The sequence below is a fragment of the Carcharodon carcharias genome, chromosome 18 (genome assembly GCF_017639515.1).
Source record: "Carcharodon carcharias isolate sCarCar2 chromosome 18, sCarCar2.pri, whole genome shotgun sequence".
NCBI lineage: Eukaryota > Metazoa > Chordata > Chondrichthyes > Lamniformes > Lamnidae > Carcharodon > Carcharodon carcharias.
In genome coordinates, this window is record NC_054484.1 from 46,005,644 (window position 1) to 46,149,822 (window position 144,179).

Below are 144,179 nucleotides of genomic sequence, written 5' to 3' on the forward strand. Positions count from 1 at the left end.
CCGGCTCTCCCTCCTCCCCCCGCCCACACAGGCAGTGCTTAGTGCTGCCGCTTGAGATCCACGCAGGGCGGGCCTTAATTGGCCTGCCCACGTGAAAGTGCGGTGCAGAGCCGATCGTGGGCAGCGGTCGTCTGCCTGACCGCCCCTGCCAAGCACCCTTGCCAAAGACAAAATCCTGCTCTTAGAGATTACCTTCCCCTTGAATACAAACTCCTAGCACATAGGCTAACCACTTTCATGGCTATGGATACTGGTTTGGTAGCAGGACTCCCTGTGGGTCTCTTATTTTAATGGCCTAATTTCCCACATTGGAAACATATGAGTCAGTTTCCCACCAGTTTCCTCTCTGAGTTTCTCCATTTAAAAGTTGGGCACTGTTCTGCCCTTCCTTCGGTATTCCTCTTTTCTTTCCAGCCTGCCCCAGCTTCATTCATCTTCTTTCCATCTCTCCCTTGTCTGTGAGAGTTACCAGATCCCAGTTTACTTTGATTCAGAGGGCTACGGATTAACTTAGTCATTTGCCATGAAGGCTACCTGTCTGGCCCTTTCCATTCTGTTCCTCTTCATGAGTTTTGAAAGAGAGAGGGAGTGAATTTTTAAATCTTCAAGGAGCATTATTTCTCAAAGGTCTGCATATGTGTCCTTTATTTTAAGCCCTTATATCATCGATCAGAATTAAGCCGTTCAAATTCAGTGTATGTCTGGTTAGGCTGTTTTCTAAGGCTACAGAATTTGATGGTATGCTTCCAGCAACAGTTTAAAAGTGCTCAAAATATCATTTTTGCCACCCCATAATTTGCTGAACTCTCAATAGGCCAACAGGGAATAAACTTTATGAGCTTTGCCTGTCAGTTTGCTCTGCAACAGCAGGGTCCAGTTCTCTGCCAGCCATTTTACCTGCTGAGCCATTCTTTCAAAAGAAGTGAAGAAGGCTTCTACCTCATCCTTATTAAACTTAGGGATTAAATGGGCAAACTTGAATAACCCGACACTTGGTCCTGAGCTAGGGGTGGCTTCCGTGGGCACAGCAAAAATAACTTAATGGAACTCCAGTTGACTTGCTTACTGTTGTGTACACGGTAAGGCTGTTGTTAGATTGCAGGTGTTAATTTGAGACTGGTACTTGCACAATGCAATAAGGAGCCAGGAGACCCAATTTACTATTTACTGTGTTAGCTACGGGACACATTAAGGCAAGGATGATCTGTACATACACGCTTGTTAACATGCAGAGTTCCATTCATTGGCTAGTTACATTCTGAAGTTAGAGGAGATAGGCTATCGGGGAAGTTTTTAAAACTTGGCTTTGCACCAGGCCAGAATCAGGCTACAGTACAGTGCAAAGCCCAATTGGTTGACAGACTAACATTAGAGTTAGTCCTAAGCCCTTTTTGCTCAAATGCCTTGAGAAGCAAATTTGTCTTCCAACTCATATATACTGCTGCACTTATGTGAGATGTTAATTACAATGACAGATAACAGCAAATAGTCTGAATGGCATTGCAGCTTCCCTTCCTTATGGTTTATTTATATTCTCTTACCTATGTGAACAGATGAACAAATATATTAACATAATGTACAAACTACAGTCACTTTGAAAGAAAATCAAATCACGATCCTTAGATCTAATACAATGTCATGACAGCTCCTATTTTTAAGCAAAGATGCAGAACTTATAAACTTAATCTAAGCTTCCATAGCACATCTAAACACAATTTGTTAGAATCACTATAATTTGTCTCCTTTCCAAATTATACTGTGGAAGAAGAAAATCACTTATTGGTAATTGTTTTTACAGTACATACAAATAAGACTATAAGATGAGCAGAAAAAGATCATGCAACCAGAAATCAATTCTGTTAATAGATCTCTGATAACCGTGCTCTGACAACAGGTAGTCTGGGGCCTGAGGTAGGATTTCTGATGTTCATCATGGCAGCTCACCCATTGCTGCATAAATAATGCATCACATTGTGAACATAAGGTAAACCATTTCGCATTTTAATAGTAAGAGGCAAATGCACTATATTTGTAGCATTATTTATGGCCACCTCAGAAAACATAGTTTATTAAACATGCAACCAACCTTGTCCTCCCTCCTCAACACTTCAAACTCAAAGACCTTCAACGTTTTTTGTGGGCTGGTTGATTTGAAGTATTTCCTTTAATTGGTAGTATATTGATTTAACCTCCCTTCTTTACACCCCAAAACCATTTTTCTCTCAGTTAATTACAAGTATAAATAATGTTCCCCTATTTTTTCAAAACTTGCTTTACTTGCTTTTGATGATGTGGTCTATGGTGTAATAATGTGAAACTGTACCAAAAAGCATTTTCCCCATTGTCAAGTCTCCAACGCCCAGCACCATGAACAAGTGGTCATAAGCCATGGTTTGAGCTGAACTGCCTCCAGCCCTGATGCCTGGGTTCAAAACATGAGAACATAAGAAATAGGAGCAGGAGTAGGCCATTCAGCCCCTCAAGTCTGCCCAGCCATTCAATATTATCATGGCTGATCTGCCCCAGGCCTCAACTCTTCTTTTGTGCCAGTTCCTCATAGCCTTCAATTCCCCAAAATTTCAAGAATCTATCTACCTCCTCTTTAAATACTTTCAGTGATCTAGCCTTCACAACTCTCTGGGGTAGAGAATTCCAGACATTCACTACCCTCAGAGAAGAAATTTCTTTGCATCTCAGTTTTAAATGATTGTCCCCTTATTCTGTAACTATGTCCCCCAGTTCAAGATTCCCCCACTAGTGGAAAAATCTTCTCAACATCTACCCTGTCAAGTCCCCTCAGAGTCTTGTACCTTTCAATAAGATCACCCTTCATTCTTCTAAACTCTAATGAATAAAGGCCTAACCTATTTAGCTGTTCTTGATAAGTCAACCCCTTCATCCCAGGAACCAGCCTATTGAATCTCTTTTGAACTGCCTCCAATGCCAGTATATCCTTTCTTAAATACAGGGGCCAAAACTGTATACAGTACTTCAGGTGCGGCCACACCAACACCCTGTCCAGTTGTAACAAGATTTCCCTATTTTTAAACTCCAACCCCCTAACTATACAGGCCAAAAATTCATTTGCCTTCTTAATTACTTGCTGCACCTGCATGCTAACTTTTTGTGCTTCATGCACAAGAACACCCAGATCCCTCTTAGCTGCACTTTTTTTGGAGTCTCTCCATTTAAATAATAGTCTGCCTTTTGATTCTCCCTACCAAAGTGCAGGCCACACTTAACTACATTAAACTCCATCTGCCAAGGTTTTGCCCACTCACTCAACCTATCTATATCCCCTTGCAGATTTCTTATGCCCTCATCACAATATGCCTTCCCACCTATTTTTGTATCATCAGCAAATTTGGATACATTACGCTCTGCCCCCTCCCCCAAATCATTAATATATAGGCCCTAGGATTGTGGCATTCCACTAGTTATGTCTTTCCAACCTGAAAAAGACCTATTAATTCCTGCTCTCTGTCTTCTGTGTGTTAACCAATCCTCAATCCATGTTAATACATTACCCCCAATACCGTGAGCTCCTACCTTGTGCAATAACCTTTTATGAGGCACCTTATCGAATGCTTTCTGGAAATGCAAACATACTACATCTACCGGTTCCTCTTTATCAACTCCCCTTGTTATATCCTGAAAAGCTGCACAAAAACTCATCCAAAAAATACCTTAAGCTCAAAAATTTTATCCAAGGTTAAATTGCATAAAATATTGAAGGCATAAAACTTTTTCCATTATTCATGCCTCACAATTTTATTTTCTGTTGACTTGCCATGTGACATATGAACAGTGGGTAGTGCAATTTTACACTAGAGTCAAAACTACCACTCCCATGTTACATCTTCTCAGATACAGTATTTTCAACCCAAGCTGGAATTCCACACCCTTGTTGAAACAATGCTTTTCTGCTTGGCTGTCACATGATATGGATTGTCATATTGTAATTCCATAGGGCCAGGATTTTCCAGTTGACATGTGGGGGCAGGCCCAGTGCATAAAATGATGCGTGATAATGTCGAGCATGCGTCCCAATGTCATCACGCTGTCTCACAATGTTTCATTTGGTGGGCACGTGTCGGAATTGGCTGCACGCCCACTGATAATTTAAAAGCCTATTAAGGCCATTAACTAGGTAATTAATTTCAAGTTTACACTGCCCATTCAACCATACGGCTAGTGAGCAGGCTAAAAGACCAAGCGGCCTTTATGGTTTTTAGGAAGCCTCATCCACAAGCAGGATGAGGTTTCCTAAAGCTTTTACAAATGAAATAAAATGTTTTCTGTAACAACGAGGAGCAGGGAAGAAGGGCCCTAGAGTAATTGATATTATTTGATATTAAGTTTCTTCCAAAAGATTTAATTTAATTTAGAGGGTTAAGTCATGGCAAGAGGACTCAAAGCCGTGGTGTGCTCCCCCTGCTCAATGTGGGAAGCTGGGAACATTTCCAATGCCCGGGGCCAGCATGTGTGCAGGAAGTATCTCCAACTGCAGCTCCTGGCAGCCTGGGTTTTGGAGCTGGAGTGGCGGCTGGGGACACTGTGGAGCATCCGCGAGGCAGAGTGTTTCATGGATAGCACGTATAGAGAGGTGGTCACATCACAGGCTAAGAGTCCACAGGCAGGAGGGGAATGGATGACCACCAGGCAGAGCAAGAGGGCTAGGCAGGCAGTGCAGGAATCTCCTGTGGCTATTCCCTGCAAAACAGATATACCCCTTTGGATACTGTTGAGGGGAATGGCCTTTCGGGGAAAGCAGCAACAGCCAAATTCTTTGCAACATGGTTGGCTCTGCTGCACAGGGGAGGAATAAAAAGTGTGGGAATACAATAGTTATAGGGGATTCAATTGTAAAGGGAATAGATAAGCATTTCTGTGGCCACAAACAAGACTCCAGGATGACATATTGGCTCTCTGGTGCTAGGGTCAAGGATGTCTCAGAGCGGCTACAGGACATTCTGAAGGGGGTGGGTGAACAGCCAGTGGCCATGGTACACATTGGTATAAACGACATAGGTAAAAAAAAAGGGGTAAGTTCCTAAAAGCAGAATATAGGGAGCTAGGAAGTAAGTTGAAGAGTACGACCTCAAAGGTAGTGATCTCAGGGTTACTACCAGTGCCACATGCTAGTCAGAGTAGAAATAGCAGGATATATCGGATGAATACATGGCTGAAGAGATGGTGTAAGGGGGAGGGTTTCAGATCCCTGGGACATTGGGATCCGTTCTGGGGGAGGTGGGACCAGTACAAACTGGATAAATTACACATGGGCAGGACCAGGACTGATGTCCTCAGGGGAATATTTGCTAGAGTGATTGGGGAGGGTTTAAACTGAAATGGCAGGAGGATGGGAACCTATGCAAGGAGTCAGAGGAAGGGGAATCAAGGACAAGAACAAAAGACAGAAAGGGAAATAAGAAAAGTAATAGGCAGAGAAATCAAGGGCAAGAATCAAACAGGGCCTCAGTGAAAAATAGTGGGAACAGGACAAATAATGTTAAAAAGACAAGCCTTAAGTCTTTGTGCCTTAACGCGAGGAGCATTCGCAATCAAGTGGAAGAATTAACCACGCAAATAGATGTAAACAGGTATGATATAGTCGGGGTTACAGAGACACGGCTGAGGGGGTGACAAGAGATGGGAACTAAACATCCAGGGGTGTTCAGTATTTAGGAAGGACAGGCAAAAAGGAAAAGGCGGTGGAGTTGCATTGATGGTTAAAGAGGAAATTAACACAATAGTGAGGAAAGTTATTAGTTCCGACGATGTGGACTTTGTATGGGTAGAGCTGAGAAACACTAAGAGGCAAAAAACATTGGTGGGGGTTGTATATAGACCCCCAAACAGTAGTGGTGATAGTGGGAATGGCATTAAACAGGAAATTAGAGATGCATGCAATAAAGGAGCATCTGTAATTATGGGTGACTTTAATCTGCATATAGATTGGGCAAATCAAATTTGTAACAATACTGTAGAGGAGGAATTCCTGGAGTGTATACGAGATGGTTTTCTGAACGAATATGTTGAGGAAACAACTAGAGAACACGCCATCCTAGACTGGGTATTGTGTAATGAGAAAGGAATAATTGGCAATCTAGTTGTGCGAGGCCCCTTGGGGATGAGCGACCATAATACGATAGAATTCTTCATCAAGATGGAGAGTGACGTAATTGATTCTGAGACTAGGGTCCTGTATCTTAATAGAGGAAACTATGATGGTATGAGGTACAAGTTTGCTATGATGGATTGGGAGGCATTACTTAAAGGGATGACGGTGGATAGGCAATGGCAAACATTCAAAGAGCGCATGGGTGAACTGCAACAATTGTTTATTCCTGTCTGGTGCAAAAGTAAAATAGGAAAGGTGACCAAACCATGGCTTACAAGGGAAATTAGAGATAGTATTAGATCCAAGGAAGAGGCATACAAATTGGCCAGAAAAAAACAACAGACCTGAGGATTGGGAGCACTTTAGAATTCAGCAAAGGAGGACCAAGGGATTGATTAAGAAGGGGAAAATGGAGTATGAAAGTAAGCTTGCGGGGAACATAAAAACTGACTGTAAAAGTTTCTATAGCTATGTGAAGAGAAAAAGATTGGTGAAGACAAATGTAGGTCCCTTACAGTCAGAAACAGGGGGATTTATAATGGGGAACAAAGAAATGGCTGACCAACTGAATACACGCTTATGTTCTGTCCTCACATAGGAGGACACAAGTAACATACCAGAAATGTTGGGGAACACAGGGTTTAGTGAGAGGGTGGAACTGAAAGAAATCAGTATTATTAGGGAAATGGTGTTGGGGAAATTGATGGGATTGAAGGCCGATAAATCCCCAGGGCCTGATAATCAACATCCCAGGGTACTTAAGGAAGTGGCCCTAGAAATAATGGATGCATTGGTGGTCATCTTCCGAGATTCTATAGGCTCTGGAACAGTTCCTACTGATTGGAGGGTAGCTAACGTAACCCTACTATTTAAAAAGGGAGGTAGAGGGAAATAGGGAATTATAGACCAGTCAGCCTGATGTCAGTAGTGGGGAAAATTCTAGAGTCCATTATAAAAGATTTAATAGCTGAGCATTTAGAAAACAGAGTCAGCATGGATTTATGAAAGGGAAATCATGCTTGACAAATCTACTGGAATTTTTTGAGGATCTAACTAGTAGAGATGATGAGGGGGAGCCATTGGATGTGGTTTATTTGGACTTTCAGAGGCTTTCGACAAAGTCCCACATAAGAGATTAGTGTGTAAAATTAAAGTGCATGGAACTGGGGGCAATGTATTGAGATGGATAAAAAACTGGTTGGCAGACAGGAACAAAGAGTAGGAATAAACGGGTCTTGTTCCAAATGGCAGGCAGTAACTAGTGGGGTACCACAGGGATCGGTGCTGGGACCCCAGCTATTCACAATATATATTAATGATTTAGGTGAGAGAACTAAATGTAATATCTCCAAATTTGCAGATGACACAAAGGTGGGAGGGTGAGCTGTGAGGAGGATGCAGAGATGCTTCAGTGTGATTTGGACAAGCTGAGTGAGTGGGCAGATGCAACATAATGTGGTTAATGTGAAGTTATCCACTCTGGGGTAGCATAAACAGGAAGGCAGATTATTATCTGAATGGCTATAAATTGAGAGGGGAACGTGCAACAAGACCTGGGTGTCCTCGTACACCAGTCGCTGAAGGTAAGCATGCAGGTGTAGCAAGTGGTAAAGAAGCCAAATGGTATGTTGGCCTTCATAGCAAGAGGATTCGAGTACAGGAGCAGAGATGCCTTGCTGCAATTATACAGGGCCTTGGTGAGACCACACCTGGAATATTGTGTGCAGTTTTGGTCTCCTTATCTGAGCAAGGATGTTCTTGCTATCGGGGGAGTGTAGCGAAGGTTTACCATACTGATTCCTGGGATGGCGGGACTGACATATGAGGAGAGATTGAGTCGGTTAGGATTATATTCACTGGAGTTCAGAAGAATGAGGGGAGATCTCATAGAAACCTATAAAATTCTAACAGGACTAGACAGGGTAGATGCAGGAAGGATGTTCCCGATGGTGGGGGAGTCCAGAACCGGGGTCACAGTCTGAGGATGCGGGGTAGACCATTTAGGACTGAGGTGAGGAGAATTTTTTTCACCCAGAGAGTGGTGAGCCTGTGGAATTTGCTACCACAGAAAGTAGTTGAGGCCAAAACATTGTATGTTTTCAAGAAGGAGTTAGATATAGCTCTTGGGGCAAAAGGGATCAAAGGATATGGGGAGAAAGCGGGAGCAGGATATTGAGTTGGATGATCAGCCACGATCATATGCTCCTGTTTTCTATGTTTCTGTTTTTCAGAAAAATAAAAACATGTCCCTTCTCATGTGACACAGAGACGAGGGGACATGTTTCAATAAATTTTTATTACATTTATTTTTTGCAAAAGCACTTCAATCTCCGAGGCAGCTCCGTGCCTCAGGGAGATTGAAGTGCTCTTTCACACGCATGCGCGAAAGAGCGCTGGACCCAACTCTCCCTCCTCCTGCACAGGTGGCGGACTGCTACTGCTCACCCTTTATGGTGGGCAGGCTTTAATTGGCCTGACATGGGAAAAATTCTGGCCATAGATTTGTAATTCCACCCCCCCGTGATGCATCTATCACACGAAAATAGCAATTGTGAACATGGGCGATTACTTTCCTCTCCTGTTGAAGAATCATAGCCCTGAAACAGAACAGATTTCAAGTCTGGGCTCAAAGAATGCAGACATTTACAGGAGAAACTTCTTGAAAGCATTTCCAAACCGTGGCTAACTTTATGGCTGTTTTTGTTTCTCAGGATTATGTCATTGCCACGTAAACATGTTTTATGGCAAATAACGATTTTTAATTCACCGGCTGGAAAACCAAACTGAACATTTAAAAACAGACTTTTTAAAACACACGCGCTAGGCCGTTGTATTTACTTTGGTAGTTTAATTTTCATGTGTGTGAAGAAACAACATAGTTGCTGAATGGACTTGATGAACACTGAGTCATTTACCAGAGCCTGAATTTTTCAGGTGGCGGGCAGGCTCAGCAGGAGCTGACATGGGTGGTTGTGGAGCCGATCGGTGCCCGAGATCGGCTCCACGCCGCCATTTTACGCGGGAGGGCCAATCCAGCATAAGACACAAACAGTAGCGGTCACTGCCACCTCTGCAGGCGGGGGGGGGAGGAGGGAGAGTTGGGGCCAGTGCTTTCACACATGCACAAAAGGGCGTCTTAATCTCCCTGAGGTACTGAGCTGCCTCAGGGTGATTGAAGGGCTTCTGAAATTATTAAAAAGGTTTATAAATTTATTTAAACACGTCCCCTCATGTGACTGTGTCACGTGAGATGGGACGTGTTTTTACTTACATGAAAATGTTTTTATTTATTTAATAGCAGGTTCAGCAAAATTCATCCCGCTTGGCCTTTTCACCTGCCCGCCAACCTTAATGTTGAACGGGCAGCGATTACAATAACCTTAATTAGATCCTTAGTGGCCTTAATAGGCCATTTACATATCAGCAAGCACGCATTGACTCCGGCAATCCCCCGCCGAACCAAACATCACAACTCAGCGCAATGACGTCGGGACACACGCCCACATCATTTTACGCCGACTGAAAAATTCTGCCCCAGAATTCATCCTGCAGTACTTGCTGGTTAATTTGTGGTGAAAGCTGACTGATGGTTCCTAACTTTTCCTATCTAGCCTACTTCTGGTGGTCATTACCAATGGTTAGGAAATAAGGGTTCCAAAAGGGATGTCCTGGAAATCTTATCTAACGTAGAAAGTTTGGTTCCTTGTGCCAGATTTTTTGATAAGGATGATATCAAAGCTAGCACTGGCAGCTGAATCTCAAGATAGCTTCATCCATCCACACCCCCACCTTCCGAGGACTTGAGCACATAATCGCTTTTGACGCTGCAGTGTTACTAAGCAGTACTATGGAAGTCTATCGCTATTAGGAGTACTATTGATTGGATAAGTTATTAAACAGACACCTAGTGGATGTTTAAGATTGCACTAATGGAAGGCGAGCAAGCTCTACCAATATCCTAAGACAACATTCCTCACTCAAATTTGCATCAACTCTGCTGAATATAAAGTGCTGACTAAATCTGCCAATGTAACAGTTACGAGCACATTAGAAGTAATTCTTAATTTCTTAGAAAATGTAAAAACTGCTAGGAAAATAAACTCATGAGTTAAAAGTGCATAACAATGCCTTCTAGCTAAGTTTGCTCGTGGTCTTGCAGTAGCAGTACAATGAAACTGATGCTGCCCAGAGAAAAGAAAACATGCTTGTACTTGTTTGTTTGTAATTGAAGAGGTTCAGGTTCTTTCTTACTGGATAATAGTTGTTTTTATCAACAATCACAATTATTTAGTACAATTTAATTATCTATTTTTGACAAAAGAACATCTCAGCAATGTTAGGATATATACAATCTGCATGGAACGTGTATCAATGAGCCACAAAATTACCAAGGGCCAAAAATAACTCTTGGATTAACTATTTGTCAAACACCTCTCTAAACAGTGCTAATATTTTATACACTTAAAACCAAAATAACATGACCAGTGATAATTTCCACATTGGTCGCAGACAAATCTAAAATTCTGAACATGTTACAGGTTATGTGATATAATTATTCATAATTCATTACGACACAAAGATTTTGTTCTGATTAAAAGTAACAACATTGTCAATTTTCATCCATTTCCTTGTCAATAAAACCAGACTCTTGTGTGATAAGGCTCATCAAGGTAAATCATAAAAGCATCAGGACCATTCCAATGATTATAAGACTACCTATAAGATCAAATAAATTCATATTCTGCTGGTACTAAACTGCTTACAATTGGGGAATGAGCTTACTGCTGACTAAACAGTTCATTTTAAATTTCACATCAAGTTACACTTTTGCAATTATATGTGTCCAAGGAAATTGTGAGAAACACAAAATATTTTACACTCACAAAGGTAATGTGAAGCAAATTTCTCATTTGGAATTCTCAGGGAAGTACTCAGTGCTTTCAGACAGAAGTTGATGCTCCAATAATGGGAAGATTACAAGAAACTTTGCTTTATATATGCAATTTTTCTCGACAATAAATTAAGCGGCTACATAAATTGTATTTTGAGAAGATATGTAATGTTCTGACTTCGTCATAATTTTAATTAAAAATTGCAGCCAAATTGATTAGTACAACATATGTTCATCCATAAGGCCCGGCTTAGATTAGTCCAGACTGACGTATTGAACAGAAGACAGACTCAATCTGAGGATTGTAAGTGAAACTGAGGATGAAGTTAAAAGAAATATGAGTAGGCCATTTGGTCCATCAAGCCTGCTCCACTTTTCAATAAAACCATGGCTGATCTGATTGTAGCCTTAACTCCACTTTCCTATCTGCCCCTCTAGCCCTTCATTCCCTTGTCAATCAAAAATCTGTCCATCTCAACCTTGAATATATTTAATGACAAAGCCTTCACTGCTCTTTGTGGAAGAGAATTCCAAGACTAACGATCCTGTGAGAAGTTCGTCCTCATCTCCATCTTTAAGGGAGACCCCTTATTTTTAAACTGTGCTCCCTAATATTCTAGATTCCCCATAAGGAGAATCATCCTCTCAGTGTCTATGCTGTCAAGCTCCCTCATAATCTTAAATGTTTCAATAAGTTCAACTCATTCTTCTAAACTCCAATGAATATAGATCCAACATATCTTTGTAAAACCGCTTCATCTTGGGTATCAGCTTAGTGAACCTTGTCTGAACTGAAAAGCAAGCATATCCCTCTGTAAGTGAGGTTATTCACTTTGCAGTACTTGCTGGTTAATTTTGTGCTGACAGCTGATTGAAGATTCCAAACTTTTCCTACCTGAACTACTTATGGTGGTCATTACCAAGGTTAGGAAACGGGGTTCATCTGTTTCCTTGTCAAAAATAAACTTTATAAGGTACTCTAAGCACGATCTCACTAATACCCAATATGGTTATAGCAAGACTTCCCGACTTTTATGCTCGATCCACCTTGCAATAAAGACCAACATTCCATTTTCCTTCCTAAATACTTGCTGGACCTGCATACTAACTTTTTGTGATACATGTACAAGGACATCCATATCCCTCTGTATGGCATCATTCTACAGTCTCTCAATTTAAATAATATTCTGCTTTTCTATTCTTCCTGTCAAAGTGAAGTTCACATTTTTCCACATTATACTCCATTTGCCATTTTTTTTGCACCTGTGCTTACCCATTTGCAGACTCTTTGTATTTGCCTCACAACTTGCTCTCCTACCTATTTTTGTATCATCAGAAAATTTGGCTACAATGCAGTTGGTCCCTTCATCCAGGTCATTAATATAGTTTATAAATAGCTGATGCCCCAGCACTGATCCCTGTGGTATTCCACTAGTTAGTTTGCTAACCCGAAAATGACTCATTTATCCTGACTCTGTTTCCTATTGCTTGGCCAATCCTCTATATAGTTTGATATATTACCCCCACCACCGTGAGCTCTTACCTTGTGTGGTAACCATCTATGTGGCACCTTATCAAATACCTTTTGGAAATCCAAATACACTACATGCACTGGTTCCCCTTTATCCACCCTACTTATTAGAGTTGTTTGAGGATGTAACAAGTTTGCCAAACACAATTTCCTTTTCACAAAACCATGTTGACTCTGCCTGTTGTATTATGATTTTCTAAATGTCCTGCTACTCCTTAATAATGGGATTCCAGCATTTTCCCAATGGCAGGTGTTAGACTTAAGGCCCAAGGTTTCCTGCTGTCTCCCTCCTTTCTTGAATAGTGATGTTACATTTGCAGTTTTCCAATCTGCTGGGGCTTTTTCAGAATCTAGGGAATGTTGGAAGACCATAACCAATGCATCCACTATCCCTGCAGCCACTTCTTCTAAGACCATAGGATGCAGGCCATTAGGTCTACATGACTTGTCAGCCTTTAGACCCATTAATTTTCCTAGTACTTTTTTTCTACTGATTGTGATTGTTTTAAGTTCCTTTCTCCCTCTCTTTTGCTCCCTGCTTTTCTATTATTCTACTAATCTCGGGGCAACTTCCACTGACTGAAACTCCACAGCATAATTCCCTCACATGGTACTCTCATTCAGAGCTCACAAGACTCTGGTATCAAAAATTGCAAATGTAGACATTGGTACAGTTATAAAATAATTATTAACTGTTTAAAAAAATGAAACATTTGCATTTGAATTATACAGCGTAAAATGGTAATTGCTTTCCAGAAATATCATTTTCCTCATTCTTTTCAAAGGTCAACCTTCGCATAAAAAATTAAATCCAACTAATGGCAGGTGGGGAAAAGAGTCACCATGAACAGAATAACTTCTGGGCTCATTCTTAAATTACAACATTATGCATGAAGACATTATTGATGCAAACGGAAGAGCGGTGAAAAGGGAAATGCGCATAACCAGAGAACATCAGACTTAAAAACAGCATCTCACTTGCATGTTTTGCAGTATATGTTTTCCATGATTTGAGAGCCTATTATATTTAGGGTGTGAGGCCAGAGTTTAATTAATTAATATCTGACAGACATGTTTGTATAGGTAAAATAATGTTATAGGAAATTAAAATGTCAAATGCAACTCACGCCACTTAGCCCATCACCTTAGAATGGTTATAGCATTGTGCTAAATGGCACAAATAACAACATAGGGCCTCAAATAAATGCTCCAAGTTCTGGACTTCCCTCCCTAAACCTCTGTATCTATGCCTCATTTAAGTTGCTCCTTATAACTTACCCCTTTGTCCAAGCTTTTGGTCATCTGTGCTAATATTTCTTTGTCTCGGTATCAAATTCAACCTGAAAATGCTTCCTTGGAGCATTTTCATTACATTAATGGCTCTAAATAAATGTAAGTTGCTCTTATGACCAGGCAAAGCTCTTTTGATTCCTAATATTTTACTGATTATGTATTAGTTTTCTTTTAAAAAAACCTTTTATCCCCAATTTTCAACTGCAGGGAGAGTGGGGCAGGAGCTATAGGATTGAAGCTCAAATGAAGATGGATGAGAGGAAGGACAGCTAGTAGGGCGTTAATCAGTGGCTTCTACCTCTGACCTGGCAAATTAAAAATTCTGTACTCTTGGTACATGGACTCCTAATTCACCTCCATTCATGTGACAGTGCATTGTGCTTTATCCAAATTTAACTCCTCCAGTACGACCATGTTAAATAAGCCGCCAATAGAATTTTTCCCCTGATATAATGGCTTTTGGCATCAAGGATGCCAGACCCATTTATTACAATTCAAATACATTTTCTATGTTCTAGTATATTTGTAATCATCAATAAGCCCAAAATTCAAACTAAAAGACCTTTGCCTGGATTAATATAATTTTGTTTGCCTAGAGTCATGGAGGTCTACAGCACAGAAAAAGGCCCTTCAGCCCATTGAGTCTGCGCCAGTCAAACAAGTACCTAAATATTCTAATCCCATTTTCCAGCACTAGGCCCCTAGCCTTGTATGGCATGGCATCGCACATCCAAATACTTCTTAAATGTTATGAGGGTTTCTGCCTCTACCACCCTTTCAGGCAGTGAGTTCCAGACTCCCACCACCCACTGGGTGAAAGAATTCTTCCTCACATCCCCTCTAAACCTCTTGCCCCTTACCTTAAATCTATGCCCCCTGGTTATTGATCCCTCCACCAAGGGGAAAAGTTCCTTCCTGTCTACCCTACCTATGTCCCTCATAATTTTATACACCTCAACCATGTACCCCCTCAATCTCCTTTGCTCCAGAGAAAGTAACCCCAGTTTATCCAATCTCTCCTCATAAGTAAAACTCTCCAGCCTAGGCAACATCCTGGTAAATCTCCTCTGCACTCTCTCTATCCTTCACATCCTTGATCAATCACATCCTTCCTATAATGTGGATTCCAGGGCTGTACGCAATACTCTAGCAGTGGCCTAACCAGCTTTCTATACAGTTCCAGCGTAACCTCCCTGCTCTTATATTCTATTCCTCGGCTAATAAAGGCAAGTATCCTTTATGCCTTCTTAACCACCTTATCTGACTGTCCTGCTACCTTAAGGGACCAGTGGACATGCACACCAAGGTCCCTCTGATCCTCGGTACTTCCCAGGGTCTGAAATGACAGTCCACAAAGGTGAAGTGCCACACTGTTGGATGAGATGGTAGATGGGGGTCTGTATCACCAGCAGGTTTCGTCTCAAGAAGAAAAACTCTCTTCCCTCTGCTAATGCAAAATACCTTCAGTGATCATGCAGCCACATAAAAGCAATCCAGACTCTGTTCACTCTCCTGCCAAAAAAGTGTGGCTCCAAAGAGTAAAGCAAAACTTCTATGCAACACAACAGCGTCAAGAGTTTAGTCCTAAAAGATTACCAATACTGCTTCATTGCATAAAATAACATTCACAAAAACTGTATCATTGGACTTTGAACAGGAACATAAACCATCAACATTAAAACAAAATATTACAATACAGCAAGAATTTATTTTCTAATGGGTAAGCAAGCACTAATGAAAATTATACAATGCCTTTTTCTTTAACTCACAACTATTCAGAACATCTCTAAAATATGGTTTCCCATTACTTTAAGATGGACATCCAAAAACATTTTGTACAGAATTAAGTCTTGTTCAATAAACGCAGTCTGCCTTTCAGGAGGCATTTATTTTACTTGCAGAAGAGGCTTTTGGTTGCATATAGTCAATGCTTGCATACATGACACAACCACAGAAGAACAGAACGTGTGCACACAGCATCAAGCAGGGTTGCAGGGTGTTTCAAAACAGAGTTCAAACAGAAAGTGGTCCATCTCCACAATGTAATGTCAACAGCTTTCCAGCAGGCAGCACTACTTAAGAGGATATAAGTGCTCTTTTGTTCTCAACTGCTTAAGATCATTTACAGTTCTCTGACCAATAACCACTGGGGTAGAAGCAGCAACGAGTTCACAGCTCTGCTAATGCTTCAGTAGATAGCCTGAGGACGTTTGGTACAATAGTAAGCTTCAGATGCAGCTACATAAGCGGATTCTGGAAAGAAGTCCTCTTGGTATTCAGCCAAAAACCTGCAGATTTAAAGGTACAAAATAAACTGTGGTTCATTAAAATATTGGTGTTGAACATGGTTAGAACATATATTGAATATTGAAAAGATGTCCATCTTGCCTATAAGCCTACAACCTTCTTCAAATACTGCTTTGTAAGTAGCCGCTAGAAGATCCAGTTGATGGTCATAAGTTCAACCTGATGAAAAATGCAGCATGCATGCCCGGGCTAAGATTGGGAATTTACCACATACGTGGCACATTAACATGTTTAAACCAGATGCAATCTGTTTTATGGTGTGCAAAACACAAGGAATTTTTTTTTAAAAATTATATCAAGATTACTTTAAGTTTGGTAATTTAAAAGATGCAGTTTAATGACATAATCATTAGGTCCTCCTTCATCAGAACTGAAAACTGAAAAACTAAAATACATTTCCTTAAGGTCAGAAAAAAATGGGGAGCTTGGTAAACAACAAATATTCCAAAACTGGTGGGTTAACAGGATAAATGGCCTGAAATCTAGTGGCACAAGAGGAAAAGAAATAAAGAATGTGTAAATAAGGAAGAAAGTGAAAAAAAATGGGAGAGGCTACAAAAAAGGCAAGAAAAATAGACAGGTTATTCCCATCCAATTGCAGAAGGTCTGAAATGAAGAGAGAAAAATCTGCCAAACAGTTGCTTCATTATCCCCACTCCCCCTCCGCCAGCACTGTGCTCAAACGAAAGCTCTACACCAGTCAAGTCAATCCCCACCCCACCATTAATAAGTGGACTCACCCACCGTAACTAGCTCCGGCTGTTCTGAAGAAAATGGAGGATATAACTAAGGTCTGAACTTACTCAATGACCAGGCAAGAGAGCTGTAGAGTGGTCAGGAGAAAGGCAAGATATTGCATCTGAAACTCACCTTGAGTTTAGATGGAATACTGAAGGTTAAATACATAATTTAGAGTGGATATGGGAGAGGAGTTAAAATGTCAAGCCACAGGTATGCCATACTTGCAAACGAGTGGAGATGTCTGGTCACACATTCTGTGCTTGCCTTTTTCCCCAGTGGTAGATGGGGTAAGCAATGAATACAGCATACCAAATTGGAGGAAAGCACATAAATTGCTCTATCACAGAGAAGAAGTATTTGAGGTCCCGAACAATGGTGAGGGAGATGGTAAATGGAGAAGAATCGCATCTCTTGCCATTGTATGTGAAGATACCAACCACGGCAAAAGTCTGCCGGAAGCAGAGTTGATGGGAAAGTGAACAATGTGGGGGTCCCTCCACAAAGCAGAGAAAGCAGTGGAGTGGAAGATATGCTTGGTGAGATAGAAAGATAATCTAGTGAAAGTAAAGACTGCAGGGGTAGAGGGTAAGGTCAACAGGGCACTTCTTGTGTTAAGTTGGAGTGTGGGTGAGAGTAAGGGAATTGGGGCAGATACAGTGAAGGATCCTGCTGACCCTGTGAATGGAAAACCTCAGCTCAGGAAAAAGTTGGGCATTTGCAATGATTTGGTATGGAAAGATTTACAGTAATATCTGAACAGCATTTTAAGTCATTTATCATCCTCCTTTGTCTCTGAACACAGGTACAGCCAATCTTCTATATATACTAAGCTCTTAATTTTCACACAATTCTCATTTAGAAGTCCAAAACGATTTTATTTTTAAAAATTCCTCACGGTTCTGTTATTCTGAATAGATATCATTGTGGCCTTTTAGCCTTCAATCTTTTCTCATTAGTTTTGCTTCCACGATCACGATTTTCCTGTGCACTGGTTAGTCTACCGTGAGTCAACTAGCATGTTGTGCGGTAAACAAGAAAAAAAGGCAGGCACATAAAGCAGACAAATCAAATGTTCTTGTGGAATAAGTTAACACTTGTTAAGCTAGTATGTCCTATGGCTTGTTGCTGAATATCATTATGTTTTATAGAGAAGGTGCTGAAAGAATAAGAAAAGGCACTTCAGAACTTTGCACCACAGAGCAATTTGTTGGCCAGAGGTGAAAGTGAAAAACTGAATGACAAATGTTGATACTGCAGCTTTTAATGTTAAACGCTGATGGGACAGCACCAGCAAAAATCATGACAAAGTAAACACTTTGGACAGGAAGTGCTCATGTTACAAGATAGATATATATCTAGATCTAGCAATATACCTGTGATCTTATAAGATATATGTAAGTGTCGTCACAGTGAATGAACTGGGAGATAGACCATACTCTATTTTCATTTACTGTCCCCTTAAACTTAAAGAGCATAACAGAAATGACTTATTCTTCTGACAAAGCATCATTGGTGCAAAATGAACAATAGTTGTTATATAAGGAAGTCAGAGTGTAAAGTTCTTCTCTTCAAGTGATTATGAACCAGCTACACATTTTTTGCAGTTTGTTGTTTGTTCTATGTGAGCGATTAATTCTTCATGTTGTCAGTGTACATCACACTGAAATACAGCTAAGTACATATCTAATCTAAACATTTTCAGTTTTAATATTTCTTATTGCTCCCATAAAAGACTAATGTACAAGAACAATTTGTTGGCAATGTCGTTAGTTGTTTTTTATTGCATTTGCACTGGCAGCAATAAAATCTGCTCTGCCCTTAAATTGTATAAAGAGGCAAAGACCAAGCAAAGCGATTACAAACAAATTCAATCATTGTAAATAAATATACGCGATAAAGAACAACAAGAACTGTTTTCTGGATGGTTCTGTCATATGCAAAATATTAAGTATTATTAGCAACATTCAAGGAAAGGCCGAATTACTTGGATGCAAAATTGAAGAGATCAAGAGTTGCTTGCAAAACTCATATCAACAAAAGCTGGTCAGCCAAATATTCCTCCCACGTATGTTGAAGGAGACAATCCAGAATATGTTGAGAACTTACCATACCTTGGCAGCCACCTTTCTCAAATGACGAGGAGATCCAACGCCGGATCAGCTGTTCCAGCTCAGCCTTCTACAAACTATGGCAGCAAGTGTGTTACAACAAAGATCTCTGCAAGTCATCTAAAGTCCTAGTGTACATTGCAGTCGTTGCCACCACACTCTTAGTATTGCAGTGAGACCTGGACTGTGTATCAACGACACATAAAGAGTGCTAGAGAAATTCCATCAGCAATGCCTCTGCCACATCCTCCAGATTCATTGGGAGGACCATCAAACAAACACTAGTGTCCTTGAAGTCAGCTTCACAAGCATTCAAGAGGCAAAACTCTTGAAAAATCAACTTTGATGGACTGGATACTGTGTCCAGAAGGCTGAAAAACATCTCCCCTGCCAGATCCTGTTTTCTTAACTCTCAAATGGCCAATGTTCCAGGAGAAGACAAAAGCGCTCTGAAGCTGTCCTTGAAGTGTGGTAGCATGACATTAATGACTGGGAGAAACTGGCTACCAATTGCTCAAAATGGCGACAACTTGCTCTTTTTATTCTTTCCTAGGATGTGGGCATCACTGGCGACACCAACATTTATTGCCCATCCATAATTGCCCTTGAGAAGATGGTGCTGTGCTGCTTTCTTGAACTGCTGAGTTGTTGGAACGCCCACAGTGCTGTTAGGAAAGTAGTTTCAGGATTTTGATCAGTGACAGTGAAGAAACAGCAATATACTTAAGTCAGGATAGTGTGTAACTTTGAGGGTTACTTGCAAGTGGTAGTGTTCCCATGCATCAGCTACTCTTGTGCTTCTAGATGATAAAGGTTGTGCGTTTGGAAGGTGGAGTGGAGTCAGTGGAGTGAGTTGCTGCAGTGCATCTTGTAGATGGTAAACACTGTTGCCACTGTGCATCATTGATGGAGTGAGTGAATGCTGAAGGAGATGGAGGGATGCCAGTCAAGTGGACTACTTTGTCCTGGATGGTGTCAAGCTTCTTGCGTGTTGTTGGAGCTGCACTCATCCAGTCAAATGCAGAGTATTCCATCACACTCTTGACTTGTACCTTGTAGATCGTGGATAGTCTTTGGAGAGTCAGTGCAGAATTCCCAGCCTCTGATCTGCTCTTGTAGCCACAGTATTTATATGGCTGGTCCAGTTCAGTTTCTGGTCAACGGTAACCCCCCCAGGATGTTGATGGTGGGTGAGTCAGTGATGATAATAACATTGAATGTCATGAGGAGATAGTCAGATTCTCTTGTTGGAGATGGTTATTGCCTGGCACTTGTGTGGTGTGAATGTTATTTGCCACTTATCAACCCAAGCCTGAACGTTGTCCAGGTCTTGCTGCACATGGACACGGACTGCTTCAGTACCTGAGCCGCCGTAAATGGTGCTGAACATTGTGCAATTATCAGTGAACATCCCCACTTCTGAACTTATGGTGGAGGGAAGGTCATTTATGAAGCAGCTGAAGATGGCTTGGCCTAGGACACTACCCTGAGGAGCTCCTGCAGCCATGTCCTCGGACTGAGATGACTGACCTCCAACAACCTCGACCATCTTCCTTTGTGCTAGGTATGACTCCAGCCAGTGGAGAGTTTCCCCCACTAGCCCGATTCCCATTGGCTTCAGTTTTGCTAGGGCTCCTTTATGTCACACTTGGTCAAATGCAGCCTTGACGTCAAGGGCAGCCACTCTCACTCGCCCATCAAGCTGCATCGTGCTTCGAGTCCAAATGCCTTGACGATGAGGCAGAATGGCGGCAGATAAAGAAAGAAATGGTAGAAAATTCTGCACTCCAGATCCCACCAACTCATGGGATATCCTGTCCCATGTGCACAACGATTTGCGGGTTGAGAATCAGCCTGTTCAGTCACATGAAGACCCATAGCAGAAACTCTGGCACCTGAGTAAATGTCATCCTCGAATTGAGGGACAGCTGTCGACGACAATTAAGTATTATTAAAACTAACTTTACAAGTTCTTCAGAGATGATTCTTTGTTCTTCTCTCCCTACAGAGCTGTGAATAAGAAGTTTACTGATTACCAAGGCATTCACTATGAGGGGCAATTGATATGATTCCCAAGACTAGAGTGAATGACAATTGAACAAACTGGGGTGAAGCACAAAAGTTACAGTTTATCTTTTTTATACAGTCCCTTCTAATTCTACTTAATTTCTTCTATAATATAGATGCTTTTATCTATTTAACAGGTTTAAGATTAAGGAAGTTCCTGCCTTCAATTTGATTTGAGCTGGTGAAGCCACTGAATTGCTCTATACATAGGTAAATAGTGAATGCAACACTGCATAAAAGTTTTCAGGCCGAGACATGTGCAGCAAGGTAGATTTTGGGAGCACAAAATTAACTTGGAGAAGTTGTGCAAGGAGATGAATGAGCAAGTCACAGGTTTCCCATATCTAGAGCATAATTCAGAAAATCTGGTTCAGGATAGTTAACTCTATATTTAAAATTCAGTATAGAAGGAAATTTCCAGCAAATAATGTTGTCTGGAAAGCAGCTCCACAGACCAGAAGTAGTGGGGTGTGCTTGTGATATATCTTTTTGCTTATTACTCAATATTAAGGTGTAGCTGCTAAGCCCTTACATATCTGACTTAATCATACAGCAACTCATGCTGGTACCCCTATAATATTCTAGAATCAGCAGCCAGACAAACGTCTTTAATGGTGAGGTGCTGATTCTGTCAGGAAACAGGTTAACCCCTCAGATTTGCTTGGTTTTTAGACAAAAATCAAGGGATCAGTTTTCCACACAACCCATTAAGAGCTATAATATCCCATTAGTGGCCAAACAGAAGTAACACTCTCAAATAATAGGTAGAAAATGAGATTTGTCTGAAATTGCTTCCTTTAGTGGTTTTAAGTAAATGGGGTTACAGCTCTGCTTATAAAGCAGAGAAAGCATTTTCAGGTGCACACACTATACATTTATTTCAAAGTTAGAATTTGTAAAACACAGGTTGACAGGTGGTCAAGCTTTTAGTTTTTACAGCTATCAATTACCATTTGCTTTTCCTGAGTCGATCCGAAAAGATTATCAAGAAAGAAGCTGAACAGAACTGAAGAGGTTGAAAGTTCGAGCTGGAAACTTAAAAAATGCCTTAGTTTTTACTCTATTTTATCAGTATTTAAGAACAAAATAATACCCAGTGGGGGGGTACCCCAAAGGTGTGCTGGGACACCAGCCCCCTGCACTCCCCACCCCAGAAGTGGCCACCTAACGATTCTGTAGCAATTGCCCAGGAAGTTCAAACTTTCCATTGGACAGCTACCCTGCATCGGGAACTGATTTAATTGCAGACCTTGGATGGTTCCAGCTATCTTACAGGCATATTTACCCAGGAAAAGTTAGAAGAATTAAGACCACTTCTAATTCCTGGGCAACTACAGTACTATCCCCTGCAGACCCCACACTCGGCCTCGTGACTACCCTCCCGACACCCCACCTCCCCAAACGGGACTCCCCAACCACCCAACTACCCTCTCAACCTCTCCCCCACAAACATCCCCAAACCACCAACTCACCAACTGCCCTCACTGACCACTCCCCCCAACTGACCACCCGACCCCTCACTCATCCTGTTCCCCTGACCATCCGACCCCCATCCTGCACCCCCACCCCCACCCCCATCCTATCTCCTTACCTTCTCCCTGGCTTCACAAAGTGGCTGGACCTTTAAACTTACCTGCTTTACTGTAACTAGTGCCATAAAAAAGGGAGCCTGCCTTCCTTTCTCTCAAATGGACTCAACAGAAAGCCTTGGGAACCCACTGCACTGCACTATTCTCACCTGGCCTGAGTTGCAAGGTTGGGCAAGAAAGGCGCTGCTGCATTTTAGTGTAAGTAAGTAGGAGCGATGTGACAATCAGACTGCGAAGTTATGACATATTGTTCGTCCGCTTGCTTTCCAACAAATATTTGTTGCTGATATTTTTTATATTCCTGGACTATATTTTTAAATGCATTTCCTGACATTTGATGGCCCTTCAATGAATTACCTGTAACATTTTGCATTTGGCAAAGAAACAAGAGAGAAGAGTAATCACCAACAATAAGTAATAGGCAAACAAATAAACGAATATGTGAAAGTACCAGGTAGGAAAAGACCCATGGTTCATCTCGCCTGTCCCACTTAATTGCAATACATAATCAAATACAGATTCTTCCCATCCCATGGCCTGGAGCCATGTAATCTCTTGGGAGAAGCAAAAAAAGGGAAAAAAAACAGGTCATTTAAGGGAAAATTGCTCTTTGACCCCTATAGGTGGTTGAAATTAGTTTTGTACGAGTTGACCTCCACCCCAGACGGAAGCAGGTCCAACTCTGTTGGATTAATAAACGTTCACCGCACGAGCCAGCAACCTGTTTCACTGGTCCACTACTTTCTGGGGGGAAAAAAAAATCAACATTAGATTGGACTAGTTTTGCACTAAAATAACTTGTAAGTATGATCCTATTCAGTTGAAATAACTAGTCCACATAAACACAATCAAATTCCTTTGTTATTTTAGAAACTTGATTAAATTGCCCAAATCTATGTCTTGTTAAGTATGTAGAACCAGTTCATTGAGCCTGGGTAACTGAGGTGTATTAAATGGGGATTTATCATCTGCATGTGAAGGGACCAAAAGTAAACACAGCATCTTCAATGAAGCCTAACCAAAGTCTTGTACTAGGACAAGATGGTATGCTTTATTTTTCAATGAATTGCCCTGTGAAAACAACCTAGGACCCTATTTTAGCTATAACTTTAGCCGATTCTCAGCCCATTGCAGCTGATTACCAGTAAAGCGGCAAAATTCCATGGATCCATTTTAACTTCTTACCTAAGGAACAGTTCAAGGTGCTTTACCAAGACCTTCAGATTCCGGTCAGTAATTTGCATCTTTCCCAACAGCTCTGGTAGCTTCACTGCAAGGAAATTGATAAAGGAAAATGCAATTTTGTTAAAAAAGACTTCACTGGATTCTTTTGAAGCTCCTTTCATCATTCATTTTGTACTTTGATAACTAAACGAGCGTGGCCATATTTATGATACCATTAGTTTCATTTCCCAGAACTTGAAGAGCAAAAAACCAAACCCTCTCATTCTCAGTTATTTACTGTATTCTTACCCTCCAGATCCCAATATGCATTTGTAGCATTTACTAAATATGCAAATCTGTATTTATTCTGTATTCTTCCCTGCTCAAGACATTGCATTGGGTTTCAGTTTTCTCCTTGCATCCCATGATAGGTTTACATTGTTCATCCTGCCAAGGAAATTCTAACCCCACCAACCCCCGCAACATATTGAGTGTTCAATAACCAGCACCTGAACAGGTAATTATTTCCTAACTGGTTGGTTGGCTGATCACCTAATGGACTTTGGCCACCATCTAAGGTCATCACCAGAATTCCTCAGAAACCTCCCTCAGATCCTACAGCAAATATTAACATAAGCTTTACAAAAAAAAATTTCTCTGTTACAACATTACAAACTTAGAATTTTTATATAAATGGTTAAATCTGCATTAAAACGTGAAGCAAAATACAATCTCAATATTTTACCTGCCACTTAGGCTTAGTTATATGTACAGTTTCAACATCGGTCACAGACACTTTCAGGGTCGAATATTTACAGCAACAAATTCAAGACTGTATATCATAATGCAGTTCTGTTACCCTGCAATATTTTGGGGATTTCTGCCCCTACAGAAAGCAGTCTGTTTCATGCTCTATCATTTCATATTTCTATACAGCAAACAATAGTTAACTCCCACAGATATATTTTGGGTTAATATTTAAAACCAGTTAGTTTAATTAAAATATTACCAGGTAAATCATAAAATCATATTGCAAAGATAGCAGCTATTTGACCTATCATGCCTGTGCAATCTCTATGAAAGAGCTATTCAATTAATTCTACTCCCTTGCTGTTTTCCCATTACATTGCAAAATATGGTAGGTTTTATCAGAGATTTAGCTGCCATTTTTGGAAATTCCTTACACTAAGATTAAAATGTCATTTGATATTCAGACTTTGAATAGTTTTCCATTTAACAAAAATGATATGGCATCTATTTAATTCCTATTATTTCCTCTGCACACTTCCTGTTCCTTCCACTGAAAATAAAAACGTGCAAAGACCTACCAAACAATCGCAAGAGATGCTGAGCTCCATAGATATACGAGGGTGCAGGAGGCTGTTCAATCAGTGGATAATTATCTGGCATCATTTTCCAAGACAAAACCTATTAAACCAACACAAAAAATGAGTTTTCAGTGACATTTATTTAATATTAAAGTAGTCAATGGAACAAAGTTCAACAGATTAAAGTCAATTCCAATCCATTCCTGGATTCCTAATCTAATCAACAGCACATTGAGATTCACTTAAGTATAAAATATAATAATATCAGTCATATTCAAGATTCATTTTGCTAATCAATTTACTGCCAAATCTACCCTAATAGCAAACTTTAGGTCTTAATTGTTATTGCAAAAATGCATTAATGTATTATGTTTAAACTATCAAGATTACACTTGTTTTTATGACAAACCCAGTTTATGCTAATACTACTAAGAAATGTTCTCTATTCTGTACATTTCTCAAGTTCACAAAAGGAATCTTTTACATAGAATTATATGGAAGTTCCAAAATAGAAAAAGGGCATCTTGTCAATTCCTTTTGCCCTCCAAATTATTTACTTAACCTTCTATTTTAGTGTAATCTGCAAATCTGGACACCATTCTCACTAGCCCTATATCCAAATCATTGAGGAGCATACCGAATATAAATAGTCACAGAATAACACCTTGTGGAACACCACAATCCACTTCTAACTATTCTTGAGAAATTGCCCTTAAACTTTCTTGCCTCCCTTCTAATCAGTATTTAATTTAAATTGCTAATCTCCTCTTACTTCTATACCCTTAATCCTCTCTAGTAGTTTGCTGTGTGATATCTTATCAAAGGTTTTCTCAAAGTGCTCAGTGTACTACATGCGCTACATTTTCCCCAACACTACACTGACCACTCTTCAAAGAACTCTTATCAGGTAGACTAAGCGTGATCCTGTTGGCTGCTTCTAATAATTTTCTCCTATTCTTTATATTTAATTAATGATGAAATGACTAAATATGTCAATATTTTCCCTATCTCAGATGTTAACTAACTGAACTGTGAATATCGAGGTTCACAATGCTTCTCTTTTAAAAAAAAAGATCACATTGGCCATTCTCTAGTCCTTTGGCACACATCCACTTGAATAGATTCTGGCAATAAAATTCTAAAAGGTCCCAGCACTTTCATCTCCTTTAGTTTAATAAATAAAAGGAAAGTGAGGAATTATGTTATTTTACTTCGAATCAATTTCAAGGCTTATTTCCTTCCCAATATCCTTGTCTTGTAATAAACCCTGAGGCAAAGCACTTGTTAAATATGCTCACCAATGTCCACTAATCCTCTACTAACTCAATGTCAATTGTTCTCAGGGGCCACATCTCACATTTACCAATTCCCCTTTTGTGAATATATTTATAGAATCATATATATTTTGAGATTTCCCCATCAGACTCTATCCTTGCTTTCTACCCCTTTTAACAACAACAACAGTTTGTATTTACATAGCACCTTCAACATAGTAAAATGTCACAAAGCACTTCAGAAGAGCATTATCAAACAAAATCTGGCACCAAACCACATAAGGAGAAATTAGAGCAGATGACCAAAAGCTTAGTCAAAGAGGTAGGAGTGTCTTTAAAGGAGGAAAGAAGGGTAGGGAGGTACAGGAGTTTGAGGAAGGGATTGCAGGGCTTAGAGCCATGGCAGCTCAAGGCATGACTGTTAATGGTGGAGCGATTAAAATCGAGGATGCTCAAGAGGCCAGTATTGGAGGAATGCAATTATGAGGGTTGTATGGCTGGAAGACATTACAGAGGTTGGGAGGGGTAATGCTTCAGAGGAGTTTGAAAATAAGGGCAAGAATTTTACAATCGAGGCATTGCTTAACCGGGAACTGATGTAGGTCAGTGAGCATAGGGGTGATGGGTAAATGGGTGCGAGTTACGACATGGGCAGCAGAATTTTGGGCGATCTCGAGTCTCCTTGAAAGAAATCCCCTGTCTAGCCCTGAACTTGCATCTTTCTCTATTTTCTCTGTATCCCATCATGCCCTCGCTGAGCTTATCTTGTGCATGAGATCCACTTCGTACTCCCACAAGCCTATTCTCACTAAACTGTTGACCACCCAACTTCCCTTCTCTGGTCCCCAAGTTGGCTGATGTTGTGAACTGTCCTCTCTCCTCAGTTCTGTCCCTTGGTCCTTCAAATCACACCTCTCCTAAAAAAAAATCCCTTGATCCCGCTGTCCTTGAAAACTTCTACTACCAACCTCCTTTTCCTCTCCAAAGTCCTTAAACATGCAGTCGTCTCCAAAATCTGTGCCCATCTTTCCTGGAACTCCTTGAGATACCATCCTCCTCCAAAGCCTCTCTATTGTCTTCCAACTGGGTGGGATTGCAATAATAGCCAGAGTATCAGTTGAAGTGGCTTCTCTTCTCACTTCTAAACCACTAATTCTGGAGTCCCCAAGGATCCATCGTGTTTCTCATCTACATGCTGCCCCTCGGCAACATCATTGAAAAAATGTCAGTTTCCATGTGTACATTGATGACACCCACCACCTCTCTTGACAACGGCACAGTTGCTAAATTATCAGGCTGTTTGTCCGACATTGAGCAAAAATGTCCAAATATTGGGAAAACCAAAGCCATTGTCTTCAGGCCCCACCTACCAACTCCGCTGCTCTCCCTGGCAACTGCCTGAGGCTGAATCAGACTGTCTGCAACCTGGCTGTCACATATTAACCCCTCCACAATCCAAGCTCCCCACAACTTGAGAATTGTTTTCCATTCGTGCTGGTAGGCCATGCTATCCAACTGTAAGTTCAAAAATATTTTGAGAGGCAAGCTTTCCTCCACTTTGGAATGAGTGTTCTTGTGAAGTGGTCGTTACCTTTAACTCATTATGCAGTGTATTCCAGTTTGTAGGAATTCCAAATGAATATAGACTGAACATAAACTACCAAAATTTGGATGTTTCTCATTATCAATGCATCTCAATATAAATGCACAAAATTGTTGACTTGCAGTGATGGCATTTTATTAAAGATGGATTGCTCTTCTGGAAGAAAAAATATGGTCCACACCAAAAAAATGCCAAGTTAGAAACAAGTGCTACAAATGTTTTTAAATATTATTCACATATACGGAGCCCATATAGTGGTTAGAAACTCGTACCTCATTCAATTCATTGCTCCTTCTGCGATCAAACACCGCAGCCCCTTCTTTACTAGGAGTGAGGGTGACGGGAGAGGAGGAGCCACTATGGACAGGTGTCTCTTTAAAATAAAAAATAAATTTGAATGAAACAAATATTAACTTCCACTTTACAAAGTTACCAAAAAAAGGAGAAAGCATAAGGGGCTACTTTCAAGCACAATTCTCAAGTGCCTTAACATCTTAAACAGTCTAAATGTGCCATTTATATAATGGCCAAGAGACAGAAACCCATTTCAATCTGGTCAAGCTCACAGAGAGGACTGTTCAACTGTACAAAGCAATCAGCAACCTACAAAAGGAGTTAGATAAAATCTGCAATTGAGCAATTTAGCCGCAGATGAAATTCAATACAGATAATTCAATACAGATAAGTTCAAGGTCCTACACATTGTTGCAGAAATGGACTTCATAAGTATATCATTGGTAGTGTGGAAATAGCTAATGGTGAAAGGATCTGGGAGTCATTGTGGAGCAGCAATAACCAAGCAATCAGAATGCTAAATTCTACAACTAGCCTGAAGACATCATGGTAAAGTAATACGATGCTCTGATCAGACCTTTCTCACATGACGTATCTGAGTGAAATTGACAGTTTAGTGCTGTGCAACCATGTCAAATTGGAACTGAACAGACAACCCAAATTTATAGGATATTACAGCAAACAGGGAAGACTTTCACCATAAAAGGTTGGACTGGATTTGAATCCGAATCCTAGAGCTGGCAGGGAATTAACTAATTAACTGCACCCAGTCTTGAATATCTGGCCCAATTTGAAACGTTAAATCAATACGTGGGTGCACTTTTAAACCATTGTGTCACATCAATAGTAATTTTCCATTATTAACCGTGGCTACGTCACCACTTATCTCCAACAATAAATATTTGACAATTAAAAAGGTGATCTATGGGCAACACAACAAGAATGTCAGAAAATGCAACCTGGAAATGATATTTTCAACTAAGATCATCACTAATTTACTGTAGTTAAAGTGTTAAACACCTACTTTTCTCCAAGTGTAGAAGTAATCTGGGCATTTGAGCAGCAGATTCATAAAACCGGCGCTTTGACTGGGGGGAAGCACTGCTTTCAGACAGTCTGTCACAGCCTGATGCGTGCCGTGTAGATCGCCTCAATGATTGAACAGATTCAGGATCAATCTTTCGTCGCTTTGGTGTTGCAGGATCTCCTGACAATGGCTGACTGTCTGTGGATTGGGGTGTTGATGGGTTCAGGAGAGGAGGAGGACTTGGTGAATGTTCCTTTTGAGGTCTAAATAAGTAAATAGAATAAACATTTAATTAAGTGCAATTCTTCAGTAAACATCAACGTGAATAGACTTATAGTACACTGTCAGGCATATTAAAAATAGACACACATTAGCAGACACACAACTAAAATGCCAGAAGTCGACAATGCTCTTTGTTTGGAGTGCCAAAATAATTTGGACAGGGGACTATTAGGTTACAATGGCCTGTTCATGCGTCTTGAGTCACGATTTTCCATAGGTTTCCCAGTCAATCTCTCGATTAACACTAAGTTTTAATGATAAGCAGGTTTTACAATATTGTTGCTCTACTGCTGAAATGAGAGACATATTGCCGATACTTTTCGTCTTGCACTCCTCAGGACAAACACAAGAATGCCAAATTGCTGGGACTTAGGCTGTATGTTCCAGCGATTGGCTGATCGAATCAAACAGCATGTTCCTCTGGTTGTTTGTAATAGGCACAGTACAAACTACTCAACCAGCCCACACTTGTGAAACCCAAAATAAAACATCTACTGTTAAATCTGATTCTGCAATTGGGCAGTACTTGCTGAACAATCCTGAGTTCACTAACAGCAAATTTAAGATTATCAGTCAATCTCATAGGGTGGCTCAGTTATGCTTGCTCAAAGCAACGTGCATCCACATGCCGAGACCTGTTCCCTGCAAACAGAAGAAATATGCTCAAGCCTTGCGCCTTTTTTGAATTACCCTGATAGTTAAAAATCACCCAAATTGATACCCTGCTTTTTTATTTTTTTCTGAACTGCTTGCAGATCTCTCCACTAACTTCCAATGTTTTGTAGAGTGTGGCACATGCCAAATATTGTTCCTGTCATTTTTTAGCTCTGTCCACAGAGATTCTGTCCTCACATCTTAGGTTTTAGCACAATGACTATTTAACTATTCTGCCACCCATCCAGCCCTTTTACCTCCCACTTTCTCATGAAATTACTGTAATCAAGTGTACCAAGCCTCATCAAAGCTTAAGCCTTGCCTCCACTTTAGCTAATTTGTATATATTTTCATTCCAAGTATCCCTGAAGTTATTGCAGAGATGCAAAAAGAACAAATTCCACAGTAGAAAACATACCTTCACCAAATCTGATTTTAGCAACCAAACTGGTAGTTGGAAAACAAACATTTATTTAGCTATTTCATCAAGGTAACAAAATCCATTAAAATTTCTATCTTTGGAAGTTACTTACTCCAGCAAAATACTACATCATTAGACAGAATATTTATCACCAGTTCCATTTATCCAGGGCATTGATTTCCATTAGAAGTTATTTAATAATCCATTAACCACTAATGTGAGCATATCAATACAGCTTGTGTATTAGTTTGCAATTAAAAGATGTTTTAAGATGAGGCTTTCAATTGAAATAAAAAATCTCCCAAGTCTGAAGCTGAACATGCAAATTTGTGGACCAGCAGGTGTTTTTTAAGGGCAGTAATGAATACTGTACTGGTCTGCATTAATCTTTGTTTAAAAGCTGAAGATGTTAACATGCAATATTCTGATACGGACAAAGAATAAACTATAGCACATTCTCGAATTAGAGATGATTTTTTTCAAAGCCACAATAATGGTCAATACATCAGGACCATTTATTTTAGTAGATTGAGAAGGCTACCATAAAACATCAACTATGTTGTGACAGAGAAGTAACACCAATGAAAGCATATTTTGGCTTTAAGAAAATCTTCCTCAATTGTGAGCAAAATCTGGTCACAAAAATATACATAATCTTTCAGGAAAAGTACCAAGTATATCACAAAAAAAAATGTGCAGAGCTGTACCATAGCTTCCTGTGCCATTAAAATGTTATTGGTGAAATTAATAATGGTGTTTGGGAAGAAGTGTTTTGAATCATAAGCAGTGTGTAAATAATGCAAAAAACTTGAACAGGGATTCACCTCATCAATAGCATATCATGATATTTCTGAGCACCTGTTTGGGAGTATGTCAAAAGTATAAATATACTTTCCAATAATGCAGACTCTTCCAGCTAAATAATGTCTTGCTGAAGTGAAGTAGGAGTTGGAGTAGATGAAAGTCAAAAACATAGGAGAATAGGACCATAGGAACACAAAAGGCTATTTAGTCCCCCAAGCTTATTCTACTATTCAATGAGTTTCAACAAGTATTTGTAACAAGGGTCACCTTGGCTCTTCCAAGTCAGATGATTCTATATTCAAGCATATGGCAACTCAAGACTGGGCATCCACGAGGTGCTGTGGGCCATCTGCTGAACTGTACTCGAACATAATCTGTAACCTCATGCCCCAGCATATCCAACTATTATTACCATCAAGCCATGGATCAACCCTGGTTCAATTAGAGTGCAGGGAGGCATGCCATGAGCAACACCAGGCATACCTAAAATGAGGTATTAACCTGGTGAAGCTATAACACAGGATTACTTGCGTGCCAAATACCATAAGCAGCAAGTGATAGACAGAACTAAATGATCCCACAACCAACTATCAGATCTAAGCTCTGCAGTCCTGTCACATCCAGTCGTGAATGGTGGTGGACTGTTAAACAACTCGCTGGAGAAGGAGGCTCCACAAATGTCCCCATCCTCAATGATGGAGGAGTGCAGAACATCAGTGTAAAAGAGAAGGGTGAAGCATTTGTTAAAAATCTTCAGCTAGAAGTGCTGAGTGGATGATCCATCTTGGCCTCCTCCGGAGGTCCCCAGCATCACAGATGCCTGTCTTCAGCCAATTCAATTCACTCCACGTGATATCAAGAAACGACTGAAGGCACTGGATAGTGCAAAGGCAATTGGCCCTGACTTGCCACACCCCTGGCCAAGTTGTTCTAGTACAGCTACAACACTGGTAACCACCTGGCTATGTGGAAAATTGCCCAGGTACATCCTGTATGCAAAAAGCAGTACAAATCCAACTTGGCCAATTACAACCCCATCAGTCTACTTTCCATCATCAGTAACGTGATGGAAGGGTCATCAATAGTGCTAACACGCGGCACTTGCTTAGAATAGCTTGCTCACTTATGCTCAGTTTGGGTTCCACCAGGGCCTCTCAGTTCCTGACCTCACTACGGCCTTGATTCAAACATGGACAAAAGAGATGAACTCCCGAGGTGGGACAAGAGTGACTGCACTTGACATGAAGGCAACATTTGACCGAGTGTGGCATCCACAAAATTGGATTCAATGGGAATCAGGGTGAAAACTCACCACTGGTTGGAGTCATACCTAGCACAAAGGAAGATGGTTGTGGTTGTTGGAGGTCAGTCATCTTAGCTCCAGGACATCACTGCAGGAGTTCCTCAGGGTAGTGTCCTAGGTCCAACCATCTACAGCTGCTTCATCAATGACCTTCCCTCCATCATAAAGCCAAGAAATTGAAATGTTCGCTGATGATTGTACAATGTTCAGCACCATTCACGACTCCTCAGATACTGAACAGTCCATGTCCAAAAGCAGCAAGACCTGGACAATGTCCAGGCTTGGGCTGACAAGTGGCAAGTAACATTCACACCAAATAAGTGCCAGGCAATGACCATCTCCAACAAGAAAGAATCTAACCATCACCCTTGACGTTCAATGGCATTACCATCACTGAATCCCCTACTATAAACATCCTGGGGGTTACCATTGACCAGAAACTGCACTGGACTAGCCATATAAATACTGTGGCTACAAAAGCTGGTCAGAGGCTAGGAATCCTGTGACGAATAACTCACCTCCTGACTCCCCAATGTCCGGCTATCATCTATAAGGCACAAGTCAAGGAGTACGATGGAATACTCCTTTCTTGCCTGCAGCTCCCACAACACTCAAGAAGCATGACACCGTCCAGGATAAAGCAGCCTGCTTGATTAGCACCCCATCCACAAACATTCACTCCCCTCCACCACCGACGGACAGTAGCAGCAGTGTGTACCATCTACAAGATGCACTGTAGGAATTCACCAAGGTTCCTCAGACAGCACCTTCCAAACCCATGATCACGACCATCTAGAAGGACAAGGGCAGCAGATAGATGGGAACACCACCACCTGGAAGTTCCTCTCCAAGTCACTCACCATCCTGACTTGGAAATATATCGCTGTTCCTTCATTCTCGCTGGGTCAAAATCCTGCAATTCCCTTCCAAACAACACTGTGGATATACCTACACCACTTGGACTGCAGCGGTTCAAGAAGGCAGCTCACCACCACCTTCTCAAGGGAAACTAAGGATGGGCAATAAATGCTTGCCCAGCCAGCGAATCCTACAACACGTGAATGAATAAAATAAATATAATAGTAAAGTACTGAGTGAGTTGTTGGAGGTATGACCTTTGGGGTGAAATGTTAAACAATTCAGATGGACAAAGGGATTTCACAGCAGTATTTGAAGAACAGGAAGATCTCCTTGTGTTCTGAAAAAAACATCCATTCCTCAATCCACACCACCTAATTAGTTTAATTGGTCCTTTACCTCATTTGCTGCTTGTGGGACCTTGCTGTGGTAAGCTGGCTATTTCATTCAACAACAATAGCTATTACACCTGAAAAGTTATTCATGAGCTAAGTGCTCTGGGACATTGATGATGTGAAGGTGTGATAAAAATTGAAATAATTTTTGTTTTATTTCTGTAATGCATAAATATATTTTCCTTTTGAAGCCTTGGAATATAGCTCAACCATAAATACCTTACTTTGAAAAAGGTACAAAAGTAACTTATTTAAAAACAGCCTTGAAAAGAGCATGGACTTTACATTTCCCAATGACATGACTTGATAAAAAACAAAAAATCTGCGGATGCTGGAAATCCAAAACAAAAACAGAATTACCTGGAAAAACTCAGCAGGTCTGGCAGCATCGGCGGAGAAGAAAAGGGTTGACGTTTCGAGTCCTCGTGACCCTTCCACAGAACTGAGTGAATATAAGGAGGGGTGTAATATAAGGAACGCAAGCTCCAACAACTCATCGACACCAATACCCATCTAGGACCCTCCACCCCTGCCTGACACTCCGTCCCCATCCCATCTTCCAATCCCAGCCCCGGCTGTGTATTCACTATACCCCCTGATCTTCCCCTGTCCGACGCTGAACGTTCAGTGCTCAGCAAAGGACTTAGTTTCATACCCTTACGCCCTCATCTTAATGAATTTCAGGCTCGGCACGATGCTGAACTCTTCTTCTGCTGTCTTCGTCTCCGTGCTCACTTCTTTGGGCTGGAGTCCTCTCCCCGTTCAACGGATCCTTTTAGCCACCTCCAATATTCTCCTTCCACCTGGACCCCTCCCTCTGGATTCTTACCTTCTCTTGATCTTTTCATTGAGAACTGTCGGTGTGACATTAGAGTCTCAATTTCTCTGCTCTTCTCACCCATTCTAATCTGTCTGTCTCTGAACTTACTGCACTCCGTTCTCTCAGGTCCAACCCCAACATTGTCATCAAACCCGCTGACAAGGGTGGTGCTGTTGTTGTCTGGCGCACTGACCTCTACCTCGCGGAGGCTGAGTGTCAACTCGCAGACACTTCCTCCTACCTCTCCCTGGACCATGACCCCACCACTGAACATCAAGCCATTGTTTCCAGGACTGTCACTGACCTCATCTTCTCTGGCGATCTTCCTCCCACAGCTTCCAACTTGATAGTCGCCCAACCTCAGACTGCCCACTTCTACCTTCTACCCAAAATCCACAAACAGAACAGTCCCAATAGACCGATCGTGTCAGCCTGCTCCTGCCCCACGGAACTCATTTCTCGTTATCTTGACTCCCTTGTCTCTCCCCTTGTCCAGTCCCTTCCCAGCTACATCCATGATTCCTCTGACACCTTACGTCACATCAACAATTTCCAGTTCCCTGGCCCCAACCGCCTCCTCTTCACCACGGACGTCCAATCCCTCTACACCCCCATCGCCCACCAGGATGGTCTGAGGGCCCTTAGCTTCTTCCTCGAACAGAAGCCCGAACAATCCCCATCCACCACTACTCTCCTCCGTCTGGCTGAACTTGTTCTCACACTGTACAATTTCTCCTTTAACTCCTCTCACTTCCTCCAAGTAAATGGTGTGGCTATGGGTACCCGCATGGGCCCCAGCTATGCCTGTCTCTATGGGATATGTAGAACATTCCTTGTTCCAGTCCTACTCCAGCCCCCTTCCACAACTCTTTCTCCGGTACATCGATGATTACTTCGGTGCTGCTTCATGCTCTCGTCAGGACTTGGAAAAATTTATTAATATTGCTTCCAATCTCCACACCTTCATCATTTTCACATGGTCTATCTCTGACACTTCCCTTCCTTGAACTCTCTGTCTCAATCTCTGGTGATACTGTCCACCAATATCCATTACAAGCCTACCACCTCCCACAGCTACCTCGACTACAGCTCCTCACATCCCACTTCCTGTAAGGACTCCATCCCATTCTCTCAGTTCCTTCGCCTCCGTCGCAGATGTTCTGATGATGCTACCTTCAAAAACAGTTCCTCTGACATGTCCTCCTTCTTCCTTAACCGAGGTTTCCCACCCACGGTCGTTGACAGGGCCCTCAACCGTGTCCGGCCCATCTCCCGCGCATCCGCCCTCACGCCTTCTCCTCCCTTCCAGAAACATGATAGGGTCCCCCTTGTCCTCACTTACCACTCCACCAGCCTCCACATTCAAAGGATCATCCTCCGCCATTTCCGCCAACTCCAGCATGATGCCATCACCAAACACATCTTCCCTTCAACCCCAGGCGGCATTCCGTAGGGATCATTCCCTCCGGGACACCCTTGTCCACTCCTCCATCACCCCCTACTCCTCAATCCCCACCTATGGCACCTCCCCATGCCCACGCAAAAGATGCAACACCTGCCCCTTCACTTCCTTTCTCTTCACCGTCCAAGGGCCCAAACACTCCTTTCAAGTGAAGCAGCATTCACTTGCATTTCCCCCAACTTAGTCTACTGCATTTGTTGCTCCCAATGCGGTCTCCTCTACATTGGAGACCAAATGTAAACTGGGCGACTGCTTTCCGGAACACCTGCGGTCTGTCCACAAGAATGACCCAAACCTCCCTGTCGCTTGCCATTTTAACACTCCACCCTGCTCTCTTGCCCACATGTCTGTCCTTGGCTTGCTGCATTGTTCCAGTGAAGCCCAACGCAAACTGGAGGAACAGCACCTCATCTTCCGACTAGGCACTTTACAGCCTTCCGGACTGAATATTGAATTCAACAACTTTAGGTCTTGAACTCCCTCCTCCATCCCCACCCCTTTCTGTTTCTTCCCCTTTCCTTTTGTTTTTTTCCAATAATTTATACAGATTTTTCTTTTCCCACCTATTTCCATTATTTTTAAATCTTTTGTGCCCTGCTAGTCTTTCCACCCCACCCTCACTAGAGCTGTACCTTGAGTGCCACACCATCCATTCTTAATTAGCACATTCGTTTAGACAATATCACTACCTTCAATACCTCTGTGTTCTTTTGTCTGTGACATCTTTTGATTATCTGCTCCTATCACTGCTTGCTTGTCCCTACAACCACCCCCCACCACCCCCCCCTACTTCCAACCACCTTAAACCAGCTTATATTTCACCCCTCTCCTCATATTCACTCAGTTCTGTGGAAGGGTCATGAGGACTCGAAACATCAACTCTTTTCTTCTCCGCCGATGCTGCCAGACCTGCTGAGTTTTTCCAGGTATTTCTGTTTTCGACTTTTGATAATCTCATATCCTTAGGCAAGAGGCAACTTACCTCACATGTGACAATGTTTCCTTGATTGGAACAAAGAATTTAGATGAAGTAACCTTCTTGAACTGAGCATGTTCATACTGGTAGAGCAAAATCATGGGTAGTGTAAAATCAAACGTAATTCTTAAGCCATCCACCATTTCCTTACAAAGCTCAACACTGCAGAAAAAAAAAAGCATAAGGTATTTCATTATTCAGGTTTACTTAAAGGACCCAAATTTTGCAGTAACAAAAAAATGGTAAAGCAATCAACTTCAATGTTATTAGGGACTAAATTAAGACAGCAATTTCTGGCCATGCTCCTCCAGAGGCTTCACTTTAACAGTGCCTTGAAGAGAGATGTTTTGAAATACATTACAGGGGGTGAAGTTGGGGTATGTACACAACAGATACCACTCAACATGCCAGAGAAAGTTAGAACTTGTCCATTCAAGTGTAAATGAATTTAAGTGGTGCGATAAGACTTAATTACTGGCAAATAATTTCACTGGCACTGAAATTTAATTTTTATAAATGCAAAATCTCATTCTATCAGATTTTATTCATTGTTGAGATTTTTAAAAAGCCTGTTCAGATTCTGCAAGGATCTGAAGGATCCTTCAGCAAGGATTCTTCAATCTAATTGGTTGCTTGCCCTGTTCATACAGGTCCCTGATCCCTTGTAAAGAGCACTGCACAGTTTTGTACTTTTGATTTAAACACTTCAAGTTCCAGTGCAAAAGCCCACAAAGAGTCTGTGGACAAGTGTACGCATAATGAATAGCTAGCACCTTTTATTTGTTGCTGACCAATATCCTTTTCTATTTCCAAAACCCATTAGGCAGACTTACTTTTTCTCAGGTGGAATGTAATGAGGATTCATTGGAATCTGCGAGTTACTTTGATGATGTCGAGATCTTTCATTGGCTGAAAAGGCTGCATTAATTGCAAAATGCTTCACATAGGATTCCAAAATATTAATGATGGTTGTCTGGCATGGAAGCTTCACCAACTGAAAAAAAGATCCCCACATTTTTTTAATATACTGAACTGTAGGTTTTTAAAATTATAAGCATTTGAAAATGCGGATAAAGGCTAATTCAAGAGATTTACAACTTGAAAGTGTCATAACAAATGTAATACTGAACACCAATTAAAACGTTCAGATAATGTTCATGTAGGTACTATGAACATAACTGATGAACCAAAACTCTTAAGTATGAAGTCAATGAAAATGAAAATCAAGAGATGTATATCAACCCATATTACACTATCACCCAAAGTCATAATTACACACAGCTTTTAAGGTTGTTGTTGTTACAACCGAAATGGTTGTCACAACTGTCAAAACTTGCCTAGAACTGTTTGAATTTTTCTTTCACCAGGTAGCTTACAATTAGGTTCTGTCCCATATAATAGTGGCAACAGAAAAAGCATTAAATGTGATTTTTTTTTTACTATTTGAGGGATACTTGTCACAGAATGGTTGCTACATTTGTCTACGCTTTAGCTCAATCCAATCAAGAAGTAATGGATCATGAGGCACTTCTGAGATGTTTCAGTGTGACAAAGGTAGTTTTTAGTCACAAGTATTTAGTCTACATGACCTATCAAAACATGGAGCAATTTTACATGGCTGTCAAACACAGTAGCCTATAGAAGATGTACATGCTATAGGTTCATATCCAATTTACATGATGAGAAATCCACAATGCTTTAACATAAACATAGTCGGGCAAATTATAGTATACCTTCCACCAAGCATAGATCATATGGATGTCATCAGTAGAAATGCCTGTCATAATTTGGTATTCTTCTGTGTTTTTTTTTTAAAGGGCTTGGGACATGATCTATGTTAAAATGTGTTTGTTGTTCAAAAGCTTACTGCTATACTAGGCATAGGGCATTGGGAAACAAGTAGGCACTCAGATCACTTAAAAAGAGATGGTGCTTATGGCAAACCTATACCTACAGCACAAATCCTTTCAGTATTGGCAAACACATTTAATGTATATGCAAGGGATGAAAAACCTTTAAAAATGGCAATTTGTACAACAGAAATGATACCTTTTTTCTTTTGTTGATGTAATAGCAGTCATCCTCAAGTTTTTTCTTCAGAATTTCTGGAATTTCTATGTTTATGCTTTTCTCTTCCATTTCCTTTTTAGAGCAAGTCTCTTGATCATCCTTCTAGAGTATGAAGAAAATTGGTCATCTGGGAGCAGTTAAACAAATATACCAACTATAGCTATTAATTTGTTCTCTTTTTGTATTTCCCTGGTGCTAATATGGATGCAGGGATGGGAAGTGTTTAGTCATGATGGTCCAGCGATTGTGATGTGGGGGGTGGGCTGTATGGGCCAGATAGGATTTTCCCACCAGTCAGTTCCGTATTTTGTAACATTTTAGAGAAAACTTATAGATAGAAAATCTAAATGCAAGGACAATAACAGATGCAAATCTTTATGGGTAAATATAAAGTAATTAGTGTAGTGTTATGGATGCCAGACTTTATAAGGTGGTTATGTTTTAAACTGTGTCCTTTAATTCAAGGTAATGTGGAGTAGTTTGGAGAAGGGGATGGAACTTCCTACTATGGGAACTGCCCAAAGACAAGCCCACATGATCTCATACCGAGTTTGCCCAAAGACAAACCTATGTGACCTGCTTGTTATGGAGAAAGAAATTCAAACTGAAACTTACGAAAGTCAGTTTTTTTTACAAATTTGTTCATGGCATGTGGGCACTGCTGGCTAGGCCAGCATTTATTACCCATCCCTAAATGCCCTTGTTCAGAGGGCATTTAAGAGTCAACCACATTGCTGTGGGTCTGGAGTCACATGTAGGCCAGACCAGGTAAGGATGGTAGATTTCCTTCCCTAAAGGACATTAGTGGATCAGATGGGTTTTTCTGACATTTGGCAATGGTTTCGTGGTCATCTTCAGACTGTAATTCCAGATTTTTATTGAATTCAAATTTCACCATCTGCCATGATGATATTTGAACCCAGGTCCCTTAAGCAATACCCAGTGTCTCTAGAATACCAGTCCAGTGACAATACCACTACGCCACCACCTCCCCTTTTAATTTCCTTCTATCAGCCATGCAGGCTAGTACCCCTCAATCTTTTCTTCTTATGTCCTGTCGTTTTCACTAAAACTGTTTTCAAACCTTTCTACTTCACAGTTTTGTTACTGGACATTTCAAAATTCTTGGGCGCTTCATCCATGTTGCCAAGTGACGTAGGAGGTCCTCGTGTTTTTGCCACTGTCTGAAGAAGAAATGCTGGAAACTTGTAATTTTGGCATCAAAGTATTTTGGTAGTCTGAGCAATTTTGGTCTTCTGCCGCAACACTAGACTGTTTCATTCCATGAAGTTGTTGGTCTGAAATCTTGGCTGGACTTAGGGTTTGATTTGGCAAACTACAGTGCATTACGTTTCTGGTGATGATATAACCATTCCAATGATGATCAAAGACCCATTCCAATATCTGCTCCTCTAGATCAGACCAGTGGTTGGTCCCTGTTCTGATGGTGCATTTGGTCTTGGGCATCGTCTTCAGGGTGGATTCCTTCTTCCATTCTCGCATCAGTTTTCACTAACACTGAATTCCCTCATTGCAGCACAATTATTTGATAAGTTAGCAAACATTACGACTTTTAGCTTGAAAGTAGCTTTGTACTTCATTCTTTTTGCTGGAGGACCCATTTCTGTTCATCACTCACCATGCCATGCATGGTCTACTCATGGTCTTAAACTCCCGCTCATCATCTTCGGAATACAGCCTGTATAGCCTGCTTGATCCCATGTGCCGACTTATAGTATAAGGCAAGTAAAACATGCACTTACGAGGTGAAAAATTCAGGCCTACTACTCATGCAGGTATAGCATTTCGCAGAAGGAAGGTGGGGGGAGGGTCAATTTGTATGCCAAGTATATGCGAACGCATGTTTCTTGATACCACTTATACGACGGGTCGACTTATATGCTAGGTTGACTTATATGCTGCAATTTGTGGTACTTAACTACAAAATAGTCAATATAAGGTTTGGTTTGTTTGTTGCAGGAAAAGTCTTAAAATATAAAATCCCGTCATGTGACTCTTTGGACAACATTTTCCCATCGGGGGGTGGGGGGGGGGATGTGTGGGAGCGGGAGGGCGGGTTCCCTATCGGCGCCCCCGCTTTGGGGCGCGCCACTGTTTTACATGGGTGGGACAATTAAGGCCTGCCCAGCGTGACGTCTGCCAGAAAGCGCTATGCGCTCCCTGTGCAGGCGGAGGGGGAGGATTCCCTGAGCCGGGAGTGGGCTCTTTTGTGCATGTGCGCGAAAGAGCGCACAGATCTCTCTGAGGCAAAGTGCTGCCTCAGGGAGGTCAGCTTAAACGTGAAAAGCAGTTTGAATAATAGAAAAAATTTCACTGCCATGTACCCTCATGTGACACTGTCACATGAGTTGGGACATGTCCATAACTTTTATTTTAAAATATTCTGAAATTTTTAAGTCCCTCATGAAGCCTCATCTCGCCCGTGAATGAAGTTTCACGTTTTTTCAGAAGTCCGCCAGGGCTCCCGACCCGCCCGCCAACCTTAAGGTTGGACAGGCAGGTCCATTAATGATTTCAATTACTTTTTTAATGGCCTTAGTAGGCCGTTGGCAGGTTGGCAAGTGAGCAGCCAACTCAGCTGCACGCCCGCTGACCTGAAAATGGAATGAAGCAGGGTGACATCAGGATGCCCACCCAATGTCATCCTGCATCATTTTACACGTTGGCAAGCAGGTCCCCCTCCCGCTTGCCGACCGGAAGATGCAGCCCTTTGCTTACATCACTGGGAAATGCACATCTCTTTAAATATTATCAGTCTCTATAGGGATCGTAACAGGCAACAAGGAACGAAGAGGGGTTATGTGTGAAACGGAACAATACCAGAGCGCAGACTATGAAAGAAACCTAGTGTTTTGGCAGGTAAGTCCTAAACATTCAGCACAGTGCTGTAATAATGCAAATGAGGGTATGCCACCTCATCAAATGGATAAATTATAACTCTAGAGTCTATATGGTGCTGAATAGTATGTTTGTCAGATCACGACTGCAGCACTGTGTAGTTTTAGGCACCTAACGTAGCTGGAATATTTCTGGCCTTGTACAGGTATAAAAGTGAGTCAAAATGATTCTGGGGATCAGGAATTTAAATTGAGAGGTGAAACTAAGTAAGTCAAACTCATTCTCTTCAGAAAAAAGTGCAACTAAGAATTTTAATTTAGATCACCCTGAAGATTCAGATCATATATGGAATTTACAAATGGCAGGAAAGAGAAGTTGAAATGTTGATAATTTGAAGAGAAGAATAACATTTCTCCAGCCAATGGACAATAGAATTGTGGAATAAATTACTTGGGAAAGCCACTGAAACGGAGACAAACTGATGTGTTCCTGGAAAAAGAAGGGATTGAGAGAAATGTGATTAAAGAAAAAAACAGGTTGGTAGGTGTCCTTTTCTTAGAACATAAGAATTTATATATACATCATGCATTTCCCTTTGCATATGTTTTCAAGCTTGTTGATACTGCAGCTCAGATCAGCTTTGCATCCATTTTAAGAACTATTGCTAAGAAATTTGATTCGTCGCTATGTCATCATGCACAACACGGAAGTTTGGTATAGCATGTAGTCACCAGACATTTAAGATATAAATAACACCTTTTTAACTATTTGCGTTTAATTCTTCTTATATCATAACGGTTTTATTTTATTTTTATTTGTTCTTCGGATGTGCAGGTCACTGACAAGGCTAGATTGATTACCAATCTAGTACCATAATTACCACACGGTACCTGACCTATACCTACTCTTTGACAAAGCTTTTGATTATCTGGCCGAAAGGGCTGAATTTACATTACCCGGTATCAATCCCTCAAAATTTGGTATGAAATGTGGGTCCCACAAGAACCAGCAGGAGAATCCAGACAGCAATTTTGAGGGAGATAGCGAATAAAATGGCCACCTCCGGGAGATCGTCCATTAAGGCTGATGGACAGGCTCCTGAGTGTGGAGGACCAATAGGAGGCTGCCAAGCACTAACAAGTTGGCACCCTTGCCATCAAAGGTAGGTGCTGCTGAAATAGGAAGAGAGGCATGAGGGCATTTTGATTCCCAGTTACTGACCACAAATTAGGTACAGTGAGAGCCAGGAGAGTTAAGGCCTTTGGACGTCAGGATGGAAAACCCCCAAGAGTGACAGGCACTCCATAGTTGTGGTCGATATGCGAAGCGACGCTTTCCAAACAGAATGTAGCTTCTGGCTCTATTGTCTACCTGCACTGCCGCTGGGAGGCTGCCATGGTTTCACAGACAGCCTCCAGGCCTGCCAAGTACCTTCAAGGGGCTTAATTGATTGCCTGTAACATTCCAGCAAGTGGCAGGTATACAGCACCCACCACATCATCCAAAATTGTTTGGGAGCAGGACTTCATCGGAAAGCTGGCACACCACTAGAGGATGCAAAATTGAAACATTCCCCCTCAGCCAAGCGAAAATTCATCCCAATATCTCTTGTGTGGCTTGATGTCTTATTGTTATATAATGCTCCTGTGAAGCACATTTTATGACATTAGGGGAATTATATAAGTTGTTGTTGTGACGGTCGTGATAGTGATTAATAAGTAGTGGTTGTGTTTAAGGAATTTTAAGAATTTATAGATTTTCTTTTGTTTAAAACAGTTACAATTATTGTTTTCTATCAGCTTCTGTGACTCAGTTTACTGGGAGCAGCCAAAAGAAACCAGTCCATGAACAAGAAAATTTACGATTAGGTCATGGTGGATTTGGCAAATTATCCTGGCAAGGCTTTGGATAATTAATTTTGTTACATTCACTTAAACTTTAAATTCAGAGACTGATAATAGATATAGAAACGAGATGTGCTAAACAGCATACAACTGCATAGGGAGAAATATATTTGTATCGTTAAGAAAATTTACAGAATTTTTTTTCATTTTGGCAGCTTGTTTTATTGGAGTAGATGATCATGAGGAACTAACACACACACATCCACAGGGCATTCCATTGGCAATGTTGCTCGAGGATAATATTCAAAAATTTTCAAATAGGATTTTTTCAGTCAAAGGAAAATTTACCATTTCTCTATCAGCTCTGATGAAAAATCATTGACCTGAGGGAGAAGGCAGGGGAATGGCACTAGGTGAGTTGGTCATTCAGACAGCCAGTGCAGACACTATGGGCCAAACGACCTCCTTTTGCGCTGAAACAATCTTGTGATTCTGTGAAATGTTACCTCTATTTCTCTTCCCACAAATGCTACCTTACTTGTTTCCTTACAGCATTTTCTATTTTATTTACCATTTCTATTATCTCTTCTGGTTCACTGTCATCTTCACACTCTAATGATTCTTCATCTGTACCATCTATATCATTGTCTTCGTCATCGTCATCATCATCAACCTCATCATTAGAAGTAGCACTTAAAGCTTCAAAAGAAAAGGGAAAGGTTCTTAATATTTCTGATAAAAACATCATTCATTTACTCATGAGGTTAATGCAAACACAACCTCAGGAGTAAACAAAACTTTAAATTCTGAAATCTAACAAAGAAACACCATATACAGTATTAGGAATTTTTGACATTGCTTTTTAAGAGCTTTCCCCTCATCAAATGTGTTAGTCAATCTGATGTCAGGAAAACATTCTTCGTTAGTCATTGAGGCATCCCACCAGTTTTCCTTTGTTATCAAGAACTTTAGATCTTCATGTGTTTTGATTCAAACTTTAGTCTTGGGAGTTTGCATAAAGCAACGCGAGTTTCTGCTGCTAACCTTTGTCCATTCAAGACCTTTCTGGACCATTACATTCACTACAAGTGCAGCAAACAATTAGGAAGGCAAATATTGGCCTATGTGGCAAGAGGGTTTAAGTACAGGAGTAAAGATATCTTGCTGCAATTGGTGAGATTGCACCTGGGGTATTATGTACAGTTTTGGTCTTCTTACTAAGGATGGATATACTTGCCATAGTGGGAGTGCAACAAAGGTTCACCAGACTGATCCCTGGGATGGCAGGATTGTCCTATGAGGAGGGATTGAGGAGATTGGGCCTGTATTCTTCAAAGTTTCAAAAAATGAGAGGTGATCTCATTGAAACACACAAAATTCTTACAGGGCTTGACAGGGTAGATGCAGGAAGGATGTTTGCTCTGGCTGGGGGGCTCTGGAAGCAGGAGACACAGTCTCAGAACAAGGGGAAGGCCATTTTAGGACTGAGGTGAGAAGGACTTTCTTCACTCAGAGGGTAATGAATCATTGGAATTCTCTACCCTAGAGGGCTATGGAGGTTCAGTCATTGAGACAAACATTGAAAGATTCCTAGATATTAAAGACATCAAGGGACATGGGAATGGTGCAGGAAAATGGCATGAAGATAGATCATCAGCCATGATCTAGTTGAATGGCAAAGCAGGCTCGAAGGGCTGAATGACCTACTCCTGCTCCTATTTCCCACGTTTACTAAAAAAAATTAAATAAAGGTAATGCTAATGCTCAGGTTGATGGTCTATCATTCAGTTTGTACAAAATGAACTTTCAGGAGTAAACACCATTATAATTCAGTGGTACATAAATCATGAGCAAAAGCTCCATTCAGGAACTGAATGAATGTCATCAAAATAAAAGTAACCTCATCTATATTTTTGAAGGGGGTTGAATGCTTACTGCAACATCAACTCAGGTAAATCTTTCAAAACTAAAAATGCAAAGCCATGTACATTTTTCTTTAGTTACACTACTATTTCCCATTTTTGTTGAAACAAAGACACGGCGATAACTAAAAGTTGGGCAGTAATCCTTTCACTCCCTCCATCCGCCATAAACAAAACTATGCTGGCAGTTAAATATATATAGCACAATACAGTGTATTAAAATAAATACTTAGCATACAGATTGCCATAACCTAATGCAAAGAGCAGTAGACGACACTATAAATTGTAAGATAAAATATGGCAACATTAGGAAACTTAAATATTCAGCCTGTTCTATTGTAATCTCCTTGCACAAACAAGTAATATATCAAAGAAATGTTAAAAATATGTCCTCTGATTTTTGATCCTCTTACTATATGGATTTTAATGCATTAGTACTTTATCAAGTTAAAGGCACAATATATAGCATAACAAATGCTTTCTGTAATTTGATTATTCTATGTATAATACTATGCAAGAGAAAATGTATATCTAAGCACTACAGCAAAAGGCAATAAATTCTAGTAAAGAAAAGCTTCCAGCATTTTCAAATCTTAGAACACAGGATTAAAAGAGATAAGCAGCTTACTGGACTTTTTTCCTCTGACATTCTCTGATAAATATTATATTCTCACGGTTGGTGGGGGAGGGTGAAGGAGAGCTAGAATGTGTCTTTCTTCTTGCAATGTTAAAAGCACCAGTAGCATTTTGTACCAGGTTATTTCATCTATGTTTTGTTGATAATTTGAATTTAAGGATCAATATTAATGGCTTGCAATTGAGACACAGGGATTCCAATTTGTAAAATCCATAGCATGAAAGTCTAGGACCTCTACTTCAGTGCGACCAAAGACCAGGACCATTCCATATATGTTAAAATGTCACTCATATGTTATTTTCATTGAATAATAGAGTTGTGGATTTCTGGTCCCAAAGCACCAGTAGAAATCCTTCACGGATTTGGTCACTATAGATTTGTGTCTCTGACATTATAAGAATCTGAATCATTTTTAATCTCCATTGGCACTCAATTCAGAATATCTCAGAAACTCCTCGACAAAGGGGACGGGAATCTTTTTGTTACAACACTAAAAGAGCTGGGCCTGCATGCATTTAGATAAGATTGTGGTTGTCAAAAAGAAACATAATTCCAACAAGGGTAAAGGCAAGGCAAGAGAGAAAGGAATTAATATGGGAAATGATAAACAGATTGTGACAGGAAGGGATAGAGAATACAAGTCCAAGAGTAAAACAGCAGTCAAGGCTAGGTTACAAAAATAATAAAAGGACAAAAACTAAAGGCTCTGTATCTGAATGTACGTAGCATTCAAAAAAGAACAGGTGAACTATAGCGCAAATAGAAATAAATAAGTATGATCTGATAGCCATTACAGAGATATGGCTGCAGGATGACATATATTGGGACCTGAATATTGAAGGATGTGTAACTTTTTTAGAAGGACAGGAAGCTAGGAAAAGCTGGAGAGGTAACTCTGCTAATTAATGATGGTAGCACAGTAGAGAGGGATGACCTAAATTCAGGAAACCAAGACGTAGAAGCAGTGTGGATTGAGATGAGAAATGATAAAGGCAAGAAGTCACTTGTGGGAGTGGCCCCCTAATTGTGGCTACATGGTAGGACAGAGTATAAAGGAAGGGATAATGGGAGCTTGTCAGACAGGTATGGCTATAATCATGGGGGATTTTAATCCACATAGAGACTGAAAAAATCAAATAGGCAAAGGTAGCCTCGACAAGGAGTTCATAGAATGTTTTCGGGATAGTTTCTTAAAACAGCATGTTCTAGAGCCAACCAGACAGGAGGCTCTACTAAACCTGGTATTGTGTAAAGAGACGGGATTAATTGATAACTTCATAGTGAAGACGCCCCTGGATAGCAGCGATCATGATTGAATTTTACATTCAGTTTGTGGGAGGGAAGGATGGGTCCAAGATCAGTATTTTAAACTTAAATAAGGGCAATTATGTAGGAATGAAAGCAGAGCAAGCTAAAATGAGCTGACCAATGAGGTTAAGGGCTAGGTCAATAGAAATGCATCGGCAGACACTTAAAGGGACATTTCAGAATACACAGAATAGATGCATACCAACAAAAAAGAAAAATTCCAAGGGGAGGACTCACCATCCATGGTTCGATATAAAACTTAAAGTCAGTATCAAACTTAAAGAAAAAGCATATAATTAGACAAAGACAGGTGGCAGGTCAGATGATTGGACAGAATTTAAGAACAGCAAAGAATGACAAAAAGATTACAGAGGGAAAAATTACAGTACAAGAGAAAACTAGCTAGAAATATAAAGACGGATAGTAGGAGTTTCTATAGGAACTCAAATAAGAAAAGAGCTAACAAAGTGTGCATTGGTTCTATAGAAAGTGAGTCTGGGGAATTAATGATGGAAAATAAAGAGGTGGCAGATGAACTGAACTGGTATTTTGCATCGGTCTTCACTGCAGAGGATACAAGTAACATCCCAGAAATAGCTGTAAATCAGAAATTGGAAGGAAGAGGGGAACTCAGGAAAATTACAATCACCAGGGAAGTGGTACTTAGCAAATTTTTTGAGCTGCAAGCTAACAAATCCCTGGGTCCTGATGGACTTCATCCTAGAGTCTTAAAAGAATTGGCTAATGAAATAGTTGATGCATTGGTTTTAATTTTCCAAAATTCACTGCATTCGGAGAAAGTGTCATTAGATTGGAAAATTGCAAATGTAAACCTTTTATTCAAAAACGGAGGGAGACAGAAAGCAGGAAACTACAGGTCAGTTAATGTAACATATGTCATAGGAAAAATGTTGGAGGCTATTATTAAAGACAGTATAGCAGGGCACTGGGAAATATTCAAGGTCATCAGGCAGAATCAACATGGTTTTGTGAGAGGGAAATCATGTTTAACCAATTTATTGCCGTTCTTTCAAGAAATCACATGTGCTGTGGATAAAGGAGAACCGGTGGATGTACTGTACTTAGATTTCCAGAGACATTTGATAAAGTGCCACATCAATGGTTACTGCAGAAAATAAAAGCTTATGGTGTAGGAGGTATCATATTGGCATGGATAGAAAATTAGCTAGTTAACAGGAAACAGAGGGTAGCAATAAATGGATCTTTTTCTGGTTGGCGGGATGTAGCGAGTGGCGTGCCACAGGATTCAGTCCTGGGGCCTCAACTTTTTACAATTTATATAAATGACTTGGATAAAGGGTCAGAAGGTATGGTTGCTAAACTTGCTGATACAAAGATAGGTAGGAACATAAGTTGTGAAGAGGATATAAGGAGGCCACAATTGGGACATAGATAGGTTAAGCGAGTGGGCAAAAGATCTGGCAAATGGAGTATATTGTGGAAAAATGTGCAATTGTCCCTTTTGGCAGGAAGAATAAAAAAGCATATTATTTAAATGGCGAGAGATTGTGGAGCTCTGAGATGCAGAGGGATCTGGGGTCCTGGTGCATAAATAATAAATGGCTAGTATGCTAATATCTGGAAAGCTAATAGAATGTTATTGTTTATTGTGCGGGGAATTGATTACAAAATTAGGGAGTTATGCTTCAGTTGTACAGCACACTGATGAGGCCACATCTGGAGTACTTTGTACAGTGTTGGTCTCCTTATTTAAAGGAAGGATGTAAATGCATTAGAAGCAGTTCAGAGAAAGTTTACTAAACTAACACCAGGAATGGGCAGGTTGATTTATGAGGAAAGATTGGACAGGCTAGGCTTGTACCCGCTGAAGTTTAGAAGAGTAAGAAGCGACGATTGAAACCTTTAAGGTCCTGAGGGGCCTTGACAGGGTGGATATAGATTCTCTCTTGTGGGAGAATCTAGAACTAGGGGTCACCATTTAAAAATAATGAGTCGCTTACTTAAGACAGAGATGAGGAGACTTTTTTTTTCCTCAGAGAGAAGTGAGTCTTTGGAACTCCCTTCCTCAAAAGGCAGTGCAAGCAGAGTCTTTGAATGTTTTCAAGGCAGAGGTAGATAGATTCTTGATAAACAAGGTAGTGAAGGGTTATTGGGGGTAGGCGGGAGGTTACAGTCAGATCAGCCATGATCTTATTGAATGGCAGAGTAAGCTCGAAGGGCCGAGTGGCCTACTCCTTCTCCTAACTCATATTTGTAGGTAACAGCACTATTGTTTAGTTCAATCTCCCGATTTGCTTTGAGAGTTTAAGGAGCTATGACTTGCTTTATAGTCAGCAAGATTTCATAAATCTTTTCATGATTAATTTACATTTATCTTCACTAATTTATAAGGTTGTTGTAACCTTTTTTTTACAATAATGGAACTGTTTATCACATAATGGTATTATGACATAGCATAGACAATTACAAAAAGCTACAATAAGCACTGCAACAGGTTCAGGACAGTACCTGTTTCTGATACCTTTCTCCAAAGTAATAGTGCAGAAACTAAGAAAGAATAATAGTGCAGAAAAATATAAAAAGCTTTGACATTACAGGTTCAATGTCTCAAAACTGGCAACCTCGGGACAGAGTCTATGCCGGATTTCAGATCTTGCAAGTTTTCGGGCCAGCCAGGTCGGGCAAGTATGTTGAGGGTATGTTTCTCATGCAAGGATTGCAAAATGCAGTTTTGAAAGAAAGAGAAACAATGCAGTGTTATTTTGCCAGAAGCATGGCAGAAGTTCTGTTTATGCATCTAAATGCGATTCCCACTGCACTTCAAGGAAGTGCCAGGGGTGGAGTGGGAGCAGCTCCGAGGAATTTCCCAGCCATACAATTAGTCACAAGGTGTCAGTTAGACTGAAGATACCAGACCAAAGATGTTAAAAAAATTCCAGGTTTTCAGATAGCCAGATTTGAAACACTACACTGTACTAGCTGGGGTCTGGCAGCAAACTACCAACCAACACTAAAGTTATTCAGTGAGTTCAACACTTATGCTCCTAGTAGCAAAAAACAGATACAATACAACAGTTCAATTTACTTCACATGACCTATGACTTCTGCAGACTTGTTTAGGTGCTGACCTATAAATCATCAAAAGCATAAAGGGAAAGGTTAAAGAAATTACTTTTATGCAGAGGGTGCTCAGAAAATCAAATGGATAAAAAGCGAAACTTTCTGAAAGGTGTTCAGAAGAACTTCCTGGGCTAGTATGTTCTGGGTCCAACTTGGAAAGCGGTATTGCTGGGCCTGCTGCTGGGGAATGAGGAGAGAAAAGTGGACCAAGTGTCGGTGGGGGAACACTTGGGTAACAGTGATCATTGTATCATGAAGTTAAGATTAGCAATGGAGAGGAGCAAGGAATAATCTAAAATAGAACTCTGAATCTCGCCCTTTCCCACATTAAATGTCATGAAAAGTGATCCAGCCAGGGAATTGACAGGAAAAATTTTAACCGAACAATGGGTGATCTTTAAAGTGTTGTTTCAGGTATAAGCTAGGTACTTTCCAGCAAGGGTGAAATTTACGGTAATCAAAATCAGGGCTCCTTGGATGGCATGGGAAATAGAAAATATATTGAAACAAAAAGTGAGTGTATGATGCATGTCAGGTGAATTCTTCAAGTGAGAACCTGACCATGTACAATGCCCCAAATCTTCCTGTCAGCAGCAGAGAAGGTGCATCCACCATTCACTACATTTTAATCTGCCGTTTTCGACTGGAGCTGTTGCACCTTCCAGTGCAGGTTCCAGCAGGAATGCAGTGACTAAGAGTCAGGAGGCCAAATGGCAAGCGTAATTCCAGCGAAGCTACATCCCTTTATCCATCATGAAATGAAGACGCATCCCTTAAGGTCTGTCTTCAGTTCATTGGCTTACATGTTTTAAATGGAGTTATCACCCCCTTCACAGGCTCCCCTCAATCTACAGTGTTCAATCCCCTCCCTCATCCTGAAAATGCTCTTCCCAAAAATGCATAGTCCCCTCCTTCAGCCTGAAAATGTTCAACCTCCCTCCTTCACCTAACCACCTCCTTCAACGCCCCCACAGTGCTCAAACACCCTCACATCTCAAAAATGCTCAAACCCCTCCCTCACCAATCCTGACATTGCTCACCCCCCGACAATGCTGATAACATCAGCAGAACAGGAGCCTGGGATTCTGGGGGTTGAATCGGGAGACCATGAACACTGTTGCGGGGAGGGGTGTGGTGCATGCGAGGAAGAGTGTGAGCCAGCACAGATGTGAACATTGTCAGGACAGGAAGGTGAACATTGTCGGGAAGGTGCTGAGGGGGCTGGGGGTGAACATTGTTGCAGTTGCTTTGACACTCCAGCTGAATTACTTGGGCTTATGCCACTCAGCAGGCTTTACATCTGCTAAGAAAAGTTCGAAGTAAATCCATGAAAAAAACCAGCATAAGTATTGGGAAAACGGCCCAAGTCTACCTGCGTCTGGCCATCTGATCCCACTGTTGTAGGAAATCATGCAGTAGTCCAGGCAGGGTAAAACTGGCAATTAGAAGTTTAAACCTCCTGCCTAAGTACGTGTGCGCTCCTGGACTTACTCAGGTTCCCAAGCAGCAACTTAATTTGAGTCATTCTCCGCTTCCCATTCCAGAAGATTCAGGCTAATAAGTTGAGAAAGGAAGAGGAATATACAACTGGTAAAAAAAGAATATGAGAATGGAGTGGCAGTTAACCATAAAAGGGAACCCAAAAATCTTCTACTGGCATATAAAATAGTAAGGTAGTAAGAGGTGGGTTGGGGTCTTTTAGGGGCAGCAAATGTGATAAATGCTTAGAGGCACAGGGCAAGGATAGAAACATACTTTGTATCAATGTTTACTGAAGAAGAGGATGCTGACAAGATATCGGTAGAAAGAGAAATGGTAGAGGTAATGGGTGGAGTGAACACTGAGGCAGTGGTTACTGAACTGGATAAGACGCCTGATCTGGATACCTTGCATCCCAGATTGCTATAGGAAATGGAGGTAGTGGAAGGGCTTGTCATAATCTCCAATCTTCCCAAGGGGAGCGCCAGAGGATTACAGTGGAAAATGTGACACCCTTATTCAAGAAAGGCTGTAAGGACATTCTTAGTAACTGCAGGCTAGTCAGTTTAACATTTGTGGTGGGCAGGGTTTTAGAAACAATAATCGGGCGGGGGGGGTGGGAATCAACGGGAACTTGGGAGAGATTCAACTTAATTAAGGAGACTCGGCTCAGATATATAAAAGGCAGAACGTGCATGACTAATCTAACTGAGTTTTTTGATGAAGTAACAGCAAAGGTCGATGAAGGGAAAGCAATGGATATTTTCTTTATGGATTTTAGGAAAGTCTTGACAAAGTACAACACAAAAGGTTGCTTAACAAAATTGAGGATTATAGAATAGGAGGGCCTGTGTCAGCTTGAATAAAAAATTGGCCTGAGGACTAAAGTGAGTTGTGCTGGATAGGAACATGGGCCTTAGGAGTAAGAGAAAGCCATTTGGCCCTTTGAGCTTGCTCCACCATTCGATAAGATCATGGCTGATTTGATTGTAACCTCCCATCCACTTTCCAGCCTGTCCTCCATAACTCTTGACTCCCTTGTCTATCAAAAATCTATCTAAATCAGCCTTGAATAAATTCAATGACCCAACCTCCACTGCTTTCTTGGAAAGAGAATTCCACAGACTAATGATCCTCAGAAAAAAAAAATTCTCCTCATCTCTGTCTTCAAACGCCCTCTTACTTTCAAACTGTGTTCCTTAATTCTAGTCTCCTCTAAAAGAGGAAACATCCTCCTGGTATCTACCCTGTCAAGTCCCCTCAGGATTTTATATGTTTCAATAAGATCACCTCTCATTCTTCTAAACCCCAGTGGGTATAGGCCCAACCTGTTCAACCTTCCTTCATAAGATAAGTCGTTCATCCTAGGAATCAGTTGAGTGAACCTTTTCTGAACTGTTTCTAATGCAATTATATGCTTTTTCAAATAAGGAGACCAAAAAAGTACACAGCTGCAGTAAAAAGTCCCTACTTTTATATTCCTTTCTCCTTGCAATAAATGTCAACATTCTATATGTCCTTCTAATCACTGGCTGTATCTGTATGCTAAAGTTTTGTAATTCATGTACCAGGACACCCAGATCCCTCTGTGCGACTGAGTTCTGCAATGTCTCTCCATTTAAATAATATAATGCTTTTCTATTCTTCCTGCCAAAATGGACACGTTCTCATTTTTCCACATTATACTCCATCTGCCAAATTTTTGCCCACTTACTTAGCCTATCTTGTATCCCTTTGCAGACTATTTACATCCTTTTAACAACTTACTGTCCTACCCATCTTGGTGTCATCAGCAAATTTAGCTACCATATATTCAGTCCCTTCATCCAAATCATTGATATAGATTGTAAATAGTTGAGGCACCAGCACTGATCCCCATGGCATTCCACTAGTTACAAATTGCCAACCCAAAAAAGACCCATTTATCTGCTTCCTGATTGTTAACCAATCCTTTACACGTGCTAATATGTTACCCCCTACACCATGAGCTCTTATTTTGCATAGTAACCTTTGATGTGCCACCTTATCAAATGCCTTTTGGAAATCCAAGTACACCATATCTACAGGTTCCCCTTTATCCACCTTGCTTGTTAGTTCCTCAAAAAACTCTAGGTGCTGAATTTTCTGGCTGACGTGCGGGCGGTGGAGCCCGCACGTCAGTGCCTAAAATGTTGCACGCTGACGTCATGCGGGTGTCCCGACATCAGCGCATGGCATCACAATGTTTAGGTCGGCGGGTGCACTATGCAGCGCAACGTGTGCCCTCCATTAATTAAAGGCCTTGTTAAGGCCATTAAGTCACCAATTGTCGACAATTTTGAGGAGCCTGTGCGAACTTCGGCTAGGCGCACGGGCCCAATGGGCAGGCGGGTAAGTGATTTTTTAACAAACCTTATCCACTGGTGGGATGAGGTTTGATTCCAGATTTTAAAAAGTTTAATAAAGTTTTTGTGTACTTCATTAACATGTCCCATCTCGTGTGACATTTTCACATGAGGGGGGCATATTAATGGTTTTTATTTTTTTCTAGTTTAGAACTTTCACCACCTTTCAGCGATCTCCCTGAGGCACCACTTAGCCTCAGGGAAATGTACGCTCTTTCGCACGTATGCATGAAAGAGCTCACTCTCGCAGTTGGGAAATCCCCCCCGCCTGCACAGGAAGTGCATAGCGCTTCCTAACGAGCATCACGCTGGGCAGGCCTTAATTGGTCCGCCCATGTAAAAAGGCGGCGGGGCCTGTTTCGGCGGCGGGGATCGGCTGCCCGCATGCCACCGAGTTGGTCAGGTCCACCCTCCCATCAAGGGCAAAATTCAGCCCTAAAAATTAGTCCAACACGATTTCCCTTTCACAAAACAATGTTGACTCTGCCTGATCCCATTATGATTTTCTAAATATCCTGCTATAAACTCCTTAATAATGGATGCTAGCAATTTCCCTGTGATAGATGTCAGGCTAACTGGCCTATAGTTTCCTGCTTTTTGTTTCTCTCCTTTCTTGACTAAAGGTGTTACATTTGCTATTTTTCAATCCACTGGGACCCTTCCAGAATCTATGGAATTTTGGGAAATAACAACCAATGCCTCTACCATCTCTGCATCCATTTGTTTTAAGGCCATATGATCCAGGCCATCAGGTGCAGGGGATTTGTCAGCCTTTAGGTCTAATAGTTTTCCCAGTACCTTTTCCTTGGTGATGGTGATAAAAAAAGTTTCTCCCTCTCTTTCACCTCTTGGTCTTCAAGTATCTTTGGGAAGTTTTGCAAGTCTTCTACAGTGAAGACGGACACAAAAAAACCATTCAACGTTTTCACCAATTCCTTTTATTCCATTATTAATTATCAGACTCACTGACCAGAGGACCAACACTTGCTTTAATTACGCTTTTCCTCTTTAACTACTTGTAGAAGCATCACTATCTAGTTTTCAGGTTTCTCGATAGCTTTCTCTCGTTCTCTAATCTTTTCTTCTTTTTTAGTCATTCTTTGCTGGTTCTTAAAATCTGTCCAATCTTCTGACCTACCACTAATCTTCACAGATTTGTACAGCGTTTCTTTCAACTTGATACTATCCTTAATTTCCTTAGTCACGGATGATGCATCCTTTTCAAAGTCTTTCATTCTCACCGGGATAAATATTTGCTGAGAGCTATTCCTCAAATATCTCCTCAAATATCTGCCAGTGTACCTCTACTGTCATATCTTTTAACCTAGTTTCCCAATTCACTTTAGCCAACTCTGCCTCCATACCTTTATAATTAAATTTATTTAGGTTTAAAACAGTAGTCTTAGACCCACACTTCAAAGGCTCACCTTCAAACTGAACATGAAATTCTATCATGTTATGATCACTGTTATCCAGAGGCTCCTTTACTATGAGGGTATTAATTAATCCTGTCTAATTGCACGTTAACGGGTCTAGAATAGCCTGCTCCCTGGTTGGTGCTAGAACATAATGCTGTAAGAAATTGTTCCGAATATACTCTATGAACTCGGTTGTTTTTCACACTGGAGGAAGATAGCCAGTGGTGTTCCCCAAGGGTCAACGCTGGGACCACTGTATTTTTTTTTGCTATATATAAATGACTTGCATATTGCAAAACAGGGTAAAATTTCAAAATTTGCCGATGCTATCAAACTTGGAGGTGTGTCTGACAGTGAGCATGATTCCAGTTGACTGCAAAAGGTCATTGATAGACAGACTATCAGAATAGGCAGACAAGTGGCAAATGGAATCTAATACAGAGGAGTGTGCAATGATGTACTTTGGCAGAAGGAATGGAGAAAGTAATATAGACTAAATGGCATATTTCTAAAAAGTGTGCAGGGACAGAGGGACCTGGAGGTTCACATGCATAGATCTTTGGAGGTGGGAGGACATATTGAGTGAGTAATTAGCAAAGCATATGGGATCTAGGGCTTCATAAACAGAGGTATTGAGTACAAAAGCAGGTTAGCAAAGCATATGGAATTTTGAGCTTTATAACAGGTATTGAATAAAAAGCAGGGAAGTTATGCTGAACATATATAAAGCTCTGGTTAGACCACAACTAGAGTATTGCATCCAGTTTTAGTCACCACACTTTCAGAAGGTCCTTGAGAGGGTGCAGAGGTGATTTACCAGAATAGTTCCAAGGATGAGGGATTTTAGCTACCAGGTTAGGTTGGAGAAGCTGGGGTTGTTCTCCTTGGAACAAAGGAGATCAAGGGGAGATTTGATAGGTGTACAAGATTATGGCATGCTTAGATAAGGTAGACAAAGAGAAGTAGTTGATGGTACAAGCATGAGGGGACACAGATTTAAAGTTTTGGCTAAGAGATGCAGGGGAATGTGAGGAAGAACTTTTTTTACACAGCGAGTGGTAATCACTTGGAACTCGCTATGAGGATGGCAGGAGCGTAAATGATAAACGTTTTCAAAATGAGATTTGATGAGCTCTTGAGTGAAATAAGGTTACAGGCCTATGGAGTTACAGCACAGGAATGGGACTGATTGGATTGCTCTAGAAAGAGGCATGGACTCAATGGGCTGAATGGCCTCATTCTGTGCTTCTATGATCTTTTAAAAAATAAATACTCACAGTTTTCATCTTTCTCTTCCTTTTCATCCACAGGAAGACTTTTTAGCACTGAGTCAACACCAGGTAGCCGACAACGACGTTTCTTTTTCCCTTTGTTTTTCCTAATCATATGAAAGTTAGTATGAAACCGATCAATCCTTCGTAAATTTACTCCACGAGGCAAGAGCTTGAATAATTTCCAAAAAATAATTGGCTATAACACTGTCCCAAGACACAGGCAAACACACAAAAGATATGACTTTTAAGTATTTTTTAAAAAAATAATCTGTCACTGAAAATCATCACTTCAAAAGTTTAAGGAAAACAGTAAAATACATCAACATATATAGGAATGCAACAGTAATTTTAACCCTCAAACTGCATTTATTGCATATACCATTTTGCATTCATATTTATTTACCAAGATGCCAGTTAAGATTATTCAATACTTTTCAGCAATTTAAGTTTCATTAAGCCTATTTATTTTTAATCCAGTTCAGTACAGCTCAACACCAGCACAAAGAAAGCTACATAAATGAAGTGAACACTTGTACATGTATTGCTGGATTTGGTTTTAAATTGGATAAAGTTGTAAGTGGTCCATGGTACTCTTTTCCCAACACTGCATATAGGAATCTCCGAGGCAACTTCAATTAATGGACCCTGTGTACATGATGTACTGGAGTTTCTGCCCGGCATTGTACTGGCTGTAACTTCTGTACAAATTTTCTCTTGCTTGGGACACAAATGGCACCTCATTGTCAATCACTGCACTCTTTGTGACAACTCACATTGAATATTTTGGAAGACTCCTGTTGTGACTTTGCATTTTGAGCCATGACAAGAGCACATTTACTCACCTTTTAAACCTGTTCCTATTGGGGCTCCATTCCATTTGTGCATTAGCTGTGCCCTGGCAGCATATTGTATTGAGAATAAACACGACAATTCATTTGTTTCTCAAACTTCAGTTCATCAATCCTTTAGGCTGACCCTCTGAAGAACGTCTTTCTTGCCAGATTTCAGATAAAAGATTGATGCATTTATCTGACCAAGCTGCCAAGTATTTTTATATAATTATTATTTTGTAAGTACTTTGGGGTATGTAATGATGCTTACATCACGTAAATTATTCTTACATGCGAGCCACAGCTTTCTTGGCCAATTTACGCTGTAATCTGCGATTTTCATCCGTGTCACGAAGTACATGATCTTCTGCTGCCCATCTATCCCAGCTGGAGACAGGAGGATAAAGACAGGTAAAAATAAAAGGCAACAAAAAAAAACTCAAATCAAAAATAAAGCTTACAAAACCAAAATAAAGCCATTAACCCATTCAACAGCACAAATCCACGTTTTCAAATATGAAATTCTAATTAGTTTGCCAATGAAAGGGTTAAAAGTGTATTCAGGGGAAGGATTGACTTGCTAAAACCAAAAGCTTAAAAACACCACAATATAGCAATATTTGAAGAAATAAAAATTTTTGCAATATAAAAATATGTATTCACTTGTATGTTTAAGCACAGGAAAACGGAATCCGAAAGGCCACCAAGTATTAGGTTTAAAGTGAACCAGATCCTTGAACTTTCATTTAAAAAAGCAGCATGGGATCAATTCACAATATCACGCGATGCCAAACATAACATTCTAATAGAATAAATCTTGGCCCTTACTTCGGAGTATGCTATCCACAAGAAGAGTGAACTTTGATAGAAATAACTGAAAATCTGCTTCTTTGAAAAAACAACATCCTATTTTGGAATTGTATATGATGGAACGAAGGCTCCTCCGCTCTTGTTTGACTAAAGTACTCAACTGGAGCTGTTTCAGGTTTAGAGACTGCAATTTTGTCAATCTTCTGAAAGGCATAAGGATAAAATCCTTACATTCTTATAATTCATGACAGCAATTCACCAAATCTCAACCAAACATCAAATGTTTGCTTGGGTAATGTCAAAAACATTACCCAGAGGGCAGAAGTATACACAGGCGGGACTTTACAGTCCCACCAAAGTCAACGGACTTTTGAATGGCTCACTGCATTTTATGGCCCCGCCCCTGCCGCGACAGGACCGTAAAATTCCACCCATAAACTGGATTTTACAACCAATGTATTATAACAATCAGAAATCATGGAAATGTTCCTTCCTTTATAACTCTGGTCCAGGACAGAAATTTGAGGACACAAAAATCAATATACAGAGTAGATTCCAGAAAGGGCTGATTCATAAAACAACCTCAAATGTCAATCATCTGTTAGTAAATCACATTTCACTCTTTGAGCGGGATTTTCTGCACCCGCCCGCCACCAGGATCTTCCGGTCCCACCACAAGACAATGGACGTCGGGCTGGGGCGCCGCCTTGCCCGCAGCGGGTCCCATCCACGATGGGGCCGGAAAATCCTGGCCTTTTTGATTCAAGTTTGAATTTACCTAAAAAAGTGGCTGGAATTGCCTCAAGCTCAAAATGGGAATGAACTTGCAATTAGAACCAAATATATGATGCTGGCGGTACATCACACCTGGCATCTCAGATTTCAAACATGCAAAACACGTGCCCTTTCCCTAACATAGATGATGTACAATTTTCAAAATTGATTTGCACAACAAAGTTCACATGAAAGGAATGTAGCTCACAGTCAAATAATGAAATAACATCAACCAGAACTTCACAACAATCAGATTCATTTGGGATAATTGCCCCTTGGATGGTACTGTATCAAAGCTGTAGATAAGAACACTATGATTTCTCAGGGTTGTGTCTAAACAAATAGCAAAAGCAAAAGCTCTTGAACTTCTTAAAATTAAAACATCAGTTTTAATTAAGGGTAATTAACAAAAACAGCATAAAGTTAAATAATAAAGACAGTGCATCCTCGTAGGTCTATAAGCACATAAAAATTCAGGTAAGACAGGTCATACACTGAACCACGTGAAGATCAAGACTGCAAGTAGTTTAGTAGTTCTTTTCAATTGACAATGAAGTACGTCATAGTTTCTGCATTTGTGTGAACTAATGTTTTGACCCCTCCTAACAAAGATTCTGAGGCTTTCAATAAGCTGAAACAGAAGTTGATAAGTGAAAAAAACGTGTAAAACAAAAATCATTGGACTCAAGCAGTAACAATGAACTTGTCACTTCAAATGGTATTCTAAGGGAAATGATCAACTGGCAGATGTTAAAAGTATGTCAAAGTACTCCTTAGTTGAGTTTAAAAGTACAGTGCTCAGATCAGCTGTATATTTAAATGGCAGCTGAATCCATATGTAGTGTCAAAAACCATCTGTCTGCATCCTTTCAGTGACCTGCCCTTCTGGAAAGATAATTCAACAATAGCATTGGTAAAGACGTGCCAAGTAGAGTTTGTGTAGCTCTTGACTATTGTGTTATCTCCAAATTCTGATCTGAGTAGATAGGGGAAAGTGAAAAATATTTGCATCGGTATGATGCACACATTTTTTTTATTTTGGGTGATCTAGGGCAATATATGTGATGTATGAAATGTGGCAAGATTCAGGTTACGTCTTTCTCTGATTATATTATTCCAAAGACACAGGGACACGTGAAAGGGTGCAAAAGTATGAAGGTAATTCCACATTGTTGAGTTATGAGCAGAAAATAAAAAGAATTCTTTATTCTCAGTAGGAAGGCAAGGCAAGAATCATCAATCAAGGTAGTAACTTTTTTAAGATGAACCAGAAGCAAAGATCCAGCAGAAATACCACAAGCTAAATGGAAATCAACACAAAATTTCTTCACAATAAGTTAGAACTTGCCGGCTAAATAGATAAATGTACAGAATGAAGAATCTGTTGAATCAGCCCAACACAGGGAGTTAATTCATAGATAGTGAAGGAGTGTAGGAATACAGGCTTGGATTAAGATACAAAGATAGAACATTATCAAATGCCAATTCAGAGTACAGGTTCTCAAATTATACAGATTAGTCACAGTATCTTTCCATTTGCCTAGTTCTCTTATGCACAGTATACAGATGCCTTCCTTTTTCAGAAGACAATCTGTTTTGACCAACCTTCAATGTGCAAAGTGTCATGCAACAACAGCACAATTGCTCAGGGAAATAATCTTAGCAATGTGTGGCAAAGCAACTTTTACCAATGCATAACTATATAATGCACTAAGAGTAGAGATAACGGGGATTTCCTGCCAGTAAAATTATTCATTGCTTTTCCACAGAGCACAAAAAACACCAATCTTGGAATTGGAGAATACAAACATATGAACAAGGAGCAGGAGTAGGCCATTCGGCCCCTTGAGCCAGCTCCGCCATTTAATAAGATCACAGCTGGTCTGATAGTAACTTCAAATCTGCGACCCGCCCACCTCCAATAACCTACCACCCCCTTGTTAGCAAGGATTTATCCATCTCTGCCTTAAAATATTCAAAGGCTCAGTTTCCACTGCCTTTTCAGGAAGAAAGTTCCAAAGACTCATGACACTCAGAAAAAATTTTGCCTCATCTCTGTTTTAAATGGCCGACCCCTTATTTTTAAACAGTGACTCCTAGTTCTACATTCTCCCACATGAGAGAACATCCTCTCCACATCCACCTTGTCAAGGACCCTCAGGATGTTATATACTTCGATCAAATCACCCCTTACTCTTCTGAGCTCCAGTGGATACAAGCCTAGCCTGTCCAATCTTTCCTCATAAGACAACTCGCCCATTCCAGGCATTAATCTGACAAACCTCCTCTGAATTGCTTCCAATGCACTTACATCCTTCCTTAAATAAGGTGACCAATACTATATACAGTACTCCAGATCTGGTCTCACTGGTGCTCTGTGTAACTGAACCATAACCTCCCTACTTTTGTATTCAATTCCCCTTGCAATACATGATACTATTCTATTAGCTCTCCTAATTACTTGCTGTACCTGCATACCAGCCTTTTGTGATTCATGCATTAAGACACCCAGATCCCTCTGCATCTCAGAGCTCTGCAAACTCTCACCATTTAGATAATATGCTTCTCTTAACCTTTTCCTACCTAAATGGACAATTTCACATTTTTCCACATTACAATCCATTTGCCAGATCTTTACCAACTCACTTAACATATCTATATCCTTTTGTAGCCTCCTTTAGTCATCTTCACAACTTACTTTCCTACTTATCTTTGTGTCATCAGCAAATAGCAGACAGTATAACCAGAAGTAAATAGAAGGTGGTGAAAAAGTGATCAAATTCGACACATGATAACTGATTTGGTTGAGGTTGTGCAGTGGTGCATACAGAATCCTTGCCTAAAATATCTGGAATTTGAAAAAAAGACAAGACTAGATATCAATTAGCTAAACTCCACGAGAAATTTTACATCTTTAAATATCAATGCAGAAATCAAATTATATGAGTTATGATTGGAATTGTTAAAAACTGATTCAATTTGGTTTTGGTACTTAATTTCCCTGTTGCTACTGTGGTAGCTCTCCTATTTCTGTTTTTCTACATCTTCTGTCTTTTCTCCATTTTATGCTCCTTTTCACATTTTAGAATGTTACAACACCGGAACAGACAATTCTGTGCACCAATCTGCACTTTTCTCTCCAAGCCATCTAGTCAAACCTTACTCTCTGCTCATTCCCTAAACTCATATGTATATCTTATGAAACAACTAATTCCCTTTTAAAATAATTTATGGACTCTGCCTCAACAATGATTTGTGGCAGCCAATTTCACATTCTAACTATTCTCTAGGTGAAAGCTCTGGTCCACTTGTATAACTTTGTTTCTCTCAATTAATACACTTATTTAAATTTCTTAAAACCAATTTACTAAGCTGTTGGGTTTTAAAGGACCCTGAATTACTCCGAGATATCCTCCCTAAGCTTTTGTACTGAGATATTCTTCATCTTTAGTGTTTTCAATCTCCAGCTCAACTCAGCCTGTCCACTTTCCTCTGTTATGCCCCCTGTGACTTCCCTAAACATCTCCCACCATATAACCTCTTCTACTCATAATCCAAAGGCTACCCACTTGACTGTGTGATCTTCCTTGACCACTCTGTTCCTATGCTCTCAAGCACTGATAGGGCCATCTCCAACCACTTTCTTGCATCTCTCACCATCCATAGCCTCCCATTCCTTTCCAACCCCACTTCCTTCTGTGTCTATCTCAGAAAACAATCCATCCAAATTGCTTAGTTACAGACTTCCGAAAGCCTAGCATTTGGCCTCCATTCTCCACAATACTTCTACAGCCATGGGTCCATTCAATCACTTTCTCACCCCAGCTCTGATGTATTTATTCCCACTAAAATCTTTACTCTCTCCCATCTAAAAAGTCATTCCCCTTGGTATGTCTCAAACGATGCTGTCAAGTCTGAGCAGCAAATATTATCTATGTTTTATTTTCTCCAATACTAACCATCTCCTTAAATTCCTCTCTTTTACCTCCTCCATCTTCACTTCTAATGAATGTGAGCAGCTAATGCAGCTCTTTATCAGTAAGATTGAGGCTCTGTTCAGCCACCATGCTACTTTCCCAATTTTCCCTTGCCCAACAAGCAAAACTTGCACTAGCTCTAATCCTGTGTCCTTCCCTAGTTTCTCTCAACTCCTCTCACACCGTCTTCAAGCTCAATTTGTCCAAGAGATCCAAACCATGTTGCTTTCACCACATTCCCACTTCACCTTTTGACCACCCAAATTTCCTTCCTGCTCCCAATGCAAATTGACATTGTAAACCCAATGCCTTCTGTACGATCCTCCTTGAAACTTTATTTTTCTTAAAGACAATCTGGAAACCCAGTCGTTAAAAAATTTCTGTGGTGCTAACTCAGTAAAGCTATTTGCCAATAGGTTTTTCCAACCCTTCACTGTAACTTTGGTGATCGATTGATGGAGTCACCAGAGTAACTACCTAAACATTTATGCCATTTCTCTGGAACTTACAAGTAAAAAGAGGGATCCATGAACCACTGTAGAAATTGCTGTCGCCCTGTCCTTAAATCAGTGGAATATTTGACCCTTTCAGACATCTGGTTGAAGTACTCTGTTCTCTGATTTTACCAAGTTCATGTGGTTTGATCTTTTCATTTGATTTAAACTTGTCAGAGCTAATTATGCATCCACACAGATGTACACTGTAGGATTAGTTTCTGAGGAATACAAAGAATTTTCTTACCTTCTGTTCCAACCGTTAAAATGAATCAGATATTCTGGGATCTTCCGGCCTTTTTCATCTCTACCAACTTCTACATCAACAATCTATAAGAGATGATCAAACAGTCAAAAAATGCCATACAGTGTACCATTCATAAATGGAAATAATTAAATTTTTACATATATAACTTATAAAAATTTGTTAGAAATAACATCGAACATTATGAATACATCCACATCCCCTATTTACAGAGAAAAGTGTCAAAATATTATAGGGCAAATTTCTTATCTGCAAGTTTATTTTCTAATGAATCAAATAATTAACCATATTTTGCTTGGAAAAAATGGACTCAGAATTTTATAGCAGGGTCGACCATCTAGCTCATCACGACCATGCTGGCTCTCAAAATGCTATCCAATTAGCATCCTTCACTGAACCATATTTTTCATTTTTTTTCCAATATTTATCCATTTACTTTTAAAAGGGAGGACATACTTAATTTGGTAGTATTTCATTGGCCTAAATGCCATTAACCATCATTTTGAGGTCAAGTAATTAGGAAAATGTCAAAATATCGCCAGCCATTTTGACTGTGTCATCAAATTCAGGGGCAAAAGGAATCTATTGTGATTTTTATTTTGTCGTCACATTTTCTTTAGAGTCCTGGGCCAGAATATTGCCATCGGCGTACAGGGGCGGGCCTGACATGCTGACACGTAAAATGACAAGTGATGCTGTTGGGCGTGCGTCCCGACATCATCGTGCATCATTTCGACATTGCGTTTGGCGGGGGCATGCCGGAGGCGGCTGCCCGCCCGCCGAACTGTCAAAGGCCTATTAAGGCCATTAAAAAAGTAATTGACATTGTTAACAGCGCTGCCCGTCCAACCTTAAGGTTGGCAGGCAGGCGAAGAGCCCAAGCGGCCTTCGTGTTTTTCAGGAAACCTCATCCACAGGCGGTATGGGGTTTCCTGAAGGTTTAATAAATTAATTAAATAAATTTTGCCAAATGAACAAACATGTCCCAACTCATGTCACATGAGGGGACATGTTTAAATAATTTTTAGGTCATTTATTGAGAAGTTGCATTCTCAATTTAATCTCCCTGAAGCAGCTCCATGCCTCAGGGAGATTGCTGCGCTCTTTCGCGCACATATGCGAAAGAGCGCAGGTCCCAACTCTCCCTCCTCACCCAGCCCGCACAGGTAACACTGAACACTACTGGCCACATTTTACACTGAGCGGGCCTTAATTGGCCCGCCCATGTAAAATGGCAGCATGCAGCCAGTCGGCAGTTGGCTATAGGCTCCACGCCCGCCCCCGCCCGCTCAGCCCACCTGACATAGGTAAGATTCAGCCCCTGGTCACCAGAAAGTAATATGCGGGATTTCATCAGATGGGGCAACTTATAGCTTGATACAAAATCAGAGAACATAAGGCTGTGAAAATTCATGGTTCCACTGCTACTGACCTGTGTATAACCATCAATGCACTACATTATATGTGCAGCAACTCCTGAAGCTTAGTTTGAGGAAAACCTCCTTATCTCGTAACCTTAACCACTGTCTCATCAATTTTAATAACTCCTTCATGATGCATGCCCAAATCTCTTTAATACAAATTCAAAATAAGTATAAAAGGTAGATGATACACTCATGGGAAGTAACTTATCATTGGAATTAACTTTTCAACAGAAGAGCAAAGCAACAATGCCTGCTGTCAGCTAACTTATTTGATAGTTACAATGCCATCTGATCCACCATTAGGGTAACTGAGAGCATCTATTCCAAGCTTTTAGAAAGCATGTAATGGCTCCTTTTCACACCTTTTACTGTGCTGCTGGCAGAATGCCCAAGGATTAAATGGGCTTCCTCTCCATCTTGAACAAAGAGCTCATCAGTAGGCTACAGGAGTGTCCCAAAGTGCAACATTCTGGTTTGGAATAACTCCAGGAGATCTCAAAACATTGATCAGAAAATATAAGGAGCATTTTCATTTTATTTAATTTCAGAATGTAGGCTGGCAAGGCCATTTGCAGCTGGCCCTGAAAAGGAGGTAGTAGGTTGTCTTCTTGATCTGCTGCAGTCTTTATAGTGCACATGTCCAAGTCAAGATGGTACATGATTTGGAGGGGAACCTGAAGGTGATGCTCCTATGATACTGCTCTTGTCCTTCAGGGTGGTAAAGGTCGTGGGGCAAGGAGGTTTCCTCAAACTAAGCTCCAGGAGTTGCTGCACATTTAATGCAGTGCATTGATGGTTAATACACAGGTCAGCAGCAGAGGAACAAGTCGCTTCGTCTGAGGCGGTGTTGAGTTTCTTGAGCATTGTTATGGCTTCACTATGAGGTGAAATTCCTCTCACTCAGTACCAGGTAGTTCTGCAAGCCAATGCCCTAAAGGTAGGTTGGTCCTGAGTAGATAAGCAGCAGGACCCTCACCAGTGTTATGTTATATTAGCTACAATTCCTGCAATAGCCCTGCAGGGCTTTCCAAGCCATGCCTAATATATAGGTAAGTGGAACCTGTCCCTATTAGGAGTGGAATTACTCCATAGTGGGCAAACGGAAGTTATATTTGTGTCAAGCTCCCAGTAGCTTGGTTTGGAACTCCCGATTGTGGTGATGAGTGCCCTCATGTATTAGACACTTATAGACGACCAAAAATAATGGACTCGAAATACAGCCATGCTATTTGTCTCAATTACTTCTTGTGGTAGCAAATTTCACATTCTGACCACTCTTAGGGTAAAATAACTTTCTCCTGAATTCTCTTTTGGATTTATTAGTGACTATCTTAAGCTTATGGCACCTCATTCAGGTTGTGTCAGCAATTGGAAACATCTACTCGACATCTACCCTATCAAACCCTTTCACATTCTTGAAATTCTCTATTAAGTCAGCCCACAAATCTTCTCTTCTCTACAGGAAAGAGACCAGCTTATCCAATCTTTCCCGATAATTACAACTTCTCACTTCTGGTGCATATTTCACATTAATGTTTCGTAGCTTTCAATCTAATAAATGCCTTTTGAAGAAGAAGCAATCTAAGCATTACAATAACAGGACATCCTTAAAATCAATTGTCCAGTATCCTGTTGTACAACAGGATCATGGTACAAAACTAGACAATTTGGGTAAGCAGCAAAATGCTGTGGGCACTGGAAATAAAAACAGAAAATGCTGAAAAGACTATTGTTGAAGAAGGGCTCGCCTAAAACATTTATGGTCCAAAATTTTCTGAACACATTATTATTGATATGCAAATCAGTCAGGAACATGTGGCAAAGAAGTGAAATCCCATGAATTAAAATCATAGTGAGCTTCGCGAAAACAGCATCTCGCCTTTAAAAAGTTCTTACTTTTTGTCTTTTTTAAAAATCTCTCTTACTTCAACCTGTTTCCCTCTCTTTCTGTATTCGATTTGACATCAAATTCATCCTCCTGCTCACTCCTTCTCTCAATCCTTCAATCACATCAGTTAACAATATAACCTACTGATTGCAACATTCACTCAGATCAAAAGAGCCATATTTCCATTACTGTGCCATTAGTTCACATTTCCAGCAACATTGTGGGCAAATTTTTACAAATTGGAGCTGCAGGATGCAGGGGAAACTGTGATTCACCCTGCTCCAGCAAATTCTGGCTGATCCAACTTGCCAATTCCCTCTACAGATGCTGACTGACTTGCTATTTATTACTAAAATTTCCAATTTTTGTTCCTAGAGGTGGTGGCAGGGGGAGAGAGTGTCAATTTGAAAGAGAACCAGCCCAGAAATTAAGTGACTAAAATTCTTGAGCAGTTTTCTTTTGTATGTGCATGCTATGCATTTTCTGACATGAGATGAAATAGGAAAGCAACAACAATGATCTTTGTTTCTTGGGATTGGCGATCACAGACAACATAGCCAGGCAAAGACAAATTGCAGTGAGAGCCTTCCCAAGACGTCACCCTCACTCTCCCCTCACTAAGATATCAACCTCCCCCAAGGCCTCACCTGTTAGCGAATACACTGAGAAACACAGTACTACTCAGATCAGGGTGAACTGATTGATCCAATCCCCACAATCTTCTCAACGATATCACACCCAAATCCCCATATGTCTCACCACAATCTTATCCTAATCTGATGTCCAATATGTCAACTCAATTTTTCCAATACCTCCTTGCCAAAATCTTACCACGATCCTCCCAACATATCTCACCACTATCTTCCGCAATTCCTCACCCCCATCAATCACACCACCCCAATCAAAGGCCCAATCCTCCCGCTCGTGCCAAATTCCCCCACTCCGGGGACTCAACCCCAATCCCACCACTCCGGGATCTCGCCCCCATCCCACCACTCCGTGATCACGCCCCCCAGTCCGCCACCCCGAGATCACGACATCCCCGCCACCCCGAGATCTCACACCCCCGACCCCCCACTCCCGTGATCTCACACCCCTGAACCCCCCCACTACCGAAATCACGCCTCCGAAACACCCCACTACCGAGATCACGCCCACGCCCCCCCCACTACAGAGATCACGCCCCCGACCCCCCCTCCCGAGATCACGCCCCCAACCCCCTCTCCCGAGATCACGCCCCCGACCTCACCCTCCCGAGATCACGCCCCCGACCTCCCCCTCCCGAGATCACGCCCCCGACCTCCCCCTCCCGAGATCACGCCCACGACCCCCCCTCCCGAGATCATGCCCCCAATACCCCACCTCCCGAGATCTCACACTCCCCGACCCACCTCTCCCGAGATCTCACACTCCCCGACACCCCACCCCCGCACGCCCCCCACCGAGATCTCGCACTCCCCGACCCCTCCCTCCGAGATCTCACACGCCCTGACAACATCCCCCCCCGAGATCTCACACTCCCCGACACCCCTCCCGAGATCTCACACTCCCCGACACCCCTCCCGAGATCTCACACTCCCCGACCCCGCCCCCCCGGAGATCTCACACTCCCCGACAACCCCCCCCCACCACCCCCGAGATCTCACACTCCCCGGCCACCCCCTTCCGAGATCTCACACTCCCCGACCCCCCCCGAGATCTCACACTCCCCGACTCCCCCTCCCCGAGATTCCACACTCCCCGACACCCCCCCCCCCCGAGATCTCACACTCCCCGACCTCCCCCCCCCCCGAGATCTCACACTCCCCGACCTCCCCCCCCCCCGAGATCTCACACTCCCCGAACCCCCCCCCACAAGATCTCACACTCCCCGAACCCCCCCCCACCCGAGATCTCACATTCCTCGAACAGCCCCCCCGAGATCTCACACTCCCCGAACCCCACCCCGAGATCTCACACTCCCCGAACACCCCCCCGAGATCTCACACTCCCCGAACACCCCCCCACGAGATCTCACACTCCCCGAACCCCCCCCCGAGATCTCACATTCCCTGAACCCCCCCCGAGATTTCACCTTCCCCGAACAGCGCCCCCCCGAGATCTCACACGCCCCGAACCCCCCCCGAGATCTCACACTCCCCGACCTCCCCCCCCCCGAGATCTCACACTCCCCGAACCCCCCCCCACAAGAGCTCACACTCCCCGAACCCCCCCCCACCCGAGATCTCACATTCCTCGAACAGCCCCCCCAAGATCTCACACTCCCCGAACCCCACCCCGAGATCTCACACTCCCCGAACACCCCCCCCGAGATCTCACACTCCCCGAACCCCCCCCACGAGATCTCACACTCCCCGAACCCCCCCCCGAGATCTCACATTCCCTGAACCCCCCCGAGATTTCACATTCCCCGAACAGCCCCCCCCCCGAGATCTCACACGCCCCGAACCCCCCCCGAGATCTCACATTCCCCGAACAGCCCCCCCGAGATCCCACACTCTCCGACACCTCCCCCCGAGATCTCACACTCACCGACAACACCCCTCCCCGAGATCTCACACTCCCTGAACCCCCCCGAGATCTCACACTTCCCGACGCCCCCCCCCGAGATTCCACAGTCCCCGACATCCCCCCCCCCCCCGAGATCTCACACTCCCCGACCTCCCCCCCACGAGATCTCACACTCCCCGAACCCCCCCCTTGATCTCATATTCCCCGAACAGCCCCCCCCCCGAGATCTCACACTCCCCGAGCAGCCACCCCCCCCCCGAGATCTCACACTCCCCGACCTCCCCCCCACGAGATCTCACACTCCCCGAAACCCCCCCTGATCTCATATTCCCCGAACAGCACCCCCCCCCCGAGATCTCACACGCCCCGAACCCCCCCCGAGATCTCACATTCCCCGAACAGCCCCCCCGAGATCCCACACTCTCCGACACCTCCCCCCGAGATCTCACACTCACCGACAACACCCCTCCCCGAGATCTCACACTCCCTGAACCCCCCCCCCGAGATCTCACACTTCCCGACGCCCCCCCCAAGATTCCACAGTCCCCGACATCCCCCCCCCGAGATCTCACACTCCCCGACCTCCCCCCCACGAGATCTCACACTCCCCGAACCCCCCCCCCGATCTCATATTCCCCGAACAGCCCCCCCCAGATCTCACACTCCCCGAACAGCCACTCCCCCCCGAGATCTCACACTCCCCGAACAGCCACTCCCCCCGAGATCTCACACTCCCCGACCTCCCCCCCACGAGATCTCACACTCCCCGAACAGCCCCCCCCCCCCGAGATCTCACAATCCCCGAACAGCCCCCCCCCCCCGAGATCTCACACTCCCCGAACCCCCCCCCCCACGAGATCTCACATTCCCCGAACAGCCCCCCCCCGAGATCTCACACTCCCTGAACCACCCCCCCCCCACGAGATCTCACACTCCACGACCCCCCCCCCCCGAGATCTCACACTTCCCTGAACTCCCCCCCCCCCCCCCGAGATCTCACACTCCCTGAACTCCCCCCCCCCCGAGATCTCACACTCCCTGAACCCCCCCCCCCGAGATCTCACACTCCCTGAACCCCCCCCCCCGAGATCTCACACTCCCTGAACTCCCCCCCCCCCGAGATCTCACACTCCACGACCCCCCCCCCCGAGATCTCACACTCCCTGAACTCCCCCCCCCCCCGAGATCTCACACTCCCTGAACCCCCCCCCCCCCCACGAGATCTCACACTCCCTGAACCCCCCCCCCCCCCACCCCCACGAGATCTCACACTCCCCGACTCCCCCCCAATGTCACTACTTTCGGCGGTATTTGGTGAAGCAGGCGGCCGCTCCGCCCATTAAAACAACCGATAGCCACAAGGATTGCTACCTTGGCATCGTATAAAACCTTGGCCTTTGTCGGGTCTGGCTCGAAGCAGAGAACTCGTTCCCCTTTCCGAAATTTAAATTTCATTCCCCGAGTGTTCATTTGGTCATGATGGAGCGGGTGGAGGAAAGGGGGAGGGAGGGTGGGGGGGAGGTTGGGGGAGACCGTTAACCCTTTCACCGCCGCTTCTCGGCTGCACTTAACGCTTCAGTTCGGGACTCGACAGCCGGCATCTGCCAGGACAGCTATTCATTCACTTACAGGCCCCCCTCTCCCCGTACCCCGGCCTGACTGGCACGGACCTGGACAGCCCGGCCAGGGGGCCTTGTACAGCTGTTATAGGACGGATTCAAATGCCGCCGTCGTTTACTTCATGCGATAATTCGCCGGTAGGACAGGGGTTTCGTGAGGAGGAGGAGCTCGATTCCCTCAGAGAGATAATGTTCACTTTGTAATTACGGTTTATGAGGGAAAGAATACGTGTACAATGTATTCTGGGAGTTGTAGTTGGCCAGCGCCTTGAGCCCGAAGCCGATTGGCTGGAACTCGCTAAACTACAACTCCCAGAAAAAAGGTAAAATACTGCGGATGCTGGAAATCTGAAACAAAAGCAAAAAGTGCTGGAAGAATTCAGCAGGTCCGACAGCATTTGTGCAGAGAATGACAGAGTCAACGTTTAGAGTCCAGATAACTTCAGAACTAAAGAGTAGAAACGTGGTGAAATATATAATGTTTAAGGGGGGTGGGATAGATGAAGCTGGATAGAAGGCCAATGATAGTTGGAGGCAAAGGAGAGATTGCAAAAGATGTCATAGACAAAAGGCAGAAGGGGTGTTGATGGTGGTGATACTGACTAAAGGTGTGCTAATGGTGACATTAAGAGTAGAAAGCAGGATGAACAAGTGACATCTGTAACCATTATCACCTTTACCCAGTGTCACCACCATCAACACCCCTTTTGCCTTTTGTCCATGACATCTTTTGCAATGTCTCCTTTGCCTCCACCTATCATTGGCCTTCTATCCAGCTTCACCTATCCCATTCCCCTTAAACATTATATATTTCACCACATTTCTACTCTTTAGTTCTGAAGAAAAGTTATCTGGACTCGAAATGTTGACTCTGTCTTTCCACTGATGCTGTCAGACCTGCTGAGTTTTTCCAGCAATTTTTGCTTTTGTCTTCAAAGCTAAAGAGAAGTAGGCATGTGATGAAATTTATACTGTTTAGGTGGTGGTGTGGTGGGGTGGGGCGGGTGTGGAGCAGGTGAATGAAGTGTATGTGTTATCTTATAACACCTCTTCGCCTACAACTATACCTTTACAGATGTATACAGATTTGTAAGGATAACACAAGTTACAAAAGTTATCTTATACTTTAATGTTTCCAGTAACTACACAGTCCATGTAAACCAATTGGCAACCTGTAGTCAGGCACACCACACTCTGTAACCAAGTGACAGATGCCACCTCAACCAGATGCTATGGATCTCTCCTCAACTAACCCTCCCTCCAACCTGCTGACACTTGTTACACCGTGAGCTAACCAGTCTCACTGAACTCCATCTTTCACATGAGGGTTTTCAATCTCCACTCTCCAAATACTCACCTTGGAATCTTCTCCTAAACCAATGCTTTCTCAGATGCCTTCCGCAAGGGTTCACCTCCAAGGTTTCGAACGCTCCTTCTGATCTTCATCTTCCTTAGGTCATCACATGCATTCAAGCTGTATTCCACGCACACTCTCTCACCAATTCAGCCATCAACAGTACACTACTGCTTCACATGTCCATAGCAAAAAGTTACAGACCTTCAGTTGTCTATTTGGGTCTTCTGACCTCTTGCAAGCTGTTCTCGCTTTAAATCTGCTTTCTGCAGCTTTTGTCTCTAATTTTTTTTAATTCATTCACAGGATGTGGGCTTCACTGGCTGGGCAAGCATTTAATGCGCATACATAGTTGCCCATGAGAAAGTGGTGGTGAGCTGCCGTCCATGTGGTATTGGTACACCCACAGGGCTGTTAGAAGGGGAATTGCAGGATTTTGACCCAGCAACATGAAGGAATGTCGATATATTTCCAAGTCAGGATGCAGAGTGACTTGGAGGGGAACTTCCAGGTGGTGGTATTCCTATCTATCTGCTGCCCTTGTCCTTCTAGATGGTAGTGGTCATGGGTTTGGAAGGTGCTGTCTAAGGAGCCATGGTGAATTCTTGCAGTGCATCTTGCAGATGGTACTGATGCTACTGTGCATCAGTAATGGAGGGAGTGAATGTTTGTGGATGTGGTGCCAATCAAGTGGACTACTTTGTCTTGAGTGTTGTGGGAGCTGCACTGATCCAGGCAATTTGGGAGTATTCCATCACACTCCTGACTTGTGTCTTGTAGATGGTGAATAGGCTTTGGGGAGTCAGGAGGTGAGCTACTCACCTCACGATTCCTAGCATCTGACCTGCTCTTGTAACCACAGCTTTTATATGGCCAGTTCAGTTCAGTTTCTTGTCAATGGTAACCCCAGGATATTGATGGTGGGGGGGCTCAGTGATGGTAATGTCATTGAACATCAAGGGGTGATGGTTAGATTCTCCCCTGTTTGAAATGGTCATTGCCTGATGCTTGTGAGGCGTGAATGTTACTTGCCGCTTGTCAGTGCAAGCCTGGATATTGTGCAGGTCTTGCTGCATTTGGGCATGGACTGCATCAGTATCTGAGGAGTCACAAATGGTGCTGAGCGTTGTGCAATCATCAGTGAACATCCACACTTCTGATCTTATGATGGAAGGGAAGGTCATTGATGAAGCAGCTGAAGATGGTTGGACCTAAAATACTACCCCAAGGAACTCCTGCAGTGATGTTCTGGAGCTGAGATGACAGACCTCCAACAACCACAACCATCTTCCTTTGTGCTAGGTATAATTCCAACCAGCGGAGAGTTTTCCCCTTTATTCCCATTGACTCCAGTTTTGCTAGGGCTCTTTGATGCCACACTCAGTCAAATGCGGCCTTCATATCAAATGCGACCTCTCACCTCACCTCAGGAGTTCAGATCTTTTGTCTATGTTTGAACCAAGGTTGTAATGAGGTCAGGAGCTGAGTGATCCTGCGGAACCCAAATTGGGGGTCAGTGAGCAAGTTATTGCTAAGCAAGTGCTGCTTGATAGCACTGTTGATGACCCCTTCCATCACTTCACTGATGACGGAGAGTAGACTGATGGGGCTGTAACTGGCCGGGTTGGATTTGTCCTGCTTTTTGTGTACAGGACATACCTGGGCAATTTTCCCCATAGCCGGGTAGATGCCAGTGTTGTAGCTGTACTGGATTAGATTGGCCATGGGTGCTGCAAGTTCTGGAGCTCCAGTCTTCAGTACTATTGCTGGAATACTGTTACGGCCCATATCTTTGCCTTCAGCTATTTCTTGATATCACGTGGAGTGAATTGAATCGGCTGAAGAATGGCACCTGTGATGCTGGGGACCTCCGGAGGAGGTCTAGATGGATCATCCACTTGGCACTTCTGGCTGAAGATTGTAGCAAATGCTTCAGCCTTGAGCTTTGCACGGATGTGCTGGGCTCCCCCATCATTGAGGATGGGTATATTTGTGGAGCCTCCTCCTCTACTGAGTTGGTTAATTTTCAACAGCCATTCACAACTGGATGTGGCAGGACTCCAGAGCTTAGATCTGATCCGTTGGCTGAGGGATCGCTTAGCTCTGTCTATCTATTACTGCTCATGCATAGACAGATGTATCTGCGGCAGGCAGATTGATGAGGATGAGGTCAAGTATGTTTTTCCCTCTTGTTTTGCTCCCCCACCATCTGCCACAGAGCCAGTCTAGCAGTCAGTTTGGTCAGTGGTGGTGCTACCAAGCCAGTCTTGGTGATGGACATTGAAGTCCCCAACCACTCTGGACTGCGCCCTTGCCTTCCTCAGTGCTTCCTCCAGGTGATGTTTGACATGGAGGAGCACTGATTCATCAGCTGAGGAAAGGCAGTACTTGGTAATCAGCAGGAGGTTTCCTTGCCCAGCAACAAGGATCCAGAGAGGCAGGTCCCTCCCACAGACACACACAGAAAAACTAAAGAAACGGCAATTTTGAGTTCAGTTTGAAGCCAGGACTCCAGAGAGACTGTACACCAGGAGAAGGAATTGCAGAGTGCAAGCAGATTTCCTTGCCCATGTTTGACCTGATACCAAGAGATCTCATGGGGTCCTGAGTCGATGTTGAGGACTCCCAGGGCAATTTCCTCCTGACTGTATACCACCTTTGCTGGGTCTGTCCTGTCAGTGCGAGGCTTGGAGCCTTTCTGTCTGCCCCTCATGCTTAACTTCACTTAACAGGACCTTTTCCAGGTTCCTGCCCTTCCTTTGACTAGAAGGTCTGCTTGAGACTTTCCCCTGTTTCTGTCTCACTCCTTTGGCCTTGGGACCTTTTGGTTCTTTTGGGAAATCTCTCACTGTGCAAGTCCTTCTCCCGGTGTCCAGTCTCTCTGGAATCCTGGCTTCAAACTGAACTCAAAATTGCCGTTTCTTGAGTTTTTCTGTGTGTCTGTGGGAGGGACCTGCCTCTCTGGACCCCTGTTGCTAAGCAACAGCAGAATTTCTCGACTTTTGTCGTAAAACTCTTGTTAGAAACGCAGGCTCCTTTTAAAGTGAAACTCAATTTGACCTTTCTTAACACACATACAGAAATACAAATCAAACTTAAACATTAAAGCTGAAACTCATTCCTAACACCGGCAAATACCAATATAACCTACCTAAACTATCTCTATTTCCTAATAAAGGGCAGAGATGCTTTTGGATCTGGTTACTGATAATGAATCAGATCCAAAAAGAGAGACTTACATTTATTTAGCGTCTTTCATGACTTTCTGAAGTGTAAGTCTTTATGGCCAATCAAGTATTTTTGAAATCGTCACTGTTGTAGGAAACGGGGCAGACAACTGCCACAAACAGCAGTGCGTAGATGACCATATCATTTTTTTCTAATGATGTTGATTGACAAGGATGCTGTGGATAATTCCCCTGCTCTTCTTTGAAACCACCTGAGAGAACAGAAGGGGCCTCAGTTTAACATCTCATCCGAAAGATAGCACCTCCGTCAGTGCAGCACTCCCTAATACTTCGTTGGAGTGTGAGTCCAGATGTTTATGCTCAAGTATGCAGTGGGACTAGAACTCAAGCTTCTGGTTCAGAGGCGAGAGTGTTACCAACTAAGCTACAACTGATTTGTCACATCAGGTAGATAAGTTAAATGTGAGTGAGCACTTTGGGAGCAGTAATGAAAATATGACAAGGTTTACAATCCAACTGGAAAGAAAACAAGTCAGTATAAAAATTAAAATTGGATTAAGCGATATTTAGAATGATAAGAAATGAGCTCACTGAGGCAAAGTAGGTGAAATTGGCATACATAACTCTAGACCAACGATGAGATGGCTTTAAAAAAGAAGAATGCAAAATACAGAATAAGCATTTTCTGTTGTTTTTAAATGGCCATTATTTCGGCATTTTTCAGATGCGAGAAAACAGACTTTTTTCATAAACAATACAAATTATGGAGTGATATGATAGAAACATTCAAAATCATGTAGTTTAGGGCAGGTTAAATAATTGCAGACTCTTTCCATTAGTGGAGAGGTCAAGAATGAGGGACCAGAATCAAAATTAATTGTTAAGAGACCTAGAACAGAAAATGATATGGGTCAGTAAATGTAGGGGTGATGAGTGAGCTGGATTTGAAGCTGGATAGAGTTTTGGAAAAGCTGGAGAGTGAAGAATGGGAGGCCAGCAGTCATTGCTTGAAGTGGCTAAGGCAAGGATGAGCCAGAGGCAGGCGATGTGTGTGGTCATTGTAACAAGATATAGGATCAAATAGGATACCAAGGTTACAAACGATCTAAGACACTGGCCGAGGAGGAGGATGGAATTGGTGGCAAGGATATGAAGTCAGGTGAGGCAGGGGAAGCAGTGGGTAAAAACAATGGTTTCACAAGTGTGTTCTCAGTCTGTCCCATAAATAGGCATTTTTTTCTTTGTCGTTTCAATGTTCATTGAGTATGAACCTGACTCAACAGTAACCTTTCATCCTCTCAGACAAGCTGGCATTATGCTATTGACCTTTAAAGACAAAATGGAAGCACCTAAGGGGTAATCCAGCAATTTCTTTCCACTGTCTTGGAAAGGTGCTAATTATAACTGAGTCAAACAATTTGATTTGACGTCTAATGGTAACCACGGCAATGGGCTTTGACTCAATTAACAATGTGAGAAGGACTTCTCATTCTATGTCTACTGAAGGTTGATGACACAGAGAGGTGCAGCTACCAGTCTCTGGGTGAAAAGTCAGTCATTGGAGAGACTGATGAAATGGACTTTCTGTTGCTAGGCAAATTCTCATTTGTCCATTTCCTCTTTGTTTCTTGTTCTGTAGCTGATACCATATGATAGAACAATATAACGTTTTCAAGTCTGGGAGGTAGTTTGAGAATTGACGCATTGATACTAAGTTTAGCAAACTGCTATTTCTGCAACAAAGCTGAATTTCTGCTGATTACTTGTGATGATGCATAAAGTTGAAACAATTACGTGACTCATATAGCTTTGCTTGACTGTAAATGAAAAGGCTCATTTAAACAACCCTGGTTATGTTTACAGTATACTCCTGATAACTCAGTTGTTTCCTGCACTAAACATATTTGAATAATCCAAATATTTGAATTAAGCAATATGGATAACGAAATGTGAATTTAGTGCTTAGAAAATTTAACTACTAGATCACATGAATTAAGCAACATTAAATTAAGAGTGGAATATTAATGAAATAATGTTCAGCAAGATTGATCTGACTCCTTCCTAGATGTCCTGTGGCCTGGCATAAACTGATCTCTTGTTTTTCATGCTTACAAATACTCTGGCTTTGCTTATGCTAGCATTTTTAACTGTGTTTCATCAAAGCTCAGTAATGGAAAGAGGAAAGACCTCCACAGAGCTGTGGCAGCAACTTGCTACAAATAGGTCCTCCATTTATAATACATTAAAAATTCTGCATCTGCACAAGTTTCTTGTCTAATCCACTTGACCTTTTCAGAAGGCATTCACTTGGATCCAAGGAAACGTTTGTGAAGAAGAACACATTTCATTTTCCTGAAAGCATTTGACACTATATTTCCAATCAGTCAATATCGTAATTGATGTGCTGGTATGATCAATGGTGCCTAGAGTTTAGGTTGCTATTTATGCTAATAATGCCAGCATCATTTATGCCTTGAAAGGCTATCCCTATGTGTTGCAGTTATTAGTATAATGAATTTTATGTAAAATTTTAAATAGCATTGGTCTAACTAGAATCTCCGTAATTCCTTGAATTGTCTCTTTTAATGCGTTTGTTGTTACCATCTCTGCAGAGACTGATATTCAACTTTCCAGTGACTGACTGGAAGGATCACACAACAAGATTTTGGGTTTAAAACTTTTACAAAAAAAACTAAAAGCAAAAATGAGTAAACACTATTTCACAAGAAAACTTACATTCTAAACTACAGAAAAGAACATCCCCCATTTAACTGTTTACACATCCGAAAATCCCATTTTACACTGTCTCTTAAGTGGACTCTTCATCCTCCAGGAATCAGTCCACAGTGATTCTTAGCTCCAATGGCTTGCTTCCTTTTTCCTTTTCCAGCTGGAGAACTTCTATCCCCGAACTGTGGGTAACAGTGAGGGTTACCCTAGAGGTTCCTTCCTCCAGCTAGGTGAATCTTCCAGCCTCCTTTAAATCCTCATGAACTTGGTCCCTTCAATCTGAGCACGAGCTCCCACCTGCATTCTGCATGGTGAACAATAGAGACTGGCTGAATCACAGAATTTTAATGGCACAGAAGGAGGCCATTCAACCCATCTTGTCTGCACTGGCTCTCCAAATAAGCATTATGACCTGGTGCCATTGCCCTGCCTTTTCCCTGTACCCCTGCACATTGTTTCTATTCAAATAATCATCTAATGCCCTCTTGAATACCTCAATTGAACCTGCCTCCACCACACTTCCAGGAAAGCATTCCAAACCCAAACCACTTGTTATGTGAAAAAGTTCTTCTCACATCACATTTGCTTCTTTTGCAAATCACTTTAAACCTGTGCCCCCTCATTCTTGATCCTTTTACGAGTGGGAACGGCTTCTCCCTATCTACTCTGTCCAACCCCCTCATGATTTTGAACATCTTTATCAAATCTCCTCTCAGCCTTCTTCTTTCCAAGGAGAACAGTCCCAACCTCTCCAATCTATCTTTGTAACTGAAATTTCTCATCCCTGGAACCATTCTTGTAAACCTCTTCTGCATTCTCTCCAATGGGTTCCCATCCTTTCTATAATGTGGCGGCCAGAACTGTACACAATACTCCAGCTGAGGTCTAATGAGTGTCTTGTATAAATTCAGCATAACCTCCTTGCTCTTGTACTCTATGCCTCTATTAATAAAGCCTAGGATACTGTATGCTTTATTAATGTTTTAAAGGCTACCTCTAGCTCACTATCTTTCTCATATTCTGTTGTTTCTGTCAGGTTCAATGATGTCTTAGAAAATCCTCTAAGCCTAAACTACCATGACTTGCTATGGCCTGTTCCCCTCTCAAATCCCAATTTCATGGCAAAATGAATCACCTGGGTCTTGCATCCAGATATAAATGCCATTTAGCTATCCTTTAGGCCTCCTGGCCAGTGTAAAGTATAACCATTTATAAAACCCGACATTCCTAACATCTCCTTCTGAGACTTGGAAACTAACAGTCAATCCACTGTCAGCACACCTGCTTGGTCATTATTTGCAGGTGTGTACATCTTGCACCTTCTTCCCAATAAAACAACCTGCATGCCCATCACCACCTCCCCCCCCCCTCCACCCCACCACTTAAACCTTAACAACCAAGCCACCCAAACTTGCTGTCAGGCACGATTCAAAGTAGTTCACATGACTTTCTTCATTTCTCCCTAAATTAGAAAGTCCCAAAACATAAGCTTATAAACTTTGGGCAGAATTTTCTGCCTGTTGGGTGAGCCAGTCGGGTCTGGGCGTGGAGCCAGTCGCCACCAGTGATCAGCTGCGTGCTGCCATTTTACGTGGGCAGGTGAATTAATGCACTCAGCACGGGCAGAGGGAGGAGGGAGAGTCAGTGCTTGCGCTCTTTCGCGCACATGCATGGAAAAGAACGCAGAAATCTCTCAGAGGCATGGAGTTGCCTCAGGGAGATTAAGTTCATATTGAAGATTTTAAATAAAGAAAGATAAAAATTATTTAGACATGTCTCCTCGTGACAGGTCACATGAGTTGGGACATGTTTATGAATTGTGAAAGAAATATTTATTGATTTAATAAAACCTTCTGAAAACCTTATCCTGTCCATGGATGAGGTTTCCTGAAAAATGTGAAGGCTGCTTGGGCTCTTCGCCTGCGCACCAACCTCAAGGTTGGATGGGCAGTGTTGATAAATATTTTAATTGGTTTTTAATGGCCTTAACAGGGCTTTGACAGTTTGACGGGCATGCGCCCGTCGAACAAAAGATCGGAATGACACGCAGTGATGTCAGGACACACGCCAATGTCACCATGTGTCATTTTTCATGTTGGCATGCCAGGCCCACCCTCGCATGCCAACATGAAAATTCTGGCCTTTGTATTTGTGATATTGTTAATGTTCCAGCACTTACATTATAAGTAATGTTCTTGAAAAGCTATCAGCTAACCAAGCTGTGATATGGAACAAGAGAGGATGAGAATGCTTCTAAGTCAAGTGAGTTGGAATCAAACGTTGGCAGAAAAGACGGTGGCTGAACAATGGACCGCCTTCAAAAAAAAAAGTATTGCAGGCAATCTCAAGGTATATTCCCTTGAAGGGGAAAGGTAGGACAAATAAATCCAGAGTGCCCTGGATGATGAGAGAGAGGTAAAACTGAAAAGGAAGAAGTGCACATATGACAGATGTCAGGTAGAAAATACAATGGAGAATCAGGCTGAATATAGAAGGACCAGAGGGAAAGTGAAGAAACTAATAAGAAAAGCAAGGAGAGTGCATGAAAAGAGGTTGGCAGCGAACATAAAAGGGAATCCCAAGGTCTTCTATAAGCATATAAATAATAAAAGAGTGGTAAAGAATAAGGCCGATTAAGGACAAAAAAGGGGACTTGTGGAGGCTAGAGAAATAGCAGAGATGTTGAATGAATACTTTGCACCTGTCTTTACAAAGGAAGAAGATACCACCCAGGCTGAGCTGACAGAGCGGAGGTAACTGGTTAACTAGAAAACTTACAATTGAGAGGAACGAGGTGCTGGAAAGGCTATCTTTACTTAAAATAGATGAGGTACCAGGACCGAATGAGATGCATCCGAGGGTACTGAGGGAAGTGAGAGTCACTAGTGATAATCTTCCAGTCTTCCTTGGACAGAGGGGAATGCCAGAGGATTGGAGATTTGTTCAAAAAGGGGTGCAAGGATAAAACTGGCAACTACAGGTCAGTCAGTTTGACCTCAGTGGTAGGGAAACTTCTGGAAACTATAGTTTGGGATAAAATCAATAGCCACTTAGACAAGTGCAGGATAATTAAGGAAAGCCAGCATGGATTCATTAATGGAAAATTATGTTTAACTAACTTGCTATAGTTTTTTGAGGAGGTAACAGAGAAGGTTGATAAGGAAAATGCTATTGCTGTGATGTATATGGATTTTCAAAAGGCATTTGATACAGTGTCGTACAACAGACTTGTGAGCAAAATGCTAGGTCATGGAATAAAGGGGAGAGTAGGCACTTCGGTAAGAAATTGGTTGAGTGACAGGAAACAGAGACTAGTGATAAATGGTTGTTTTTCAGATTGGAGGAAGGTGTATAGTGGAGTTCCCCAGGGGTCAGTGTTGGGACCCTTGCTCTTCTTGATTAATGACCAAGACTGGTGTGCAGAGCATGATTTCAAAACTTGCAGATGATATGAAGATTGGAAATGTTGCCAAATATGATGGGGATAGTCTTGAACTTCAAAAAGACGTAGATATGTTGGTGGATTGGACAGACAAGTGGCAGATGAAGTTCAATGCAGAGAAGTGAGGTGATTCATTTAGGCAGGAAAAATATGGTGAGACAGTATAAAGTAAAGGGAGAGCCTCTAAAGGAGGTGCAGGAAGAGAGGGACAATCAGTTATATGTACATAGGTCATTGAAGATGGTAGGGAATGTTGAGAGAGTAGTTAATAAAGCATATAGTATCTTAGGCTTTATTAATTGGGCCATTGAGTGCAAGAATAAGGAGGTCATGTTGAACTTGTATAAGACATTAGTTAGGCTTCATCTGGAGTACTGCATCCAGTCCTGGATGCCATACTTGAGAAAGGATGTGAAGGCATTGGAGAGAGTACCAGAGGAGATTCACAAGAATGATTCCAGGGATAAAGAACTGTAGCTATGAGGATAGATTTTAAGAGGTTGGGACTGTTTTCCTTGGAGAAAAGAAGGCTGAGTGGAAACTTGATAGAGGTATTCAAGACCCTGAGGAGTATAGACAGGGTAAATAGTGAGAAAATGTTCGCACTCAAGAAAGCATCAAGAACTTGAGGGTACAGATTCAAAATAATTGGCAAAAGGAGTAAATGTGATGTGAGGATTTTTTTTTCACCCAGTGGGTTGTTGGAGTGTGGAACAAATTTCTTGAAGGTGTGGTGGAGGCAGGTTCAATTGAGGTATTCAAAAGGGAATTAGATGTTACCTGAAAAGAAAGAATGTGCAAGGTTACGAGGATAAGGCAAGGGAGTGGGACTATAGGTGGAATGCTCTTTCAGAGATCCAGTGTGGCCTCGAAGAGCCAAATGGCCACCTTCTGCACTGTAAAGATACTGTGTGTGTACTCTGACATCCAAATAGGATGCTGTATACCATCTTCAATTTAGATCAGTTGTGTCTAATTGATTAATGCCAGTTTTAGAAGGCAGTTCACTGTATCACAAGGGTTTTACCAAGATTTTGAAGATAATTTATTAAGGATGCAGATGGTACTCTATACAATAAGATCAATAGTTGGTAGATTCCAGTTCCTCGTGGTTTATATAGAGATATCAATCTTAACCACAGTGGTGGTGAAGTACTACTTGTTGGTTGCATTAAGCCTAGACTATGGAGGAGAAAAATATTGGTGAGAGTTACTGCTCTTGAAGACTATCTGTGACCTCTGTTAGAACTATGCCTGTGTTGCCTTTGGTTGAGGATAGGGGCTTGCTCAGCTACAATAGCACCTTACAGATCAATAATGCACTCGCATCTGATCTCCAGACTGACAGGATCAGATACTGGAAAGCCAGACACACTATAGAGGCGTATGATGATATGTGTCACCCGTTCTAATTTTCTTCCTTTATTCCTATGATGATTTCAAAAGCAGGTTGCAGAATTGCTGCCCTAACTCTCTCAGAGCTCATTTTGTCCATGAGACCCACCACTTGCTCCCTCGACCCTATTCCCATCAAATTGCTGACTATCCAACTTCCCTTCCTGGCCCCCATGTTAGATTATATTGTTAACGGTTGCCTCTACTCAGGTATTGTCTCTTGCCCCTTTAACTTGGTGTCATAACCTCCTCCACAAATAAACCCATCCACAACTTACAAACTACCATCTCATCTCCAACTTCACTTTACTCTCCGAAGCCCCTGCTATCACCTCCTAAAATAGTTCCTATTTTTCCCACAATTCCATGCTCAAACTTTTCCAATCAGTTTGAAATCCTTGTCCTGAATTGGCCCTTATTTAAGTCATAAATGCAATCCTATGTTGCTGTGATCATATAAATTATCCCACTGCATCCTTCTCGTTCTTTGGTTAAACACACAATCCTCCTCCAGCACCCCTCCTTCATCATCCATCTAAGTGGGGCTACCTTTGTCAGGTTCCATAGAACCATAGAAAAGTTACAGCACAAAAGGAGGCCATTCGCCCCATCTTGTCCTTGCCAGCCCAAGGACACCCAGGTGCCCTTTCTAATCCCACCTTCCTGCACCCAGCCCATAGCCCTGCAGCTTACAGCACTCTAGGTGCAGATCCAGGTACTTTTTAGAAAAGACTTTAAAGTTTCTACCTCTACCAACAACTTGGGCAGCGAATTCCAGACACCCACTACCCTCTGCATAAAAAAGTTCTTTCTCATGTCCCCACCTACACCTTCTGCCACTTATCTTGAATCTATGTCCCTTGGTTCTAGAATTCTCCATCAAGGGAAACAATTTTATCCTGTCCACTCTATTTATTCCCCTCATAATTTTGTACACCTCAATCAAGTCACCTCTCAGCTTTCTTTGTTCTAAGGAAAATAACCCCAACCTATCCAACCTCTCCTCGTAGCTACACTTTTCTAACCTTGGCAACATTCTTGTAAACCTCCTCTGCACTCACTCCAGAGCTATTACGTTCTTCCTGTAATGTGGTGACCAGAACTGCACATAATACACCAGTTTTATACAATTCCAACATTATATCCTTACTTTTCATTCCTACTTATCCAGTCATAGTCAAACCTGTGATGGTTTCTTTTCCTACTCCAGCACCTTCCTATTTCTCATGTACATGCTTCCCCTTGGTGACGTCATTTGGTGTCGGGTCCCACATGTACACTGATGACATCCAGCTCCATCTGAACACAACCTCATTCAACTCTTCCGCTGTCTCTGATTTGTCAAGCTGGATGTCTAACATCCGGTACTGGATCAGCAGAAATTTCTTCCAACAAAATATTGGGAGGATTGAAGCCTTTGTCTCAGTCCCTGCCGCAAACACTATTCTTCAGCTAAGGCCATCCTTTTCGCTGCAAATGTCTAAGGTGAGCCAGACTGTTCACCACCTTAGCGTTTTATTTGAACCTGAGCTGATCTTTCAACCTCATATCCATGCCATCACCAAAACCACCACCTTTCACCTCCATAATATTGCTCATAGTTGACTCTCTCTCACTCAACTCTATGACTATGTCTCAGTTCATTTGCTGCTGAAATCTTCAACTATGCACCAAATCCCATTCACATACTGCATGCTAGATGGCTAACATTGACTGTTAGTCCAGCAAGACCTTGATTTTAAAATTCTTATCCTTGTTTTCAATCTAGCTTTTGAAATTTACATAATTCATGTTTTGCAGCATAAACTGAGCCAAAAATTGTAATATTTTCTGTGTAGGTTGATTGGCTTATGTGGCTTAATGTCAAATTTTATTTGATAAGCCCTTGTCAAACATCTTGGGACATTTTACATTAAGTGTGCTAAAAAAGTGCAAGTTATGTTGTGTGAAGGGATGCAAAACCAAACCTTACCATTGTGCTGGCCTACATCAATGGTTGTGTACGCTGCTTTGATGATAGTGTTGGCACAACTCCTGTGTCAATGATGCAGAATAAAGCAGCATGAAATATGCAACTCGGTTACCTGTATATTAAATTATTTTCCATAATATTCCCAGATACTTTGACAGCAAGTTTCCTGTGGCTAAAATAATTCCATAGATCTCAGGTATTATTTATTTTCTATATGACTACACTTCAAAATTAAACTTTAATAATTTTCTTATAATCCTCTAATAATTAGTGCTTTTTGAAAATAATTATTTCAGTTGAAAACTAATGAGTTAATCAGCATCTAATTCAGTGGTTCTCAAACCCCTTTTTGGTCGAAGGGCTCCTTTTCTATTACTTATGATCACCCATCCAAATTATGTTACTAAACAACAGAACAGATCTAGGAGCTCAAAACTGCATATCCTCAAGGCACTGTGGGCCATTAGCAGCAGAATTGTATTCACCCGCAATCTTACCTCATGGCCAGGCATATCCCTCACTCTACGACTACCATCAAGTCAGGGGATTAACCCTGATTCAATGAAGAGTGCAGGAGGGCATGTCAGAATAAAACCAGGCATACCTTAAAATGAGGCGTCAACCTGGTGAAGCTACAACACATGACTACTTGCATGCAAAACAATAGAAGCGGCACTCAATAGAGAGAACTAAGCAATCCTGCAACCAATGGATCAGATCTAAGCTCTGCAGTCCTACCACATTCAATTGTGAATGGTGGAGGAGGCTCCACCAATATCCTCATCCTCAATGGGGAAGGCCGGCACATCAGTGCAAAAGACAAGGCTGAAGCACTTGCAACCATCTTCAGTCAGAAGTGCCGAGTGAATGATCCATCTCGGCCTCCTCCTGAAATCCCCAGCATTACAGATGTCAGCCTTCAGCCAATTTGAATCACACCAAGAAATGGCTGAAGGCACTGGATTCTGCAAAGGCTCTGGCCCCTGACAACATCCCAGCAATCATACTAAAGAATTGTGCTCAGAACTAGCCACTCCCCTAGCCAAACTGTTCTGGCACAGCTACAACACTGGCATCTACCCAACAATGTAGGCAATTGTCCATCTATATCCTGTCAATAAAAAGTGGTTCAAATCCAACCCAGCCAATTATCTCCCTATCGGCCTCCTCTTGATCATCAGCAAAGTGATGGAAGGTATCTACGATAGTGCTATCAAGTGGCACTTACATGGCAACAACCTGTCCTTTGATGCTCAGTTTGGGTTGTGTCAAGGTCACTCAGTTCCTGACCTCATTACAGCCTTGGGCCAAGCATGGATGTTTGCTTCTCTCTGCATAGTATGTAGCAGCTAAATATTAAATAAAAATTCCCCTCTCTTGAACAAAGTTGAACTCACCTGGCACCCACCACCAAACTTGGTGACTGTGGGTGTACCCTGGTACCTTTGTACTGCTCACAGCGTTATTTCATGCAGGCTCCCCTCCTAGACGAGATAGAAAGCCCACTCTGCGCTGCCAACTCCATTCCCATCTCCTGGCTTGTAACAAACCACGTCTGCTCACTGCTTAATTGTTTTGTCCACATCTCCCTGTTTGGTACCCACTGATCTAATTAAGTCAATGCCCACCATGCCACAATGCCACTTTGCCAGTTGCCCATTAATTTGATTGTATTTTCCATAAGAATCACTGTCCTCTTATAATTAATAAATCTGCAGTGTTTCTGCTGTGTTATAGACTTGACAGAGTGTATGACTGTGCAACTGATTAGCTACAGGATTTCTCCAGGTATTGAAAACAAGAAGGCTAGATCAAACTCAACTTTGGTTTTGGAGGGACTATAGTGAGAGAAAGTAGAGTGGGCCAGGAAGAGGACAATAATTCTAATTCTGAATAAACCCCCACTGGCATTCACCTTGCTTTAACCTGTGCAGTTTATGGGCAGTGATTCTTGTTTTAGTTTCTCTGTGCACAAGGTTACTTAGCATTGTATTTTTTTTTAGAAACGCAAGTATATAAAGAGCTAATAGATTAAGAGTATAATGAATTTTGGGAAAAGCAATCTTTTAATTGAACATTCTTGGCCTCACAGACTGAAATTTTCTGGCACTTATCTGAAGGACAGCATTACAGAAAGGAAAACAAAAACAAAAACAGAATTACCTGGAAAAACTCAGCAGGTCTGGCGGAGAAGAAAAGAGTTGACGTTTCGAGTCCTCATGACCCTTCGACAGAACTTGAGTTCGAGTCCAAGAAAGAGTTGAAATATAAGCTGGTTTAAGGTGTGTGTGTGGGGGGCGGAGAGAGAGAGAGAGGGAGAGAGGTGGAGGGGGGGTGGTGTGGTTGTAGGGACAAACAAGCAGTGATAGAAGCAGATCATCAAAAGATGTCAACAACAATAGTACAAAAGAACGCATAGGTGTAAAAGTTAAAGTTGGTGATATTATCCAAACGAATGTGCTAATTAAGAATGGATGGTAGGGCACTCAAGGTATAGCTCTAGTGGGGGTGTTTTTTTTAAATAATGGAAATAGGTGGGAAAAGGAAAATCTTCATAATTTATTGGAAAAAAAAGGAAGGGGGAAACAGAAAGGGGGTGGGGATGGGGGAGGGAGCTCACGAACTAAAGTTGTTGAATTCAATATTCAGTCCGGAAGGCTGTAAAGTGCCTAGTCGGAAGATGAGGTGTTGTTCCTCCAGTTTGCGTTGGGCTTCACTGGAACAATGCAGCAAGCCAAGGACAGACATGTGGGCAAGAGAGCAGGGTGGAGTGTTAAAATGGCAAGCGACAGGGAGGTTTGGGTCATTCTTGCGGACAGACCGCAGGTGTTCTGCAAAGCAGTCGCCCAGTTTACGTTTGGTCTCTCCAATGTAGAGGAGACCACAGAAAGGAGACTTGAATCCTAGGCAAACAAAGAAGTAGACTTGACAATGAGAGGAAGTACAGAGAATGGAAAGAGAGACAATGGACAGGATGTATTGGGGCCCTTGGAAGGGGTTGGGAGGCAAGGAGGAGTGCAGAGAATTAGGCTAGACATCAGTTCCTCATTCTACCACAAGCCAGAAAATTCCAAGGCAGCATTGCCGCTACAACAAGGCAGGAAGGCACTTGAGCTTGTTGACAACATAATACTCTAATTTACATGCAACTCATTGCAATTTAGCAATGGGTTTGGAATTCAATGAGCAGAGCATGGGAATCACGATCTGTCAGACTCATGACCGTTTAAAGCTGGCGATAGCAGAGGCCTCAGGTTCACCTGTGGAGGTCAGCCACAGTATTGTTGCCTTAATTCATCATTCAAATTAGGTGGAAGCAAGAGGAGAAGAGGACATTGTTGTATATGATGGTGGACCTCTAAGAGAGTTGCAATAGTCTGTTGTTGAGCTTATAGGATGAGTGGTGGGGCAGTAGCCTGCTGTTAAACTCACATGAGCAGTGAGAGCAGGTTATGGTGGTGCTTCTCACTAAGGCACACAGAGCATCATTGCCGCAGGGTCAAAGGGAAGTGACAAGGGCAGGGTCTTTACAGGGATCGGCTGAGGACATATGCGGGGTCCCCCAGGCAGCAGGACATTGCTGTATCATGGAGGTGACCAATGCCTTGTTTAAGAGAGCCGGCGACTATGTATGGTGATGCACCCACTCTGAGACCCAGTCAGATGGTCTTCAGCTTCAGGCTTCAGAGCCATCTTAGGATTCCCCCAGATGCAAGATGTCATCAATTGCACTCATGTGGCCATCAAGGATCTCCTGACCAGCCAGCAGCCTTCATGAATAGGAAGGAATTCCACTCCATGAATATTCAACTGCTCTGCAACCATCAATAGCGCGGCCTGCCCATCTGGCCTCAGGAATGGATCCTTGGGGACAAGGATTACCAACTGAAGATGTGGCTGCTGACATCAGTGAGGAACCTTCGCACTGCAGCCAAGGAAATTTATAATGCCTTCCATGGATTGACCCCAGCAAGCATCGAACAGGCCATTGGCCTCCTAAAAACAGGATTCCATTGCCTTGACCAACCCAATGGAGGTCTACAGTTTGCTCCAATAGGGTCTCTTGAATCATCATGGTCTTCTGTGCTCTGCATCATCTAGCACTGCAGAGGGGGAGGCTATGCATCTGGAGGATTTAGATAATTGTCACTGCTCATCCAATGAGGAATCTGTGGAGGAGGAGGCAAAACAGACAGGACAGAATTATGAAACAGAAGCAAGAGTCTTTTTTTAAATTCAGTCATGGGTTGTGGGCGTCGCTGGCTAGGCCAGCATTTATTTTACATCCCTAATTTCCCATTGAGAGATGTGCAAGGGAGGCTCAAGACAATCTAATTCACACACGTCACCTGCAACCATTTCAATGCCTGTTGTTACTATCCTTGGAGAAACCAACCACCTTAAAAGAAAGGAATTATCAAAAACCCCAACCAAAGGAGCCAGTGGACAATATTCCACTTTTAAAACTTGTACTGTAACAATCAAACCCAAAACCAATGTAACTTAAGCACGCATTAGCAGATACATGGTATTTCAATAGAAATGATGAATTTCACTTTAAATAGTTGATAAAGATAACTCTCACAAATTTCAAAGCATCACTCCCAGCACAAATGAGGCACCACATGCAGTCCCAAAGTATTTTAAGCTCTGCCTCCTGTAATTAGGGTCTCTCAGTCTACCAACGCACTGGATCTGACCCTTGGGCCACTATTACCACTCTATTCCATCTGAGTTACCTGGATACAATTAACATCAAAATGGCACACTTCTAGGCACCCTCTCTCCCTTGGGTTACAACAGACCTGATGGCATATCTTTCTAGAGTTCCTTCCCAGTAACACCGTGGTGCAGTCTGGCCATGTCTGTTAAAAACACCCAACTCTTTAGTATGCTTGAGCTACTTATACCACTTTTAGGTTTCAATCCCTTTTAATGAGCTTGCACTTTGCTTCATCAAGAGCTCCTGTCAGCCTTCTTCTGCCAAACAGAAAATTGACCTTTTCCCTAAGAGCTCTGCTTGCCTATCCTGAATACCAGGAGTTCTATGTGTTCTGTAGCACAACAGGCTGAAACCCAATATCCCCAATTCAGTTCTATTTGCCTTTTTTGGTTACTTAACTTTCATTTTCACAGCAACCTCAAGTCACTGGGTCACTTCTAAGAAATGACCTCATAGCTAGGACTTCCAATCATACCCTCCTTTCCAGAGGTTTAGTTTCACTTTTGTTAAGGGAACATCTCAAAAATAGAAGCTTCTTGCAATCTGCAAAGTTCACCATACCGTCTAATAAAAACCCATTCCCACTATGCCTAGATAGCGCCTCATTCATATCACACGCCATCACCTAGAGCCTAGCCTCACCACACACACTGACACATGTGAGGACATGACCAAACCCTGCCTGCCTCTACACTGGGAGCCCATTGGCAGAGCAAAGGTATAGGTGATATCTGATAAGGCAGCAGTAAATCCATAAACAATCAGTAACTGTGACATAGATCTGTTGGGACTACGCCATCAATTTTTAACATGCAGCAAGCCTAAACATCTGTGATTCCCTGATGCCACAGTTGTTCTTCTTAGCCTGCTAACAGAGTAGAGGCAGGATGCTGATCAGGGTGCCCCATGACCTGGGATGACTTTGGCGACTGGTCTCTGTCTACCTGGGACCTGGAGGGCCCTGCATGCTGAAAGGTTCTCGCACAGGTGCAGGACTCCCTCTCTGTCGCCATGTATGCTGGGGGCACTATGGTCACTGGCAGAGAGGATGCTGCTGCCCACACTTGGAGCACAAGGAATGGAGCCTCCAGATGTGGAAAGCAACAACTATTCCTCCCTTTTAAGGCACATCCCTGTCTGCCAGAGATGTATAAGCACCTTTTGGAGATTCCAGGTCCATTGTCCCCATTTCACTTTGTTGTGTTGAGCTCATGGACAAGACAATGTTATGCAGGTCTGTGCACACCTCTGGTATCCACTGAGTGGTTTGCTGGATTTAGCTCTTCTTGAGGATCCCAAACTTTCCATGGAGGAAGTCATTTGCATTACACCTGAGACAGGGAGCACTCATGGCCTGGATGTACTCCTCCATCATCCACGCATAGCTCTTCCTGCAAATGTTACCGAATCTCTCAGTTGGTTCAATGTTACCGACACCAGAAGCTTGTCATCAGCCGGAGGCTCATAATGAGCCTGGGCTCCCGCAGTCCTCCGAGTGTCAGTGGCCTCAGCTGTTGTAGCCTCCTTCAGTTGCTCAGGCGCATCTGTGCCGTGCTCACCAGCTTTGACCCTGAATCTAACCACGAATGCATACCCACTGATGTATGAGTACCTGTGCTGCTGGAAGGTGCAGAGGAATGATGTGATGCCGCACCTCTGAGGTTCCCTCCTCCTTCTACTCCTCCTCAGAGGTGAACTGCAGGTCCTTGGACTCAGCGGCAGCCTGTACTTCTGGAGTATGGACATCTGAATGGGAATGTGAATCTCCATTTATCCAGTGGTGATCACACGAGCTTGATGCCTCCTCACTTTCTTGAATTGCCACTCGTGTTTTGCCATATGCAATCACTCAATTGCCATACGATCCTCCCAGCTGGAGGACCTCGCCCTCTGCCAACATCAGTACTCTAATGTTGGGGATTCCATCACTGGTCCTGGACCTCTCCTAATGGCTGTGGGCCTATTTCTCCTTCTGCAGAAGGAATGACACTTCGTCTCCACATAAAGACTAGCACAATACATATGCTGGTGGCACTCCTTTTTCCCATGATGGCAGCTCCAGAATGCCTCCTCCATTTGTCTGCTGTCAAGGGCTTGATGTGGGTAAGCAAAGATAGACACATGGCTGTCATTGAGATGCAGCCATGCATCATATGGCAGCTGGTGCTTGTGCTCTCCCTTGCCAGTGCTGTGTTGCCACATGCAAGGCCCAAACAAGGAAAGTGATATTGTAATGACCATGAGGAGGGGTGAAATTACTCCCATATCCTTCCATTCCAGGTTTGAGCGTAACAGGGTTTTTTGAATTTATAGAGGATGTGCTTTGCCAATTCTGTAACAGTCCCACTATTTATGATTTTAGGTTGTAAAGAATCAGTCAGATAAGTTTTCTCAGGTTAAACAAAGAACAAGATAAGTTTATTGAAACTATTTCTTAAACTAAAGAAAACAGATAAATCGCAATCAATACGTCACACAAATTCATCTGGGTTCACACATGTACCAGTATGGATGACAGAGTAAGAGGATAGGCTTATAGAATTTTTGTAGTTCATGAACAATAAAGCAGAGGAGTATGTGGTTAGCTGTTCCTTGACTGGTGTCGATGCGGTGATTCCATGTTGTGGTTGTATTGTTCAGTTGTCTTCCTGGGTGTCATTATATGGAGCAGGTTTCCATGTTTTTCTTTGAAAAGGTCTCAATTTGCACTAGATCTCTCTTCACAGGATGGTTACTTTGCAAAACCAGGCAGTACTTCCAAAAAGGAAAGGCAGAGAAAACACAAAGCTTCAGATAGCCTGTGTTCAGTACAGCATTGTCTTTGTCCTTTCTCTCCTGCTTGGTAAGCAGCCCTTAAAGTACCTTGCTGGTTATATATTCCAGAGAAAAACTATTAGCTCATACCTGCTGCAGTTATTGTTTCAGAACAGGTAATTGCATTTTGATGTCTCTTCGCAGAAACATTTGAAAAATCTCAGGATGGTGTGAAGCCAACAGAGAATGGGGTCTTTCACTCTCCTCAGGGGGCTAAGTGTTTGTTTCTTTCATCTTGCTTGGTGGAATGCAAGTTGTGTATATTGTAGCAGTCTGGGCAGTTTTGTCATTGTCTCTTAGAGGGTTCCAATTTTTTTCAAGTCCAGGCAGAAAAGAAAAAATAGAAATTGTATCTTTAAAAGGCACATCCTTGTAACAATATCAATTACTCATCTTGGCAGAGTGGAGGAGATCATTGAGCTGTTTGCGGCACTGCACCCAGGATTGGGAGGTGAGCCCGCAGCTGCTGACCACTGCTGCTATCTCCATCCAGGCCTGTTTGGTCAGGTGGGAGGGCCTCTTCTTGCCATTTCTTGGAAGAGTAGCTCCCACCTTTCCAATGCAGCCTGGAGGACAACATGCAGGGATGCATCACTAAACTATGAGGCCACTGGCGTTTTCCCTTTGGCATGTATCCTAGCCGTCTTTTTGATTCCTGCTTGAGCAGCAATCTCTGTGTTAGATTCAACACTGGTCAGTGTTCAGATTCCTGTCATGAACAATATAGTCAGCCTTCAGGTTGGAGGGATTGACTCTGGAGAACATGGCCTTCCAGGAGTGCTACTGCACTGTTTGCAGCATTTGAGGCTGGACTAAACCTTTAAAAATGGCACCAGCAACTACCTCTGCAGCAGGCAACACCAAGATCGCATCCCGTGGCCTGTCCCCATGACAGCATTGGATGGGATCCACACATCCAAGCCATTAATTGGCCTGCCATAGCCTGATCGTCGTTGGCCAGCCATATCAGGAAGAGATAAGAATTCTTTTCATTTTTGGTCAATGAGCAATGAACAAATTAACAAAAAAAGAGTTTATTTTTAAGATCTTCAATAATAACTTCCAACATTGGCCCAAATCTTCCGAATAGGGTCAGAACCCTTATTTCTGATCCTGATCAAGCAAAAAAAGTACCCACTTACCTTCTTCCAATTTCTGATGGAGGATCCTGCAAAACTCAGTCAACACGGGAAATGTCGGAAACATCAGTAAAGGGAATCTGTGCAGAAGCTACACCTTTTTACAGCACTAGCTGTCATAGTCTGGCAAGTGTTCACTAATTCATTAAAAAGCTTTGGGACATTTAAAAAGCTTCTGTGTGTGTTAGTGAATGAGTATTGTAGGATGGCTGAGATAAGTGTATAAGGGGATGGGATGGGTGAGGTAGGCTGGGTTGGGGGGAAGTCAGGGGGCTGGTGGTGGCGGTGTAGGTGGGTGGGGGGTGCTAGTCAAACGGGTTGGGGAAATAGGGGAAGGTCAAAAGGGGGAAGTCAGATGATGGGGGAAGTGGGAAAGGTAGTCAGGTGTCAAGGGGTGGGGAGGGGAGGAAGCGGTCAGTTGTATAGTCACCCAGGAGTTAGACTAAAATTTTTCTGTCTAACATTTCCTGGGTAACTATTCAGGTAAGTAAATCACAGCCGTTCAAAGTCTCTGACCCAACCTCAGAGTTAGGGGATTTTTTGGAGAGCCCCAGGAAACAGGGGAATTGCCATCAGAAGTTCAAACTTCCCAGGCAATTCCCATGGAGTCAGTGCATTGGGACTTCCGAGGGCCCCGTAGTAGATCTTAGGGACTACGTCCGGTGTCTAGTGATCCAGAGACAGGAAGATCTGGGCAATTATGTTTAGTTGTAGTCCATTTTCTTTTGTATGGTATTGGAAGTAACAACAGCAGTGTGAAAAGAGTAACTGGTAAAATTATCAAGAACTAATATACCCTGAATGACACCATGTGGTTACAGTGGGCACAAAATGATTAAATCTTATTAAGTTAACTGTTGGGTTTTTTTTGTTAAATTACACATCACATCCACACTTGTGGAACATTACTTACTTGTGGAATATGTTCAGTTGACCCCACCTTGAGTGTAATAATATCTGTTCTTTTAGGCTAATGGTTTTAATATTAAATAAAACAATAGTGGGGAAAAGAGGATCACAGATTCAAGCCTCTTGCCTAGCTGCATATTAAGTCATTAAATATTTTTATTCTATTAAATTATGGTGCATAATTTCAGGCTATAAAACTGGATCCAAAATCTTTATCTTTAAAGTCCCTTTAAACCCTGTCAAAAGTGTATTTATTATCTAATGACAACACTGCACATCAGCGTTTTTGTTTCACTCCTTGCATTAACCTAGAAACTCTAGGAAACTAAAGGTAAATACTTGGATAAGCCTACGTGACCATTGTTAGTTAATCCTGGAAGAACTGTTTCTAATCTCCTTGCTAAAAGTTAATTTCTGTTTTATAATTAATGTGAACCAAGACATTGAGAAATGCAATGAGTAAAATTTTTAGTTTATGTACACAAGAGGGCACTGTTGTCCAGAACTTTGTAAAATAGCTTCAGCAAAGTTAGATCCAATTGGTTAGAAATGAATAATTGAAGCCACTGTGTATCTCATCAATTTGTAGATCCTCTCCCCATGGGCAGAAATAGAATTACTTATTGAATCTGTGCAAGTGTTTTCAAATAGAGAAGCTGTACTCCTGTTGGTCAATTTTCCACTGAAGGTTGAAAGATTTATTTACTGTGGCTGAATAATGCTTTTTATCCTCCTCTGAGTTAGACAACATGGATTGGATCAGTTGTTGCCAGCAGAGCAGCATTTTATTATTTTGCCTACAATATACATAACTCTGCATCATGATCTTCTCCAATCCCCTACAGCCCTCCGTTCGCACTCCAGTTCTTCCTGCTGATCCTACAATCGTAACTCAATCACTTACCTGTGCAAACTCCTACAGACGTCTCATCTACATGATACTGAGATGTGAAGCCATAAGTCCTGGGCTCTTTGGATCTCCCAATTTGAGCACAGACTGTCAGCATTCTGTATGCTACCAAATTTCTAATTCTCAATGTCTTAAACACTATTTGTACAGAAAAATGAACATTATTACCCACTTTCACTCTGGATGGACACGTAGCCATCATCAACTCTTTTGTTCTTATCTCTACAAGTTGTGAAGAAAACAGAAAGACCAGCGTTTATATAGTGCTTTTCACCACCACAGGTGAAGTACCTTTGAAGTGTACTCACTTTTGTAATGTAGGAAACATGGCAACCAATTTGTGCACAGCAAATTCCCACAGCTTTGAGATAATGTCTAGATAATCTGTTTTTTGACGTTGATTAAAGGATGAATATTTGTCAGGAAATTAAGGATAACCCCCTTTCTCTTCTTTGAAAATAGTGCCATGGGATATTTTAAATTTATCTGAGAGGGCAAACAGGGCTCCGGTTTAATGCCTCATTCAAAAGACAACACTTCCGACAGTTAGGGTTACCAACTATGATTAAATGTATTCCTGGAGGTTTCATCATATGACTTGCCCCACGTTTCAGCCATTATTCGGCCAAAATATCCAGCCTTGTGACGCACTGCCTTCTTGCCAATAGGAAAGCAAAAGAAAACTCATTATGAAATGGGATGATGCTTGGCTGTCAGCCAAACACCTTCCCCCACCCCTGCACCAACCCCCTCCCAATTTCCAATTTTTTTCTGCTAAAGAGAACTATTCAAAGAAAATGGCAGAAAAAAAGGCTTTTTTTAAGGCCGGATGATTTTTCTCCTATGTTGCACACAGCAGTGTCTTGCAGTTTGGTCTTCAATTCCTGGAGACTCCAGACCAATCCTGGAGGGCTGGCAACCCTACAGACAGTGCAGCATCCCTCAGTACTGCACTGGAGTGTCAGCCTTATTATTATGCTCCAGTCCCGGAGTTGAACCCACTCTGACTCAGAGGTGAGAGTGCTACCGACTGAGCTATATAGCTGACACTGGCCAAGGTTCATTTAGGACTCTAATCACACTAACCTTTGTAATCTTGATGATTCAGTACAATGTGATAGGAGTTGATTTTAATTCAGATGTTTTTCAGTTGTTTTTCAGTTTTCCTGACTAATCTGTTGTTCACCGTCTTGTTTGTTTCTGATATAGGTTATCCTCTTATTTAGGACACCTTTTCTCCCTTATTCGTCATTTCTTGCCAACAAAAAAAGACTCACTTTGCGGACAAAGCTTTAACTTGCTACTTATCATCCATATCCTGAAGCATTCTGGAATTAAAAATATGAATATATTATTATTTCTACCTACAGTACAAACCTACAAACTACAAAAGAAAACAAAAACCTAATCATATGAGGTTAAACCGAATCCTAATCCTATATTTTGTTTCATTTATTCATGGGATATGGGCATCACTGGCAAGGCCAGCATTTATTGTCCACTCCTTGTTGCACTTTAGAAAGTGGTGGTGAGCTGCCTTCTTGAACCGCTGCAGTCCCTGAACTGAAGAAGAGTCATACGTATTCAAAACATTGACCCTGTCTTTCTCTCCACAGATGCTGTCAGACCTGCTGAGTTTTTCCAGCAATTTTTGTTTTTGTTCCAGAATGATGAGTCGCTTGGAGGGGAACTTCCAGGTGGTGGTGGTGTTCCCAAGTATCTGCTGCCCTTGTCCTTATAGATAGTAGCGTTCATTGATTTCAGAGATGCTGTCAAAGGAACTTTGATGAGTTCCTGTAATGCATCTTGTGAATGGTACACACTGCTGACACTGTGAGTTAGTGGTGGAGGGAGTGAATGTTTGTGGATCAAGCTGGATGGTGTTGGAGCTGCACTCAGCCAGGCTAATGGAGAGTATTCAATCACACTCCTGACTTGTGCCTTGTAGGTAGCGGACAGGCATTGGGGAGTCAGAAGGTGAGTTACTCGCCGCACGACTTTTAGCCTCTGACCTGCTCTTGTAGCCACGGTATTTATATGGCTAATCCAGTTCAGTTTCTGGTCAATGGTAACTCCAAAGATGTTGATGGTGGGGGATTCAGCGATGGTAATGCCATTGAATATCAAGGGATGATGGTTAGATTCTCTCTTGTTGGAGATGCTCATTGCCTGGCACTTGTGTGGCGTGAATGTTACTTGCCACTTGTCAGCCCAAGCCTGGATATTGTCCAGGTCTTGCTGCATTTGGGTGTGGACTGCTATCTAAGGAGTCACAAATGGTGCTGAACATTTTGCAATCATCAGAGAACTTCTGCCCTTATGATAGAAGGAAGGTCATTGATGAAGCAGCTGAAGATGGTTGGGCCTAGGACACTACCCTGAGGAATTATTGCAGTGATGCCTTGGAACTGAGATGATTGACCTCCAACAACCACAACCATCTTTTTTTGTGCTAGGTGTGACTCCAATCAGCGGAGAGTTTTCCCCCGATTCCCATTGACTCCAGTTTTGCTAGGGCTCTTTGATGCCACACTCAGTCAAATGCGGCCTTGATGTCAAGGGCAGCCACTCTCACCTCACCTCAGGAGTTCAGCTGTTTTGTCCATGTTTGAACCAAGGCTGTAATGAAGTCAGGAGCTGAGTGATCCTGGCGGAACCCAAACTGGGTGTCAGTGAGCAGGCTATTGCTAAGCAAGTACCTCTTGATAACACTGCTGATGATCCCTTCCGTTACTTTACTGGTGATCGAGAGCAGACTGATGGGGCAGTAATTTGCCAGGTTGGACTTGTCCTGCTTTTTGTGTACAGGATATACCTGGGCAATTTTCCACATTGCCAGGTAGATGCCAGTAATGTAGCTGTACTGGAACAACTTGGCTGGGGCACCACAAGTTCTGGAGCATAAGCCTTCAGCACTATTGCTGGAATATTGTCAGGGCCCACAGCCTTTGCAGTACCCAGTGCCTTCAGTTGCTTGAATCACATAGAGTGAATCGAATTGGCTGAAGTCTGGTATCTGTGATGCTGGGGACCCCTGGAGGAGACCGAGATGGATCATCCACTCAGCCCTTCTGGCTAAAGATTGTTGCAAATGCTTCAGCCTTATGTTTTGCACTAATGTGCTGGGCTCCCCCATCATTAAGGATGGGGATATTTGTGGAACATCCTCCTCCAGTGAATTGTTTAATTGCCCGCCACCATTAACAACTGGATGTGGCAGGACTGCAGACCTTAGATCTGATCAATTGGTTGTGAAATCGCTTTGCTCTATCTACCTCATGCTGCTTATGCTGTTTGGCACGCTAGTAGCCCTAAGTTCTAGCTTCACCAGGTTGACACCTCATTTTTAGGTATGCCTGGTGCTGCTCCTGGCATGCCCTCCTGCACTCCTCATTGAACCAGGGTTGATTCCCTGATTTAGTGGTAATCATAGAGTGCAGGATATGCTGGGCCATGAGGTTAAAGATTGTGATTGAGTACAATTCTACTGCTGATGGTGGCCCACTGCGCCTCATAGCTGTCCAGCCTTGAGTTGTTAAATTTGTTCAACATCTAAGCCATTTAGCATGGTGGTAGTGTCACACAACACGATAGAGGGTATCCTCAATGTGAAGACAGGACTTCGTCTCCACAACGACTGTGGGTGGTCACTCCAGCTGATACTTTCATGGACAGATGCATCTGCGACAGGCAGGTGGGTAAGGATGATGCCTTTATGGTTCCTTCAACACCTGCCGCAGACCCAGTCTAGCAGCTATGTCCTTTAGGTCTCAGCCAACTCAGTCAGCAGTGGTGCTACTGAGCCAATCCTGGTCATAGACATTGAAGTCCCCCACCTTGAGTACATTCTGCGCCCTTGCCACCCTCAGTGCTTCCTTCAAGTAGCGTTCAACATGTTTCATCAGCTGAGTGGTGGAGTATGTGGCAATCAGCAGGAGGTTTCCTTGCCCATGTTTGACCTAATGCCATGACACTTCATGGGATCTGGATTCAATGTTGAGGACTCCCAGGGCAACTCCTTCCCTGTGTGAAATTTGGGTCTGAACCACAAATGGAGATGGTGCTACAGAAGCTTTTTGCCCTGCTGGAGGTTTGCACTGCGATGGATCTTTCCCCTGTTATAGGCAACTTTATTCTCCATGAGAGAGGAAAGAGTTCTAGCGATTGTGTAGCACTGTGTCTGGGTGATCTGGCTGAGATAGCTGAATAGCTGGAGGAATGTGGAGGCAACAAGAGATGGGTGTCAAGCTGACATCATTGTCAGGTGAGGTGGAATATGTGAAAGTTAGGTATGAGTTCTGAGTGTCAGTGAATACTTTTGGGTGAGTGATGGAACTGTGGTGTATTGAGCAGTGTGAGACGCTGGTCTATTTTTGGTAAGAGAGGTGATGTGAGGATGCATTCACTAACCTTAGCAACACATGTGAGGTCATTCAACTATTTCCAACACTGCTACTGTGTCCTCGGTGCCAGATTCCAGGCATTTATCTCCCTTGCCAACTGCTCCCAGTCCCTTTGAGGAGTCTGGCAGTAGAGCCTCTGGCCTCCCACAGAAACATAGCCTTACCACTTGAGTACACCTCGGACACTGATGCAACCAGCATGGTATATGAAAATCTTGGAACCCTCTTCCTCATGTGATGTTCCATGTTTCTTTACTTTGACTGTATTTTTATGAGCTATTTGCAGCCTTCAGTTATCTAATGCATCTCCACTTTAAGAGGGACAGACTGTCTTAAAGAGCTGAAAGCTAGATAAAATATGTTACACTCACATGCTTTTAGGCCCCCTGTTGCGCATATAGACGGCCAATAGAATGGAACACACTGGGCTAGATGTTACAATCATTCAAATGAAGAGGTGACCCCAGGCTCAATAAAATGATTCACACCAATTTTAAATCTATAGTATTCATATAGTCCGCTTTACGAACTCTTGACAATCTAAAGCACTTAACACCAATGAAGCACCGGTGAAGTGTTGTCATTGATGTAAGGAATGTGAAAGCCACATTGTGCACAGCAAAGTCCCAGAAACAAGAATGATGTAAATGACCGATCACACTATATTTTTTATAAAATATATACATATATCATCCTGGCTAATCTACAAAATTATTTTTCTTAAAACTGGGCAAAGACTTAAAACTGATTTAAGCCATGACTGGCTACGAATCACACAAAAGGGATTTTTAGCCTTCAGAATAGCGACAACCTTGTTATTCTAAAAAGGTGCTAATGCCCCTGTGACTACAGAGATCAAATCCCCAGGACTTGCACAAAGGCCCTTTACATTTCTATGCCAGGCCTCTGGCCAACAGAGATGATCCATCTGCAAGGACAAACAGACCCAGAAACCTCTAATGAATTTATGAATGGTTGAAACATTAACTGTCACAAGAATCCAAACCAGGAATATAAATCCTTTGTATAAACCAAGGTGGAGAAATGGGAGTCATGTCACATGACACCCTCCCCAAGCTGCTAGAACCTGTAATACTGCCTTGTGAAGCTGAAAAAAGGCAGACTGCCATTTTTCATCTAGCAAGCAACAGCAGAAAAAGGCATCTGTCCAGGTTTTTACTTAACTGGCTCCCCACCTACACTGTTTTCTACTGGAACTTTCAAACATCTGTACCAGCACCTACAAGACTAATTCATCTCTGCATCCTGTCCATTGTGGAAGCTATCTCTACTAGAAAAGTGGGTTATCCAGCATCCGTTTTCAACCTGCTGATTCTGTAAAAGAACTTTGATTCCAGGCTCTGGATTCACGTGAAACAATGGGCAAAATTTTCCATGCCCGCCGATGTCGGGTGTGATCAGTGGTGTGAGTGGACAATGTGGTGCGATTGGTTTTACAAGGGTAGGAAACCAGTTCGCGATCGTCCGCTCAGCTATCCAACAGTGGGCCATGTTTATCGCATTGGACATTGGGAATGTCATTGTAATATATCAGCATATCATTATCAGATCAGCCTGCCAGGATCATCCCTCTGCGCTGGATCATCCCTCCGCGCTGGATCATCCATCCATGTTGGCGGGAAAGCACGCCGCTGTGTTTCACAACAGCACATAAAAGGCATGCACATTGCGGCCTGCATTTTGAGGGGAACCTGGAGGTGCGTATCCAGTAACGTTGTGCGGCACTCACCAGGGTCGCCTGTTGGATTTCAAACTTCAAGGATGTCGGCTGGATCCCTGGTCGGGGTTAAGGGCAGCCCTGCCATTGAGGTGACTGCTGGTGGGGTTGGAGGTTAAGGGAAGCCCTGCATTGAGGGGACTGGAAGCTGTGGAAGGCAGGGAGGGGGGAGTGCAAGGGCAGCCCTGCCATTGAGGCAACTGGTGGCAGGGGGGGCTCAAGTTCAGCCCTGCTGCTGAGACAATTGGTGGCAGGGGGTGGGGTAAGGGCAGTCCCGCTGTTGAATATAGCGCACATGCATTTGGGGTGGGGGTTAAGGGTGGACGAGGGAAGTGGCCACGCATTAGGGAAACCTGTATAAAGTGACCATTCTTTTGCAACTGAGACAGTTTTGGTGCAGCCAAATTGATATGGTTGGGGTTGGGCTCCTAGCTAATCTGCCCACTCAAAGCAACACAGAGGCATCAAAGTGCCACCAAGTGCTCCAGAGCTTTCCCCCCCACCCCACCTTGGCATAAACTGCAAATTCATGAGTGTTTTAATGGACTGCAGAACTGTTGGATGACTGCACACATTGTACAATCTCCTCGCTAAAGTTGGCCATGGAGCATTCACTGCTGGAGGCGCTCAGAGCCCCTTGCAATGTCAGCATCCAGATTTGAACCAGTTTCCCCAATGGTTCAATCTAACAGGGCAGCCATGCAGCACACTAATCTCTGGTCTATAGATGCCACCTTTCATTCCTGCAGATGACCGAGAACCAGTGTCGCCAAAGACTGAGCATGTCAGGGAACTGGTCGATCACATCTGCCAGCTGCTGCAGGATTTGGCACCACGGGGACATGGAGGGCATCCACTGCTAGTGGCCGTGAAAATGACCACGTGCTCAATTTCTATGACAGTGGCTCCTTTCAGGGCTCCACAGGTGACCTCTGTAGGACCTCACAAGCCTCTACCCAGAAATGCGTCCATGAGATCATGGATGCCATCTTTGTGAAGGCACACAACATTGTGCATTTCACCCAGGACCAGGACAGCCAGGATGTGAGACTGGATTCGCCCAGATTGCAGGATTCCCACAGGTGCAGAGTGTGATCGACTGCACTCATGCGGTGCTTAGATCTCTGCCGCAACACACGGTGAACTACATCAACCTCAAGGGGTTCCATTCACTGAATGTGCAGCTGGTATGCGACCACCAGAAACACATTCTGCAGGTGTGCATATGGGTTTCAGGGAGTGTGTACGACACCTACATCCTCAGTCGGTTACAGATCCCTGGAGTCTTCCGGGGTCCACAGAAGCTGCAGGGATGGCTCATAGGGGACAAGGGAGGACGTGGGCCACCCGTGAGGCGGAGTGACGCTATAATGAAGGTCATGCAGCAGCTCGTAACTTGGTGGAGCAGACCATCGCAATGCAGAAGATGAGGTTCCAGTGCCTGGACCAGTCTGGTGGAGTGCTGCAATAGAGTCCGCAGAGGGTGTTACGCATCATTGTCATCTGCTGCACCGTTTACAACTTGGTGCTCCAACGGGGAGACTGAGGAGGAGATGGAGGAACTGCGCGTCTCCTCCAATGAGGAGGACACCGACAGGGATGAGGGTGATGAGGTCCTCGGAGGCAATGATGATGGGGATGATGCCCTCGCACTGGCTAGACGAGGCAGGTATGCTCGAGAGACCCTCATAGCTACTAGATTTGTGGAGAATGATGACGATAGCAGTGAGGTGACCCCATAGATCCTCACATTGCATCTGTGAACATTTGACTCCAGTCTGGCTTATGGCAGCACGAATAACCTCTATGAGAATGCTCCTGTCATGGAGATGCAGTGGAGGCCCTGATAGTCCCTTGATTGCAGGAGGGTGATGACGACATGCAGTGAGGACACTCCATAAATCTTTACATAGCTTCTGAGAATGTCTGAGTCCTGTCTGGCCAAGGGTAGATCGCTTGCACTCTGTGATCAGGGTCATATTATAGAGGCGCAGCCATGAAACTTTAGAAGCACCTGATCCTTTGTCCACCTTCAGCATCTAAACCCTTCAGGAGCACAGCATTAGTGGTGACAGATGCTGAAGAGATGAGGTTCAGCTCTTCCTTAAATGTGCTGAGAACACACCAAGAGAATGAGAGAGCTCTTTGGCACCTGCCCTGTACATTCTGGCAGCAATGACAAGCACCGCCGAGGTGCAGGCATCAGTAATGTTTCCAGAGAGTGTGAGGCCGGACCATTACTTTGGTCTGAAGGCTGCACAAAGCACAGGGCCTTGGACTGAGACACCTGCCTTTATCTTGTGCAGAAAGGTTTCACACCTGAGTGACAAGAACACTGCTTACGAGAACAAGGAGCCAGAGGCAGGGAAACATTCTTGAGAGTTTATTGACAATAGTGAACAGTGTGTACTAGTGATTAACATTCATGCCCAGGCTGAACTAATTCTTCTTAACTTTCCTAACCCTGCCGCTATGCCTTGATGCTCCCTGGACATCCACAGCGGACGTGGAGGCAGCCTGCTAACTGCAACACCCTGTCTGTGATGACCTTGGTGGGCGTCCTCTGGGGGTCCAAGATTTGGGTGGCCCCAGCCTGCTTTTGGGATCCTGTTGTGTGGCAGTGGCACCCTCCTCAGCCTGTGGATCTGCAGCTGCTGAGGTCAGAGGAAGAGGGGAGTTGAGTGGGCCGGACACTCTCAGAGTCACATGGATGGATGGGCCAGGAGTGTGCACCTGCTGATCCTCCTCCCTATAGGTGCACGAGAGCTCCCCGCCGACTCTTCAAGGAGGAGGGGTAGGTGGAGTGAAATCGAGCTGCCCGGCACCCATCTCACATACACACTGTTGGAGGCCAACAAAGGCATCAGCAATGGAGTTGAGCCCGCGCAGCAGTACAGGAGTGACATCCTGGACCAAGGTCTCCAATGGCGGCCACCATCGTACTAGTATTGACCTCGTTGAGTTGGCATGCCAATACTATGCCTCAGAGTGAAGGCGGATGGACTCCTCCATTGTGCCTTGCAATCTGAGGAGTGCAGCAGACATCCCTTCCTGATGTTCCCTAGCTTGCCTTTGTAGCAACTGTAACATGACGTAATACAGAGGCTCATCATCTGACTTGCACTCAGCAATGTTCTGGCCTCCAGCAGTCCTCTGAGTGCCAGACACCTGGCAAGGCCTGGCCTCCACCTGCTGTAGATCAGATAGCGCTATGTGCTCACCAGGTTGTGATCCTGGGACTATTCTAAAACTAGCTCCCACTGAGGTGTGTGTATCTTTGCTGGTGGAAGGTATGGGTGAGCACTGTGACGAGACTTCAGGGAGGGTGCCTCCAGATGCCTCTTTAGAGGTTTCTTCGGGGCTTGATTGGAGGCCCTGGCTCATGGTGGATGTGCCTGTGAAAGCAAGGAGAGTTAATTAGTGCATGGTAGTGGCCTGTGAAGCAGGACACATTACTCACAGCATGGTTGTCTGGTGGATGTTGAACTGCTGGACCCTCACTTGGTAGAGCACCACTGACCTCACTGTCAGCACAGGACTGGTCCAGATCCTCGCAGGCCAGCTGGATGGTTCTGCTTTCAAAGTCCGTGAGGACCTTGATTTCGGGCATTTCGCCACTGGTTTGAGACTTCTCTCTCTTGTGTGCCAGCTTGTCCTGCATGAACAGGGATGGAGGGCGTGTAAGCAGGACGCCTGCCAGGCCAGTTGGTAACTTTTCCTGGCCTGTGTGGGTGGTGAATGGTCCCATGGATGGGTGAAGACAATGACTGTGAGAGTGAATGGTGATGTCCCTTGAATTGGCAGTGAGTGAGGGTCCTGTGGATGTGTGATGGATTTGTGAGAGTGAGTGTTGAGATTGATGAAAAGAGTGATTTACCCTGGCAGAACAGAGGAGATCATTCATCCAATGCGGCACTGGATGGCTCTTTTGAAGGACGTTGGTGCTGACCACAGAATCACAGAATTTTAATGGCACAGAAGAAGACCATTTGGCCCATCGTGCCTGCAGTAGCTCTCCAAATGAGCATTATGACCTATTGCCATTGGCCTGCCTTTTCCCTGTACCCATGCACATTATTTCTATTCAGATAATCATCTAATGCCCTCTTGAATACCTCGATTGAACCTGCCTCTACCATAGTTCTAGGCAGTGCATTCCAGACCCAAATCACTTGTGTGAAAAAGGTTTTCTCATGTCATCTTTTCACTTCTTGGGAAGCCTCTGCCTCCCATACTGCTGCTGCCCATCCTGTGGCCAGAGTGGGGGTAGAGGACAGCGAGCATCCACAGCATCCAAAACGCGCTCAAGGGACGTGTCGCTGAACCTGGGGGCTGCAGTCTTCTTCAGTTTCAGGGCCATGTCTTTTGTGCAGCAGTGGTGAGCTGGAAGCACTGAGTTGTGTACGCATGGCTGCACTTTAAATATGGTGCCCAGCGTAATGCAGCAGCAGGGCGATGGCAGGATGGTGCATGAGAGCCCACCAGCCATGGAAACGGCATGTTTCCCGGGAATGCATAACTAATGTGGCGGGTTTGGGACAATATGGCGTGAAAACCTGCCATCACAACTGGCGGGTAAATCGTCGTTTTACCTGCCCCCTACCACACTTAGTGCAAGCCTGAGACAATTCTGCCCAATAATTCTTATTTTGTATGTGATCTTTGCCCTGCGCCTCTTTCAGTTCTCTATCCCATCTTTATTGTGTGAATGAAAAGGAGGCCATGTTGCACACCTCCTCTCACGTTTAACTGTGTGCAAATAAATTAACCCTTTTAGTTCATCCTATCTTGAGTTTTCTGTGGGGCTATTAATGGAGAGTTCGATTACACCAAAACTAAGGGATTGGGAAAATGCGCCACTACATATAAAGGGGGAAATTAAACATTAAAAATACCATTCTGTTTATGAATGGGTGGCGAGAGGATAAATCAGGGCTGTTTAAATTAAACCCCTTCCTGTCCGTAACACCAGGTAATCTATTTGTGATGTTGACTATGGGGAATGTTGGCCTGGATACCAATGGAAATCCCCAGCTCTTTTTTTTTAGTTATTCAGTAGTCAACCTGAGAGATCCAATGGGACTTTGGTTTTTCTCATGCAAAAGCACCCATGACAGTGCAGCTCAGTATAAGCATAGATTATGTACTTAAGTACCCAGAGTGGGGCTTCAAACAATAACCTTCTGGCTCAGAAGCAAGAATCCTGAATTGAGCCAAGGCTGGTGTAGTTCATAATTTATTATTTGTTGACCAAAATATAGTTCATTTATGAATGACTGACTGACTATTTTGTATCAAAGAGCAATAAGAAATCTGGATGAATTAGATGTAATACTGTAGTTTCTAAAATCAATAAGATGTCCCCAGTCACTATAAAATAGCTCTGCAAGCTTTCATCCAAGAAAGTTATTGATAGCAGTTGGTCCAAAATATTATTCTCAACTTTATTAGTCTCTTAACATGACATTTTTCCAATGATCATATTGCAAAATATATTGGACAGACTTGGAGAAAAAACAGATAGTAAAAAGTGAAGAGTAGGTTTTAGCTATAATTAAATGCGCTTTCCATTGACAGCAGTGAATCTACTTTTAGCATCTAATTGTTTAACAAAATTCCTTTATTATTCTATAATTCCCACTGTTATAAATGAGGACAAATTCTATCATTCCTTGCCCAACTAAAGCTTTCCTTTACCTTAATTGCTTCCAATTACATTAAATGGATTTCTTACAGGAATACAATGACCCAAATTGGTTTTCTTCAAAAGTTGCATAATTTTGTGTTAGCCAGTTAGTTGGAACAGCCACACTCCAGGATAATGGGGTATTGGTGATGGCAACATATTGATCAGGTCTGTTTACAATTGATTTCCTTTGCCCATCAGACCAATTTAATCCCACCATATTCTAAATCACATTGAATTTAAAAATAAAGTAATTTTTATTGCACTTAGCCCTAATTATTATAAAGGGAGATATTTAAATGTTTAACAATATCTGTCATTTATTCCAGGTTCCTATCATTTAAGCTTTAAAGGTGACATGGGAGAAGGCATCTTGTGCACCATTCATTGTTATGGCAGTATGACTGATGATACTATGATTGAAGATGGTAAGATGTGGGCAGACTCCCTTTCCATGATGAAGGACAAGAAAAGTTCTGCTTGAAATGCCTACTCCCAATTACACCTTGGACAGAATTGTCCCAGATTTGTACTAAGTGTTCTCCATCCCACTTTGATTGTATGAATGAAAAGGAGGACATTTTGCGCCCCTCGTCTCATGTTTGACTGTGTGCAAATAAATTAACCCTTTTAGTTCATCCTATCTCGAGTTTGCTATGGGGCTATTAATGGAGAATTGAACTACACCAAAACTGAGGGATTGGGAAAATATGCCACCACATATAAAGGGGGAAATCAAACATCAAAAATAACATTCTGTTTACAAATGGTAAAGCTGCAATGATGACTTTTCACACCATATCGTCCCAAACCCAACGCATTTAATTATGAATTCTCAGGAAATATGCCATTTCCATGGCGGGTGGGCTCCCATTCGCCCGCCATGCCATCATCTCACTGCTTCATCCCGCCAGGCACCATGTTTAAAGTGCGGCCATGCGCACAACACCTCCAGCCCACGACTGCTGCAAAGAAGACATTGCCATGAAAGATAAAAAGACTGCAGCCCCCAGGTTCAATGAAGCATCCTTCGAGTGCCTGTTGGACACAGTGGAGGCTTGCTATGATGTCCTCTGTCCCTGCTCTGGTCACAGGATGGGCAACATCACTACCAATCTGGCTTGGGAAGCAATGGCAGCGGTGGTCAGTGTCAATGCCCTGCAAAAGAGGACAGCCACCAAGTGCCTCAATAGGATGAATGATCTCCCCTGTTCCGCCAGGGTAAGTCACTCATCTCATCACTCGAAACTCTCACACTCACAAACCCATCACACATCCACAGGACCCTCACTCACTGCCAGTTCAAGGGACATCACCATTCACTCTCTACCACTCACCGTCATTGTCCTCATCCTGTCCAAGGGACCATTCACCACCCACACATGCCAGGCATACTTATCATCTGGCCTGGCAGGCATCCTGATACACTCGCTCCATCGTTATTCATGCAGGACAAGCTGGCACACAACAAGAGAGAAAGGTCGCAGACCAATGGAGGAATGCCTGAAATCAAGGTCCTTGCAGACTTTGAAAACAGAGCCATCCAGTTGGCTGGCGAAGATCTGGACTGATCCTGTGCTGACAGTGATGTCGGTGGTGCTCTACCAAGTGAGGATTCAGCAGTGCGATATCCATCAGACAACTGTGCCATGACTGATGTGTCCTGTTTCACAGGCCACTGCCGTGCACTAATTATCTCTCCTTGCTTTCGCAGGCATATCTGACAAACAACCAACAGAGTCCATGACCCAGGGTCTCCAATCAAGAGATTGTAAAGAGGAATCTGAAGGCACCCTCCCTGAAGTCCCGTCACAGCGCTCATCCACGCCCTCCACCAGCGCAGGGACACAGACCTTGGTGGGACCTAGCTTTTGAGTAGCCTCAGGATCACAATCTGGTGAGCACATTGCACTTCCTGAACCACACCAGGTGGAGGCCGGGACTTCCCATGTGCCCGACACTCAGAGGACTGTTGGGGGCCAGAAATTTGCTTAGTCCAAGTCAGATGAGGAGCCTCTGGACTAGGTCATGTCACAGTTGCTGGAGATGCAAAGGCAAGCTCAGGAACATCAGGAAGGGATGTCCGCTGCATTCCTCAGATTGCAAGGCACGTTGGAGGAGTCTGTCTGCCTTCAGGCTGAGGTGATAGTGCCTTCATGCCAAAGCACCGAGGTTAACATTGGTAGTATGGCAGCCGCCATGGAGACCTTGGTCCAGGATGTTACTCCTGCACTGTTGAGCGGGCTGAATTCCATCGTTGATGCCACAGTTAACCTCCAACAGTGTATACGTGAGCGGTTGTGGGGCAGCCTGATCTCATTCCAGCTGCCCCTTCTCCTCAAGCAGTCAGCCAGGGGCCCTCAAGCAACATAGGGAGGAGTATCAGCAGGTGTACCCCGTGGGGCCATCCATCCAGGCAACTCCAGGAGTGTCCAGCCTATCTGAGTTCCCTCTCCCTGTGACCTCAGCAGCTCCAGCTCTACAGGCTGAGGAGGGTGCCACTGTCACACAGCAGGACCCCGAAAGCAGGCTGAGGCCCTCTAGGTCTCAGCCCTCGAGAGGAATCCTGCCCAGGTCTTCACAGCAGGCTGCCTCCACCTCCACTATGGATGTCCGGGGAGCACCAAGATGTAGCGGCAGGGTTAGGAAGCTTAGGAAGATGTATTTTCACAGCCTGGGCACAGCATTGCAGAGTTCCGTCATTCTCCCTGTGTGCTCTCAGCACCTTTGAGGTGGGGCTGGACCCCATCTCTTCAGTATCTGTGACCAGTGACGCTGGGCTCCTGAAGGGGTCAGATGCTGAAGGCAGACAAAGGATCAGATGCTTTTAAAGTTTCTTGACTGTGTCTCTATGATGTGACCCTGATCACAGAGTGCAAGGGACCTGCTTTTGGCCAGACAGGACTCAGACATTCTCAGAGGCCACGTGAAGATCTATGGAGTGTCCTCACTGCATGTCATCATCATCCTCCTGCAATCGAGTGACTAGTAGGGCCTTCACTGCTTCTCCATGACAGGGGCTTTATAAGACCATAAGACATAGGAGCAGAAATTAGGCCATTCGGCCCATCGAGTCTGCTCTGCCATTCAATCATGGCTGATAAGTTTCTCAACCCCACTCTCCCGCCTTCTTCCCGTAACCTTCGATTCCCTTACCAATCAAGAACCTATCTATCTCGGTCTTAAATACACTCAATGACCTGGCCTCCACAGCCTTCTGTGGCAATGAATTCCACAGATTCACCACTCTCTGGGTAAAGAAGTTTCTCCTCATCTCTGTTCTAAAAGGTCTTCCCTTTACTCTGAGGCTGTGCCCTTGGGTCCTAGTCGTTCCTACTAATGGAAACATCTTCCCCACATCCACTCTATCCAGGCTTTTCAGTATTCTGTAAGTTTCAGTCAGATCCCCCCTCATCCTTCTAAACTCCATCGAGTATAGACCCAGAGTCCTCAAACGTTCCTCATATGTTATGCCTCTCATTCCAGGGATCATTCTCATGAGCCTCCTCTGGACCCTCTCCAGGGCCAGCACATCCTTCCTGAAATACGGGGCCCAAAATTGCTCACAATATTCTAAATGTGGTCTGACCAGGGCCTTATAAAGCCTCAGCAGCACATCCTTGCTTTTCTATTCTAGTCCTCTTGAAATAAATGCCAACATTGCATTTGACTTCCTAACTACTGACTCAACCTGCAAGTTAACCTTAAGAGAATCCTGGGCTAGGACTCCCAAGTCCCTTTGCACTCCAGATTTTTGAATTCTCTCCCCATTTAGAAAATAGTCTATGCCTCTATTCTTCCTACCAAAGTGCATGACCTCACACTTCCCCACGTTGTATTCCATCTGCCACTTCTTTGCCCATTCTCCTAACCTGTCCAAATCCTTCTGCAGCCTCTCCGCCTCCTCAATACTACCTGTCCCTCCACCTATCTTTGTATCATCTGCAAACTTAGCCAGGATGCCCTCAGTTCTTTCATCTAGATCATTAATGTATAAAGTGAAAAGTTGTGGTCCCAAACTGACCCCTGTGGAACTCCACTAGTCACCGGCCGCCATTCTGAGAAGGACCCTCTTATCCCCACTCTCTGCCTCCTGCAACACAGCCAATCTTCTATCAAATGCTAATCCTTGCCTCTAACACCATGGGCCCTTATCTTACTGAGCAGCCTCCTGTGCGGCACCTTGTCAAAGGCCTTCTAGAAGTCCAAGTAGATAACATCCATTGGTTCTCCTTTGTCTAACCTACTCGTTACCTCCTCAAAGAATTCTAACAGATTTGTCAGGCATGACCTCCTCTTGATGAAACCATGCTGACTTTGCCCGATTTTACCATGCTCTTCCAAGTATTCTGAAATCTCATCCTTAATAATGGACTCTAAAATCTTACCAACGACCGAGGTCAGGCCAATCGGCCTGTAATTTCCCTTCTTTTGCCTCACTCCCTTCTTACACAGGGGGGTTACACAGAGGGTATGTGCACTGCCATAAACCAGACTGGAGTCAAATGTTCATAGATACAATGTGAGAAACTTATGCCGTCTCCTCACTGCATGTTGTTATCATCCTCCATAAATCTAGCAGCTATGAGGACCTCCCAAGCGTGGCTGCCTTGACTAGCCAGTCCGAGGGCCTCATCGTTGTAATCGTCATCTTCGAGGACCTCCTCACCCTCATCACCTTTGGCATCCTCTTCATCAGAGGAGACCTCCAGCTCCTGCATCTCCTCCTCAGCCAGCTCCGACCCCTGTTGCAGCGCCAGGTTGTAAAGAGCACAGCAGGCAAGAATGATGCATGACACCCTCTGTGGACTATATTGCAGGGCTTCACCAGACCAGTCCAGGCACTGGAAACTCATTTTCAGTATCTCGATGGTCTGTTCCACTAAATTGCGTGTTGCAGTATGAGCCTCGTTTATACCATTGCTCTGCTGCAGCCTGAGGACGCCACATGGGTGTCATCAGCCATGCCCTCAAGGTAGCCCTTGTCCCCGAGGAGCTATCCCTGCAGCCTCTGTCGACCCTGGGAAGACATAAGGGATCTGTGACCGACTGAGAATGTAGGAGTCATGCACATTTGTTGGAAACCGTGCACAGACCTGCAGGATGCGTTGTGGTGGTCGCCCACCAGCTGCACATTCAGCCAATGGAATCCCTTGTAGTTGATATAGTTGACCGTATGTTGTGATGGAGATCTGAGCACCACGTGAATGCAGGCAATGGCACCCTGCACCTGTGGGAAATCCAAGATCTGAGCAAATCCAATTGCTCTTGCATTGTGTTTCTCCTGGTCCTGGGCAAAATGCACAAAGTTGTGTGCCCTCGCGAAGATGGCAACTGTGACCTCATGGATTCATTTATGGGTGCAGGCTTGTGATATCAGATTTTTATAAGATGATAAAAATTTAAGGAGAACAGCAGTACTTCTTGTGCTATAGATCCTTCATGAAGTGACTAATAATTGTATTGGCTTCTTGCTTCATATCTTCAAAATAAAAGGTCCAATTAGGTTCTTTGTAACTGATTAACATAACTTTCCAAGTAACCAATTAAGTCAAAATTGTGAATTCAAGCACCACTGGAACTAATTGGAAGGATTACTTGTCTCTCAAGCTGCATGCAGCTGATTAATGAGGATTGAAAAATCGAAAACAGTTCGAAAGGAAAATAAAAACGTTTGTGATTAAAATGAAGAAAAATTGAAGCACTGTTTGATCAAAATACTGCCTCACTACATTCCAAAAAACTACATGGAAATGACACTTTTTAAAAAAACGGAAGCCTAGGCCTTTGAAATTCTTTCTCAATACCATTTATGAACACTTCACCTGTTTTGCTGAAATTTCTCAACTCTATTTTAGTGTAACCCATGTAACTTAAGAAGGAAGGGAGGCAAACTGGGAAAGAGGAGTTCTAGGGAGTGAGAAACAACACATATGCATGAGTCACAGTACTTATGTGGGATCAGAAGGAGCATCCTTTCACTCTTAGTTCCACAAAAATAAAAGTTAAAGTATTTCTTCAGCCTGTGTTCTCCAGGCATCTCTTTAAATGTATGCTCCATGCATTTGTTCCTTAAAATTGCAATCAAGTTCCAACATACACCATAGGAGACTTATTTGCACTTTAAACACAGCCCCCTGCCTTAAACAGTCTGCCCTGCTCAGGACCCCATCAAAATGATAGTGCCAATATAACTGAGGCGGTAATTGACCCAATATCACTTTCAGGCCACTAACACCAGCTATACCATTTTGGTCATGGTTAAAGTGGACCCAGTGCCATGTTGCATATAAAGCTCAAACCCTCTCAAAACATAGAAACCTTAATACTTATCTTGTTGGGTAATAAATTTGGGCTATATTTTTGCCAAATTATATACATCTGAACTATTTGGGAGTGCAAATGGAAAAAGCAGGGAACTGTGCAACAATCATAATTTTAATAAATTGCTTTGTTTAAATTTGAACCAGATCTTTAATATTATGATTTTAATTGCAAAAGTTATTGGCTTTTCAAGCAAGAATTAAATTTACTGAACAACACTCAGATCATTAAAAGGTTATTTTACAGCAGTCACAAATTTAACTGGCTTTGGGTATGCAACTCAGCAGTAACATTAAAACTATGCATGAAATCCAAGAACAGCATTTGTTCAGATCTGCATTCTCCAGCAGACATAATTACAATGCAAGGGTATAGATAACTTGCATTGTTAACAAAAATTAAACAGATTAATAGTGTGCGTGTATATTCATAATAAACTAAATTAGTAACTAATATTAGTAATCGATTCTATGCTTATCACTATTAATCAAGTAATACTCACTGGTTTTTATTTGCTTCATTAAAAAAAATCAACGCTTGCACCACAAGAAAATACTTATGATTTGCATTGAATTTTATTTCTACACTTGGACATTGGGGAAATTTCAGATTTACAATTTTTGCTTCAAAGGTTTAAATGCAACTTTTAACAGTTTGCTGAATGGTGGAAACAAAATCACGAAAATATAAATCTCAAGCACATACACCTGCATTAACTTTTGAAAATTAGTCTTGTGGTTCAGTGGCTGCTTCCAACACCACCTTATTCTGCCTTATTCTGACATTACATTTCCCACACTATTCTTAAGCTTCCTCTGAGTATTATTGCCTAATTAGTACAGCATAATAAACAGATTTGTACTGTTAATACAGGTTCATTGGAAAATGCATTGAGACTGACTATTCAAAAATCGGTTTGAAGCAGAAACATAAAGCAGACATGGAGAGAAATCTTTGAGCTCATCCATCTGTGTTGATTTAAACTTAGATGTTAGAGTGCAAAGGTAGTGTACTCAGCAGCTATGCTTCATAATAACCAGTTCAGAGCAACTCCACTCATCTCTTTTAGCTGACTTTCCGAAAGCCAATAGTATTATTAAACCAATTGAAGTAAGTTCAAAGATAGTGGATGGCACAAATTGCAAAATGCAATTGGAGATTGCAGTGATTTTCTTTCTGAAGAACATCATTAAAATTATTATTTTTTTACTTCCATTCAGACCATAATGTCAAATAATGGATTTTGATCCAAGAAAATAAATGGGATCTTTTATCTTTATAACACCCTCACAACCTATTTTCATGAAATCACATACTATACATGATGCATCTAATAACTGTTTTATGCCAGGACTTCTGCTGCAGTGGCCATACATCCTGTTTGCATCACAGCTCAGAATCCATAGCATAAGTAGGAACACAAAGACAACTGGGTAGATTACCACATTATTGGACTGCAGCGGAGAAACGCTGGTGGGCAGCGATGGTGGTAAATGTCTTATATTGTCCTCACTCTGCTATCCCCCAATGTGGGAAAAGCCACTTCTTGAGGTGCATTTCCTTATTTCTGGATGCAACAGTGTTGCTTGGTTTCACTTATATTGAAGTTCAGTCTGTTGCCAATGACAATGATATGACGGAAATACAGTTTAAAAATAAAGCAACATATGTCAATAGCAAATATATGATGATTTACCGTATGCAGTGCAGCACCAGACTATGTAGTTCCCCCCCCAATCTGTAAACATCAGATATCTCAAGTATACAGCTTTGCAAACTGATAATCATTTTGTTTCATACAAGCGTTTCTTAAAACAGCTGAATAATTTAATGTTTTGTTGTTACAGAGGAGAAAATAACATTTTCCAATCTCACTCATTTAGTGTTATCTTGAATATCACCAATTTATTTAATCTTTAAAATGTTATTTGAAATTCAGAGCTAACCATGTTAACAAACCAGGATTTAACTTAGACATCTAGCATAACCAGGAAGCTTATCTCATAAAAGCCACAGCATATTGTAAAATTTACCGCTCAGAAATATATTGAAAGAATTGTGTCAGTTTCCATATGTACACGAATAACACAAAGCTCTATCTCACCACCACTTCTTTTGAACCCCTGCTGCACCCTCTGTCTTTAAATTGTCAGACTGCTTATTCGGCATCCAACAGATGAGCTGAAATTTTCTCCAATTAAATATTGGATAGGTGAAGACTGAAGCCATTGTCTTCAGTGTGGGGTGCACACACAATCTATTTTTGCTGGTTCAGGAGTCTTGGAATAAGGGCAGAGTCTAAAAAGTAGAGCCAGACCAGAAAGAATGAAATTAGGAAGCTCTTCTACATGCAATGGGTGGTGCAAGTTTGGAACTCTCTTCCTCAAATGTAATTAACGCTAGGTCAACTGTTAATTTCAAAGCTGAGATTAATAGAGTTTTGTTAGTAAAAAGAGATAAGGTACATGGGGAAAAGATGGAATTGTGGGATTAGGCCACGGATCGGCCATGATCTTATTGAATGGCAAAACGGGCTCAAGGGGTTAAATTGTTTCTTCCTGTTTCTATGTTCCTATGAACCAAAGAAAATAGTCATGCAATAAATAATAACTTTCATTAACTTGCATTTATGCAGCAATCCTAATATGGAAGAATGTCTCAGAGTGTTTTAAGATTGAATAAGGAAAATCCCAAGCTGGAAGCATGAAAGAAGTAGTTTTTTTAAGAGGCTTTTGAATAAAGGTGGAGCAGTAACTCAGCAAAATAATTCTTGCAAAGACTTGCAAAGAGCATAGTGACTAAGAGAATGATTTCCAACAGTGAAGCAAATTGGTAACTATAATCCTAGTCCTTGTGTGACAAGTGTATATGATAATGTATTTATAATATGTAATATGCTTAAAGGAATAGGAATATAACAACCTCATCACAATGTAATATTGCTTTAGTTTTAGCCATGTGCTGCCATGCATGAGAATTCTAAGTTAATAAATGCATATTAAAATGAACAATGTGTTGCTCTGTGTGTAGTATAGAAGTTGTTTCCTTCCTGCTGGAGCTGAATCAAACAGCATGAGCAAAAGTGAAATTAAAATTGAATGGAGAGACGGTTGTTGACTTTATTTTGAATTAGTGGATCAAGGTGGATATCCTGTTAAAATTGAGACGGTTATGGGATTGTTAAGTTTTGGCACTGTCTTTAATTTAGGATAAAATGAAGGAGTTCATGTGACCTGTAAATAAACATTAAAATAAGCAATAAGCATGCATAATGAGGCTTGATTAGGAGCCCAGACTTCCATAAATGCTTTACTTTGTTGAACCAGATGCACAGAAGGGAAAACAAGCTTTTATTTCCTCTGGTCTATTTTGTCACTGGCTCAATGTTTATTTACACAAGATTAAGAGGTGTCAAGTACTTATAGGCATGAACTTTTCCTGTGGCGGGCGGGCTGTTCGGGAGTGGATGCGGGTGGGCACGGAGCCGATCGCCGCCCCCGATGGGCTCTGCACCACCATTTTACGCAGGTGGGCCAATTAAGCCCCGCCCTGTGTGAATCGTGGCGCTCGAGAACAGTGGGAAGGGGCGGGTGGCGGCAGGAGTCCAATGACTGTTGGGTCCAATGGCGACCTGGCAGCCTATTTAAAAACAGCGCAGGCAGCCTTCTAAAGGCTACCACCGATGTCATACAGGAGGATGTCCTACAACGCTCTCCGAGAGCAAGCCAAGCGGGAGGGCAGGTCAGCGAGGCAGTGTGCCCCGAGATTTTTGGATGAGTGGCTCACTGCCCTCCTCGAGGAGGTGGCAGCAAGCCACGACACCCTTGTGCCAAGGGATGGGAGGAGGAGGCCCCCCCACATGACGAAACGTGCCTGGGAGGAGGTGGCAGAAAGGGTCAGATGTGGTGAGATGCACCTGGGTGTAGTCCGCAAATAGTTCAATGACTTCTTGCAATCGGGAAGGGTGAGTACCATGTTGGCATGGGTCACTTAGCACGACAGTTAGGTTGGCACCTCCCGGCACCACCATCCCCCCACCCCCCCCACCCCCCCCCCCCCCCCCCCCCCCCCCCCCCCCACCCCCCGCACTCCCCCTCCAGCCCCCAAACTCTAATTTTGTTATTGCATTCATTCATTCATGGCATGTGGCCTTCGCTGGGTTGGCCAGCATTTGTTGCCCACACCTAGACGCCCCTGAGAGGGTGGTGGTGAGCTGCCTTCTGTGTGTGGTGCATGTACACCCACAGTACTGTTTTGGGGCAAGCTCTAGGATCTAGACCTAGGCACAGTGGCAGTGCGCTGAAACATTTCAAAGTCAGGATGCTGAGTGACTTGGAAGGGAACTTCCAGGTGGCGGGATAGCCATCCATCTGCTGCCCTGGTCCTTCGAGGTGGTAGTGCTCGTGGGTTTGGAAGGTCTTAGAGTGTGAGTGGCAAATGTGATGGAGGCAGCATCTGGACAAAGGGGTCAGCCCTGGTTGCTTGGAATGAGTGTATGGGAGCTTCAGGGTCACAAATTGGATGAGCCCTGCAAGGTTTTGCTCAGGTGGGGGTGGCAAGGCTGCAATGGCAATGCAGGTACAGGGTGGGCTAATCAATGCTCCTCTCTCCTTTCAGGAGAAGACCATACACAATAATGCCGAACGGCTGCGGACTGGTGGAGGGCAGGCGCACCTACTCATACTGACCAGAAAAGAGCAGGAGGCTCTCGAGCTAGAGAAGTGCCATGCGCCCAGGTCAACCAGCTGTGGTGAGGTTGGGGTGCCACTGGGAAGTAAGAGTGCCATGCACTGAGGTCACAATGTCTGTCACTGCAAACATTCCACTGTTGACTGTATATTGATTTCAGCTTCCAACATGGGTTGCCCCTTGATAATGGAAGGAGAAGTGCATCCTGATCCGGGTGCCAGGCATGCACATTAACAAAGTAACAACTTCAACTCATCAAATGTCCCTGTTCTTTCTTTCAGCCTATCTGAAGCTCGCCTACACTCAGGAGGTAGAGGGACCGCCGCTGACCCCTGAGAGCCCAGAAGATATAAACACACCAGCATCATATCATCTCAGCCAGGCAGTCACCAGCGCAGATACCAGCATCTCGGTGGGGATACGATCGTTGGCTATTGCGCAGCAGTGAGGGCACTTCACACTCTCTTGAGGTGCAGGTGGAGGCAGAGAGTGCCCAGGGCATTGGCAGTCAGAGTACTGCTGGGAACCAGGAACATGCTCAGTCAGTGGCTGATGATGTGCCCCTGGAGCTGTCCATGAAGCAGCAGATGCTGGAAGTCCAGCAGGGTGTGCAGGAGGATCTGGCGGAGATACATGAGGGAATGCTTGCCATAGTCTCTGTAATGAAGAATCCATGGAGCATGAGCAATGCAATGGCCCTCATGGCCAAGCGCAATGTCTCCTTCATGGAGAGAGTGGCGAGTCTCATGGAGAGGCTCCTTTAGGTGAATAATCAGGGCTTAACGGGGATATGCTCGGACCTGCAAGCCCTCACAGCGGCATTGACCTCAGGTGGTCAGTGTCAGTGTGCGAGTTGAATTGGGCACCCAGTATCCCAGCTAGGTGCCCATCCATCAATGGTGAGGAGGGAGGTCCAAAGCGACCTCACATTGGTGCATGAGCTGCCTGTCGTCTCTGTGGGCTCCTCTCAGGGCACTCCAGATGAGGGCAGCAGCTCCTCCGCCTCTCTGCCAGTGACCGTGACATCTGATGAGGCTGCAGCGACTGGGGAGATGCCAGCCGTGCCACTGGCCACTCCCTCCCAGTCGGGGCCAGCACAGGCTCCACGGGCCAGAGGACGCCCACTGAAGTCATCAAAGCCAACAGGACAGCAGAGTGAGCAGGCTGTCTCAAATGCTAGTGTCAGTGATGGGGGAGCACCTAGACATAGCACCTGCAAACATAAACGTAAATCACCTCAAGCACACCAGGGGCTTATCACTGCTGGTTTTCTTTTGCTCCCCGTTTCAGTTGGTTTTCATTAGCTGTGCTGCTCAACACCTTTTAATGCACTTTCATTTCTGTATACAAGTATGCAATCATTAAAAGTTTTAGTTCACAACAAGCCTCTTGGTGCTTCATTAGTTCTGCAGGTGTAAGGGAACCCATGATATTATGAGTGACTTGTTTGTCATTGAGCTTTATTGACAAGGCACATAGTTAATGTTCCTAACCAGGCAGATGTTGCTCTTAGGTATTGAGTATGGAGCCTCCAGTCCTGGCATGAGTTGGAGGTTCATCAGTGGTGGGCTAACTGAAGGAGCGTTGGATCAAAGCCTCCCAGATGTCCCTGCCTCGCTGAGGTTACCCGGGTCAGCGTCTATCCCATCAGCGTTCTCCTGAGCGTGCTCGTTCTCGGAATCACTATTGGACTCATCATCTGCAGCCAGAGCATCAGCATTTACACCTTCTTCCTCCACTGTGTCCCCCTTTTCCAGCACCAAATTGTGGAGAACACAGCATGCAACCACTATCATTGATACATGATCTTGGGGTTACTGGAGTGCGCCCCCTGAACGGTCCAGGCATCAGAAGCGCATCTTGAGAAGACCAATGGTTCTCTCTACCATGGCACTTGTGGAAACATGGCTCCTATTGTACCGCTGCTAGGCCTTTATTCTTGGATGGCAGGGGGACATCAGGAGCCACCTTTTGAGGGGATAGCTCTTGTCACCCAACAGCCATCCATCTAGCCGGGCTGGAGCACTGAAGAGCCTCGGCACCTGGGACTGTCTCAGGATGCAGGCATCATGGGAGCTGCCTGGGTACCTTGCACAGACTTGCAGAATCTGCATTCTATGGTCACACACTATCTGAACGTTCATGGAGCAGAATCCCTTCCTGTTGACAAAGGCACCCGGCTCACCCGCTGGCGCCTTGATGGCCACATGTGTGCAGTTGATTGTACCCTGGATGCAGGGGAACCCAGCAATCACTGCAAAGCTTCTGGTTCACTCCGCCTGGCTGGTCTCATCCGAGCGGTAGTGAATGAAAATCAATGCACACCTGAACAGAGCGTCTGTCACCAGCTTGACGCAACTGTGGACAGCTGATTGGGAGACTCCACAAAGATCACCCACCAACCCCTGGAAATTGCTGGAGGCATAGAAGTTGAGGGCAGCCATGACCTTCAACACCAGTGGCATGGGGTGTCCGCCCACACGGTTGGCACAGATCTCAGGCCCAATAATCTGACAGATGGAGGTCACTGTCTCCCTTGAGAGGCAGAGCCTCCTTCGGCACTGAACCTCAGACATATTGAGGTAGCTGCTTCGCCGCCTGGCAGCAGAATAGTGGCATCTTCTGCGGCCCCTTCCGCCTTGCACTTCCTGTTGGCTCTGCGCCCCTTGTGCCTGCGCCTATCCTCCCAAAGGTGCCTCCCCTGGAGGCCGAATATGAACTCCTGGCCTCCTCCTCCTCCTTCTGGCCCGCCCTCCTCAGTGGAGAACACAATCCCCATTCCCAGGGTAAGGGAAGGCTGCCTGAAACCTGCAAGCCCCCAAGAATTATGTTTCCTCCAGAGTCCTGACCTGACGCCTGTTATTCCTGTAAAAGCAGCTCTGAAGAGAATTGAAGCTCTCCTGTTCACACAAGCAAGTAACAGTAAGTTGAAAAAGTAAATTACTAACAACTTGCATTCGCAAGCCCACTCACCGCTCTTATTCCGCCCGTGGATGAGGTTTTTTAAAAATATGGCCTGCCCATTGTGCCCATGCGACACACTGAAAATTGCACAGGCTGCAAAAAATCGCTGCGTATTACTGCCTCAAGGGCCTTAAGTAGCCCGTTAATTAATGGCACCCGTGCCTCAGAAGTCATAGCGCGCCCGCCCTCCGAAATATTGCAATGGTGCACAGTGAAGTTGGGACGCATGCCTGACATCATTGTGAGTCATTTTATGCGTTGGCGTGTCAGGTCCGCCCCCAAACGCCAACAGCAAAATTCTGCCCAGAGTTTCTGTTATTGATCCTTTAAAGGCCTGATTCATTGACACTTTAATAGGTTTTTTGAAGCAGGATTTTTAAAAAGAAGGTGTGAAGATGAATGTTATTTTCTTTAATATTTTTGGAAGTATGGTGGTATTCTGTAAAGAAGGCTGTATGTGTCCTATGGGTAATTAAACTGAGGGATAGTTAGTAAAGATAGCTAGTCTGTGTGAACTGAGAGATGAAAGGCAAAGGAGCTAGATGCATGCATTTGTAATGAGGGGCCAAGGCAAAGTTGGAATTATAAGTAAATAAATTGGGTTTTAAAATTTGCATTAAATGGTAGGTAAGAACTTGACTTTTCAGCTGCGAAACTTCAAAGGGAGTTTAAGGGACTTTTAGAACTTACAAAGGTTTCATAAGTAAATAAGGGAAGGTTATTAAATTTTATTTGACCTAAAAGTAGGGGCAATAGGAAGACATGAAAGATTTTTATATTTTGGAAAAGTTGTGTTCAAAGAGGTGCTTAAGACAATGGAGTCTAGGATGAAAAGTAAAAAAAGATATTTAAGCAGAGAAGTTTAGTTGACTTGAGGTGGCTGTGTGGGGGAGATGTCCTAAGACTAGCTCTGTGCTGAGAAAAGTTGTAAATTTGAAGCAGCCAACCAGTTTCAAGCCAGAGAAGTCTTTGTTTTCAGAAAGCAGCCTGTATCCAAACTTCCTTTGGATTTTCACAGCAAAGTGGAAGAGATTGAGAAGCCATGATGTATATACTATTAAAGTAGCAGCAGTTTTTGCCTTAGGTAATATTACTGGATTTTTATGGTTAAAAATCTATGAGGGGGCTGTTGCCAATTAGTTTATTTGTGTGTTCTGACCAAGTGCTTTTTTAGAGGGGAATGTTTTGTCAGACTACTTCAACTATGTAATTTAAATCTTGTGTTTTTAATATTCTTGTTAATAAATCTTTTAATTTTAAAATCCTAAAAGTGTTACTGGGGTTCCATGCTTCTGGGATCAGTAGCTTTCCCCTTGTTTTCAAAATACAAAACAAAAAGAAGTTATGATCTGTAAGACAAGTATCCCTCTGGAAACTAGCCTACTCAGCAAATAACATCAGCTGTGGCTGTAACAGAAAGTTATGAATGGCTGTTCTTTTCAAGCATTTCCATACACACCATTGTTACTGTAGGGTTCATTGGTCCAATACAGAGTGTATACTGGGTGAATTGGACAAGGAAGTGCTATGAGTTGGCATGGAGGGTATGAAGGGTTATTGGAGGTGGGTGGGGGCATGAGTTGGCATGGGGCGCATGGGTAACACCTTTTGAAGTTGTCCTTCAAAAGGTTTCCGCAATCAGACAATGGTTCATGATTTCCCTGAGGGATCATGAACCATGAGTCCCAGAGCCAACTCCAAAAAAATTGCAAGGGGCCAGGAGATGCAAGCATGTGGGTGGGAGTTCACACTCAGATTGAAAAGACCAAATTCACGTGGACTTAAAACGAGGATGGAAGATTAATCTAGCTTGTGCCAGAGGAAGAATCCCCAGGGGAAAAAAACCTCACTGTGAAAGACAGTTCTGAGATTAAAAGTTCTCAGAATGAGAAAGGAAAAGAACAGATGTAAACCCTTGGGAGCCAAGAGTAGTTCTTTGACTAGTTTCAGGAGAATTGAATGTCTACTTAAAGGATGGTGTAAAGTATATCTATAAAATGTGTTTTTGGTTGTCCTAAAAGGAAAAGGGGAATGTTATAGTTTTGTGATTTAAAGTATAAATTGCCTACAAAGATAGTGAACAGAATCATCCCAGATTTACATTAAGTGCGGTCGCAATGGTGGCTTTTCACACCATATCGTCCCAAACCCACTGCATTAATTATGCATTCCCAGGAAACACACCGCTTGGATGGCGGGCGGGCTCCAATTCATCTGCCACGCCGTCACTTCAAAGCTTCATCATGCTGGGTGCCACATTTAAGTACAGCTGCACACACACCTCTCAGTGCTTCCAGCCCAGGACTGTTACAAATAAGACATGGCCCTGAAAGGCAAGAAGACTGCAGCCCCCAGGTTTAGTAACATGTCCCTCAAGCACCTTTTGGATGCTGTGGAGGCCCTCCATGATGTCCTCTACCATTGCTCTGGCTGCAGGAGGGGCAACAACGTTACCACTCTGGCTTGGTAGGCGATTAGTGCCAATGTTGCACAGGAGAGGTTAGCCATCCAATGCAGATAGAGGATGAATGATCTCATCTGTGCCACCAGGGTAAGGCAACCGTCTCATCACTCTAAACTCATACACTCAAACCCATCACACATTCACTGGCATCTCACTCACTACCAGCTCAAGGGACATCACCACACACTCTTTCACACACACCTTCGCATGTCCATCTGGCCTCATCTACTCTAGAGACTGTCTCCTCAGCCCTCAGCATCTTGAGGCCACTTGCACAGATCAACTTGTATCCCCACACAAACCCTGGGACACCCCCTTTCCCAGTGCAGCCCTCACCCTGTAGCCTCTTCTCTTGCCTGAGGCAAGCTAGTCCTAGCCCTGCAGCTCTACAAAGCCACTCCCAATTTATGGCTGGTCTGGTAGGTAGAGATCTGCCTGTGCGCCCCCTAAAAGTGATGTGGTACTGTCTGCTAAGCCTGACACTGATGACTATGAATGCTGCCTGAAACAAATTAGGCAAACAACCCTCGAAGTCCTCAGTGAAGTGCAGCTTGCCAGATGCACGTCACTTCTGTGCAGTTGTGGGCGGACGATCCAGCATAGGGGCATGTGTCCAGCAGGCTACCCTTGTAATGATTTGTAGATGTATTACAATGAGGTTCCCGATGTTCAATGGCAGAAAACGCGGCCCGCCATCAATGGGCTCAGCAGACAATCACAAACCGGTTTCACAATGTCGTGAAGCCAGCTTTTGGCCTTCTCAGAATAGTGCCTGCTCACGCTGCCAAGCATGCCAGACATCCAGCAGGCACACAGAAAACTCTGCCCATCATTTAGTCAATAGTGCTTTAATTCTTTTGTTACAGTAAAAGTATAAAAACATGAAATCTGATGGTATCATCCTTTCAACTATTAACTGTAATTTTGAATTACTTTTTAAAAGTTATCGTTCTCTATGGAGACCGTAACATTATCTACACATAATATAGTAAAACTTGTTTGCTAAAGTCCAGTCTGATATAACCTGGTCCCTGAGTATATGTATGGGTAAATAATGTGTGGTTTGTTGTACCTGAATGTTCTACAGCAAAGGATGAGATCTAACACATGTACATAGAAGTGACCTTAATAATGCTGTCTTTTAATGAAATGCCTTTAGTTGTGCATCAATGCAGCTTGGTAGTAAAGAAGGTAAGAACTAGGCTGAGTACAAATGTGAAGCCTACAGCTGATTTGAAGCATTGACAAAGCAGAATAGAATAGAAACATAAAGGACTAAATTAAGGAAATAGTGAGATTGAATCACGAACCATGTGAAAAGTAGGAACATCAGCCAAAAGGGATAGGACTATAAAAGAATTAAGATAAAATCAAATGACTACACATATGATGGCTATATTCTTATTTCAAGTGATGCACAGCAACTCAGGAGAAAACAAAAACTGAAGAATTTGAAATGTGTGTTTAACCATTGATCCAAGGGTCCTTTTTATTCAATGATTGAAGGCAGGGGTTCACTGTTTCTGTTTGAATTAGATAATGTGAGGGACAACTAATTTAGGTAGCTCTATTAAAATTAACTGGGCAAGTTTGCTTCAGGTAACACACAACCAAATGTAACCATTCAATGCAATTGCCTCTGAGGATCAAGTGTTAAAAGTTAAAAAAAACACTTCTCAACAAAAATATAACTATTTTTATACTTTTCTGTGTTTTTTTAATTTTGGAAATACTCTTGTTCAAATTGTAAGTACTGATACATGATTGGAGAAAACTGTTTTTGAAAAATAATTGACGTTGACAGTTGAAATGATGTTACCAAAATGTCACAGATTGACTCCAAATAAGTTAATTTTCCCTTTTAATGCCGTCATTATTGTTCAAAAGCAATCAAGAAGTACAAGTAAAGGTACAAATTAAATTTGCCATTTTCCTTTTATCATAATTGCTTACTTTGAGAAGGGTTTATTGATGATAGGCCTCACTTTTCTCTGTCTAGGCTTTGCTGTAATAATGAAAATGACGTGAAACATAAACTACTGCAGAACCCTTATGCCACTGATTGTCCCTAGTTCATGACCTAAATTTGGCACAACAGAATATTTCCCTGATGGGATGCAAGCAGATCTAATAACAATGACATCTTGGCAAAATGATAGAGGCCACATCAAATATTCACTGTGTTCTCTCAGTTCTATTTTTTTTACCTTGTCTAACTTAAACTCTATTTCTGAAACAGCAAAGAAAATAGTTTAGCATCAGTCATGACTGAAAGCACAACCTTTCAAAGCTGACTTCATTTTTGAAGTTGTATTATAAAACTATGTATTTTAAAGATCACTCAATAGCCAAGTGGGAAATGACAAATGGCGCCATCATCCCAGATTTGCACTAAGTGCTGTAGCTAGTTGGTAAATGGATTTTTTACCCGCCAGCCAAAATGGCGGGTTTTCACACCGTATCATCCCAAACCCATTGCGTTAGTTATGCATTCCTGGGAAACATGCTGTTTTGATGGCGGGCAGGTTCTCATTTGCCCACCATGCTATCAGCTCACCACTTCATCACGCCAGGCACCATATTTAAAGTCCAGATGCATGCACACATCTCAGCGCTTCCAGCCTAGAACTAGTGTAAGGAAGATGTCCACGAAAGGCAGAAAAACTACAGTCCTCGGATTTATTGACACATCACTGGAACACCTTTTGGATGCCGTGGAGGCATGCCATGATGTCCTCTACCCCCCGCTCTGGCCACAGGAATGGCAGCGGCGTGACCAACCAGGCTTGGAAGGCAGTGGCTGTGGTGATCAGTGCCATTGCTGCACAGAAGAGCTTGGCCATCCAATGCAAATAGAGGATGAATGATCTAATCTGTGCAGCCAGAGGAAGGCAACCATCTCATCACTCTAAACTTCTAAACTCACACATTCAAGCCCATCACACATTCACTGGCATCTCACTCACTGCCAGCTCAAGGGACATCATCACCCATTCTCATACCACATACCCTCACATGTCCATCTGGTCTCATCTCCTCTGGAGACTCCCTCCTCAGCCCTCAGCATTTTGAGGTTACTTGCACAGATCAACATGTGCCCCCACACACACACCCTGGGCTACCCTCCTTCCCCAATACAGTCCTCATCCTGCAGCCTCTTCCCTTGCCTGAGGCCACTTCTCCCCCTTCGCCAAGCAAGCCTGAGCCCTGTAGCCATTGAAAAGCAACCCACATATGTCTGATCTGGTAGGTAGAGACCTGCCATGAGCCCCCCTAAAAGTGTTGCGGCACTGTCTATGAAGTCCTGAGCGAAGTGCAGCCCGCCAAGTGCACGTCACTTATGTATTGTTGTGAAACATGTTGGCATGTTTTCCCACTGATGTGGGTGGACAATCCAGTGGTGGGGGGACAATTCTGGCAGGCGAGCCTAATAATGATATGCAGATGTATTTCAATGAGGTTCCCGATGTCCAATGGCGAGAAACGCGGCCCACCATCAGCAGGCTGAGTAGACGATCACGAACTGGTTTCAAGCCGTCATGAAACTGATCGCACCATTTGGTCCGATCATGCAAACAAACAGGCCTGACGCCAATGGGCATGGAAAGTGCCGACTAAAGTCCAATGTAGTATCAAACCAATATTCATAGCATGGGTTTGCATGTGAAGAATTGCCACTCGGCCCAATTATCAGAAGACTGTTGGTTCCCATGGAGCCATCCCAAAGCGGCTCCCCACTATTTTCTCAGTCCCCACCAGTTCCACCTCCCCTGCTAAAGCCCCAGGGCCAGGGAATATTCTGCCCTATATAACTACTCTGCTCACAACTTTTTTTATTCTTTCATGGGATGTGGGCTTCGTTGTCTGGGCCAGCATTTATTGCCCATCCCTATTTGCCCTTGAGAAGCTGGTGGTGAGCTGCTTTTGTGAACCGCTCAGTCCCTGTGGTATAGGTACATCCACAGTGCTGTTAGGAAGGGAGTTCGAGGATTTTGACCCAGTGACAATGAAGGAACGGCGATATATTTCCAAGTCATGATGGCGAATAACTTGGAGGGGAATCTCCAGGTGGTGGTGTCCCCATCTATCTGCTGCCCTTGTCCTTCTAGACGGTAGTGGCTGTGGGTTTGGAAGGTGCTGTCTGAGGAGCCTTGGTGAATTCCTGCAGTGCATCATGCTAATGTGCATCGGTGGTAGAGGCAGTGAATGTTTGTGGATGTGGTGCCAATCAAGCAGATTGCTTTGTCCTGGATGGTTTCTAGCTTCTTCAGTGTTGTGGGAGCTGCACTCATCCAGGCAAGTGGGGAGTATTCCATCACATTCCTGATTTGTGCCCTGTAGATGGTGGACAGGTTTGGGGAGTCAGGAGGCAACTTATTCATCGCAGAATTCCTAGCCTCTGACCTGCTCTTGTAGCCACAGTATTTAATTGGCTAGTCCAGTTTAGTTTCTGGTCAATGGTAAGCCCCCAGGATGTTGATGTTGGGGGATTCAGTGATGGTAATGCCATTGAACATCAAAGGGCAATGGTTGGATTCTCTCTTGCTGGAGATGGTCATTGCCTGACACTTGTCTGGCGCAAATGTTACTTGCACTTGTCAACCGAAGTCTGGATATTAGCTAGAACTTGCTGCATTTTGACATGGACTGCTTCAGTATCTGAGGAGTCGTGAATGGTGCTGAACATTGTGCAATCATCAGCAAACATCCCCACTTCTGACCTTACGATGAAAGGAAGGTCATTGATGAAGCAGCTGAAAATGATTGGACCTAGGACACTATCCTGAGGAACTCCTGCAGTGATGTCCTGCAGCTAAGATGACTGACCTCCAACAACCACAACCATCTTCCTTTGTGCTAGGTATGACTCCAACCGGTGGAGAGTTTTCCCCCTGATCCCCGTTGATTCCAGTTTTGCTTGGGATCCCTGATGCCATACTCAGTCAAATGTTGCCTTGATGTCAAGGGCAGTCACTCTCACCTCACCTCACCTCAGGAATTCAGCTCTTTTGCCCATGTTTGAACCAAGGCTGTAATGAGGTCAGGGGCTGGGTGTCCCTGGCGGAACCCAAACTGGGCATCAGTGAGCAGGTTATTGCTAAGCAAGTGCCTCTTGATAGCACTGTTGATGACCCCTTCCATTGCTTTACTGATGATGGAGAGTAGGCTGATGGATCGGTAATTGGCTGGGTTGGGTTTGTCCTGCTTTTTGTTCACAGGACATACCTGGGCAATTTTCCACATAGCCAGGTAGATGCCAGTGTTGTAGCTGTACTGGAACAGCTTGGCTAGGGGCACAGCAAGTTCTGGAGCACAAGTCTTCAGTACTGTTGCTGGAATATTGTCAGGGCCCATAGCCTTTGCAGTATTCAGTGCCTTCAGCCATTTCTTGATATCACGTGAAGTGAATCGAATTGGCTGAAGACTGGCATTTGTGATGGTGGGGACCTCTGGAGGAGGCTGAGATGGATCATCGACTCGGCACTTCTGGCTGAAAATTGTTGCAATTGCTTCAGCCTTATCTACACTATACCACTGCTTAGGTAATGTGCCACAGTTTCTGAAGAGGTTAAGACATGTGAAAATTGGGAGAACAAAGGTTTTATGAAAGTTCTTAAAATTATCAACTAAAATATATGAATGGATGAGTGAAGTATTCCACAGTTCTGGAGGCAAGTAAATTACAAAAGTCCAGATCTGCTATACAACTAGAAGATTGGAGAGCAGCATGAGAACAGTAATTAATGCTGGGCTTCTTGAATGCAGCATGTAAAGGTAACACTGACTTTATTGCGCCTTAACATTCGAGCTCCAGGGCATCGTTTTGGGGGTAGCCCAAAGATGCACTGGGAAATCCCCTTCCAAAGTTCCCAGATAAGGTTTGCACAACAAATGCACAGAAGTACAAACTTGTCCTGAGCAATTGCCCTGCACTGAGAACCATCTGAAAATGCGATTTAAATCACAAACTTCAGTTGGTTCCAACTAGGTTACACCAATAGTTACCCAGAAAATGTTAGAAGGATTAAAATCTCATCTAACTTCTGGATAACTATTGTAGAGGCCCAGGGGCCTCCCCCCACATCCTCAACTACTCCCCTTCACAGCCCCCCGACCCCCCCCCCCCCCCCCCCCCCCCCCAACGGTCCCCCCGACCTCTCCCCGACCTCACCTCCCCAATCCTATCCGCTCACATTCTCCCTCGCCTGTCAAGGACTTTTAAACTTCAAAGGGCCTTTAACTTACCTGTTTACAGCAGCTAGTTCTGTAAACAAGGGGCGTGGCCTCCTTCCCTTCAGCTCAGCTGCACTTCGACACTAGGCCCAGGGATGTGCTGCACTGCCTGGTCCTTGCCCCGTCTGAGTCAGAGAGTCAAGCGAAATAGGATCAAAATTAAATTAAGGTAAGAAATTGGGAATGGAGTGGCAGACTGACGCTGATTGCCACTCCGAGGAAGTTCAGGCCCAATGTGTTATGGTAAGGGAAGGAGAGAATAGTTTGGAGACTTTGATGGTTTTAGGGACTCCTGAGTTTTTAGTTCAGTATAAAGTTTCAGTTTAACTTTGTTGTACTAACTGGTACAGTTGCTCAAATTACTGGGTCTTATATGGATGGAATAGGAGTCTATTTGCAGTCACGACTGCATTTTTACTTGCTTGCCAGTCCTATGCATTCCTATGGTCCTAAGCTGCTTCATCTGACCTTGTTTAGGAACATCAAGTTGAGCTTACCTTTTCCTGTTGGGGAAACAAGTAATTATATCAGACAAGTAATTATATCAGACAACTCAATAGAACTGGTTACTTGGGCATGACAGGAGAAATGCCAAAGGAGACTGGGTTTTGATTAAGTTTGTGATTGAGTTATGCCATTCTTTTTAGAAACAGGGACTGCCAACCATAGGCAGTGTACCAGCAGTGATGGTGAAATCACCTTTACCGTGCTTGAAGAAGAGCAGACAAGCTCTCCCAAAGTCTTAGCCAACATTTATTTCTCAACCAACAGCTGTAATGGATTACCTTGTCATTTATTTCTGTTTTGTGGGGCCTTACAGTGTGCATTGATTTTAAAAACAGTGACACGTTATATTCACTTATCACCTTTAATGTAATGAAATGACCCAACCCACTTCAGAGTAGTCTTATAAAACAAAGTATGTCATGCAGCCATATAAGGAGATATTAGGTCAGGTGACCAAAAGCTTGGTCAAAAAGAAACGTTTTAAGAGGTGTCTAAAGGGAATAAAAGTGATGTAGAGAGGCAGAGAGATGTAGGGAGGGAAATATAGAGCAACTTAAGACAAGGCCCCTAATAGTGTAGCAGTTTTGTTTGGGAATGTACAAAAGGCCTGAATTAGAGGAGCGCAAACATCTTGGAGGGTTGTTGGGCTTGAGGAGAGCTGGAGTACTGTGCACAGTTTTGGTCTCCATATCCAAGGAAGGACATCCTTGCCTTGGAGGGGGTACAGTAAAGGTTCACTTGATTGGTTCCTGGGAATGACAAGGGCTGTCTTATGATGAGAGGCTGAGTAAATTAGGGTTAAATTAAACTCTCTGAAGTTCAGAAGAAAGTGTACTCATTGAAACATATGATTCTGAAAGGGCTTGACAGGGCAAATACTAAGAACATTTTTTCTTCTGGCTGGGGTATCTAGAACACAAGGGCACAGAATAAAGGGTTGATCGTTTAGAGATGTGGAAATATTTTTTCACTTAGAGGGTTATGAAACCTTGAATTCTCTATTCCAGAGATTTGAGGATGCTCCGTCATTGAGTATATTCAAGGCTGAGATAGATGTTTGATCTCTCAGGAAATTGAGGGGTATGGGGAGTGAGCAGGAAAGCAAGTTGAGACAACAGTTCAACTTTGGTCCTATTAAATGGTGGAGAAGGTTCAAGGGGCCATATGGCCTACTCCTGCTTCTATCCCTAGGTGCAGGACTTTGAATTCAACCCGTGCCTTTCAGAAAACCTGGCTGATTGTGAGGCTACAGATAACAAAATGTGAATCATTCATTTACAAAGGACAGGTGTACAATTGCATTATGTGTAGTGCCCAGAGGGAATGTGACACATTTATTGATCACTTTACAGGCAACAGAAGATGAACAGGCCATTCCAAAATCAGTAAAATGAACTCTCACTCAGTATGCTAAGCCTGTCCACTCCTCTTAATGCTGACACTTTAATTATTACTGACATGTTCCCCCAGTTTGTGCGTATAGAGAGAAATCATTGGCATGATTTCATAGGGACACTAAAGTATTAACTCAGGGTACCTAATTTCTCTTCAACGACAAACTTTTTTTTTTACTTACAGTTTAAATATGAAAGAGACAGAAATGGGTTGAGGAACTGAGAAGTACTCAACTTATTCAATTAAGATGTAACTTCAATGGTTATACATTCCTCACAAAATAAACTTGGTGTTATATTGCTCCTCGCTGTGCATTAGCTCATTATTTATCATTGAAAATAACCAGTAAAAGTCAATAAACAATCTAAAATGACTGATCTTCAAATAGGCTAGAAATTACTATAAATGTAGCATCAGAAAAGCGCCCAGCAGAGACATCAGTATAAAACAGAGGCACTAATTACAAAGAAACAGGGCGTAATTGTCCTAGATTTGCACTAAGTGCGGCAGCGGGTGGGCAAAACGATGTTTTACCCGCTGGCCGTAATGGCAGGTTCTCACGCCGTATCATCCCAAACCTGCCACATTAATCATGCATTCCTGGGAAACACGCCGTTTCGATGGTGGGCGGGCTCCCATCACCTCACCACTTCATCACGGCAGGTTCCACATTTAAAATGCAGCCGCGTGCACACCTCCAGCCCAGGACTGCTGCACACAAGACAGGATGGCCCCGAAAGGTAAAAAAAACTGCAGCCCCCTGATTTAGTGACATATCCCTCAAATGTCTTTTGGAGGCCATGGAGACCCGCTGTGAAGTCCTCTAATCCCACTCTGGCCACAGAGGAATCAGCAATCCAGCATTGGAGGCGGTAGCAGCGGTGGCCAATGCTGTCCTGCAAAATAGGACAGCTACCTAGTGTCACTAGGATGAATGCTCTTATCCGTTCCTCCAGGGTACATCACTCTTCTCATCACACTCAACTCTCAAACACACACACACACAAACCATCACACATCCATAGGGATTTCACGCCTCAAGGGACACCACTAACTTTTGCACACACCCTCACATCTCCATCAGGCTCATATCCTCTGGAGCTTGCATCCTCATCCTGTCCATGGCTCCATTCGCCACACAAACATTCCACACAGTGCCATGTGTCCTGCTCACATTCTCTCCATCTGTTTCCATGCAGGGGAAGCCTGCTCACATCAGCAGGGAGAGATCACAGACTGGGGATGTGGAGTGGCCCACATTAGGCCTCTCACTCACTTTGAGGAGCGTGCCATCATGCTGACTGGTGAGAACGTGGACCGTGCCTGTGGTGAGAGTGAGGTCAGTGGCAAACGCCCTCGTGAGGACACTGCACCAAATAATCCCTCTCAATGCAAATGTGAGTGCTCTCTCTCCTGCTTTTGATTCTATCATGCACTAATTATCTCTACTTTGGTTCACAAGGAGCTCTGCCAAGCGACCGACACCCTCAGCCAGCCAGTCCCTCAACTCCAGCCAGATCCTCATCTCCAGCCAAAAGGACACCTCCTCCATTGAAGAGCTGGAAATAAGCAGCCTGGAAGACTCGTCACAGTGCTTACCCACACCTTCCACCAGCGCAGAGACACACATCTCGATGGGACCTAGATCCCACCGAGATGTGTGGGCTTGGGTTCACAATCTGGTAGTTACCACACGGACATGTGTCTGCAGCAGGAGGAGGCAAGTTCAACCGAGCTCCCTGGCACTCGGAGGACTGCTGGGGAAGAAGCATCTGTTCCGAGTCCGATGACGAGCCTCTGGATTTGACCTTCCAGCTTATCGTGGGGAGTCAGCAGATGGTGTGGGTACATCACACAGAGCTGTTGGAAACCCTCAACAGAGTGGCTTGCGTGTCAGAAGATTGCGTCTGCCTGCTCTCTGCTGAAGTGGTGCCCACATATGGAGGTCTTCATGGCAAGGATGGCAGACATCATGGAGACCCTGGTCCAGCAGAATGCGGAGATGAGTGCAGACCCTCACTCCATTGCAGGAGTAATGGGTGAGTTCCTGCTGTGGGAATGTGAGAGGGAAACAGGGCATGTCGATGTCCCTCCAGGTGCTACTTCCCCTCAAGGATACAGGCTGAGGGCCCCAGGCACCCAAAGGGAGGAGGAGCGGCAGCTGGACACCCTTGGGTCATCCACCCAGTAATCTCAGAGACTGTTCTCTCCTTCTGAGTCCCCTTTGCCTTTGAGCCCCTCAACCTCTTCTTCTGATACCATAAAGGGAGCAGCTGGCCAACGAGTGATTCTGAAGGGAGAAGTGTGTGTGTGTGGCAGGGCCTTTCAGAGCCTTGTGCAAGCACACAGATCCTTCTTGTATCGCACTCACCACAATGTCTTGAGCATTTTCAAAGCTGCTTGTTGGGGTTCAATTTCAGTTGTCCATCTGAACTGACCTGCAGCACTGCCCACCCACTGATCACATTCCCATGCAGCACCTGATCTCACTCACCACAACTCTTGTTTCACTTTAGATTTAGAGAGCATCATGGTGATTCAGTTTTGCACTCAGTCCCACATCCTTTGCCCTCCCCCAGTCACCCATTTCCTTTCCCCATCACTGTTGACCCCTCTAGCATCACCTTCCACCTCCCCTCCGTGACCTACCAGCCACAGCCCTTTCCTTTCAGGGATGTCCAGGTGACCGTGCATGTTATCTTCCTTCCCGAAAATCACAGCCCCGTTCACATTAACCTCCCCAACCTCCTCCTTCCCACCTCCAGGGTCCAAGTCTCTCTCTGAGTCCCCACGAACCACCCTCACCATCCCTTCTAGTGCTAACGTTGAACCCACGCCTCCTACCCTACCACCTCACTCTGCTCTTGGTCATTCTCACCATTCCTTCATTCTATGCCTACCCTCAGCTCATTCCCCAGGAGGCAATCATGGACTCATCAGGCCTCTCCCTTGCACAATCACCTGGACGTTTTCCCCCCCCTCCAGACCCCTGGCCCCTTGGAACCCCTTGTCTCCCCTTGGAATCCCTGCCCCACCTTGGAATCCCTCCCTTCCTTAGTCCTCCCCCACCCCGGACTCCCACCCTACTTAGTCCTTCCCCCTTCGTGACTCCTTCCGACACCCTTACTTCTTTCACCACCCTTAGTCCTTCCCCCCTTCCCAATTCTTTCCTCCAGCCTTACCTCTTCCTCCAGTGTTACTCAATCCTTCTCCTTGACTCTTTCGGAGAGGCTTACTTCTTCCTCCAGCCTTACTCCCTCCCCTCTCTGCACTCCTTCCATCCCTTGGAATCCCTCACCTCTCCAGACTCCTTCTTCCCCCTGGAATCCCTCCCCTCTCTGCACTCTTTCCTCCCGCTGGACTCCCTCTCCTTCCCGCACTCCTCCCCCCTCCAAGCTCCTTCCCTTACACCTTCCACCCCCCCTTACACCTTACACCTACCTCCCTAGTTGCTGTCTTCTCCCCCATTACCCCCTCCTCCCCGTACTCTCTCCTCCTTCCGTTCTCCCTCCCCCTCCCAACCTCCTCCGACACCTTTGTTCCCCACTTCCAACATTACCCCTCCCGACACCTTAGTTCCTCCACCTCCCAACCTCACCCCCTTGACACCTTCGTTTTCCACCCCACAACCTCACCCCCCCGACACCTCTTCCTCTCTTAGTTGATCCTAGTCCAAAACCCCAAGTACATTTTCCTCTCCCACACATAGCTGGGCCTTCCTCTCCACTCCCTTGACCTTCAGCTGTTGTAAGCAGACCCTCAACTGTGATTTTACGACTTTCATGGGCTGCTTCGCAGCAGAGCTATGTCCATGAGAATCCATGCAGCATGCATAGATGTTCCTCCAGTGTACTGTTGCTGACGGGCTCTGCATCCTGCTCCTCAGATGTCCACGATGTGAACAAGGCCCTGGCGGTAAGTCCCGACTTCTGCATGTCACACTTGTCAAGATGTGTTCTGCACCAGCGTGTTTTCCTACCAATGTGGGCAGATGATAAAGCATGGGGGGATGATTCCGGCGGTCTAGCCTTATAATGATATGCAGATGCATTACAACGAAGTGATAGCCGATGCCAGGAAACACCACCCGCCATCGACGGGTTGAGCGGACGATCACAAACTAGTTTCACGACATTGTGAAACTGATTTTTGGCCTTCTCGCCATATTGTCCACTCACCCTACCAAACACGCCAGACACCAGCGGGCACGGAAAATTCTGGACACAGACATTTTACAAAATGCAAGGACATTATCTGGAAAACAGTGGAAGTTTGATTGAATCAATGTAATTCTATCAATAATCCACAATTAACAGTTCTCTTTCAAGAGAACAAAGGTGACCTAGGACATATCACAGGTCACCTCATAGCGTACTTTAATACAGTAAAATTTCATATGAGCACTATAAATGGAATATCTTTCACTTTGGTTTGCACAGTAGTCCTGTGAATGCTGAATTTGTAATTTGTAACTTCCAGAATGAATTGATTGCAAACCAACTATATAATATAATCATGCATAACAATTTCCTGATTTCTCAAAGTTTCTAAGAAAATTCATATGGTCCACATTTCTTTCAGGAATTGGGCACACTACAGGCATAAAATGAACATGAAAATGGACCCAGAGCAGTTGATCTAAGGGAGAACAGGGCACCCAACAAGAATCACAAAGAGGTGAGGCCAGCAGGTCACTTTCCCTATCAGAGTTCCTATCTGCTTTGCACTGAGAGATCTGGATGTAACCAAGTTACTAGCCTTCAAATAAGACGATTAGCATAAGGCCCACCAGTGTACACCAGAATATTTCAAACTGGATCCAGCAAATTGACCCTCTTGCTAGCCAACATTCAAACAATTGTGCTCGTGTCATTGGCTGCTGCTCCCCTAGCTTGTCAGTGCTACAGTTTTCTCCCTCCCCTTTAGCAGGTGCCCAAATTAGGTCCATATGGCATGGTGCCAGTCCCAGCAGTATTTAAGTTTATTGACACATGCCTGACCTTGGATGCTCCAGAGAAGCAAAGGTCCATATTGTAGCAAAAGGTCCACTCTGTCACACATATGGCAGTGGAGCAGGTCCAAACATCTTCGGTCCCTTGGTCTTCATCCATCCTATATTTTCACTATTCAACATGTACCCCCTCTCCTTTCCTGGCCCCAGTCCCAGTAATACATGAACCACCATACATCAGGAAATTCCTGATCATCTCATTTTATACATTTAAATTTATAGTTAAGTCCTTCACAATATGTTTTATTATTTTCTTAGTGCTTTTGTTAATAGCTCCATATTAATTACTTACTTTCAGTGAGTGGTCAGTAACATACTAAAATCCTCTTCCTATTATTTCTGGACAGAAATTAAGTTGGGTAATTAATGTTCATTCAATTCCTAGACAAAGGCCATCAACTTAAGACAAGCTGAAAGGGCACCAAGCTACTGACAAAGTGTCCAAGCTAAGATGATTGCTTGTCTTACTTGGATTTGGCTGGACTTATTGCTAGAACTTGTAGCCAGCAACCCATTTGTTTGTGTTTGAAGTCAATTTGCAGATTCAAATTTCCTGCACTCTAGGGAGCTACTGCATCCGTTACCATGGCTCCCAGATATACTGGCAATTTACATCTGATGCTTTTAGTGCATGAACACACTGATGTTAACTCCCTAATGAGAATCTGTGTCCCTTGATACCTATCTAATTTGGTGGTGTGAGAGCTCTTTTCATTGACTGATGTGTGCAAATTGAGAAATCTCATTTATTACCAGACATTTTGGATGATTTCTGATTATGCTATATGAACTAGCTGTGACAAAATTCATTTCGAACCATTTGAAAGCATAGGTGGAACAATATGTATACCATTAGGAAATAAGTGATGAATGGACATACCCAATAGCTGGTTTATAAAAATCTTGTGATTCTTGATCCTATTATTGGTAATCTGAGACTTGATTGTGTGGAATTCATAGATCAAGAGAATTCAATGTAATACAAAAGGGAATGGAAATAAAGATGGGACAAAAGTGTAGGCGCACTGAGAATAAGAGTAAGAATTGAGTGTGACAATACAGGAGGACAAAGTTATATCCAGGATACCTTACCAATTCTTTTATGTTAGTATATTTGCTAATGGAACAAAGCACAATGCACAAAACTGTATATAATTCATCTTGAGCTGGCCGTAACTTGTAGACTGGCACAAAACCAAAGGAAATGTTGAAAATGAAGGTTATGATTGAAATGCAATATTTGGATCAGTATAAAGGGAACATTTATCTTGCTTCTAACCCATGTTGTAAGTCACCTGGCATTGTTTAATCCTTACACCAATTGGCTCAACTAGAAATAAGAATAGAAAATGCTGCCTATGGATGGCAGCTCCATCAGCATCTAGAATGTGAGTAAACAGGTTAACATTTCAGGGGAGAAATCGCAGCAGATCACTGCTCGATATGAGTACAGGAAAGAGACAGGGTGTGGTGTCAAATTTTGAGGTGCAGGAGCTCTAAGAAAATTGGCCATATCAATACTAAATCAACTATTATGTTGTTTTCCTTTGTATTAATAATTTGAGTCCCCAGATGTCAGTAAAACTGTGCTTTATAAGGGAAAAATATTAGTGCCGGTAGGCATTTTATTTCAAACGATGTTCTATTTTGAACCATTAGTCTTTGGCATAGCTAGAATTTCAGTATGCAACAGTTTAATTATTTAATTCAAGCCTATGAAAAACATGAATTACAGAAAACTTAACTTACTTCTGACTGGGAGATGGGAGATAGAGGGGAGATTGCTTTTCTTGGTTTATATTAACCTAGACCTGGATTTACAGGGCACAATTTCAAGATTTGAAGATGATGCAAGACTTGGAAGTATTGTGAACTCTGAGAGGATAGTGAGAGACTTCAAGAGGATATAGACAGGCTGGTGGAATGGGCAGACATGTGGTAGGTGTAATTTAATGTAGAGAAGTGTGAAGTCATACGTTTTGGTCAGAAGAACAGCAGAAGTGACATAAAATAAAGAGTACAATTCTAAAGGAGCAGAGGGAACTGGGTAGTATATGTACATAAATCATTGAAGATGGCAGGGCAGGTTGGGAGAACAGTTAATAAATTATACTGAATCCTTGGTTTCATAAATAGGGGCACAGAGTTCAAAGGCAAGTAAGTTATGAGCCTTCATAAAACACTGGTTCAACCTCAATGGGAAGGATGTGAAGGTTTATAAAGGATGCAGAAAAGATTTACGAGAATGGTTCTGAGGATGAGAGACTTCAGTTATGCGGTGAAGCTGGAGCTGTTCTCCTTGGAGAAGAGAAGGTTGAGAGGAGATTTGTTAGACGTTCAAAATCATGAGGGGTCTAGATAGAGTAAATGGGGAGAAATTGTTCCCGTCGGCAGAAGTTTGAGAACCCTAAGGTGATTAACAAAAGAACCAAGAAGAAAAGCTTTTTTATGCAACAAGTGGTTGGATCTGGAATGCACTGCCTGAGCACGTGGTGGAGATAGATTCAATTGAGGGTTTCAAAGGGAATTAGATAATTACACAAAGAGAAAAGATTTTACAGAGCTACAGGGAAAAGGTCAAGGATTGGGACTAGCTGAGTTGCTGTTGCAGAGAACTGACATAGAGACAATGTACTGAATGGCCTCCTTCTGTGCTGTAACCATGCTATGCTTCTAATATAGATGCATTCCAGAAACCTGATAAACACATGAAGAAGAAAGAATCTGAAGATTACCCTGATAAAATGAACAAGAAGGGTCAGAGGAGGCTTGTGTGGAACATAAACACGAACATAGATTAGGCCTGTTTCTGTGTAAATTCTATGTAAAGCTGCCACCAGGGAATACAAACACTATACTGCATTTCACATCCTCAGTCCACCACAGCCAAGGAATTAATGTTCAGTTGGCAAATGCAACATAGTGTTTGCGGGTATTGATGCTGCTTTAGATCCCTGGAACCTTGAGCTTCAAAAACTCTGAAATGCCAGTTTTTGAGAAAGCTGTGTGCAGGGAGTTGTAAGGTCTGTATTTTTTTACAGTCAGGGAGCTGTTGCTGCTGCTGTACATTGACTCAGAGACATTCAGCAGCAGCAGAGTGAGGCCCGGAACTCTGGGCCCAGCCTTCCCTCCACCACTTCTTAACCCCCCCGCCTTACCCACCCACGCCAAGGCTCTGGATTCAAAGCCACATGGCAAGCTCCAGGCATTCTGGCCAACTCTTACTGTCCTGTCTGAACTCAAACTTCAGGAATCATGGCCAAACTTGTCCTTGTGCCCCACAAAAGAATGCAGGTAGAATTCACTTGACAAGGCCTCCATTCTGGCCCCCTCTGTGTCATAAGTCACACAGTCCTATGTGGCTGCAAGAGGATTCTGATTATTGCCATCAATGAGCCAAATCCCCATGCATGTGTTACTCCTGGAGACAAGTAGCTTCAACATTGGAGGCAGTGAGGATTAAAACCAACACCAATCTTACAGATTGAAAATGCAGTCAGACAATTAATGGAATGGATTTCACTGAGAATCCCCCCAACATTCCCAACACCCCCACACCCCTGCCCCCAACATCCCCCTCCCCACCCACCAACTATCTCCCTGTGCACCCAACCTTCGGTCTAAAATTTATCGATGTGAAATCTCCAACCTATTTCTTACATTTACAACAACTGTGATTATGCCCTAAAATAACCTAATTGGTTGTGGAGTACTTTGGGCCATCCTGAGATTGTGAATGGTGATAATAGAAATGCACTTTTTTTATATATAGAGGCAACCTTTGATATGGCCATAAAACCGAGGGAGGGAGAGGTATGCCACAGTCCAGCCTCGCATCAGACTCAGTCACAGTGCTCTCACTCGTGAAATGTTTGAAAACACAGAGATCAGTTCAATCTAACACAACAGGCAGGTTTTAACATTTCTTACCATGATTCTGCAGAGAGAAACGGAGAAAAAACCCTGAAAGGAGAAAGGGACGTGTTTACCAAATAGTGACAGAGGGAGAGTGAGGAAGAGCCCAGCCTGGAAAAGTGGCAAAAACTGGACCAACGGGTTTCCCAGTGAGTGATTTGGATAAACTCCAAGCTCCATCTGTACCCCCCCTCTCCCAGGCCCTTGGTAAGGTGCTGGAGTGGTGTGCTCTGGCAGCACTACACCCCTGGATGGAGGTACATTAGGAGCATAGTTGCTCTGTTTCTGTGCCCAAACTGGCAGTAGAGCTGCATAATTTATGCCCTTCTGATTGTAGATTCTTTTGATCTGAAGATTGGAAGGAAGTTTTGAGAAAGGACTGAACTAAACAAAGAGAGCACCACAGATATAAATAGAGTCAAGAATGCTGATTGCAGTTACCGAGAAGCAATTAGTGAGTTGTCTAGAAACAGATTTTGTGGAAAGAGATGAAAACTTAGTTGAAACCCTCGATAACAACGCAGCATTTTAAATTGAATTCAAGGTGTTGCGTTCCTAGAGAGACAGTAGCTTGCTACGTAGCAGCCTTAAAACAACTGACAGAGCACTGTGAGTGCACGGTGAGTTCGGGACATCGATTACCAACATGTTAAGAGACCAATTAGCATATGAGATTAATGAAGACGCCATTCAAAAAAGGTTTTCAGAAAGAAATTTAGACTTCAGCAAGGTGCTGGAGTTGGCGCTCGCAATGGAGAGTGCAGTCAGGGATTCAGAAGCCATCTAGGGAGCACAAAATGGTGCCATCCTTCGCGTCGGGATGGAAGCATGATTAGAAATGTTGCGGAAACGCTGGGCTCCGTGGGAAAGGCTGGAAACAGCCGCCATTAACAGCCCAGCAAAAAGCAATGGTTTAACAGAGAAAACCCACAATAATAATGGCAGAAATGGAACCAGACAACCTACAAGCGAACAAAAATTTAGAAGAATCGAGTGTTTCTACTGCCAATGTAATGGGCACATTATATGATACTGTAAAGACAGATTAAGACAAAATTTCAAACAAAAAGGTAGAAATCATGAAATCCACAGAATAGAGGAACCAGAAGAAACAGAGTCAAATATTTACTCACGAAACAATGTAAAAATTGATAAAACAGATCCAGTCTACATGACAGTAAAAGTCAACAGGAAACCCATCTGAATAGAGGTGGATACAGGGGCATCCATGACAGTTATGGGGAACACAGGTTCAAATATCTGAATGGAGGAGACCACTCATTAATTCTGGAAAATTCAGATGCTAAATGAAAGATGTATACTGGTAAGAGGCATATGCAAAATTCCAGTACAGTATGTAAACAAGTCTGTTAATTTACCCCTGATTGTGGTAGCAGAGGAGGGTCCACGTCTACTTGGTCAGAATTGGCTTAGGGAAATAAAGTTGAAGTGAACTGAGATTTTTCAACTCAGAATAAAAGACTTGTAAGAATTATTACAGAAATATGCCTCTGTGTTCAGGGAAGAGCTTGGGAAGATTCAGGGGCTGCAAGCTAAAATCCACGTGGATCCTGGGCAACCCCTCAGATTCTTGAAGGCGAGGCCAGTGCCCTATGCATTACAAGAAAAAGTTGATGTTGAATTAGACAGGCTGGAAAGGTTGGGAGTCTTACAATCTGTACAATTTTCCGAATGGGCAGCACCCATAGCTCCAGTACTAAAGGCTGACCAGAGTGTGTGAATATGCAGGGATTGCAAGTTGACCGTTAACAAAGTGGCCAGACTTGACAGGCACCTGATACTGAAAATTGATGAATTGTACTCAATCTGGCAGGGGGATCTGCATATACGAAGCTCAACATGAACCACGCTTACAAGCAAGTTGAACTAGCAAAAACCTCTCAGGATTTTATGACTATCAACACACCTAGGGGGTTATACCAATATACCAGGTTACCCTTTGGAGTCTCATTGGCTTGTGCCATTTTCCAACAAACTATGGAAAATTTGTTTCAAGGTCTGCCCCTTGTGGTGGTTTATCTCGATGATGTTCTGGTAACAGGACTAA

General features: G+C 43.3%; 1 protein-coding gene across 5 annotated transcripts; it reads right to left on the reverse strand.

Moving 5' to 3' along the window:
- Window positions 1-13,218: 13,218 nt before the first annotated feature.
- On the reverse strand, window positions 13,219-72,089 carry LOC121290620 (male-specific lethal 3 homolog). Of its 5 annotated transcripts, XM_041211294.1 has the most exons (14): window positions 68,723-68,895; window positions 64,746-64,828; window positions 58,735-58,830; window positions 58,456-58,651; window positions 57,617-57,717; window positions 44,661-44,788; window positions 39,366-39,488; window positions 38,150-38,310; window positions 37,323-37,478; window positions 29,339-29,604; window positions 28,293-28,393; window positions 25,144-25,243; window positions 23,837-23,921; window positions 13,219-16,127 (listed from the first exon to the last, which is right to left on the reverse strand). In XM_041211294.1, the coding sequence occupies exons 4-14, from the start codon at window positions 58,488-58,490 to the stop codon at window positions 16,028-16,030; spliced, it is 1,356 nt and encodes a 451-aa protein (XP_041067228.1). In that variant the 5' UTR covers window positions 58,491-58,651; window positions 58,735-58,830; window positions 64,746-64,828; window positions 68,723-68,895; the 3' UTR covers window positions 13,219-16,027. The 5 variants fall into 5 exon arrangements, with proteins under 5 accessions (XP_041067228.1, XP_041067227.1, XP_041067231.1 ...); XM_041211293.1 differs by lacking the exons at window positions 58,456-58,651; window positions 68,723-68,895 and adding an exon at window positions 71,958-72,089; XM_041211297.1 differs by lacking the exons at window positions 58,456-58,651; window positions 68,723-68,895 and adding an exon at window positions 71,958-72,065 and having other exon boundaries at window positions 58,715-58,830.
- Window positions 72,090-144,179: the final 72,090 nt, after the last annotated feature.

Excerpts from the sequence above, each read along its gene's own strand:
- LOC121290620 (XM_041211293.1), bottom strand. The coding sequence starts at position 72,056 with ATGAACACTCGGGGAATGAAATTTAAATTTCGGAAAGGGGAACGAGTT. Across the intron at positions 39,489-44,660 it reads CAGAAGAGATAATAGAAATG|AAGGATGATCAAGAGACTTG; the intron begins GTAAATAAAATA and ends TTCATACTCTAG. Across the intron at positions 23,922-25,143 it reads GCATCTCTTGCGATTGTTTG|TGAAGCTACCAGAGCTGTTG; the intron begins GTAGGTCTTTGC and ends ATTTCCTTGCAG.